We start from the raw sequence: 144,179 nt of genomic DNA, 5'->3' as shown, positions 1-144,179 counted from the left end.
TCTTTATTTTCCTTTTTTGTTTTACTTTGGTTGTTATTCTTCTTCTTCTTCGTGGATGGATCACTTAGGACCACGCGTAATCAACATTTGTTGGCCTTCCTTTCCGCCAGTATTCCTTCATACGCAACGAATGGGCTAATTTTCGTTGCGCGGACCACGTATGTCGGTTCGTTTTTCTCTCTTCTTCCTCAAAACCCAGTGTGTTTGTGGTTTTTCTGATTTCATTTCCGTCATGTACACTCCTGGAAATTGAAATAAGAACACCATGAATTCATTGTCCCAGGAAGGGGAAACTTTATTGATACATTCCTGGGGTCAGATACATCACATGATCACACTGACAGAACCACAGGCACATAGACACAGGCAACAGAGCATGCACAATGTCGGCACTAGTACAGTGTATATCCACCTTTCGCAGCAATGCAGGCTGCTATTCTACCATGGAGACGATCGTAGAGATGCTGGATGTAGTCCTGTGGAACGGCTTGCCATGCCATTTCCACCTGGCGCCTCAGTTGGACCAGCGTTCGTGCTGGACGTGCAGACCGCGTGAGACGACGCTTCGTCCAGTCCCAAACATGCTCAATGGGGGACAGATCCGGAGATCTTGCTGGCCAGGGTAGTTGACTTACACCATCTAGAGCACGTTGGGTGGCACGGGATACATGCGGACGTGCATTGTCCTGTTGGAGCAGCAAGTTCCCTTGCCGGTCTAGGAATGGTAGAACGATGGGTTCGATGACGGTTTGGGTGTACCGTGCACTATTCAGTGTCCCCTCGACGATCACCAGAGGTGTACGGCCAGTGTAGGAGATCGCTCCCCACACCATGATGCCCGGTGTTGGCCCTGTGTGCCTCGGTCGTATGCAGTTCTGATTGTGGCGCTCACCTGCACGGCGCCAAACACGCATACGACCATCATTGGCACCAAGGCAGAAGCGACTCTCATCGCTGAAGACGACACGTCTCCATTCGTCCCTCCATTCACGTCTGTCGCGACACCACTGGAGGCGGGCTGCACGATGTTGGGGCGTGAGCGGAAGACGGCCTAACGGTGTGCGGGACCGTAGCCCAGCTTCATGGAGACGGTTGCGAATGGTCCTCGCCGATACCCCAGGAGCAACAGTGTCCGTAATTTGCTGGGAAGTGGCGGTGCGGTCCCCTACGGCACTGCGTAGGATCCTACGGTCTTGGCGTGCATCCGTGCGTCGCTGCGGTCCGGTCCCAGGTCGACGGGCACGTGCACCTTCCGCCGACCACTGGCGACAACATCGATGTACTGTGGAGACCTCACGCCCCACGTGTTGAGCAATTCGGCGGTACGTCCACCCGGCCTCCCGCATGCCCACTATACGCCCTCGCTCAAAGTCCGTCAACTGCACATACGGTTCACGTCGACGCTGTCGCGGCATGCTACCAGTGTTAAAGACTGCGATGGAGCTCCGTATGCCACGGCAAACTGGCTGACACTGACGGCGGCGGTGCACAAATGCTGCGCAGCTAGCGCCATTCGACGGCCAACACCGCGGTTCCTGGTGTGTCCGCTGTGCCGTGCGTGTGATCATTGCTTGTACAGCCCTCTCTCAGTGTCTGTGAAGGAGCAAGTATGATGGGTCTGACACACCGGTGTCAATGTGTTCTTTTTTCCGTTTCCAGGAGTGTAGATTTGGAGACCCTAATTCTCTCCGGTTTTTTCCGTCTATTTGTACTAGTTCGGTCTTGTAGCACTGTTCTTTAAAAATGTATGGATTTTATGCGTTAACCTGTTTGAGTTCATTCTTTCTAAATGCCCCATGAATTGGATTCTTCTCATGCGCATTGTAACTGTTAATTTGGAGATTTTTTTTTATATATTTCAGCATTGGGTTTTGGATAATGCAAACCATCTTTATTTCTTGGTCCTAGGATTTTCCTCATTATTTTACGTTCTTTCACTTTTAACTCCCCTTTTAGTGTTCTGTGATGAAGATTTAGTGTCTCAGATGCGTAGAGAGATTCGGGTTTAATTACTGTTGTGTAGTGTCATATTTTGCAGTTCCACGAGAGACTCTTTTTGTTGTAAACATATTTTGCTAAGTGAAACGCCGTCTCCATTTTCTGGACTCTTGATCTGTCAGAGTTCTCTTCATTAAAATTTTCTGCAATCCATTCTCCTAAGTATTTAAATTCTTTTACTCGAGAAATGTAGATATTACCAATTTTGAGATCAGAAGGTGCATCTTTCATGGCAGTCATAAATTTTGTTTTTTTTTTTCAAATGAAATTTCTAATCCTATTTTTGCTGCCTGCTCTTGTAATAATTCTTGCTGTTTCTGTGCATCGGTAATGTCTTGGGCGATCAGTGCCATGTCGTCAGCAGATGCTGATCAGTTTAATTCTGCGCCCTTATGATTTGGTCCCAGTCTGTGTGCTGGTGCACCTGCTTTTCTCCATTCACAAACAACTTTTTCAAGAGCACAATTGAAGAGCACTGGGGACAGTACATGTCGTACTCCTGTGTCTATTTCAAATTCTGTGCTCAATTCTTCCATAAATTTTACTTTGGGTTTGGTCTCCGTTAGTGTTTCTTTTATGATGTTTGTTGTCTTTCGATCTAGCCGAAATTCTGCTAACACTTCAAAAAGGGATTCTCGGTCTATACTGTCATATCCTTTTTTTTTAAAATCGACTGTCGTGATGACATAACTTTTGTTTGAAGTACTATGCATATATCTCATAAAGTTTTTCATGTGAAGGATTTGTTCTACGCATGATTGACCTTTTCCTAATCCACCTTGGTATTCACCTAGTTTTGAATCCAGCTGAGGTTCTGCTCGGTTTAGTAGGGCTTTAGACATAATTTTGTATGTAATTGAAAATAAAGAGATTCCACGATAGTTGTTGCGGTCTGCTTTACTTCCTTTTTTGTACATAGGATGTATGATTGCTGTCTTCCAATCTGTGGAATTATTCAGTTTTCCAGATTTCATCTATAATTTCTTCAAGTTTTGTCATAAGATTTTCTCCTGCATTTTCCCATACTTCTGCTATGATCTGTTCTTCTCCTGATGCATTGTTATTTTTCAGTGACTGAATTATCTCTTTAATCTCTTGTAAACTTGGTGGCTTTGAGTCTGGGTTTCGTTGTGTATGGCGGAACTCAAATTTTTCTGCAGGCCTTCCACAACTCAGTAATTTAGAAAAGTATTTTGCAAGAATTTCATAGTTTTCAGTGTTGGTATGGGCAATTTCCCATGTTTATTTTTGAATTGTAGTTATGGAGGAGAGTACTTTGTTAATTTGTCTTTGGATACATTGTATAAATTATTTTTTTATGTAGTTTCATAAGGTTGTCGCTTTTGGTTACGATACCAATATTTTTAGTTGATCTTTGACATTCCGCTCTGCAGCGATTTTGGCGTCTATAGTCCTCTTATTTTTCGTCACAATCCTTCACAATGACCGCCTGCCATAATCACTCAACACACACTTTCGTCGCCGTTATGATCTAGCGAAAAATGTTTTCGCCTTTCACTGGATATGGTATAAATCTGCGATACGGTGCCTCTTGATACACCAAACACTTTAGTTGCTTTTGGTATGGTATCATTATCCATACAAGCACCGTTAATCTGCCCACGTGCGAGTTGACACAGCTCCGACATGACACACTCGCAATTGCGCAGAACACTGCTATAAATACGTCTGATACCTGCAGTGTATTGAGGACACTGTCCAGGAGCTGTTCATGATCAGATACAACACTACAACCAGCAGGCTTGGCTAGCATCTTTATTTTTGTTAACCATGCCTTTGTTGCAATGTTACTATGTTGCAGTCCAACTCCCGTAGCTAGATTTTAAACTTTGTGAAGCTTCATTTACTTAGCAGAATCTGTTGACAAAATATTTCAATTTACCATCAAACCAGTCTTTAACTTTTCTTAATTACCCTGATTACTTTGAAGTTATTAGATGTTGTTTGCGAAAGTAGACCTCACATGGTCAGTTTGACATTCCATTTGTCCGCTTCCGATTCTTCGTTTGAGTATGAAAATTAGAACAAAAAATACGTTGCGTAATTTACCCTCAAATCACTTATCAATTTGTCTTAATCAATATGATTACTTTAAAGGAATAATTTTTTTTCAAAATTAGACTTCACTCTAGTCAGTTTGATATCACATTTGTCCATTTCTGTCCTCTTCTGGCTGCGAAAATTCAGCGAAAACCCATTGTGTAAGTTATAGGTATCTTGTTGCCGCTCCACTCAAAAATAATTCATCTCATTACTTCCATAGATAAAAAGTACTAACCACGCTGCAAAACACTCAGAAATGAAACTGTCAGTGGCGATCTGTAGTGAGCATTAATTGCAGATCAAAACCACAACCAGTTCCCTTCCCTCTCCCCTGTACAGGATAATTCAGCTGCCCCTACCTAAGAGTTTCATGCAACCACCCCACCCTTCAAATACCACATGCAACATTTTCATATTTTGTCCCTCACTATGTGAAAACTATTGGTCCTACAGAAAAAATGAATGGGACCTTTTTATAGGAAATTTAATTTAGTTAAATTTTGTACTGGGATGCGTTTTCGCTGGAGGCCACACTCTCAGAGTTACTCAACAAAAACGCGTATGGAGGTCAGTTTTATAAGTTTTTCTTGAATTATTCCAAAACCACCGCCTCTAGTAAAGACCATTAAATTTCCTATCAAAAGTTACTGTTATTTTTTTTTTTGTAGGACTGATAGTTGGTATTTAGTGAGCGAGGGAATATGAAAATCTTAAGCGTGACGTCTGAAGGTGCTGAGGACAGCATAAAATCCATAGGTAGGGGCCGCTGAATCTCTCTGTATATAGAACTCCATGAACGAAATATTTAATTATTCAAGGGAATACGTGGGTCGACGGCAAATTAGCGCAGAACATTTTAGTAAATATAAGTCCAACATTCACACCAGATGTGTGGAATTTAGAAATTTCAATCTACAATGCTCCCCTGTACACCGCTTAGTACCATGGAAGAAATTCCTAAATGTCTCATCACTTGTCCTATGACCATGCTAACTTTTCTGGTGTCTTCCAAAAATTCCTTTCTTCGGCCAACGATTCTGCAGAGATTCTCATCATGTGTTATGCGTCCGCCTATATGTCAACATCCCTCGATAATATTATATCTCAAATGCTTCGATTCCCCTCTTTACAGGTTACCTACGGCTCAAGTTACACTCCCATACAGTGCTGTACTCAGAAATTTCTTCCTCAACTTGAGAGCTATGTTTTATAATATACGAGTAACTATTGTTAGCAATGAACGACATCTTAGTCTGTGCTAGTGTACATCTAGTATCCCCGTTGGCATGCTTTATTTTCCTTCCACGACAGCAGAATTTGTAAACAAAAATAGTTCAAATGGCTCCAAGCAGTATGGGACTTAACATCTGATGTCATCAGTCCCCTAGACTTAGAAGTACTTCAACATAACTAACCTAAGGACATCACACACATCCATGTTCGAGGCAGGATTCGATCCTGCGACCGTAGCAGCAGGGCGGTTTCGGCCTGAAGCGTCTAGAACCGCTCGGCCACAGCGGCCGGCTGGATTTATAAACGTCGTCTGCTATGTAGTGCCCAATTTTCATGTTAAGTTTATCACTAATCTTATTTCTGCAACTCGTCATTCTTTTCTTCTTCCTTTTCTTCCATAATCGATATGGATATTTCCAAATAAGATGAATTTTAGCAACATCGTACATGACCAACGGCCTGACTTCCGTTTCGGACCTTGCGAATTCCCTAGGATAATAGGAGTTCCTCGTGTTGGCTGCGAGCCGGCAGCTGTGGAAGAGTGGTTCTAGGCGATTCAGTCCGGAACCGCGCTGCTGCTACGGTAGCAGGTTTAAATCCTGCCTCGGGCATGGATGTGTGTGATGTCCTTAGGTTCTTAGGTTTAAGTAGTTCTAAGTCTAAGTTGTTACCTGTACCCGTGGACTAGGGGTAGCGTCTTTGACTCATAATCAAAATGTCTCCGGTCCTGGGTTCGATCCCCGCCACTGCCTAAATTTTGATAAATAATCAGCATTGGCGGCCGAAGATTTCCGGCATAAGAAGTCAGCCTCATTCTGCCAACGGGCTTGTCAAAGAGGGCGGAGGAGGTTCAGGGCACTCTCTTGTCCTAGGGGTGGGAAATTGCCCCTAAAGGCGGAAGAATCAGCAATGATCAACGACATGAGGATGCAGAAGGCAATGAAAACCACTGTATTAAAGACACGTAACGTGTATCCACAGGACATGTGGCGTGTAGTTGAAGAAGTGTCATGATGATCTCTCCATTGGCAAAAGATTCCGGAATAGTCCCCCATTCGGATCTCCGGGAGGGGACTGCCAAGGGGGAGGTTACCATGAGAAAAAGATTGAATAATCAACGAAAGGATAATGTTCTACAAATCGGGGCGTGGAACGTCAGATGCTTGAATGTGGTAGGGAAACCAGAAAATCTGAAAAGGGAAATGCAAAGGCTCAATCTAGATACAGTAGGGGTCAGTGAAGTGAAGTGGAAGGAAGACAAGGATTTCTGGTCAGATGGGTATCGGGTAATATCAACAGCAGCAGAAAATGGTATAACAGGTGTAGGATTCGTTATGAATAGGAAGGTAGGGCAGAGGGTGTGTTACTGTGAACAGTTCAGTGACAGGGTTGTTCTAATCAGAATCGACAGCAGACCAACACCGACAACTGCAGTTCAGGTATACACGCCGACTGGAATGCAGTTGTAGGGGAAGGAGTAGAAGAAAAGGTTACAGGAGAATATGGGTTTGGGAAAAGGAATGAAAGAGGAGAAAGACTAATTGAGTTCTGTAACAAGTTTCAGCTAGTAATAGCGAATACCCTGTTCAAGAATCACAAGAGGAGGAGGTATAATTGCAAAAGGCCGGGAGATACGGGAAGATTTCAATTAGATTACATCATGGTCAGACAGAGATTCCGAAATCAGATACTGGATTGTAAGGCGTACCCAGGAGCAGATATAGACTCAGATCACAATATAGTAGTGATGAAGAGTAGGCTGAAGTTCAAGACATTAGTCAGGAAGAATCAGTTCGCTAAGAAGTGGGATACGGAAGGTCTAAGGAATGACGAGATACGTTTGAAGTTCTCTACCGCTATAGATACAGCAATAAGGAATAGCTCAGTAGGCAACACAGTTGAAGAGGAATGGACGTCTCTAAAAAGGGTCATCACAGAAGTTGGGAAGGAAAACCTAGGTACAAAGAAGGTAGCTGGGAAGAAATCATGGGTAACAGAAGAAATACTTCAGTTGATTGATGAAAGGAGGAAGTACAAACATGTTACGGGAAAATCAGGAATACAGAAATACAAGTCGCTGAGGAATGAAATAAATAGGAAGTGTAGGGAAGCTAAGACGAAATGGCTGCAGTAAAAATGTGAAAACATCGAAAAAGATATAATTGTCGGAAGGACAGACTCAGCATACAGGAAAGTCAAAACAATCTTTGGTGACATTAAAAGCAACGGTGGTAACATTAAGAGTGCAACGGGAAGTCCACTGTTAAATGCAGAGGAGAGAGCAGATAGGTGGAAAGAATACATTGAAAGCCTCTTTGAGGGTGAAGATTTGTCTGATGTGATAGAAGAAGAAACAGGAGTCGATTTAGAAGAGATAGGGGCTCCAGTATTAGAATCGGAATTTAAAAGAGCTTTAGAAGACTTACGGTCAAATAAGGCAGAAGGGATAGATAACATTCCATCAGAATTTCTAAAATCATTAGGGGAAGTGGCAACAAAACGACTATTCACGTTAGTGTGTAGAATATATGAGTCGGGTGACATACCATCTGACTTTCGGAAAAGCATCATCCACACAATTCCGAGACGGCAAGAGCTGACAAGTGCGAGAATTATCGCACAATCAGCTTAACAGCTCAAGCATCGAAGCTGCTTACAAGAATAATATACAGAAGAATGGAAAAGAAAATTGAGAATGCGCTAGGTGACGATCAGTTTGGCTTTAGGAAAAGTAAAGGCACGAGAGAGGCAATTCTGACGTTACGGCTAATAATGGAAGCAAGGCTAAAGAAAAAACAAGACACGTTCATCGGATTTGTCGACCTGGAAAAAGCGTTCGACAATATAAAATGGTGCAAGCTGTTCAAGATTCTGAAAAAAGTAGGGGTAAGCTATAGGGAGAGACGGGTCATATACAATATGTACAACAACCAAGAGGGAATAATAAGAGTGGACGATCAAGAACGAAGTGCTCGTATTAAGATGGGGGTAAGACAAGGCTGTAGCCTTTCGCTCCTACTCTTCAATCTGTACATCGAGGAAGCAATGATGGAAATAAAAGAAAGGTTCAGGAGTGGAATTAAAATACAAGGCGAAAGGATATCAATGATACGATTCGCTGATGACATTGCTATCCTGAGTGAAAGTGAAGAAGAATTAAATGATCTGCTGAACGGAATGAACAGTCTAATGAGTACACAGTATGGTTTGAGAATAAATCGGAGAAAGACGAAGGTAATGAGAAGTAGTAGAAATGAGAACAGCGAGAAACTTAACATCAGGATTGATGGTCACGAAGTCAATGAAGTTAAGGAATTCTGCTACCTAGGCAGTAAAATAACCAATGACGGACGGAGCAAGGAGGACATCAAAAGCAGACTCGCTATGGCAAAAAAGGCATTTCTGGCCAAGAGAAGTCTACTAATATCAAATACCGGCCTTAATATGAGGAAGAAATTTCTGAGGATGTACCTCTGGAGTACAGCATTGTATGGTAGTGAAATATGGACTGTGGGAAAACCGGAACAGAAGAGAATCGAAGCATTTGAGATGTGGTGCTATAGACGAATGTTGAAAATTAGGTGGACTGATAAGGTAAGGAATGAGGAGGTTCTACGCAGAATCGGAGAGGAAAGGAATATGTGGAAAACACTGATAAGGAGAAGGGACAGGATGATAGGACATCTGCTAAGACATGAGGGAATGACTTCCATGGTACTAGAGGGAGCTGTAGATGGCAAAAGCTGTAGAGGAAGACAGAGATTGGAATACGTGAAGCAAATAATTGAGGACGTAGGTTGCAAGTGCTACTCTGAGATGAAGTGGTTAGCACAGGAAAGGAATTCGTGGCGGGCCGCATCAAACCAGTCAGTACACTGATGACAAAAAAAAGCTAGGGGTTTGATGACCTCAGATGTTAAGTCCCATAGTGCTTAGAGTCATTTGAAGCATTTGTTGGTTGCGAGATGCAGATCAGATTGGGATTATGGCGAGTCCAGAGTCAAACTGCCTGTTAGACTGCTCTTCTTCATTTACTGACAGCGCAGCCTCAGGACCGTCGCATAGAAACGCAGACACACACAACTATCTCTATCATACTGAATGTCACTGGCTATCGTACCTTTCAGACTGGAGAGGTATTCAACAGAGATATGGATAAATCCTACTTCACATCTAGAATACCATTCACTGGCGCCAACTTTGGGGGGGGGGGGGGGGGGGGGGGGGAAGGTATTTTGTGCCTCCCCCCCAATAGTTAAAAGTATGGGCCACGCCCCTCCCCGCCCAGTATTCAAACATGCATTTCTCAACGCTGTCTCCCCGTTCCTCATCCTTTACGGAGAACTTTGTTAAAACTTACACATACATATTTGCACAATAGTATGTAATGATTATGTAGGAAAAAATACCGATTTAACGAACTATTGCGTATTCCTTTCTGCTACTCCTCCAATCTCTGCATATGACGAACTGTCGTGACAGGGTTTGTCCCCTGCATCTGTACTATTCGCACACTTTTACTGAACTGAGTTATGCGGGAAACGAAAGCTCACCATGAGCTCGCAGCGCTTCGGCTGCTAGGACGAGCTCCACTTCCTCCCGCAGCAGCCTGCTGGCAGCTTGTAGAAGAAACTAATGAGCAATAGTGACACCGAATTTGATGGCGATCCCTAGAAGGACTAGGTAACATTAAAGACTCTTCACTTATTTTTGTAAATTCTATTGACAATTGCTAGGTACAACACCACACAAATCAGCACCGGCTCCAGGGATTTTGCCGCCCCACGCGAACATGTCAAGCACCCAACCCCCCCTTTTTCGACATAGTCAACTTTTACCACAATATATTGCATAAATGACGCCTTATTTTCACGTATCACACTCATTCGTCTCTTTGTTATGAATATATCTTTAAGATCAAAGTCCGGAACTGTGCGACTGCTACGGTCGCAGGTTCGAATCCTGCCTCGGGCATGGATGTGTGTGATGTCCTTAGGTTAGTTAGGTTTAACTAGTTCTAAGTTCTAGGGGACTAATGACCACAGTAGTTGTCCCATAGTGCTCAGAGCCATTTGAACCATTTTAAGATCAAAGCAGCAGTCAGTGATACAGTTAGAGTGCAATACATTTTAAGCCATTTTTGTTGGAGGAAACGTTTCTTTCGTAAATCGGAGCCCACTGTTTCTGTACCATAGATAATTTTCAAGAAGACCCTTGATTTTATGAATAATTTGTATTTCCATTTTATTCTCGCATTCCTTCATTTAGGCAAGATGGATTTGCCGCCCCCAAAAATCTGTCTCCCTGGGCGATGGCACGGTTCGGCCCTCCCCCTCCCTAGAGCCGGCCCTGACAATAATCAACACTATTGTTACCTGGCTACTTCTTGTTAGGCGCACAGTACTGTTACACAGGCAGCAGCTAATGTTGGCAGCAAACGTAAATAATTCCGGAGCTGGGCATCGCCAGTGCTCAGTTTGTCTTACTGTGACTCGGATCAATTGTTAATATTTCGTCCCTTACTGTCCAGTTTAAAATGGACAAGTTTGTGATTAGGAATAAATGTGAAAATGTGGTAAGTGTTAGCGATGGTGAAGCTAGATCCAGTGTTAGTGGTGCTGTGTGTATCAACAAAGACACAGATAGTGACGGAACTGTGGCGGTGACAAAAAACACTGTTCCTGGAAAAAAAACAACGCTGTTATCAGCCCTCCTGGAACAGCAATTTTCATGCATCGGTTACAATAAGGTAAAAGATGTTATTTTTTGCAAAATTTGCAGACAAATGGTTGAAGAAAATCGTTTTCAGTTTTCTCACAAAATGGAAAAAACTTTCATGGAAACAGTGTTTTTCGAACTGGAAGAAGGGGGTAGAAAAGTTGAAAGCGCATGAAGTATCGGGCTGCCACAGAGAAGCTGTACTGAAATTCAAATCCTTAAAATCGAATGTCAATGTATTTTGCCAAATTTCCAATGAAAAACTGGCACAAATGAAAGAAAACCGAGCTTGTTTACTAAAAATCATATCTTCCTTCCGTTATTTAGCAGTGCAGGGGCTTGCAATACGTGGACATACTGATGAAACAAGTAACATTGACAATTTATTACGCCTTCGATGTGAAGATAATCAGCTACTTTTTATATGGCTAAAGCGCGAAACTTGCAAATGGACATCCCATTATGTGCAAAACGAAATTTTGGCGGTTTTAAGTCAAACACTTCTTAGAAAATTATTGGAGGATATCAAGAGTGCAGCGTATTTTGCAATAATAGCAGACGAAACAACAGACATAGCCACCAAAGAGCAATTTAGTACCTGTATAAGATTTGTTGATGCTTCGCTAGAGATAGAAGAATATTTTTTAGGGCTATACTCAATACAAAGTACCACAACTAAGGCTCTGGTTGATATTATTATCGACATTTTAAGACTATTTGATTTGCCTACATCTAATTTTAGGGGCCAATGCTTTGACTGTTCAGCTAACATGACCGAATTATATAATGGTGTCCAGGCAAAGTTTATCGAAATGGAGAAGAGAGCTATGTTTTTGCAATGCCATGCACACTGTTTAAATCTAACACTACAAGACACTGTGAAAGCAGTACCAGAATGTCGAAATGCATTCAATGTTATGAAGGACTTAATGCATTTTGTGCGAGATTCACCTAAAAGATTAGATCTTCTTGCTCACCTGAAGGCAGGTGCGTCTACAAATTCAAAACTACTCTGTCCCACAAGATGGGCCGTAAGATACTTGGCAATGTCTTCAGTTTTGTCCAACTATACAGAAATTTTTTTCTAAATGTTTCAAGAAATGACAATGGAGACACTGGGGCCAAAGCAAACGGCTTTTTGATTAATATGCAGAGATATGATTTCTTTTTCATGTTATCACTTTTGGTAAAACTGTTTGGCAACATTTATACCGTAAACATAACACTACAAAGGAAATGCCTACACTTAGAGGAGGCCAATAAGATGGTTTCTACTCTTGTAGCTTCCATTAAATTTATGAGAAACGATTTTGAATCATTCTGGGGTGAACTAACTTCAAAATGTCAAGATATTGATGTTGATTCCCCAAAATTATCCCATAGAAGAAAAGTCCCAAAAAAATACGATGACTGAATCAATTCATCTATAGAAACATTCACTGAAGTATGTGACAAATGTAGAAGATTGTATTATGAAACAATGGATACATCCATCAGCTTCTTGGAATCACGGTTCAAAACTCAATCATTCATGTTTGTAAATGAAATTGAACAATTTTTTCTTGGTGATAACAAACATACATTAGATATTTTATCTTTCTACGAATAACACATAGACAAAGAACACTTGCTTCTCCACCGAATCATGTTTCATGAGATTATCCAAAGTAGTGATTCTGCAAATATTAGTTCGCCGGATGACATAGTGAAGTACCTAAAACAGGGAAACCACCTGTTGGACCTACTGCCTGAACTAGTGAAATTCGTACGTGTAGTGCTGACGATTCCGGCAACGTCCTGCACCGCCGAGCGATCGTTTTCTTTTCTGTGGAGGTTGAAAACGTATCTTAGTTCTATAATGAGGCAGGATCGTCTTATTACCATAGCCCTTCTCGACGCCCATACAGATGAATCGATGAAACTCGACCTTTATGCCATATGTGACGAGTTCATACGAAGGAATGATCTGAGGAGTACATTTGCCATCAAAAATTAATGTATGTTTCTTCAACATTATTTGTGTATTTGTTTTGTACCACTGCTGACCTATGCCCCGACTGAAATGACTTTGTGATTGCCGTTTCAGCGAGTCAAGGTTAGGGGGTAGTCGCCAACCAATCGTAGTTTGCATGATTTTCAGCTGTTTGCATTTTTCATTATCCTCACAATCTTTTTTTGTTTCTTGAAAGTTGTTATGCTGTGAGGGGAATTTCCCAAGAATATGATGTCATAAATCTAAAGGGAAAGTATGCGCGTATAATACACCTCTCTCCTTCAGCACTTGTGTTGTTCTATATAATTATCATTCCATAGATCATTTTAGATAGCTTAGAATTTAAGAATGTGATGTGGGAATTCCATTTCAGATTGACTTGTAAGTAAACAAAGAAATTTTGTTTCAGTGACACTTAATTTTTTGGTTTTCCAAATAAATATTTGGTTTTAATGGATTTTTAATTTTGCTGTGTGTGGAATTGTATAGTGGCTGTTTTTTTTTCTTTTTTAACGGGTAATCAGTAGCTTATTCCTCACAAACCACTCTGAAATCTTTTAATTTGTGACTTCAGCATATAGCCTAAGAGCCTTCCTATTTCTGCCTTCAATCAATACACTGGTGTCTTCTGCAAATAGGACTGGTTTGGAGTGTCGAACATGTAGATGGAAACGCAAAGTTATCTGCCAAATGTAGTACCTAATAAAATGATTCTTGCTCCCCCCCACCCCGCCCCAAAAAAAAATATATTTTCAAGTCGGCGCCTCGGTTGTTCACTCATATCTCAATATCAGTCTCTGCACACACTATACACACATTATTTCATAACACCTCACTTACTACACACACACACACACACGCGCGCGCGCGCGCGCAGTGATCCGCACTACAAAATGTGGTTTGGTTGGTCATGCTTTTGGCTAGTGGTCACATTAATATGACGATACAGCGTACGTTCTTTCAAACTCTTCATCACCTGCAAAGCTAGTTCGCGTATAAACTTGTACTACTATTATGTGTACTGGCTTCGTGTCGGTCTTGGCTACGATAATGGGATCACTACGCTCTTCATAGTAGTATATTTGCATTCATTTTTTGTTATTCATTATTAGGCCTACCCCTGCGTAAACAGTATTTGATTTTGTGTTGATAACCCTGTTTGCTACGGTCGCAGGTTCGAATCCTGCCTCGGGCATGGATGTGTGTGTGATGTCCTTAGGTTAGTTGGGTTTAAGTAGTTCTAAGTTCTAGGGGACTAATGACCACAGTAGTTGAGTCCCATAGTGCTCAGAGCCATTTGAACCATTTTGATAACCCTGTTGGCACCCGCCCACAAGTATTATTCTACATGCCCCGAACTTCATTAGCTTCCACTGTTATCAACTTACATAATAGCTTAAATGAATGCATGTTCTGTAGAGTAAGAACTGCATTTTAGGCACATGCTGGTGAAATCAGCTTTCTCTTCCACAATGAAGCAAATATGTAAACAGCCAGAGATATTTTGGTAGCCTAATGGAGTAGCTATGCGGTCTAGGGCGCCTAGAGAATAAGTCTGTAGCAGACGAAACAGTCACTGTTTGCGCAGCTCCCGCCGTTGGAGGTTCGAGTCCTTCCTCTGGACTGGATGTGTGTTGTCCTTAACGTAAGTTAGTTTAATTTACATTAGTAGTGTGTAAGCTTAGGGACCGATGACCTCAGAAATTTGGTCCCATAAGACCTTACCAAAAATTTCTTAATTTTTTGGGACGACCGTCTAGAGAATAAATCTCTTAAATCTATTGTCTTAACAATCGGACAATATCCAGTAACGATGTATAATGGCTGGATGCTCAAACCACCAGGAGCGAACTGTTTAGAACACATATAACGGCATGCCGACAGGGTCTACTAGATTTGACGTCGAACATTCCGTACAAAACAATTATCATTTGCGTTGAGAAAACCTGCATTCCTGACCGTAAAACCATCCAAAACACTAATAGTAGGGAAATTGGCCTGCATTTCTGTACATTTCATTATTCCTGCATGTGAACTGTACCTTTCTTTTCCCTCCTGCTTTTAAAGTCAACCTACTCCACAGGAAGAAGCATATGGGCGTCTATACTGAGCCGGTCTTTAGACGATGCGAGCTACGTTCATATCCTTATCAGTCGAAGCAAGGTCTTTCGAGCAGCGCCAGTTATTAAGATACTTTACAGGGACAGAGTCATGTGCGGTACTGAAACCGGAGCTAGCACTGCGTAGTTTGGGAATTGTTACATCCAAGAAGCAAACCATAGTGCAGTCCTTAAAGTGTCGTTACTTCAAGGAATTCCCCCTTTCTGTCCAATTACCTGAGTTATGGTGCTGGAACACAGCGATATTTTTTGATATCATCAGTGTTTTCACTTCTTTCTTTGGCAAACTCTTCAATTCTACAGTATCACTTCAAAAGTATACAGACGCCTGATTAGTGGAAATTTATTAATCTCCACACTCCATTAACGGAGTGTGTCGACCCTTGGAAAATTCAGAACACCATCGCAGATCACTGACTGACCATGCAAAATAACCTGTGTGCCTACATAGTTCCAGCCGCTGCTGCAGCCATGGAACCAGAGCCTGCTAGTCGCTGGAAAAGATGGCTGCATAGCTGTGAAGACGGTATCCTGTGTTCTGGATATTTTTCTGTATACAGGAAATGGAGTCGATAGTTACTTCCACATGCCAGACAGTAACAGATGGTTATGCCTGCCTTTGCCCATGTTGAATGGTAGCTTCCATTATGCTGATAAAATCAAAGATAAAACTACGATGCAAAAACATTTCATAAATATATCAAAACAAGAACTGGTTCCATTAGAACTACTGTATGCCCTGTACGTACACAGAAGAGTGAGTACGGTTACAGTAGCAACATTAACAGATGTTTGTTTATTTATTGCATTATGTAAGTCATTCATAGTAGCAAATGTGTTTCACAGTAGCAAAGTTGAACAAGTGCTGATAGCTCTTAAAGTATGATATGCACTTTAGAACCCAAGTTACAGAACATTTTTCTCTTTTTTCGGTACATACACTCAAAATATGGAACGCTGTTTCTTAACACATCATATACTTCATATTGTCTGCCTCTGTAGTTGAGGGGTCAGTATAGCATGTGGAAGACCCAGGTTCGATGCCCCATACTGCTTAGGTATTTTTCTTGATGGAAGGACTGGTAAATGGTGCAGTTAGCCTCGTGATGCCAAATGAGGAGCTACTTGCCTGAGTAGTAGCAGTTCCACAGGCTGGGAAGCCAGTAAAACGGCCGGGAGAGCAATGTTATGACCTCCATACCGCTTCTGCATTTGCTGCAAGGCACAGGATAACACAGCGGCCAGTAGACATCCCTTGGACCTTCATGGTCTGGACGAGGAGCTCATTTTATATACCTGGTGTAGAAGTATGAAACAGGAATTTCCATATAGATGGAGCTAGCCGTCAGTGTAGGGCCCATAAGAACGTGTCAGCAATGGCATCTGCTTCTTGTAATAGCTGATGACGAATCTCAACACACAGTAACCCGAGTTGCATGCATCCATACCTATTTCAAATCCGTAAACATGTCGAGCTTTGTGCCTACGAATTACGATTTGATGACAGCAATTATTTTCTGTTATCATTTAAAGAACCTCTCTGGGAGACACCACCTTGTTGAAGCACTGTCCATGTGGGTGGAGAGGCTTGCATATCTGTGTGAAGCTGAGGGCTATGCTGAAAGTAGGGGACCTACTGCTGGAAAGGCCTCAGCCGATGGATCAGACAAAGAGTGTCCCACAACGTCCCATCTACCCTTTCCACTTCTAGTCCTACCCAATTCCCTTTCCCAACCCAATGTGTGATGCGATCCGTGCCGATAGATGCGCGGCACATGGGAAGATGTGTTGCTAACGGAGCGTCAGGGATACCACGCGACGTCCCTAAGTAGCCTTACACTGCGAGGGATATTTGTGGCACCAATGTGGACACGATTTAAAAAAATAAAGAAAAATAAACTGAAATACAAATTGAGACCTCAGACACTCAAACATCGGGGTGAGGACCAATGGAAGTCATTCCCACTACTGAATCAGGGTCTAGACCTGAGCCAGAAGTGGGAACTGTAACTGAGAAGTCAGACCAGATTAAGATCAAAGCCTTGTCTGCGTCCCAGAGGAGGCAACTACTCACGGAACAGAGGAAAGAAGAAGGGAAAGAATGGCTTCCTATAGACAAGTGGAGGGAATTAAAGGGACTTGAACATAAGACCCAAAGGAAAAAACTATATACGACAGGTAGCACGAGGATAAGGGAGGAATCAAAGACTCCCTCCTCCCTGGATAAGCCAGTCCAGAAAAAACTGAGGCAGGAAATAGGGAAACGGACATATAGTACTGCAGTGTCAGTTTTAGGATGTAAGTTATCCAAGAATGCTATCCACTGGTGGCCATCATTTCACATCAGAAGAAATTGGTGCAGATAGCTCTCTTTGAAAAGATTGGGGGGGGGGGGGGGGGGGAGAGAGACCACTGACCATGACCCAATTTCAGCAGGGTCTATATAGATCGTGGTGCCCTCATTTTTGTCTGTGAGGCGGTGCACACGGTGGAATGGCTTAAGGACAAGGTGCCCATGAAATCCTCATGGTAAGACGCGAAGCTGCTGGTAAATATGGCAGTGGAGCTTCTTAAGACCGTAGAGGTGTCAATATGGTACCAAAGATCCTTAAGGAAGTCTCTCCCAAGACTCTGTTTGAGAAAATAGGGGCCCAGAACCCAAAAGTCTCGACAGAAGACTGGAACGTGATCAACAGGAAGGTTGTACCAGAAGGACGAACACTGGTGGTGGAGGTCGGAGAGAAGTCCCTGAAGGCAATGCGGGAGCATCACCTGAAATTGTTTTCAGGGTTCTCGCAGGTCACTGTCAGCGTCCTCAAAGACCTGAAAGATGCCAGCAAGACAGAGACTGGAGGTGCTGCAGATTAATCTGCAGCACAGAAAAGGTACCTCTGCTGCCCTGAGCTGCTGCCTGGGGAGGCAGGAAGTGGACGTGGTCCTGATACAAGAACGCTATTCGGGTAGCACTGGAAGTAAGCTGATTTATGCTAGAAATCCAAGAAACTCCGGAACATGCATCTATGTAAGAAATGGAATTTCTTTCATGTCAATTGTGGATTTCTTCTCTGGGGACTTAGTAACCATTAAAATGCAGCAATTTGAGAAAGGTTTCATGAGGGAAATTATTTTGGCCTCAGCATACCTCCCTTGTGAAGACAGCTCTCCTCCTCCTTTGGAGGTGAGGAGACTGGTAGAGGCTTGCCATCAGCAAGGTGACGAACTGCTGGTGGCATGTGATTCCAGTGCCCACAACCTAGTGTGGGGCAGCAAGGACACCAACAGTAAAGGTGAGTACCTTCTTGAATTTCTTTTAGCTAACATCCTGAATAGGAGCAGTGAACCTATTACATTCAGGAATAGCAAAAGGGAAGAAGTAACTGACATAACCTCTGGTTCCTTGATGATGGGCAGCAATGTCAAACAATGGCACGTGGTGTTAGAGCCATCCTCATTGGACCACATGTACATTAAATTCAGGGTTGAAAAAGGAATCAGACAGACCATGACCTATAGGAATCCCAGGAAAACAGACTGGGGAACATATAGGAGGGACCTTGACTTAGGCTTATCGGAAATTAAAACTTCGATAAGGAATCCAGTAGAGTTTGAGGAAGTAGCAGAGGCTGTTACCTCTGCCATAGTGGTATCACCACAATCACCAAGAAGTTCACAAACAGGAGTGTTCCTTGGTGGAATAATAACATGGAAATGCAAAAAAACAGGTGTGGAGACTGTTTAACATTGTGAAACGTAAAGGACAATAGGCTAAATATCCTGAGGCACTTGTCAATTACAACCTTGCAATAAGTCAAGCAAGGCATTCTGGAAGGCATTCTGTGAGGAAGTGGAGAGCAAGGCTGCTCAAGCCAGACTTCACAGAATTCTCACTAGAGTACCAACCAATCCAGGAGGTACGATGAGAAAGGAGGATGGGGAATATACAAAGACAGCACCTGAGGTGCTGGAACTGCTCCTGAAAACTCACTTTCCTCAGTATGCTCTGCCAGACAACACAGACCAGAATGTGATATGTGATCCTGGAGAGACAATGGTACTCAGGCACTCGAAGAGAGGACTGGGAATTGGCCAAGGAGTGTGTGGATTTTAATAAAATCCATTGGGCGGTGGGAACATTCCAACAGTTCAAGTCACCTGGCCCAGATGAAATTTTTCTGGCTCTCCTGCAACAGGCAGGAGAGAAGCTCATAAGAGTCCTATGCAGGTTATTCAGGGTTAGCTTAGCAGTAGGAATCACTCCCCTTGCTTGGAGGACAGTCAATGTTGCCTTTATTCCAAAGCCAGGGAGAATTGATCATACTAAGGCCAAGGATATGAGACCAATCAGTCTGTCCTCCTTCATTCTCAAAACATTGGAAAAACTGGTTAATGTATACGTTGGGGAGATGAGGGTAATTAGGTCCTCTCTACATTCAAACCAACACACATATCAACCAGATAAATCATATGAGACAGCTCTGCACCAATTCATTGGGAAGGTGGATAAAGCACTTCACTTCCACGAAATAGCCGCCTGCATCTTCTTAGATATCGAGGGGGCTTTTATGAACACCACCTTCGATTCCATATTAAGTGCAGCAGAGGTGCATGACCTAGGGACCACTATATGTAGGTGGACCAGGGCTATGCTTAGTGGAAGGAAGGTAGAGGCTAACATGATGAATGAATGAAAAGATGGTAATTAACACCAGTAGAGGCTTCCCACAAGGAGGATTTCTGTCCCCTTTATTGTAGAATCTAGTGCTGAACGAACTCATTGAGGAACTACATTACAGGAAATACTTCTTCCATGACCTTGTCGTAATAATACTTGGCAAATTTACTGGCACAGTTATAAATATGGCACAAAGAGGATTGGACATTGTTCAAAATTGGTGCATCAAACAGGAACTAAGGGTTAATCCTAAGAAGATTGTTGTGATGCTATTTACGAAGAGGCATATCCAACACTCAAGTTGGAATCCAAAGCTCTTCAATGAAACTCTACCTGTGAAGAGTGTAGTAAAATTTCTAGAGGTGACCTTAGATTACAAACTAACATGGACCCCTAACATTAAGAGCATCTGCTCCAAGGCAAAAGGCATTCTAGTGAGTACCACAAGGGCTTGTGGCAAAAACTGGGGCCTAAGCCCCAAGGGTATGCACTGGATATACACCACAGTGGTTAGACCTAGGATTTCCTATAGGGCTGTAGTGTGGCCTGCTTAGCCATAACAGGCGGAATTAGCAGCACACCAATCGCTGAAATGGAAGCCATGCTGGACATGCCTCCACTACACATTTCGGTAAAGATGGAGGCAGCAGCTGGGGCATACAGATTTCAGACTGGCAAAAACTGGGTCTCATTCGGATATCCAGAATCACACACTAACATAGTGGGTGAAGTAACTATAGGAATGGCTGGGGAAATGCCTGCCGACAGTATAGTAACTCCCAACTGCTTGTCAAGCTTTACAATATAATAATTTGAAGGAGGGAGCAGTGGTAAGAAACAGTTTGACACCATACGGAGGACATCGTTTGGTTCACCAATGGGTCGAAATCAGACGAAGTAGTTGGGGCAGGGGTGTCAGGGCTCAGCCAAGACTGGAGGGCATCATCTCTCTAGGAAAATTGGCCCCTGTATTCCAAGCTGAAATTACTGCAATCAGGGTATGTGTGGAGGAAAATATCCGTAGCTGGTACAATGACCATAGCATCTACATCTACTCAGACGGCCAGGCGGCCCTGAAATGGTTGGCAGCTCCTGCAACAAGATCTAAGATTGTTGCAGAATGCCACAGGGCCTTGGTGAAGCTACGGGGAAGCAATAGGGTAAACCTAGTGTGGGTCCCTGGCCACTCAGGGACCTGTGGCGATGAACAAGCCGACAGACTGGGCAGGATGGGGGCAATGACTCCGTTTATTGGACCAGAAACTGTCCTGACAATCACCAAGGCTATGATCGAACTAGAACTAGGGAAGTGGCTTAGGAAACAGCCCGCAGAGTATTGGACCAAGGTCCATAAACAAAATCAGGGTAAGATAGTGATTCCCAAGCCATGTTTTAAAAGAAGCTCTGTTATCCTGGGGTTGAACAGGAAAGAGATCAAACTCATGACCGGAATGATGACAGGCCACGGGAATTTCAAAAAACACCTACACCCAGGGGGTATAACGGAAGAAGACCATAAATGTAGGATCTGTAATGAGGGTGCAGAAACTGAATTGCACCTAATCTCTGAATGCATGGCATTGGAGAGCAAAAGATACAGAATCTTCGTGACAACTAGACCTGAAGAAATTGTGTCTAACAAAAAACTGGTAAAGGGACTCCTTGCGCTATTTAAGGGAACTGGTTGGCCTTACTAGATATACCGCACAATAAACTTAGTTTCACTGGGGGCAGTAGTGGGTTAGACCTAAGATGTTTTAGCTTTCCTGTTAAAATCACACCAAATCAAATCAGTCATTCAAAGAAAACCTCTGCAGAATCGCATCGAATGCTTGTCGAAGCTTTCGGCGAACATGCTCCTGGGAAAACACAGTGTTCCCAGTGGTTCAAAAATTTAAAAGCGGTGATTTTGACGTGAGAAACGACGAGCGCGGAAAACGAGCGGAAAAGTTCGAGGACAACGAATTGCATGCTTTTTAGGATGAAGATGATACTCAGACTCAACAGGAACTAGCGGAACAATTGAAGTGACGCAGAAAGCCTTTTCTCACCGGTGGAAAGCTATGGGAAATGTGCAGAAAGTGGGAACATAGGTTCCGCTTGAACTGAATGAAAGATAGCAAACAAATCGAAAGACCACTTGTGAAATGTTGCTCGCCAGATACAAAAGAAAGTCGTTTCTCCATCGAATGGTGACAGGTAATGAAAAACGGATATATTTTGAGAACCCTAAGCTTCGTAAATCATGGGGAATCCAGACAAACCATCGACATCCACTGCAAGATCAAATCGCTTTGTAAGAAGACAATGCTCTGTGTTCGGAGGGATCAGAAGGGTATCATCTATTATGAGATGATGATCGATTTAAATAGAGCATTACGTGAAAAACAGGCAACACGAAGTCACGTTGTTCCATGATAAACGACCCACCACACGCCGCAAAACGGGTCAGAGAAACGATCGAGGCGTTCAGCCAGGAAATAGTAGGGCTTGCGGCTTGTTCTCCAGACTTGGCTCCATCCGGTTATCATCTACTTGCATCACTGGGACACACTCTCGTTGAACAACGCTTCAATTCGTATGAAAATGTACGAAAATGGCTCGTTGACTGATTAGCTTCAAAAGAAGAACAGCTTTTTTGGCGTATCATTCACAGCTTGCCATAGAGGTGGGAGAAATGTATAAATAACAATGTGGATTATTTTGAATAACATATTGTTTATCAGTTTAAAACAACAGACGTGTTAGAATCGCAACCAAATTCCGGTTTCATGCTTCTGCACCTGGTGCTACTATCGGTCTGTAGCAATGTGATCACATTCAGTATAGTTTCCTAATTTCAATCATTGAAACGGAAACATGCTTCACTACCACGTTCCGTTTAACTCTCAGACAGAACATACAACATTGTGAAAAATCTCATGAAAGAAAACTTCTCGGGACCAGTATGTCCACAAAGATTGAACAGTCACAACAAATGTAAGATACCAATTCTCTAGGAAGCAAAATAGTACATATTTTTTATAGAATAGTAATAAGATTATTTAAAGAATAAAGTTCCCTCCTGTTAATAACGTCAGATGCTTTTAAGCCCTTCATATACTTTTTTCGAACTAAAAACTTGTGAACCAATCAACACTACTAGAAGTCGCCTCCATGAAGTCTCATACATCTGCGTTAAATAATAACATCGCATTCAGAAGTCGGAAACGGGTATTGAACCTGCGCGCCCCTGCACAGGAACGTAACTTAGAATATTTGTAGTCTGACTGCACCTAAAACGTAACTTGTCTAATCCCCAAGGACAACAAACGTGTCTTAAGAAACCCATATGAGCTAACTGTGTCGTGCCTCTCGCTTGACTTGCGTGTATATGTGTGTGTGTGTGTGTGTGTGTGTGTGTGTGTGTGTGTAAACATTTTTGTTCGTGTTTGTATGTCTATATCTGTATGAGAGGCACACACAACTGGAAAGAGATGGAGGGGGAAAGACGAGAGCGAAAGAGACAGAGAATGACTGAAAGAGAGAGAGAGAGATGGGAGGGAAGATCGGAGGTAGATAGCAAGAAGTAGAGAGGAGAGTGTAAGTGCAGATTAAAAAAATAAGCTAGGTAAACGTAGTAGAGAAGTGCAGGGACTGAACAAAAATATGGAGCCACTGTGAGAAAACCTAACCTAACCGCTTGAATATACATGCAGGTGTTAGCCGACTCCACGGGTTGCACTGTGGTATTTGACTACGAACGTCACCTGTGCAACATCCTCAAAATGTTGCAAGAGTTAGCCGTGTTTGTAATAGTGTTTTATGTAGTAGGAGTTCAGTGAAATCGAATGTGGGCAAATTGTTGATGTTTCCGTCACCAAGGTAGCCAAATAGTCTGTTGTTTCAGGATGCACTGTATCGAAGATTTATGCCACATACAGGGAAAGTGGAAGAACATCATCCACTACGTTACAATGTAGACGAAAGGGGGATTGAGTGTTCATGAAAAGCTCACGAAAAACAAGACGACAACAGCTTCCAAAGTCAGCGCATAACTGAATGTTTCACTCGTAAGACCTGACAGCATCAAACTGACACAAATGGTCCTCTCCATAAGCAGGAAACTATACATCGAGCTGAAATTTGAGAACTATTCATCAATGATGCAAATGCCCGTAGCTGGAAAACAAACTGCTAAAGACATAAAACCTAGACTATGAAGTAATGGAAGAAAGTCATCTGGTCTGTTGGGTCTTGTTGTACACTGTTTCCACCTTCTGACCCCGTTTCATCCCAAGAGTGAACCATGGTGGGGATTCAGTAATGATTCGGGCAGCCATATCATGGTATTCAATGGGCCCCCTTGGTTAGTCTTCATGATCACACTACTGCCGAGGTTTATGAGACCATTTTGCATGATAATATTCATCCCATGCTACAATGTTTACTCCCCAATGGTAATGCTGTGTTCTAAGATGAAAGCACTCCTGTTCACACTGTCGCATCAATGTGGACTGGTTTTGTGAGCACAAGAACAAACTATTGCATCTGACCACCACAGTCATCAGATCTCAATGGTATTGAGCAATTGTGCTGTACTTTGAGAGAAGGCTGCATGATTGTTATTCATCCCCATCACCATTATCTTAACTAGCAACTATTTCACAGGAAGAATGGTATAAGATTTCCGTGATGAACAGGAGCTGTATTTATTCATTTCGAGATGAATGAAAGCAGTTTTGAATGCCAATGATTTTCCTGTACTTTATGAGGCATGATAATGTGTTGCATTTTTGATACTTACTGTTTTTGTCCAACGCATGTATATCACAATTCCATGAAATAGATAGATGCATTTATTCATCCACTAAGTAATACAAATTGTATGGATGCCATCAGTTGTTGGAACAAGTTTTTTTATTAAATAAACATACAAGGCTGCTTACAGTTCTTATAATTACTCTTACGATATTCATATTGTAATTATGCCATGTAGTGTTGCTTAATGTATGGAATATCCATGAATATTAAATGGCTGTCTATAATTATTCTAAATATTCATTTATAGTGTAACTGCTTTTACTTAATAAATATGTTTTTGACTTTTGGATAAAGGCACTTTTGTGGAACCCTTTTGTACAGTTTTAGGCCATTATATAGCATAATGTTCATTGTTTTTGACTTGTTTATGCTGTTTTGATATAAAGTGTGTCTGGCTACAATTTCGTGCTGATGTACTGAGCTGTTTCTGGTATACAGATAAAATATTTTTTTCTTATGTACGTTATAGTCTCGAAAATGGATTAACATCGGACAGAATTTCTAACTTTCTGAATCGATCAGTACAATGGACCCTATTGCTACTATTTGTTATTAACTGTACAGCTCTTCTCTGTACCTTGATGACAGTCTGAATGTTTCCAGCACTTGTTACCCAAAACATTCTGTAACTAAAAACTGAGTATATGTATACACAATAAATCACATGGAGGAATGAAATATTGCAAAGTGATTCAAGTATCTGTAAAGTGTAAAATCCTGTGGATGTAAAAGCTTCCACATGTTCTGTCCATTTCAACAAGAAATTCTACATTCAAACTCAAGAATCTGGTATCTGTTACACATTCTAATATACCATCATTAATTTTTAACCTAGCATCATTATGTCTTTTTTAATTCAACTGGAAGTGCCTACAGTTATTTTTCTTTATGTTCAGATTTAGTTTATTTTTCAGTTGTGACATCTGTGATGACCACATTAGAGTTTTTTGTCAACCATGTTGGAGTTTTAGCTCCAGTCACTGTGTTGTGATTTTTTTCTTAACATCCGACACTATGTGAAATCGCCTATACAAACAAGGTAAAGGATTGGTCCCATTAACTTCCCTGTGAGACACGTACGTTAATATATTTTGGATCTCATAGATGTTTCACTAGAAATCCGTTTGAAGTATGCGAGGTCTCAACCTGTTGCAGCTGATGTTCTACATATGGTTTAAACTACTTCTTAGTCACACTTCTTATTCCTAGTAATTCTAATTTATGTATTTCTATGGTCAGCTGTGTCGAATGCCTTAGATAAGTCCAAGAAAATTCAATTCACATAATCACCTTTGTCCAGTGCTCCAAAAATGAATGACTTTTGTGAGCTGTGCAATAGTAGATTCTGTATCTTCTGGACCTGAAACCATGATGTTCATTACAAAGAAGGTTAAATTTGTGTTCATACTTCATTAATTTATTTATTGTTAGATTTCCTATAATTCTGGAAATGATGGACAGCAAAGAGATTGGTCTGTAGTTTTCTGCATTTTCCAGATCACCATTTTAAAGTGTGGGTGCTACTTTTGCTTGCTTTAGATGTTCAGGAAAACTGCCAGATTTGATTGATTCATTGATTATTCTTGCAAATGGAACTTTTATGATATTATCACTTTCCTTAAGAACACAACCTGGAATTTCATTTAGACTGGTTGATCTTCTTATTTTTGTATTGGTATATAACTTGTGCCATCTTTCTCTCTGTTGCCAGATAGAACACCATTCAGTTTGATGGCTGTACTGAATGGGTAAGGTATAAGTGTTTAGAAATTTCTACTGTAATTTCTCAACAACGTTGCTGGAGTAAACATTCACAAAGTTTAGAATTTCTTTCATGTGGCTTATTTGACAATCTTTGCTTTTAATTTGTGAATTCCAATATTTCTGCCTAATGCTTGCTGTCTCCTGTTTGATAATATTCCAGGCTGCTTTGCTTTTGTTCTGTGCCTGCAATAGTATTTGCTGGTTTGTACTTTTTTTTAGCAGCTATTGGTACCTTTCTGTAGATTCTCCACTAGCTTGTGTAAAATTGCAAAAAGGCTGTGTCATTCTGTTCATTTTTGATGGATGGAAGATATCTGACAATTTCAGAGAATTTATTGATACCTCTGGTCACTCATATATTTCTTCCTGAGGTATAGAATGCAATGGCATGGGAAATGATCCTTTAAATTGTAGCTTAAAAATGGATATGAAATTATTAAACATTTATTTTTCATTTGTTTCAGCCTATATTTCCTCCCATCCTTCATGCTGTAAAATCAGTGGAAATTCATCCAAGTCTGACATTGAAAAAACCCTTTTGTACACTTTGAATTTAAAAATCTTTCCTACATAAATATTAACTTTTAATATGTGACACAGATGATCTGATAGGCCTAGATTTTGAACATGAATATAGTATTTTTTCCTATTTGTGTCTAATGCCACGTTGTTGTTGTTGTGGTCTTCAGTCCTGAGACTGGTTTGATGCAGCTCTCCATGCTACTCTATCCTGTGCAAGCTTCTTCGTCTCCCAGTACCTACTGCAGCCTACAACCTTCTGAATCTGCTTAGTGTATTCTTTTCTTGGTCCCCCTCTACGATTTTTACCCTCCACGCTGCCCTCCAATACTAAATTTGTGATCCCTCGATGTCTCAGAACATGTCCTACCAAAAGATCCCTTCTTCTAGTCAAGTTGTGCCGGAAGCTCCTCTTCTCCCCAATTCTATTCAATACCTCCTCATTAGTTATGTGATCTACCCATCTAATCTTCAACATTCTTCTGTAGCACCACATTTCGAAAGCTTCTATTCTCTTCTTGTCTAAACTATTTATCATCCACATTTCACTTCCATACATGGCTACACTCCATACAAATACTTTCAGAAACGACTTCCTGACACTTAAATCTGTACTCGATAGTAACAAATTTTTCTTCTTCAGAAGTCTTTTCAAGACACTGTCCATTCCATTCAACTGCTCTTCCAAGTCCTTTGCCGTCTCTGACAGAATTACAATGTCATCGGCGAACCTCAAAGTTTTTACTTCTTCTCCATGGATTTTAATTCCTACTCCAAACTTTTCTTTTTTTCCTTTATTGCTTGCTCAGTATACAGATTGAATAACATCTGGGATAGGCTACAACCCTGTCTCACTCCCTTCCCAACCACTGCTTCCCTTTCATTTCCCTCGACTCTTATAACTGCCATCTGGTTTCTGTACAAACTGTAAATTGCCCTTTGCTCCCTGTATTTTACCCCTGCTGCCTTCAGAATATGAAAGAGAGTATTCATATCAACATTGTCAAAAGCTTTCTCTAAGTCTACAAATGCTAGAAACGTAGGTTTGCCTTTCCTTAATCTTTCTTCTAAGATAAGTCGTATGCTCAGTATTGCCTCATGTGTTCCAACGCTTCTATGGAATCCAAACTGATCTTCCCTGAGGGCGGCTTCTATCAGTTTTTCCATTCGCCTGTAAAGAATTCGCGTCAGTATTTTGCAGCTGTGACTTATTAAACTGGTAGTTCGCTAATTTTCACATCTGTCAACACCTGCTTTCTTTGGGATTGGAATTATTGTATTCTTCTTGAAGTCTGAGGGTATTTCGCCTGTCTCATATATTTTGATCACCAGATGGTAGAGTTTTGTCAGGACTGGCTCTCCCAAGGCCGTCAGTAGTTCTAATGGAATGTTGTCTACTCCCGGGGCCTTGTTTTGACTCTGGTCTTTCAGTGCTCTGTCAAACTCTTCACGCAGTATCGTACCTCCCATTTCATCTTCATCTACATCCTCTTCCATTTCCATAATATTGTCCTCAAGTACCTCGCCCTTGTATAGACCCTCTATATACTCCTTCCACCCTTCTGCTTTCCCTTCTTTGCTTAGAACTGGGTTTCCATCTGAGCTCTTGAGATTCATACAAGTCGTTCTCTTTTCTCCAAAGGTCTCTAATTTTCCTATACGCAGTATCTATCTTACCCCTAGTGTGATAAGCCTCTACATCTTTACATTTGTCCTCTAGCCATCCCTGCTTAGCCACTTTGCACTTCCTGTCAATCTCATTTTTGAGACATATCTGTACATACTATTTAAGCAGGCATTGCTAACACCATATGACTTCTTTGTATTGATATTTAAATCCTCACAGATTACTGTGTATGTTTTTCAGCAAGACATCTTAGCTAGTGTCTGGTCTAGTTTTAAGGAAAAAATGTCCTTATCACCACTGAGGGATCAGTACACACAGAACACAATTTCTTTTGACAAGTTCTCTTACTTCAACAGCTGATAGTTCAAAATATTTTTCAACACTTCTGCATCTACATCTACATTTGTACTCCGCAAGCCACCTAACGATGTGTGGCGGAGGGCACTTTACGTGCCACTGTCATTACCTTCCTTTCCTGTTCCAGTCACGTATGGTTCATGGGAAGGAGTGTCGCAAAGCCTCCATTCGCGCTCAAATCTCTCTAATTTTACATTCCTGATCTCCTTGGGAGGTATAAGTAGGGGAAGCAATATATTCGATACCTCATCCAGAAACGAAGCCTCTCGAAACCTGAACAGCAAGCTACACTGCGATGCAGAGCGCCTCTCTTGCAGAGTCTGCCACTTGAGTTTGCTAAACATCTCCGTAACGCTATCACGCTTACCAAATAACCCTGTGATGAAACGCGCCGCTCTTCTTTGGATCTTTTCTATCTCCTCTGTCAACCCGATATGGTACGGATCCCACACTGATGAGCAATACTCAAGTATAGGTCGAACGAGTGTTTTGTAAGCCACCTCCTTTGTTGATGGACTACATTTTCAAAGGACTCTCCCAATGAGTCTCAACCTGGTACCCAGCTTACCAACAATTAATTTTATATGATCATTCCACTTCAAATCATTCTGCATGCATATCCCAGATATTTTACATAAGTAACTGCTACCAGTGTTTGTTCCGCTATATAATCATACAATAAAGGATCCTTCTTTCTACGTATTCGCAATACATTACATTTGTCTATGTTAAGTGTCAGTAACCACTCCCTGCACCAAGTGTCTATCCGCTGCAGATCTTCCTGCATTTCGCTACAATTTTCTAATGCTGCAACTTCTCTTTATACTACAGCATCATCCGCGAAATGTCGCATGGAAGTGCAAACACTATATACTAGGTTATTTATATATATTGTGAACAGCAATGGTCCCATAACACTCCCCTGTGGCACGCCAGAGGTTACTTCAACGTCCGTAGACGTTCCTCCATGGAGAACAACATACTGTGTTCTGTTTGCTAAAAACTCTCCACTCCAGCCACACAGCTGGTCTGATATTCCATAGGCTCTTACTTTGTTTATCAGGCGACAGTGCGCAACTCTATCGAACGCCTTAATGCAACTTTAAATGGAATACCTCTTTTCACATAAGTACATGAAACTCCACCGTTTGTGGAAAATGTACTGCAGAAAGAAGCAAGCTCATATGAGTTCAAAGCTAAATAAAAAAATTCATTCTCTTTCCACCATTGTTCATTAAGACACAAAATTGAACTGTCTATTGTTTGCAAATTTGCTTCTAGTTGATGAATTTTGTTTTCCATTGATCACATATTTTGTAGGAGGACTATTAAATATTTTGTTGTACTTACCATGTTGGCCTCCTCCTTCTTATGCTTGAGGTTAAAAAATCCTTCAGGTGGAATGGAGGCATTGTTTTTCACATGATTGATACACTACACATTTCACTTAATTCTTCTGTTGGTGGTGTTCCTGTTCCATCTATTTCTGCTGTTGTTATTGTGTCGATCTGCATACTGTGACCATCTTCTTTTCCTCTTATGAAATTGGTCCTTGGTTTTTTATTGCTACTGCTGCAGGTATTGTTACAGTTACTTTTCTACTGGCACTTACTTCTGTAGCTAATCTTTCTTCATGTACATCTTGTTCAAGCTTGTCTGTAACCAGTCAGGCATGCAACAGTAATTCTGGAGTGCCATCTCCCAGCCAGTCAAATAAAGATTCCTTACACACAAAGAATAGGTAGTAAGAGAGTGAACGTTGCACCTCACATATCTTCAATCAACGACACGCTTCCTCTGTTTGACATTACAACCTATACCGCTTTTTTGCTGCTCCTGCTGCTGCTGCTGCTGCCAAATGGTCCAAATTTTCACCGTTTTGTACACAGTGGCCAATCTTTATTCTTTGTGTGCTGTCAAGTATACTCGGCAGGATCGTTAAAGATTATTGAGACTATGTTGGTTTACCAACAATATCAGCACGCCTCTTAAGAAACAATAAACAATATAGGCATAAATGCTAGAATAATCCCGATATTAATGGGAACATTTCTTGCTCGATAACTGTTGTGTATAAATTCTATTACAGAAGTTTTGCCTTTGCTAACGAATTTTTGTCCTCTGTAAAGAATGTCAGTAGGACAAACATTATGTTACAGATACTTAATAATGACACAAGCATTGTAATAGGCGATGGAAAACAGATCATTTAAAAACTGATTTTGTGTTCAAATGTTCCTTCACAGAATAAAATCAAGGAATGTTATACCAAAGGATTTTCAATAGTGTTGGAAATATAATTGACATCGTAATTGGTATCAGAGATATCAAACAACAGCTGAAGTTGCCAAAACTGAGAGAGTCCCAATGGAGTCCTACTCAGATTCTATACTAAATTTTGAAGTAAATTAGAACTGGGAGGATGTTACACACACCTAAAATAGTCATCAGAATTGATTCACAGAACTCTACCCTACATCCATACCTCCATTTCCATAAAATATTCATCCAAAAAATTATATTGTCCACAGCAGTCTGCACAAGTTACGAGTTTGAGAAACTTTAATGGCGCACTTCAAAACTAGGAACATAAGCGTTACATTATGTGATAATCCTAGACTTTTGTGTAGCTTTTGATTCACAAACACCTATTGAAAACAAAGTGCTTATTCGGAATATCTAATCATGTTTTCATCTATCCTGAAAAATTATTGATTCGTAGCCCCAGCATGTCGTACTGGATGGATAGTCGTGCAATGATACAGGAATAATTTAATATATGACCCTGAGAAGTGTGTTAAAAGGCTTAATTATTATTTATGCAGTGATGACCTAGTGGATAGTACAGTAATACAAAACATGTTCAGGAAATAAGTGTAGCGTGTCAATAGTGGGCTCTGGTTTTTTGTCTTTTGAGCACTGACACCACAGAGTGGTAGAAGAGAACCCCCTCACCACAGTGAGCATCACAAAAACATACCAGTATGTAAACTCTCGTTGTACAGTTCAGTTGAGTGAAATATATCGATAAGAAATCCTGCCAAATGCGAGCCACGTGCGATGATGGGCTTCCTGCTCGTGAAAGGAACAACCCCCACTGAAATTTCTTCAAGAAACAAAACGGTTTACAGAGAAGAGGTTATGAAAAACACGAGTATGTTTAAGTGATGTAGGGAGTTTGTTGGAAGCAGAAGAAATGTTCGTGACGAACAGAAGAGTTGAAGATCTTTCATTTTCACTGAAGAACTGGTACAAAAAGTCGAGGGGACCGTTCGTGAAGGCCGCTAATGGACAAAGGATGAAATTTCAGCGATATTTCCACAATTTTCCAGAACTTTCATATAGGAGACACTTACAGAAACGCTGAGATACCGGAAATTGTGCATCTGATGTGTCTCAATCTTGTTGACAAAGTAGCACAAGGGAAAACAAGTCAGTCCACCCACAAGTTTCTTCAGCGACTTGAATTGATAGGTTAGGATTTTCGGAGCTCTGTTGTGCCGTGAGATGAAACATGGCTGGCTCACTACACGCCTGATACATACCAAAGACAGTCGTCATACTGTCGTCACACCAGTTTCCCATCAGCCAAAAAATTAAAAATCATCACTTTGAGTTCAAAAAATTGCCTCATTGTTTTGGGTCCGAAAAATTTGTCAAATTTCTGTATCAGGGGGAGACCATCAATGCACAACGATATTGTGAGGCCCTAAGAAAGCTCGAAAGGAACATTCATATCTAAAGGAGGGAATGGTAACGAAAGGAGTGTGCTTGTTACACCACAATATACGTCCTTACACAGCCTTAGCCATCAGGGTGTTCTTGGACTCATTTGTTTGGTATGTTTTGAACCACCCTCCACATTCCTCTGACTTTTTGCCTTCAGTTATAATCTTTTCACTTCCTTGAAGGCACACATGAGTGGAATGACCAGTAAGTGCAGAAAAATCTTCTGGAAAGGGGGAATGAACTGGCGGGAGAGTTCATCAAGGGGGGGGGGCGACATAAGGAAGCTGCTGCCACGGCTCACCACATGCATTGAACAGGATGGCAATTATTTGAAAAAATAATTAGCAAGTGTATCAACAGTATCCTGTAATTTACGTTTTCTAAACAGTTATAAAAATCTAATAACTTACTTTCTGAACATGCCTCATTGTTGCAACTTCAGTCTCTTCATATACACTCTAAGACAAAGAAACTGATGCATCATGAAGAAGTTACGAAAACTGGCCACAAATTGATATTCATTTAGAAAACGACAGAAAATGCAGAACTGTAAACTTTGGCAGCCAATGTATAAATGTATGACGCTGCTGTGGAATTTCACTGTGCAGCTTTCAAGGATAGTAAATAGTGGACATGTTGTTCCATGGCATAAAGCCTTTGTGAATTTTATTCCGTGTAGTCAATTGGACAGTAAATATTCCTCAAAGACAGGCCTGTAAACAATATACACAGATGTCACCATTTGGGAGAGGATGTATTGCTGGGCTCAGAGAACCCATTTGGAGTAATTCATGAATCGATACTTGAACATGAACGATGCCACTATTCGACTATGTTTGTCGGAATGGGTGACTCATAGCTGACCATGCTGAAGGAGGAAACAGTCAATCTAGAGAACATGAGGACCGAAAAATCATCTGTGAGTCACTCGCAGCCCTAGATTCATCATTATCATAGATGTGAATTGCAATTGATGCTTCAGTGACCACAAGGGCCATTAATAGGCAGCTCGCAGAAAGGAGGCAGAGCACATGTCACCTATTCCGCCAACTACCATTGCCCTCTATACATCAACAAGCCCGTTTGCACAGTGGTGTCAGGTACACTTAGCTTGGAATCTCATAGTCTTCAGTGGTAAGCTCCAGTCTGAACTGAGCCCCAACATGCCTGGAGATCCCCTGGGTAGCAGTGGTATATCAAGCTAACTGTTGTTTGTCATGTGGCCCTACAACCAGCGATGATAGTCTACAAAGCAATTTCATTTCATAGCAGGACTGCTTCGGTTTTCATCTGCAGCACCCTTTCACAGCAGTACATCAACGATATTCTACATCCAGTTCTGTTGCTCATCATGGCAAGCCTTCCTGCGCATATATTTCAGCAAGGTAATGGACACTTGCACATGGGGAGAATTTGTACCGCTTGTCTTCGTACTTGCCAAACTGCAAACCCTACCTTGGCCAGCAAGGTCGTCAAAGCTCTTCCCAATGGAAAAAGTTTGTTACATTACACTCAACAATAAATCTGAAGTGAAAGTATGTAAATTGCATGGTTTTGAGTTAGTTACGTTTATTTCAGTATAAAATTATTCAAAATCATCATCTTCATAAATATTTAGCTCTAGTTTTCTAAACAAAGTAATCTACAATTTGTATAAATAACCCACTAACTAAATACATGTCCATGTTACAAGATTCAGCATAACAAATTTTAAGTGAATAATTACTTGAATTATATTATGTGTTATGCAATGATAAATGTCAGTGCCATTCTGGAAGTACAAAATAAAAATGAAGATAATTATTTCATGAATGAAGATACTTTGTAAGTCTACTTTGTACCAGAACATGTAAAGCACGAAACAAAATATATAAATTAATTGGTCACAAATGTATATAAAGGATTACAAATGTTAAACGTCCATATTTACAGTATATACAATTACATATTTTGTTCAGAGATACATTAAGAACATGACCGTTTTGGCTTGGCTTGATGTTTATAAACGTACTCAAGGACATCCCTTATGACAGTCCAGCAGCAATCTGCTAAAATAGTAGGGCTCCACTTTCTGTTATACCTCTTCTCAAATGTGGCAATATCTTGATGAAATCGCTCCCTGTGTTCATCACTTACTGCACCACAATATTTGGGGAAGAAGTCAAGATGACTATGTAAGAATTGCATTTTCAATTACATGTTGCAACCAAGTTTTTTATAAGATGACATCATGTTATCTACAGTCACCTTGTAATTTATTGCTCATTTGTTCCCTAACAACTGTAAACAAACTGTCTTAAAACATTGCGTTGCATGTTTCTCATCACCTCGTATGATTCCATCAAAAGTATGGTCTCCAAACAGCTCTCGAATCTGTAGGCCTACAAACACGCCCTCCTTTACTTTGGCATCACTTAAGTAATGGAATTTTTGCCTTAAGTACTTAAATGCATAATCTTTTTTCATTCTCTTAACGAAGTTTTTCATGAGACCCAACTTGATGTGCAAGGGCCGGAGCAGATTCTTTTTAGGGTCTACTAGTGGTTAACTCTTTAATGTTTTGTACGCCTTGTTGAAGAGATTTTCCGGTGGGCCATTGATCTGTACTGTAGTGAGATGCATGAGGTCAGCTATCCCAGTCACAGAGAAAGCAGCAATGTTTGCTATACCACAACTGCATACCTAATAGCAGTGCCACTACTTTCAAGTCACCACAAATCTGCCATTGAGAATCGTTATACTTGATAGCTTCTAGCAAAATTTTCATGTTTTGGTATGACTCTTTCATATGCACACTATGCCCAACTGGAATAGAAGGATGCTCATTACCAATATGTAAAAGCACTGCTTCTAAGCTTAACTTTGACGAATCAATAAAGAGTCTCCACTCATCATGGCTGTAATTAACTCTAAGAGCCTTCATTAGACCATTTATGTCTACACACTCCATAAAACTATCTTGCATTGCTTTAAAGAAAATTGCGCTGTTGCAATCTTAATGCTAAAATCTCAACCTTAGCTTTAGAGAGCTACAAATCTCTAATGAGATCACTTCACTCATTTTGAGACAATTTTTTTGGATCATCAGTTTACGATGTATTTGGAAGAAACTCTGGACCTTGTGATGTACATGGTTCAGGACATTCAGAATCCCCATCAGAAGTAATCTTGTACTCTGTCGGTGGTTCGGGTATTGGCAATCTTAGCCCATGTAAAACTGGACCTATGACAGATGGAATGTTAGGTGAGATCATTGTCTGCTTCTTCTTCTTAGATATTCCCTTCTTGATAGGAGGATCCATAAAGAGAAGCAGTCACTGACATGGCTAGTTGGTTCACGCCAGATCATAGGCACTACACAGGGCAACAAACGTCCTTCCCTTTGTATCCAGTTCCTGAGGTTGCTGGCACAAGTGTTGCAGATCACATCTGGAGCCCAGGGTTTATCCTGATGACCTATATTACACCCAAAATAACAACTGTATGCTTTTATAATCAATGGAGTTATTTTCTGTTTTTGTGAAGCTAATGTCACTGCTCCACACACATAGCAAAATGTGGCAACACTGTTAACACAAACTCGTGCCATTTTTGTTCCTTTCGGTTGCAGTCAACTTGAGCAACTGGTAGTTAATATGGAAACAAATGTGCAAAAATTATTGCATGCACTAATAAAGTCAATGAAGCTGAAAAGGAGGAAGACAAAAAGATCACTAAAATTGGTATCAAAATGTTTATATCCAAAATATTATACACAAGTAAGGCCAGGGACAATAATATAATCCATTGTTACTAGTTATTATGACTTTGACAAACCATTATAATATTTGATTTTCAACTTAAATCTTTGTATAATTATCTCACCATAACAAAACAGTGTAAAATAAAAACTAGAGCTAATTTTTAATTGTCTGTGATATCCATGATCAATACAATACAAATGATAGGAATTGTCTATTTTAATTTTATTTACATTTTCATTGTTCCACAGTGTTATGGGTACAGCTCTCTTAGTGGTTCAGCGTTTTGACCATTTAACATAGCAATTGGACAGAATTTGGTATGATATTTCTCAGGAGGACATCCAACAAACTTATCAACCAATGCCAAGCTGAATAACTGCTTGTATGAGGACCAGAAATGGAGCAATGCATTATTGATGTACTCAATTTGTGAAGCTCTTAACTTTAATAAATCATCCAAATTTTTTGAAACTGTAATCATTTGTTTGTCTGTATGTGTACATCACATCTATCGATTTTTGTACTGATAATTGCTTCGAAATGGACAATTTTTTTTGTCTTAGAATGTATGATATGTATAACTATGGCATAATTTTGGCAGATAAAAGTAACATTCAGGAAAATGTAGACGAAATGTCAGTCTTGTGGAGAGATTGGTAACTATCGATTGAAATATGAAGTTGGGATATGGAGCAGAATGGACACGCAAAACCTATTGAATTAACCCAAAAAGTAAGCTTAAATCATTTGTAGTATGCTGGTAAGTCAAATTTTGTTTTTTGAAAGATATTGCTTGGAAGGATTTATGTGTTTCATTCTAGAATAGAGCCCAAGTGTGTTACATGCATCAGATCAGATGATCAGACATTGGTTGTGTACAAAGAATGGCAGCACAAATGGTCACATGTTTGTCCAATTCACCGTAGAATGTAACAGAAAAAAATAAAAAAAATCTCAATTGACAGACACTCAAGAAAGATGCCATATATCTTGAAAAATCAAAACTACTAAAAAAATGTCTTTTCAGGGTAGAATCTATTAACATTCCTCATCTTCCTATTAACAGCTTGTACAGGAGCCATGAAGGTAAAATCAGACCAATAACAGCATCCGCATAACAACAGAAGCGCTCTTCCACACTACATCTATAAATGGAAAAGCAGTATCCCCTAATAAAATATTCAATAAATATTCTTTCACAGAGTATAGATGTAGATTTCTGTAGCTGTGGTTGTATAGTTTTCTCTCACAAACAATTTATTGCTAGTACCATAGCAACCCATACAAAACAGTGTGTTAATTTTAAATTGACAGATACTCCTAGTACTGAATTGGTTGAAGGGAGATGACTTTGGCTGATAGTCAGTCGTTTTTGGTTTTGGCCAACATTAGCTAGCTGACAGTACTATGTGATATAGACATTGCTGTGATTTTTTTTACTTTCTTGAGTAACTGTAATGGTGCCAGAACCACAGGACCAGGCATGATTTGTTCCCCCGCACTGCTTCTCCCCACATGGTGGCTCTTTGTGAATGCTGGGCTTGCTTCCTGTGCTCCCTGAAAAACCCTTCTGAAACCAGCCAGCTTACAGTTAACTTACTGTGATTTTCTATGGAATATTTTACTTGAAAATCATTTGTGTGTTTCATAAATGACAATGAAAAAAGCACAGTACACAAAAATCGACATCCATGGAAAACATAAAGGAAGGTTCTCTTGTGACAGTGTGTGGAGCAGAAAACATTATTGATAGGAAACAGGCCTACAATATTGAGTGTAACCTGGTAAAAACAGCATCTGCAACAAACCATTCAAAAGTTGCTCCAGCTCCTGCTTTCATGTAGTATGAGTGGCCCCAATTGAACAGCTCTGTCAAGAGGATCAATATGGAGCTAGCTCAGCTGTTTTGGGTGGCTATTTTATCAGGCACAATTTTTGTTCCTTTTCATGCTACTGGTAGGTGGGACACTTCACAAGGCATGGCCTGCATCTCAATACAAAAGTGTAGAGTAAATTGGCTGGTATGATAGAAAAATCTTTAAGGGAGAAAGGGGCACTGAAACTCATTGGAGTACATCTTTTTTAGGCTAAGATCAGTGTTCAATGGTTCAACATTGAATGAAATTAAGTTTAACGAGCAGCTCAGACAGACAGATACCAGAGTACTTAAAATATCGCAAGATTCTCATAAAAGTACAGTGAAAATAACATTAAAATATTGCATCAGAGTATCATGGAATTAAAGAACAAAGTAGATGAGGTTCTTGTCTGTTTAGAAGATTTAAAACTGAGGGCGGAATAGATGTACTATGCCTGTCTCAACATCATATAGACCGTGCGAGGTGGCGCTTACTTATACCAGAATGGGAACAAATACAAGGGTAAACGTTGCAACGATCAAAATCGCGGAGGTCAGCTACCTCCACCACAACCCTATGGGCAGCCACAACACCAGCAACAACAGCAATACACGCCTCAGCAACAACCATTCATGCAACAACAGTACACGCCACCACAACAGGACTTTAGATACAATAACAATAAACCAAGAAAACAATACAATCCACCGGTATATTTTACACAGGCAAGTAATGTACCGATTTTTCAGCCTGGTAACCAAGTGCAGTACCACTAAGGGTTTGATACAAATCAACACACACAATGGGTAAAAAACCAGCGAGAATGCTCAAGTGATGTGACAGAAGAATCAAATCAGTCGCATCACAAGAAAGCGGAAAACTAAAGGCAGCACCTTTTCGCCTCCTTGGGGATGCTGCGGGACATAATGGGGGCAAAGTTGACCTTGAACGACTTAAGTTAATACGTTATGATCGCGACACTGACTTGAGAGACGATTTGTTGCAGGAAAATATTGAGACAGACTTGAATGACGTATGAGAAGACGAAGTACAAGCAATGACTAAAATTTACATAGCCAATACACCAATAGATGCTATTATTGATACTGGTGCAAACGTAAATGCTTTATCACTATGTATGTTTAAGAAAGTTTCTGCAGGGATGAAAATTTTAACGTTACCAGTACAAGGTTGTTCAGTAACAGGAGCGGTAGGATCTTTATCACAGCGAGTCAATTTGCAAGCTCAGGTACCGATAAGGATTAATTCTACTTCTTTCATGTGTGTATTTCTAGTAGTTAAGAATTTGTCAGTGTCATGCTTATTAGGAATGGAGTTCCTGAGGAAGAATAAGGCAGTGATTGATATAGAAAAGGGTATCTGTACAATCCGAGTAGGTGAACAGGAGGTAACGCTGCAATTGTTGCGCGGTAAGGTCAAAAGAGTCAACACTGAGCACAAAGTTAAGGTACGCAGACTGGTACAGCGAATGTTTTTGAACCAAGCACACATGACAAGACAGGGTAACAGTTGGACGGATTTTGATACTGATGACGGACTTCCGACTAGAGAAGAGATTTTGAATAAAGTAAGCGAATCAAGTGAACTTGATTACAGACAAAGGCAAGATTTACTGCACTTACTTATGAGGTATCTTCATGTCTTTTCTTCGAAACCTGGAGTAATATGTGACTACGAATATGACATGAAGTTCGCTCCCCTTTCTACTTTTTGCACTACAACGTACTCTGTCCCGTATGCAAGGCGCGAGGCTGTGAAAAATGAAATACGTAAAATGCTTAAGTGGGAGATCATTGAACCGTTAGACTCACCTTACAGTAGTCCGTTATTGTCAGTTTTGAAGCAGGATGGTAGTGTACGTATAGTTTTGGATGCAAGAAACATAAATAAAATAATTATTCCAGTAAGAACTCGACCTGAGGCTATGGATGAACAATTACAAAGGTTTCATGGAGTAAAATTCCTCACATCGGTAGACTTGAGATTGAGCTATTGGCAGGTCAATATGACATCACAGTCTCGAAAATATACAGCGTTTATATTTGCAGGTAGATCATACCAATTCAAAGTAGTTCCATTTGGTTTGAATGTGAGTTCAGGCGTATTCATAGCTGCACTTGATCATGTATTACGACCTGAACTGTTGGATCGAGTAACAGTGTATGTTGATGACTTACTGTATTTCGTCAGATGCTTCATTTCAGGGGCTTGGTTCTTGTTTGTTTCAAATAGAAGTAATTGATGGAAAAGAAGAGATAAAATAGTTATCAGCTTTGTAAGTAGGGTTCTCACAGAATGTGAGAGGTCATACTTCTTCATCCTCGTCTTACACGATGGAGTCTCTTCTTGCAAGAGTATGATTTCGAAACAGTATACATCAAGGGTAAAAACAACATTATCGCGGATGCTTTGTCACGCATGCTGCAAGGATTTCCCGAGTCCAGTGAACTTATCGAGCAGATGTCTAACTACCGAATTCTTCTAATGAAAGACCCACTACATAGAAAGCATTTCCTTCAGCTCTGCAAGCAGATGCGTATACTCCAAGAAACAGATCCCAAATGGTGTAAGGTCAAACAACTTCTTCTAACAAAACCCGATCACCACTTGTCCAAATTTTTAAACTACACAACGATGTTTTATTCCATCAAACTTCTCTCCTCTCTGGTAGATGGTGTGTGTGTATACCACACGCATACGTTGCACACCTTATCTGGTACACACATCTTTCCTGGGGTCATTATGGACGTGAAAAATGCAAACGAAAGATTTCTGCGTATTGCTATGTACCAAACTTGCACCATCGAATCCACAAGTTGTTAAGTACATGTCTTATCTGCCAGAAGGCAAAACCCTTCAACCATTCGAACCTAATTCCTCTGAATCCAATTATTACTAAGAGACCAAATCAAGTTCTGGCCCTTGATCTCGCCGGCCCCCTGCCGCAAGGGAGGGGAAGGGTGAAATACCTAGTCGCATTGTTGGATCTTTTCACAAAACATGTGAGACTTTATGCAGTGAAATCATCCAGTGCACTTTCGATCATCCGTCGAATCGAACAAGACTATTTTCCTCGATTTGGCAAGCCGGAGGCCATTCTATCAGATAATGCATCGAATTTCACTGGCAGACAATGGCGCAATTTTCTTCCCAGACATGGCATCAAACAAATACTTATATCTCGTTTTAGACCGCAATCTAATCCCACCGAACGTATCTTCAAAGAGTTCAATAGATTCATTCGAACCTACATACCTAATCGATAAACCTGTTGGATTGACTTTGTATCTTCATTCGAGCAGATTGTCAACAATCTTCCACACTTCTCAACTCGATTTACACCTGTGGAGTTAATGACGAATCATCGGGAAAGAAATGAATGGTTAGATCCCATACCTAAAATTGTAGAACCAGAATTAGATTTAGATGCAAAACTTAGGCAAGCATTCGTATCCTTAGCTGTACAGGCGAATCTACGCAAGAAGTCTTATGACAAGCAGGTATCTAAGGCTCTTACATATGATATTAATGAAAAAGGTACTTTTACGGACACATTTTAAGCCATCATAGTTGTTGAAAAGAAATCGGAAATGGAGGCTATTGTACGACGGACCATTTGTAGTAATTAGAAAACCACATACAGGATGTTATCTAATAGCGGATCCAGCATCTGGCAGAATTAAAGGATTGTATCACCACCAGGATCTCAAGAAGTATAACGAGGCAAAGTAACAAGCAAAGGAACATTAGCCTAAGGTTTAACCTGTGAAACACTTCAGTATTCAAACACACCAATACGAGTACTCACACTTTGGCGAAAAACTATGGAGGTAATTGAAGATTTGATTTATTATGGCGTACGAAAAAGAGAGCACATTCCATTTGAGAGGACAGATTCTCAGTTAGTTTTAAGTTAGTCATAGGTGTAAGCACTCCAAGTTGGCTGTTGGCATTGAGGAATGCCGTTATTGGTGAAAGGAGATACGGAAGGAAGTAGCAGATTGCCACCTTCCAACTCCGATGAATATATATGTATGTGAAATATTAGGTTAAGAAATTTCTTTTCAGCCCTCAAGATGGAATGTTAGTCTTTAAGTGTACAGAGTACAGCCTATTGCGTGTAAACTGTGCGTTATTGTAACACTGCCATGAACTATACCTTTTGTTAGCGCGATCTTCAGAATTAAACAGATTTGTGTAGCCAAGTGTTTGAACTGTCAAAAGCAGTAAATAACAGAGAGAGAGAGTATCACGTAGTATTTGATAGTTTTCAGGAGATTCGATCTCAGATTCAAAGCATCATCTACGAACAGTAAGCCTCATAAAGATTTAATAGCTAAGCAACAAAGCATTTCCTTTATTCTGTTTTACAACAGCTGTTAAGTCATGTAGTCGAGAGTGCCGCTATATGGAAACATATACGTCGTACTGACAAGTCTGAAGTATTCCTGATGGTAAACGTTTCTTCTTTAAACATGTAAGATGCACTAAAGTAATTAGCTATTTCACAGCCAAGCCCGACAATCGCCCAGAAGGAAGCGTGAGAAACTAGAAAGCTGTCACCAGATATGACCCACATTATAATAATAAAACTAAGATCTGATATTAGATTAAAGAATAGCCACTTGAAGGCACACGTGACGCATGTCATGCATCTAAGGTCACAAAAATATCCTAGTGTAGCTGTGCTATAAATACGTGTGCAGTGACGTGTGTACACGCAAGTGCACGTAGTGACAGCGATCACAGCAAAACATTTTGCAAACTATATGTAAAACGTTGGCTTCACTTACCTGTGTGTAAGCAGCATGGCAGGTCGCAGGGACTGTCGTGTGAAATCCTCGAAACAGACGGTGGTATTTTCTACCCAAGTTTTCGATACGCCGATCGACGATGGAGAAAGGACACTAGACGTGTGTTTTCCGCGTGTTCTCATCTTAGCAGAGTGCGAGTGACACACGTTAAACTTCATAGGAGCATACACGAGCGCGTGTTGCACTGGACTAGTAATCGGCAACAGCGCGGAGCTGCTTGCAGTTGGACTCAACAATTAACATTTGAAACACAACCGACGTGTGCGCTGTGGAGGCGTGTCATTGACCTTAGAATGTTTTCCGTCTCACAACTACGCAAGAGATATTGCTAAAGCTATCACAGTGAAACTTAATTATGAACTTTATTTATTCTGTAAAAGAGAAGTCTTAGCTTCAAATTAATTTCCATTTAATCAGTCACGTCGGATATTTTGCGATAGATAATTAAATAAAGACAAGGCATTACTGAGCAGAAACGTTAACTGGAAGGGAAGGTTATCAATCCTGTCCAGAATCCTATAAAACCTTTACCCGTAAGTCTAGATTATAGCACGAACCTAACACAGGTTTCTTTCTGTTTATTTGCATGTAAACGACATGACGCTTGATGAGAGACACTAGAGAGGCAACACGAGCGAACACACAAAAGACGCTACCCAGGGTCGTGACCTCTCGGACGACGCCACTCACCGAACGAGAATAGACGTTCCAGACTCCGGTTAAGTGAGCGCGTGACAAATAAAAGTGTACAGTGTAGTGTCAAGTGCAACGTCCTGATTAACAACGACATTCTAAAAGAATCTAATTAAACGGATAAAAAACATTACGAGACCAAACAGGTCACAGACAATTTTAGAGGACTGTTTAAGTAATTATTTCAATGTATCTGTGTATGTTTGTCTACTGACATGTTTTGTTTTCTATATAGACTATTATTCATTTATCTTTGTGTGTGTTAGACTTAAGATTATTTTTTGTCATATTTTGTTTCACAGTAACAGCAATTAAGATAACAGTGCAAGGACACCTTATAATGAACTGAGAGAAGTGCCAAAGTGCACAAAAGACACTGAAAGACTTTATTTGTTTTCATAACTGTACTGGAAGCATAAAATAACTAGATGACAAACTCATTCCAATTTTATGTTAGAACGAAAGTAAATAGATGATAAAACGCAGTAATGTCTTGAAACTACATGTGAGTCCTGATGATCCTTCCGGAATCATCATGCCTCACATGGGAGGCATTGTGACATTACAGCCTTTACCACTGCGATTTTTAACATGTAAAATTTTTTTTTCTGTATTCGCGTCAGTATGTGCGAACTTTTAACATATACCAATGAATGTTGTAACCAGATATCTTTGCAGCGCTCTTGAAAAGCGCAGAATATCACGATAGCTATAAACTGTTATACGCTGCTATCGATCAGTAAAAAAACGACAGACCTATGTTTCAAAATAGCAATTGCCAATTTTTACTTCTGCAGGGAGCCGCGCCACTCTCTAGCTGTTCTTCTGTGAATGTGTTGCGAGTCGGACGCAAAAGTATTGTGCTCCATACTGATATAATCATTTTATTGTAACTTTAAGAGTTTAAGTGATTAAAAATATATGTAGCCACAAACAAGCAAGAATGTGCATCATGAAAATTCGCTTCACCGCCACAATAGGTGGCCATGTTAATGTAAGTTTCCGTTTCATAATATAATACTTGAGGCCTTAAAGTTTATTTAATTTCAAAGAAAATCTCTCAACCTTATTTTCGTTAATTATACTTGTGATAATCTTTTCTGTTTAAAAGATTTATGCAGCTTATGACCCAGCGTGTGTTCTGTCGGAACAGGAGGCTGTCGTGACGACATCGTTATAATATTTATTCCAAGTTCTTTCAGTTACGTTTATATGTTCGTACAAATCCAATTAGTTGGTCCCTTAGGTTTCTTTCATGTAACTTCTGTCTGTTTTCTCCGCGCGATCTTCCTCCGAAAAAATTTCTGTTCATTTTTTAGTAATTTTCGATATCGCGAATGAGAAAAGACAGCCGCCTCCTGCTCCAAACGGAACACCACGACTTTTCTAACGTCAGAGAGTACCGCACGAATTTTCCGCTAAAAGGTAATAGAATTTCTTAAAGCTGGATCAATTACACGTTGCTGCTGTTCTCCGACAAATCTGGTGTGATTAATAGTAATTTATCCTGTCACGACAAAAAGAACCAATTTTACTTTTACCAAAGCAACAAAGCTTTCAATTAAATTACTAAAAAAAATCACACCAGATGGTCTTCGGATGACCTTACTATACGGTAAATTACAGCATCATCTGCGAACAACCTGAGAGAACTGCTCAGATTGTCACCCAGGTCATTTATATAGACCAGGAACAGCAGAGGTCAGAGGACGCTTCCCTGGCGAACATCTTATATCACTTCATTTTTACTCGATGATTTGCCGTCTATTACTACGAACTGCGACCTTCCTGACAGGAAATCACGAATCCAGTCGCACAACTGAGACGATACCCCATAGGCCCGCAACTTGATTAGAAGTCGCTTGTGAGGAACACTGTCAAAAGCTTTCCAGAAATCTAGAAATACGGAATCAACTTGAGATCCCCTGTCGATAGCGGCCATTACTTCGTGCGAATAAAGAGCTAGCTGCGTTGCACAAGAACGATGTTTTCTGAAACCATGTTGATTGCGTATCAATAGATCGTTCCCTTTGAGGTGATTCATAATGTTTGAATACAGTATGTGCTCCAAAACTGTACTGCAAACCGACGTCAATGATATAGGTCTGTAGTTCAATGGATTACTCCTACTACCCTCCTCAAACACTGGTGCGACCTGCACAATTTTCCAATCTGTAGGTACAGATCTATCGGGGAGTGAGCGGTTGTATATGAGTGCTAAGTAGGGAGCTATTGCATCAGCGTAATCTAAAAGGAACCTAATTGGTATACAATCTGGACCTGAAGACTTGCCCGTATCAAGCGATTTGAGTTGCTTCACAACCCCTAAGGTATCTACTTCTAAGAAGCTCATGCTAGCAGCTCTTCGTGTTTCAAATTCTGGAATAATCCATTCGTCTCCGCTGGTGAAGGAATTTCGGAAAACTGCGTTCAATAACTGCGCTTTAGCGGCACAGTCGTCGGTAACAGTACCATCGGCACTGCGCTTGCTGCTTGTGTACTTTACATACGACCAGAGTTTCTTCGGATTTTCTACCAAATTTCGAGATAATGTTTCGTTGTGGAACCTATTAAAGGCATCTCACATTGAAGGCCGTGCCATATTTCGCGAGTCTGTAAATTTTAGCCAATCTTCGGGATTTCGCGTTCTTCTGAACTTTGCATGCTTTTTCCGTTGCCACTGTAACAGCGTTCGGACCTGTCTTGTGTACCACAGGGGATCAGTTCCATCTCTTCCCAATTTATGAGGTATGAATCCCTCAATTGCTGTTGCTACTATATCTTTGAATATGAGCCACATCTCGTCTACATTTGCATAGTCAGTTCGGAAGGAATGGAGATTGTCTCTTAGGAAGGCTTCTGGTGACACTTTATCAGCTTTTTTAAATAAAATTATTTTGCGTTTGTTTCTGGTGGATTTGGAAGAAACGGTATTGAGCCTAGCTACAACGACCTTGTGATCACTAATCCCTGTATCATTCATGACGCTCTCTATCAGCTCTGGATTGTTTGTGGCTAAGAGGCCAAGTGTGTTTTCGCAACCATTTGCAATTCGCGTGGGTTGGTGGACTAACTGCTCGTCATAATTTTCGGAGAAAGCATTTAGGACAATCTCGGAAGACGTTTTCTGCCTACCACCGGTTTTGAACAAGTATTTTTGCCAACATATCGAGGGAAGGTTGAAGTCCCCACCAACTATAACCGTATGAGTGGGGTATTTATTTGTTACGAGACTCAAATTTTCCCTGAACTGTTCAGCAACTATATCATCGGAGTCTGGGGGTCGGTAGAAGGAGCCAATTATTAACTTAGTTCGGCTGTTAAGTATAACCTCCACCCATACCAATTCGCACGGAGTGTCTACTTCGACTTCACTACAAGATAAACCACTACTGACAGACACACACACTCCACCAGCAATTCTGCTTAATCTATCTTTCCCGAACACCGTCTGAGACTTCGTAAAAGTTTCTACAGAACTTATTTCAGGCTTTAGCCAGCTTTCTGTACCTATAACGATTTCACCTTCTGTGCTTTCTATTAGCGCTTGAAGCTCAGGGACTTTCCCAGCACAACTTCAACAATTTACAACTACAATTCCGACTGTTCCTTGATCCAAGCACGTCCTGTATTTGCCATGCACCCTTTGAGATTGCAGCCCACCCCGTACTTTCCCGAGGCCTTCTAACCTAACAGAACCGCCCAGTCCACGCCACACAGCCTCCGCTATCCGCGTAGCCGCCAGCTGAGTGTAGTGAACTCCTGAGCTATTCAGTGGAACCCAAAACCCCACCACCCTATGGCGCAAGTCAAGGAATCTGCAGCCAATACGGTCGCAAAACCGTCTGAGCCTCTGATTCAGACCCTCCACCCGGCTCTGCACCAAAGGTCTGCAGTCGGTTCTGTCAAAGATGCTGCAGATGGTGAGCTCTGCTTTCATCCAGTAAGCAAGACCGGCAGCCTTCACCAAATCAGATAGCCGCTGGAATCCAGAGAGAATTTCCTCAGATCCAAAGCGACACACGTCATTAGTGCCGACATGTGCCACCACCTGCAGCTGGGTGCACCCTGTGCTCTTCATGGCATCCGGAAAGACCCTTTCCACATCAGGAATGACTCCTCCCGGAATGCACACAGAGTGCACACTGGATTTCTTCCCCTCCTTAGCCGCCATATCCCTAAAGGGCCCTATTACAGACCTAACATTGGAGCTCCAACTACCAATACGCCCACCCTCTTCGATTGCCCGGACCTTGAAGGCTGAGAATCATCTTCTGAAACAGGGCAGGCAGCTGCATCTGGCCCAGCCAGAGACAGTACCTGAAACCTGTTTGTCAGATGCACCGGGGAGGCTTTCTTATCAGCCTCCAGGGACGTCTTTCGCTGCCTGCCACGCCTTGGAACGACCTCCCAATCAACCACAGGTGAGGGCTCAGTCCCACTGCGGGCAGCAACCGGGACAACCACAGCGGCAGACCGATCTGGGGACAGACGGGACGAGTTTGACATCCCTGTGATACCCAAGTCTGGCTCCCCACAGTGGTGCCCATTGGCAACAGCCTCAAGCTGCGCGACCGAAGTCAGCACTGCTTGCAGCTGTGAGCGAAGGGATGCCAACTCAGCCCTCTTCCGAACACAGCAATCACAGTCCCTGTCCATTCTAATCGATGTTGAACAACAGTTACTGAAACATGAGTCTGTGCCTAGATAACGCAAGGGAAACACGCAAAGAATGTATTAACTAACCTGTATAAATGCCTAACGACTGCGCTACAATCTGCCTGAATTTACGATTACAGTAACTAAATCTCGAAATTACAGGCAATTTAAGTAAGAATCTACGAAGTGAACACTAAAGCGCGACACTACAACTCTCAAATACTATAATACGCCCGAAATTTATTAATTAAACAATGCAAGTAAACAAAAACACGCAAAGAAATTAAGAATTAAATTATGTAACAAATAAGTAAGCTAGGGGTATATGACTTCCTGCTGCAGCTGCTCATCCAATGACTGCAGGGAGCACATACGGGAGAGGTATACGATAGTACAGCTAATATCACTCCTTCATAAACAGTTCGTAGTGCCTCAATGTGAGCACCCCATTTGAGTCTAGCTGATCTTGAGAGACCATGAATTCGACCCCATACATTTGTCTGTAGTGTGTTGAATATGTTTCTTGAATTGTTGAATATAAACTTACTGTTGGTGATGACAGCCAGGTATTTTAAATGACCCACCTGTTGAAGTTCTTTATTCTGAAGGTAAATGCTACTTTTTGATGGTACACATCGCCTATTCCTGGTGATGTACATAGCTTCGATTTCTGTTCGTTGAATCGCTGTTTGCTGTTATTGGCCCAAGATGTGATTTGTTACATGTTTGTGTTGCAGATGTTTTTAGTTTTAGGAGTGCTTTCCCCTTTAATTAGTGGAATTAGAGCGTCAGCAAAAGCAGTCATGAGAGATTACTTTATAACTATTTGTATAACATGTAATTATGAATTATATAATATATTACATAGATCTGGACCACCACAAGGCCCTTGGGGTCCTCTTTTAATTGGTGTTCTCTCTTTTCAAAGCTTGTTGACAGTTAACAATGCAGTTCTGTGGCTACAATAGCTGCATGTCAAGTTGTGCGTATACCCAGTACAATCATATTTACGCAAAGTTTTTAAAATACAAGGTCCAGTCATATTCATGTGACCACTAGCCATGTTTAACGTCAACGTGCAATAACCATTCACAGGCAGCAGGTGAAACCACTAGCAGCGGACGATACATAAAGCATCTGTGGAGGACGTAGAAAACTGGGCAGTGTTGTCATATTGCGGAAACGGAGCGGTTTATTGGACTTCCAAAAGGGCATGATCATTGGTTTTATGTCCAAAGGTGGAGGCAGTTCCGAAAGAGCTAAGTTTGTAAACTATTCAGATGCTGCTGTGGTCGAAGTACGCTACACATGGCAAATTGGCACTATCCGAAACTTGTACCGAGAAAACTGGTGCACCATGGGCCATAGACGACAGGGGTAAATGACAGTTGTAGAGATTTTTACAGGGGAAGAGAGAAACTGTTGATCAATTGACCATCCAGATGAACCAAGAGGCTACCAACAGTGTCTCCCCAATGTCAGTTCAGCGAATGTTTCTGCTTATGGCTATTTGCTGCAGGCGCCTGGTTCATGCACCCATGCAGACTGTTACTCATTGGCTGCAAAGGCCGGACGTCCACTGCGATGAATCACGTTTCACAATCCATCAGATAAATGGGCATTGGGGCCTATGGTTTGAAACGACTGAAAGCAAACCAAGTGCAAGCAGGAGGAAGTGTTATGGTTTGGGGATGTTTCTGTGGTATTCCCTGGATGAACTCGTCATTCTGGAACACACATTGGATCAACCCAAGAATTCATCTATCCTTGGGGACCATACCCACTGCTAGATTCAGTTTGTTTTTCTTTGGCAAGATATCATCTACCCACAGGATAAGGCAACATGTCACACAGCTTTCAGTGTATGTGCTCGATTTGAGAGCAGCAGGATGAGTTTATCATGCTCCCTGGCCAACACACTTTCCAGGTTTAAACCCAATCGAGAATCTGTGGGACCATGTAGATCAAGTTGTTCGTGGCTCCACATACCTGTCGATACTTTCCAGAACCGCAATGACTCTCTTCCAGAACCGCTTGTGGTGCAAAACGTGGTTATTCAGGATTCTTAGAGGTAGTCACATTAATGTGACTGGACAGTGTTTTAGGCCACAAAATGCTTCGAAGGCTCCTTGTACGTCAAGACTCACCATGATCACTCACATTTTGGCTGTGGGACTATTAGCACCAATTTTTTTGGCTGAAATTAATGCATCAATTGTGTCCGTTTCTGGGGTGAAACCATCGTGATTTTTATATAGATGACTTCTGGATTAGATGAAATATATCATTCTATTCTTTATAAGTTTTTTTTGTGGATCTTCGCTTATATGTACTAAAGACTTATTGGGCAAAACTTGATGACTTCTACACTGCATTCTTTTCCAGGGTTAACTTTCGATATTATTTTAGTCCTTTTCCATTGTTTTGGAAAGTATTCGGCTTGACAGCAACGATTTTGGGCTGTTGTAACAAACTGAGCAAATGTGTTTAATACTAGAAGTAGAATCGTACCATGGACACAATCTTTTTCTGGCTCCTTTCTGTAATTCGTATGTTATGGTATTTCAAGAATTTTCTGTTCTGTTGCAGTAAACCACGTAAATTCATTGTGGTATTCGTTATCTTATCTTTTGGTGTAAAGTAATGTAACATGTAGTTCAATGTACCCTCTGAGGTTAATATCATCGTGCCATCTTGTTTTCGTAGAGACGTCATGAAGGAATCTTTTCCTAATGCTAAATGATAGGCTGTGTTCCATGGATTGTTGAGTGATTTGAAACTACAATATTTCTTCATTGCTGCAGTTTTTCATTACGAATTGCCTCTGTATACTCTTTCTTCTGTTTAAGGTACACCTCTATGTAGAGTTTTCATTGTCTCATCATGTTTCATTCTTTAACTTTTCCTTCTCTGTATTGTTAAATCAGCTGTCCACCGTGGTACTGATGGCCATTCAGACTCAAATCATAATGGTTCTGTCGCTATGAAGGCCTTCTTGCACGCCGCATCTATAATACTTTCGTAGTCTGTCGCGAAACTATCGACATCAGTTCCCCTTTCCTTTTTCAGCCAATCTATTCAGCCTATATGTTTTAAAGTCACTGTGGCAGTTGGGTTTAGCTACATCTGTTCCTTTAGATACTTCTATATTATGACGTGCTCCCTCTATTATTTACCAATCTTTTTACAAGACGGTGATTATACATCTGGCATTTCGTGGAGAGCCAAGATTTTTCTTAATTTATGGCCAATTTTGAGCTTGATGTGATGCAATGTATGTTAATGACATAAATTCAGTAACTTGAAAATATCATAAAAGGCCAAAACCTGATTCTGGATTAAATAAACAACAATGTGAAATGACGGCGTGTTCATTCAAAATTATTGTATGACTGTTGCTCAGCAGTGGGGTTGGGAGAGTAGCACTCCCTATGAAATGATATTCAAAGACAACGATTTTAGAATCAAGTATGTATTCAAAACGACAGAGTAAAACTTTGTGTGATCTTCACATATAACATTGGACACAACAATACTATACTTAACAAAGGGGACAATGGTTTGAGAAAGGGTATGATGTTAACAGAGAATTTCTGCAAAAACCACACACCTTACTCAGATGATGTCTTAATGCATGAGTCAGAAGAGTCAGGTGGTCTTTTTCAGCTGAGAGCAAGTTAAGTAGCTGACAATAATTGTTGCCCACCTTAAAATTTATAATATAACACAGATTTTACAAAATTTGAAATTCTAGAAACTCATTTAAATTATATATAGTATGGTTTATGAAGAATTGTTTTGGTGTCCACTTAAATACTTGAGAGCTGTTAAAGTTCTTTCTTACATTCAGTGAGAATTCAATGCAAATATTTATTCCAGTCTGTATGAAGCCATTTCATACTACATTGAGAGTTATTGACTCTTTGTGTAGGCTTTGCTTGTGGCTTCTATCACAACTGTGAAAGTCACAATTAGTTTGGAAAAGTTTTCTGTTGATGATTAAAAATATCATCAACAAGTAAATGTGCTGACTTGTGAGTCTCAATATCCCAAGTATTTTGAATCGGTGCCTGTTGAATGATCCAGTTAGTAACACCACAAATCAAACACACAGCTCATTTTTCCATTTTAAAAACTTTGTCCATCATTGCAGCATTTCCCCAGAATACTATACCTTATGTGATCAGAGAGTGGAAATACACAAAGAAATATGACAACAGTATTATTCCCTTGTCAACACAGTGTGAAATAGCTCATAGGGCAAAACATGATGAGTATAGTTTCTTGAGCAGGTAATCAGTATGATAATTCCAGTTTAATTTATTTTCCATTTGTGTTCCTAGAAATCTTATATATCAGATTTAATTTATTTTCTGGCTATTGGCATCTATATCAAGAGCTTATGGCTTCTTAGTTGCTGTCTGAAAATGCATTATATCGAAGGTGATGCTCTAATGTCCTAAACATGAAGCCAGCGACTTCTGCAGTGCGCATTTTCTTTCTTTTCTTTTTTTGAGCCCAAAACATTGTGATTAGAGTGTGTGTACTGTAGTATTATTGTACAACGTAAATTTTTGTAAAAATTGTTATTCGTATTACCAACAGATGCAAAAAAGCAAATGGAAAGTTTGAGATTACTTTCTACAGGTAGATACTTTAGCTAAAGTAATATTTTCATTTAAACATAAATTAATTGTTTTCATGTTTTCAGTCACTGACTTTTATGTTTATAGTATGTAGGTTCATGAAGGACAGTGCAAGAAAAAGCTTGTGCACCAAAGCTTTGAGATGAAATCCGGCACACCACTCAAATACAGCACTGTATGTTCAGAGGGTTTTGTCGAATCTCAGTTTGATGGAAGTTCAATGTCATGTGCTCACATGAGAGTTTCGCATTTTTTTCGTCATTTGTTGTTTCTCTCATAATGCTGTCAGTGAGTGAACAGTATTTATTTGATGTTAGACTTGTTTTCCTGTGCTGTTGGCAGCTGGTGCAACAGAAGCTGTCTATGCATTGTACATTTTACTTAGACGTTTGTATCTGAGATTATCTGGAGAGTGCTGTGACTAGGCAATAAATAATTCTTTAAAAAATTTTTTGTGCACACATAATTATTCTGCTGTCTGCTAATTGTTATGTTGGAAGGTTTTTTGTTTTTTGTTTTGGAAACTGCTGTTCCAGGAAGAAATAATTTATGTGCATCAAAAACATTGACATGTAGTGCTAACTTCACATATCTGTTAATTCTCCTCATTCTATGTGGACCATCTCATAACACTGTTGTTCATATCAAGAGTAAATTGTACACTGTGTGTGAAGTAAATGTGCAGAACAGGAAGGAAATCAAGCTTCTTCAGCATGAAAACTGTCGCCTCAAACAGTGAAACAGTCTTCGAAAGGCCTTACAGAAGAAGAACTACATAGATGCGAACAAATTTAGTGCTTATTAGTGTATCCAGTGCAACTTAAACGAAGAGTTACCATGTCAGTGTACCAAGACATCTACATCTACATGACTACTCTGCAATTCACATTTAAGTGCTTGGCAGAGGGTTCATCGAATCACAATCATACTATCTCTCTACTATTCCACTCCCGAACAGCGAGCGGGAAAAACGAACACCTAAACCTTTCTGTTCGAGCTCTGATTTCTCTTATTTTATTTTGATGACCATTCCTACCTATGTAGGTTGGGCTCAACAAAATATTTTCGCATTCGGAAGAGAAAGTTGGTGACTGAAATTTCGTAAAAAGGTCTCGCCATGACGAAAAACGTCTATGCTGTAATGACTTCCATCCCAACTCGTGTATCATATCTGCCACACTCTCTCCCCTATAACGTGATAATACAAAACGAGCTGCCGTTTTTTGCACCCTTTCGATGCACTATGTATGTCCACAGAATTCCATTGATTTAATGCTTAGTGAATTTGTAAGTAACTGTCTAAACAGGACTCTATTTCTGAACTTGAGTGCTCACATGAGATATCAGTGATCACTTGATAATCACTTGGTATTAGTATAGAGTGGTTCATGCAATGAGAATTCTGTAAGTCTTTTTCTTACAGAAACAAATGTGAATGCATTTACATTAATCCATTTATCTTTGAAGGGCAGTGAACTCTATTCATGAAAAAGTCCACTGGTTAATAAACTGCAAGTTTGTTTTGTTTGTAAAACTTATATATAGATTGGACTAATATCTTGCTGAATATAAAATGATCATTTAAGCGTGTGACAAACTTGTTATAGAGATTTCTTTTTACACATATCATAACTGAACATACCTGACTAATGATTGTAATGGTTAGTTAGAAGCATGACTGAAATACATATTCCTGGTTGTGTGAAGTTGTCCAACGAAACTGATAGTGTGCAGAATGACCCAAACATGCTTAGAGGGGAGAAATGCGTAAGAGAGATCAAGATAAGCTTTACCTGACATTAAGTGTAAGCTCCTGATTTTGGTAGTAGTTGTGTCTAAACTCAATCAATAATTTTCATACAATACTGCCATTTTCCTCTGACTAAAAAGTGATATTTCGGTGCACACATTATGAAGATTGAACATTTTGGCAGTGAAATAATCGAAAGGATGTAGTGTCGTTTGTACTGTTCACCTTTACAGCTAATAATTAAACTTAAAACAATTGGCATCAATGAATTAAGTTCTCAGCTGTATGATTACTTGCATGAATCCATGAAAGTATGTTGTATCTAAGTATAGACAAAGAGAATTCCATAAGTTCACTGACTTTAAGTAGAGAGAGCAAGTTCCACATGCCATGTTTTAAGGGAACAATCCTTGTTTTGGTCTCAACAACATGGTGGATTCCCTCTCCCGCTGGCTTTGCTCAATGCCTTCTCTAGTAAAGGTAATGCCAGCTCACCCCTTAAGTTCTGGTTGTGCATGGAGTGGCACCTTCCATTGGCACTTCAGTGTAATAAAATGGTGACTATAGTGCTGCCTTATAGCCAGCTGTCGAATCAGCTGAGGGTGGTCACTAACTTGTTTAAATGTTTACATTTCAAAATAATCACTTTCATAATCGAGATTCGATTACCCTCTTTATGAATACTACCATGCATTTACTAACAATAACTGAATCAGCACACCCACACTCAGTAAAATAAACAGATTAGGTACAAACAGAAAATCACAAGTGCATATTTGCAGAAAGTGCACATGTCGTTTCAATTCCACAGCCACCATCAAAATGAACTCATTAGACATTAGACAGTAGACAGGTCCATCCATATCAGTTACACCCCTGATTTAAATCACAGTGGTAAATGGTTCTTGGCGAAATAAATTTGTCTTTTAGTAAAGTTTTGTTTGAGGACGCACAGCATGGAAGCAGCTTAAAGTACGTTGGACAAGTAGGTCAGTAAGACAGGTTCTTGCTCTTACAAAGAATGAACAATATTTTTGGTAAAATAATCTGTACCACAATTAAGTGTGCTGCAAAACTAAACAGTAAATGCACTGAAAAGACTGCACACCAAGATTTACAGTCTTATCTAAGTTGATAAAAAAATATTGTTCTTAGCAGTGAATGGAAGAATGTTTTAGGTTTATGTTTTTGTGAACATTTGTTAAAAAAGGAGTACTTTCAACACCTTAAAATATTAGACTATAATCTTGCAAACTGTTCTTGTGAGTAGGACCAACACATGGAGACATTTGTATTTATGTAAAAGGAAATTTAAATTATAAATGCACAGCTTCTGTATCCAAATCATTTTGTGAAAACATTATGAAGTCTTAACTGTTGAATTAGTGGCCAGCAAAGCTATTATTTTATTTGTGTACAGATCTCCTGATCACAAGGTATGTGTGTTTCCACAAAAAACTGGGTCTTCCTATAGACAAACTAAGCATTATTGGAAAACTGTGGTACCTTGTGGACATTTTAACGCTGATTGTCTAAGCCAAAGTCCTCACAGAGAAAAATCCTTAAGTACAATAAAAGCCATTGTCTGTGTGTGACAGCAAGTTCTAAAACACATATTACAAAAACTGGGATTACTCTTCTTGATCAGATATGTGTACACATGGACAAATGTACTTCAGAAAACATTTTTATAGCCACAGTGACCACTTCTCACATATGATACCTCTATTACCAACGTAAAAATGGAAAATTTTTGTGTATTTTCGAGCATTGTATTGACATAGCTCTTCCAAAAAATAAACTAATTTCCAGAAGTTCTAAAAGGAATTGGGGACTTCGTTTGCTCTCAAAAACTAACAGTAGTCCAAAATTTCTAAGTTATTTCAAATAATTAGCTTAGTTACAAGACGTGTCAAGAAAGAGGCAAAAACAAAGGAAAATGACAAATATATTATGGAGCAAACCAATGTTGAAACCTGTTTAGGGTCTTTTAGACAAGACAACTCTCAAAACTATTCTCTTATCACAGCATGGAAAAATGTAACTGATACTAAGGCAGTTTCAAAACATTTAACTTCTTGTTGTACAACTGTTACAAAAAATTTAACTTCTTGTTGTGCAACTGTTGCTCATTAATTGCTGAAGGCAAAATCTGGAAATCCATGTGACACAACATTCAAAAGGCTTTAACGTCTCCAAATGAGACATCTATCTGTTGTGTATGAGGCACAACTATGGACTTCATGGAAAAAGGTGACCCGGCTGAGTCACGCAATTTGACTCTTAGTCTGATCACAAGGTGTGGCCATTAAATTCATGAATTGATCACGTAGGCTGACATGAGGATGAATAAACTATACTTAACAGGATGTATCTAGAACATCTTAGGTGATTAGAAAGTTAAAAGACGGGACTACAATTAAACACTTAGCTTTAATCCAGCATCAACATTGAAGGTCGATCTTGACTTTGTACAATAATATTTACAAATGCAGTTACAGACTGAACTGCAAATACTTCTTTACAATTCTAATTGCTTCACAGATATATCAATTATCAATGCATAAACTGTATGTGGCGCCTGGCTAGGTTGTAGCTATTGACTTAGGTGAAGGCTATGCTAACTAACGTCTCCGTAAATAAGATCTCTGAAGCTATAACAAGTGAACCATTCCTATTAAAGTCGGCAGTAGAACTGGCCAGTACGCTAGCTCGTCTCGTAAGACCAGCCGAGTGGCGGCACTTGATCTGCTAGCGTCGACAGTAGCGACTCGCAGATCAAATGTGTACCGTAGGTCTCTAGAAGGGCGAAGCGTTCCAAAGGATTGGAAAAGGGCACAGGTCATCCCCGTTCTCAAGAAGGGACGTCGAACAGATGTGCAGAACTATAGACCTATATCTCTAACGTCGATCAGTTGTAGAATTTTGGAACACGTATTATGTTCGAGTATAATGTCTTTTCTGGAGACTAGAAATCTACTCTGTAGGAATCAGCATGGGTTTCGAAAAAGACGATCGTGTGAAACCCAGCTCGCGCTATTCGTCCACGAGACTCAGAGGGCCTTAGACACGGGTTCACAGGTAGATGCCGTGTTTCTTGACTTCCACAAGGCGTTTGACACAGTTCCCCACAGTCGTTTAATGAACAAAGTAAGAGCATACGGACTATCAGATCAATTGTGTGATTGGATTGAGGAGTTCCTAGATAACAGAACGCAGCACGTCATTCTCAATGGAGAGAAGTCTTCCGAAGTAAGAGTGATTTCAGGTGTGCCGCAGGGGAGTGTCATAGGACCGTTGCTGTTCACAATATACATAAATGACCTGGTGGATGACATCGGAAGTTCACTGAGGCTTTTTGCAGATGATGCTGTGGTGTATTGAGAGGTTGCAACAATGGAAAATTGTACTGAAATGCAGGAGGATCTGCAGCGAATTGACGCATGGTGCACGGAATGGCAATTGAATCTCAATGTAGCGAAGTGTAATGTGATGCGAATACATAGAAAGATAGGTCCCTTATCATTTAGCTACAAAATAGCAGGTCAGCAACTGGAAGCAGTTAATTCTATAAATTATCTGGGAGCACGCATTAGGAGTGATTTAAAATGGAATGATCATATAAAGTTGATCGTCGGTAAAGCAGATGCCAGACTGAGATTCATTGGAAGAATCCTAAGGAAATGCAATCCGACAACAAAGGAAGTAGGTTACAGTACGCTTGTTCGCCCAATGCTTGAATACTGCTCAGCAGTGTGGGATCCGCACCAGGCAGGGTTGATAGAAGAGATAGAGAAGATCCAACAGAGAGCAGCGCGCTTCGTTACAGGATCATTTAGTAATTGCGAAAGCGTTACGGAGATGATAGATAAACTCCAGTGGAAGACTCTGCAGGAGAGACGCTCAGTAGCTCGGTACGGGCTTTTGTTGAAGTTTCGAGAACATACCTTCACCGAAGAGTCAAGCAGTATATTGCTCCCTCCTACGTATATCTCGCGAAGAGACCATGAGGGTAAAATCAGAGAGATTAGAGCCCACACAGAAGCATACCGACAATCCTTCTTTGCACAAACAATACGAGACTGGAATAGAAGGGAGAACCGATAGAGGTACACAGGGTACCCTCCGCCACACACCGTCAGGTGGCTTGCGGAGTACGGATGTAGATGTAGATGTAGATGTAGACAGACCACGGTCAATTTGAAGCCTACAACCTATCAAGTGTAGTCACTTGGGGTGACATCACACTATCCATGTTTCTCAGTCCAGTATGGTCAACCGAACTTCCAAATGGCATAAATTTACTGAAGAGTAAACATTCTTCTAGTAGTGATGATATACTGGATTATATTATAAAAAGATCAGCAACACACATGCTTCCTACTGTGTTGTATATCTACAACTCATAGTTATTAACTCATGTTTTCCTGAAGCAGCTATAAAACAGCAAACATAGTGCCCCAAATTAAAAAATGTGATCAGCTGTTCTTGAGTAACCACAGGCCTCTGTCACTACTGTCTGTTTTCTAAAAATTATTGAAAAAGTGTTCCTTTCTCAACTGACTATATTCTTCGACAACACGGCTTTAGGTTGAAGCACTCAACTGGAACAGATACTTTCAGCCTGATAAACTGTGTCTTGAATGCAGGTGGCAATCACACAAAAATCTCAGTGTCATTCTTAGTCTTTATAAAACTATTCGGTATACCAAATCATTTTGTACTTCTGAGAAACCTTGAAATTTTTGGTGTAAGAGGCCTGTCAAATGAATGGATAAATTATGTTCTCAATGTTGCTCACAAGTAACAGAAATATAAAGTAAGTGGAAGTATATGAACTTTAGGTTTGTCATTTAAAACCATGTGTTCCAAACTACTGTGTTCTACACAGTTCAATTTTAGGTCCTTTTTCTTCTATAAACAATTGACTTCCTACTAAGCTCAGTAATTCGGAACCATTCTATTTTCAGATAACACCAGTCTATTGATCAAATGGAAAACGAAGAGGATCTTACTGAATCTGAAACAGATATCAGAAAAGACGTGTCTGAGTGGTTTATCAGAAACAGACTAACAATAAATCCCTAGCAAGTAGAATCATTGATTTCACGTAAATCCAAATAAAACTCTAGTACAAACCACAACATTTACGATTAGCCAAAACATTAGTACTCTGATTGAAACTTAATTCCTTGGGATTCATATTCAATAACATCTTCATATTTTAATTCTTACATCATACCCCTAAATTCAAAACTAGAAAAAATTCGCTACGTTTTTAAAAATTCTGTACAACAACACTAGTGTGGAAACAGTTAAGGTGATATACTTTGCTCATGTCATTTCATTACTGAGGTACAGTATCATTTTCTGGGGAACTGTACATGAAACCAAAACAGTTTTCAGAAACAAAGTGCGATTACAAGAATAATGAAACAAACAAGTAGCAGAAAACCGTGCAAACCACTTTCTTAATACCTGAAAGTCTTGCCCTTTCCATGTGTTTATGGATTTGAAGTAGTTATGCATGTCAAAAAAGGTACAATGAGGAAAAAATACATTTTTACTCAACGCAAAATTGTTAGTGATTGCAGTGGAGGTCATTGCAGTACCACACTGAGAAAAACGTATAAACTTCCTATCTGAACCACACATTATCAAAAATCTGTGACACTCAGCCTAATGCAAAATTGTTTATGTTCAGTATCTCTGTAGCTACACATGAAAATATGCAATTTATACTTTTAATTGTAACAATCCACTGAAAGTGTACAGCATTTACTCAAATTTATTATCTATTCATTGTTACAGAAATTTAATGATATCTATTTGTAAGTTCTAAAACTAACAGGAAAAAGATTTTCCATCCAAAACATATTGTGTGTGATATATTTGCTGAAAAAGAGGCTCATATAGACAAATACATAAATAACTAGAAGAAAATACCTGTTGTTTCCACATTTTTCCCGTGCTTATAAGCTGATAATGCATTATAATCTTTTATATGTATCAGATTAATCCATAATTGTCTCTCAGTTTTCTAGTTTATTTAACTATAATACACAATCATTCACTTAGTTTTAAATCCTCTAATAGTCTGGTACAGTATTATAAATTTGCTTCTATATTTATGTTTCTCTGTTTCCTTTTTTAAATTTGTTTCAGTTATTCTAATCTGTCATGATATTACCTGCCATACTAAAAGGGTTAGTATTCAAAAGGTTTCTCACCCTAATCTTGCACTGCATTCAGGGGATGTCACATGTGTTTCATAACCAGTGATGTGTTTACAACTGGACAAAGTTTCTCAGTTTTCTTTTAGCTTATCTTTTTTGATCATAAATGTGGAAATATTTTTAATCCTAAACTGGTTGCTAAAAATCAGTAAATTGTTTATCATATTGCAAGGGGTTTTTATATGTCTTAATTGTAGTTTTTTGACATATATTTCTGTAGAATAATGGGACATCAGGTCCACTTGATCTGTAACATACTTTTCTGTCATTTCACAAACTTTCGGAGTTGTTTCATGCTATACGTATTTCCAAAATGAAAATATTACCAAACGAGTTTAACATTTGTTCCTTACTCATGAGGAGGAATTTTTGTTCTGTTGTCTACCAGCCAGTTACTGAATGTGTCACTAACCGTTTCCTTTTACCATTTTGTTGGTGGAAAAATCATATCTACTGCCAGATGTTTTTCATCTCATAATGTATCATCCAGGAGACTAACTTTTACATAGGTAGGTATACTACTCATTTCATAGATCTGTACTGAGAAGTCCTCAACAATGCACAAAAGTCATAATAATAAAAATAAGTAATATATATATATATATATATATATATATATATATATATATATATATATATATACAAGAGAAGAGTGAGCTAATGTTCCTTTTAGAGATTCTAAGTGGTCACTTCTGAAGTATATGGATTTGGTAAAAATCTGACATGTTTTTGTATTAATGTTTTCATAAACGTGTAAGTTTACATACACTGAAGTACACACAATAACTCTTACATTATTGTGGTGGTGTACTATCAAACAGAAATCAGGTTATGAGCCTTAATCACACAGATCGCATTACTGTTTATATGACTTGGTTCTACTAAGAAATTCATCCATGGAATAGAAGGAGTTGGCCACTTTTAAATCCTTCTGTGTATTCTTAAATTGTAGCCTTATTTATTAGTAGCTGTTGGTACATTACGGAAAATGTGTGTTTCTGAATAATGGACACCTTTCTGCAATAAGGAAAGTGACATCAAATATTCATGTGGACGACTTTAATACTGATTCAGTGAATTGGGTTATTGGTTTTAATAAGATATTTATAATTTATGACAAATTTTGAGGAATAAATGTATTTGGAAGCAAAAGTTAATGGCAAATTTTGAGGAGTAAATGTACTGTGAAGTAAAATTTATTGTACCCAGTTCCTTGAATAGGTCTCTAACAGACATTGTTGAATTCACACCACAAATAATTTATATTTCCCGCTTTCAGAGTCCAAAAATTTTAGTTTGGTTTGATGATTTACCCAAAAATCCTGCCTGATGTTACAGAATGGAAGTGAGCAATATACTCTAACTTTTTTGTTATTTTTTATCACTTATGTCTGACTACATTCGCACTGCAAATAATACATAAGGAAGGTATCTTAAATATTACACTACTACAAAACACGTATCTAGAAGAGTTCTGGCAACTAGATTGCATTCATTAAGTTGTCATTAAGAAGCGAACTGACGAATATAAACCTAGAGAATTTCCTTAATATAGTTATTAGTCACTTTCATATTCTTCATATCATATTCATGCTATCTTGCTATTGTTTGGATTATACCAGCTGTTTGAAAAAAAACTGATATATTTTCTAAGGTAATATATGGTCACATACTAACAGTTTACATGAGTAGTTTGTATTAGTTTTATGTTGTACTAAGTGCACATTCCATTTCATATTTTTACTTAGGAACTATATAAAGTTGAAATTATTGCTTATTGTCACAGTTAACTCTTTGGTGGAGTTGTCAAATATACTTATGCCGCACAAAATAGAATAGGGTGAACTCATAGTTAGTGAAGACCATTCATATTCCTTTTGTTATAGCTACTTGCATTCAAATGGCGAATGGTTAGTGATGACAAATATTTTGTATGTTCATGCTTTAACTCAGGATTTCCACAGCACTTTGGAGTTTATTCCATGTCTTTGCTGACAAATAAGAGAAGTTCTATCACACAGGAATTGATGATGGCTTTTCTACTTTTTTCTTTATATATGCCATGAGTATTCTCCATGGAAATGTACCTGAAATATGATTTCAGCTCCTTGATGAGACATTTATTTTTCTTGCTTTTAAACTCTTCTTTTGTCTACGAAAATTATATATCAAAATAACTCAGTTGGAAAACGTGTAATAATAACATAGAAGTGGGTGAAGAAAGGCTCAGATCAGTCCTCTTAAAAGTGGTGCCATATACGAAATACTACAATATTGTGTCCATACAATGTCGCTGTATCATCATCCAGTTTTTTTTTTCAGTTATATTGACCAACTAGGATCACGTTAATAACTTCAGTTCCTCTTCTTCCTTTGTTGTTGTTTCATATTTCACCAATATTCCCTCATTTTTTCCCCATGAAGTATCTTCCTTTCTTCTGTCCATGTTGTTCCCGATTTTTTTATTTCTTCTGCTTTGAAAGCCTTCCAGAGTTGTATTTTATTTTTAATTAGCCAGTATTTTTATTTACTTTTACGTTACTTTAATTGGTTCACTGACATGTTTAAAAGTAAGACCGAAACATCATAAAGGAATTTTTGTTTCATTTGAATACTGTTCAAAAGGGGATCTGATTCACCGAATTATTTGTAATACTAATTGTATAAATCAGACTCAACATTAAGCATGTGGTTCTAAATAGGCCTATTGACTTAATACATCTAACTGAGAATCTATTTTCAGTGCCACTGTATAATGTTATTGTTTTCTTTTATCGTGTGCATCTTATTTAGCATCGCACTACATACAACTTTTTTTTTTTTTTTTTTGTAAATAAAGCCCACACAGAGTTTTAAATTACTCATGAGGACATCGATTTCTTACTAGTCCTCAGAGATAGATTAATAAGTAGGTTTAAAAATTATTTGAACAGTACATTTAATCATCATACAAGTTAAATAACTGTAAATTATATCTAGAACATAAAAGACTCCTCATGTGTGATGTGCTTTATATGTGATTATCAATCTGGCTGTTCTCTTTTGACTGGTAGCGCCAAACCGTATTATCGATTCTTTTGTTGTGTATTTGCTGCGATCTCCCGATTGTATTCGGCACTAAACAATAGTTGTGTCCTATCTTTGGCAGAGATATTGTAATGCTTGTGCTATTGACAGCGGCAAGTGTCAACTACGAGTACGGTGCGCTTGCTGACGCTCGTTGCTGACAATGGTGTAGAGTATGTTGAGAGTAACATTCGGATGATGTAGTGACTGGTGACTCATGGCAGAGTAAGATGCTGTCGGTCTGTGTTATTTCATAAATGCAACATATTGTGTTGAAGTGGAATTACACGAAATACTGGCTGTATTATTTTCGTACAGTCGCTGAGTGAAAACACATCTCAGTCAACGCCAAGAAGACTAACAAATCTGCCTTGCGTTTTAAACCAGATACGTAAATTGCTGTGGCATCAGAAAGAACGAGCTGACTTTTCAAAAAGGGTGTGAGTATATAAGTGTATCGTCCTTTGTATATAGTCCTTTTCTTCGGAGGGAAGATCTGTTAGAATAGTGTCGCACTTTAATTAGGCAAGAATTTTCCAGATGTGCCAGCAGCTTGGTGTTGTTGTTACTCATCTGTTGTTCAGCACCAAATATTTCATGCTTGTGTTGTTTATCAGGATGAAGGAAGGACCAATAATAAATAGAAACAAGGAAAAGCGATGGAAGGGACTCCTCTGACTTTTATTTATCGGATGGGCTTTTTAAGTTTTTCATCCACCTATGTCGTCTTACTCCACAGGTAATTCAAGTTTTGGAATATGGAGTACTCAGTCAATACCAGGCCACTCCTTCAACAGAGTGAAAGTGAGAGTGATTTTGACGATGGAGCAGCAACGAAAAATCGTCCTGCTGAAGATGATGACCATGTTGTCGTCACAGATGATGTCAAACCTCTGTTTAAAGTCAGGGAACCATGTGACAGGTATAATAATTAAGTGCAATCTATCATTCATGTTTCTCTGTTTCTTTTTTTTTTTAGTTTTTTATTATACACCAAATATAATGTTATCCAGCATCGATTGATTTCATATTTCATACAAACCATAATCCTAACAGCTTTCCAAGTATCAAACTCATTAGATATTTATTTCACCTCACAGAGGTAAATTTCAGTTATCGGCGGGGCGGGTGGGTGCACTAGTGGAGAATCATAGCCATATACACCTGTTACTAAACAGGGTGCATAGATGTGACAATTCTTGTCTCATAAATACCACTACAGGAAGATCACAGAGTAATGAATGAAAAGTTGGTTTTGTCATGTGGTGGGGCATCTGGTGTTTAAGAAAAGGGCTGAACTTGAAGCCAACCAAGTTTTCCCAGTTCCATATATGTCTGCCTATCCTCAGTTTTATCTCTGCAGTGACAAGACTTTGCACGCAGTTTCAAAATTTTAAAGTTTAATTTCCTCTTAGGGTTGTAACTCTGTTCGTAGTATTTTACCTGCATTCCTTGGTTTCTAAAATATAACAAAGTTAATGTTACCATATGAAATGCTGTGAATTTAAAAGGTAGAGCTATCAATTTCGTGTGGTCCTTCAAAATTCTGCAATAGAACATATTTGATTTCTCACATACAGCATTTAGACTGAGTGAACTGCAGCACATTATGTAGAAGTATGATGTTTGTTTTGTTTTCTTACAGGTTTAACCTAGCTTATGTTATATTTTACCTGTTGGGAATGACTACTTTGCTTCCGTGGTGTTTCTTCATTACAGCAGATGATGTGAGTTTGCAAATTTTCTTCTTTTTCCAATTTGATTAAAAAATTAGAACTATTTCGAGATTTGCATTGATGATGATTGACAGCTTTTTGCTTTTTGAAATTAGATTGAAATGAATTTACTAAAGGCAAAAACTTGGCTGCAGCTTTGTTAGGTACATATGTTCTACTTGTTGGTGGCGTATATTTGTGCTGGACCAGGACTTGAACATGGATTTCCCACTTATCATGAGTCGTTGCCTTACCATTAGGCTATCCATGTACACCTCCAGGACCAACATAAACCTCTGTATATCACTCTGTGTCCCTATACTATAGTCATGAAAGTAGGAGACTGTGGTATGGAGATGTATACAGTGTGACATGAAAGTTTGGGTGGGTCCTGAACATATGCACCGAGCGAGGTGGCGCAGTGGTTAGCACACTGGACTTGCATTCGGGAGGACGACGGTTCAATACCGTCTCCGGCCATCCTGATTTAGGTTTTCCGTGATTTCCCTAAAGCGCTTCAGGCAAATGCCGGGATGGTTCCTTTAAAAGGGCATGGCCGATTTCCTTCCCCATCCTTCCCTCACCCGAGCTTCGCTCCGTCTCTAATGACCTCGTTGTCAACGGGACGTTAAACACTAATCTCCTCCTCCTCTGGACATATGCACAAATAGCCGAATGACAAGGCAAATGCTCGCAATAAGTGGGAACCTTTATTTGAGTCCCAGTCCGGTGCGAATTTTCACATCGCCAACAGATAGAATACCTGTGCTTAAATTCATCGTCTTCAGCAAATTCATTTATATCTATTGAAGACAGAGGGAAGCTATATATTGTGGTGGTAGTGTGAACAAAATACCATCTGAATGACATATATTGTTTCTTTCACAAACATTTAATGTGTGGAAAAATTTGAGGTTTTATAGTGGGGACGAACTAAATATACCAGGGGGCAAAAAAAAAAAAAGAAAGGGAGAGAGATCCCAAAACACACAAAATAACAAAAATCTACAGAACTCTGACACTTACCTTGATCTATATAGGTCAACAACAGCTGACAATACCAATACAAACTATGAAAACTGAAATAGTCATTTCCCTTGACCTACGTAGATCAACCACAACTATTGATACCAAAAAAAACACCAAAACTACAAAAAATGTCAGAGACAGTGGAACTCTGGTCACCTCATATTCTTGCGGCAAATACTACACTTCAGCAAACAGTCCAAATAACTAAAGGAATTTAATATGTTGTTGTTGTTCTTGTCTTCAGTCCTGAGACTGGTCCAGTACCTACTGCAGCCTACATCCTTCTGAATCTGCTTAGTGTATTCATCTCTTGGTCTCCCTCTACGATTTCTGCCCTCCAATACTAAATTGGTGATCCGTCGATGTCTCAGAACATGTCCTACCAACCGATCCCTTCTTCTAGTCAAGTTGTGCCACAAGCTCCTCTTCTCCCCAATTCTATTCAATACTTCCTCATTAGTTATGTGAGCTACCCATTTTAATGGAAATATATCCTCCCCCATCTCTGACGACAGTGTAGCACTGTTATATTTTGTCGTCATATCCATACCTAACAATAGAAGCCACATAATAAATTAAACGTCTTACTGCATCACAAGCAACAAACCAGTAAATCTAACGAAAACATCACGTAAACAAAATTAATTGATAACTCACTGAGAAAACTTTCATACCTTCCGTCCCAAACTACAAACACTGCCAAGGGTATGGGTGGAATTGGACATTTCCATTGACCATTATGTTCCACTACCAATTTTGTCTCTGGATATGTGGTGCCTTTCTTATGTCAACACGAACTATTGTTTTTGTCAACGTGCACCTCTTTTTACTGAGTGATGGAACCTTTAATTCCAAAGAAAGCAATTGCACACTTTGGTTAATAATGCATTCATTTGGTACCTATTGCTTGCAAATAAATGTTTAAGTAAAAATTCACATCAGTTCTCTACATAAATATGGCAATAGTTTGTAATTTTTTTTCAGACAAGCCCACAGGTGTATTTTATGCTAGTTTCATTCTGTCGTGCGTCACCAAAAATTCATCAGCCTTCAAAACTAGTTCTCAAAAAGTGGAACAAACACTTTCCTGCCACTTTGTGAGAAGTAATTCGAAGGTTGTTTGTGCACACTCAGTGTCATCTAAAACATTTACAATAAAACTGTTTGTAGTTTAATACACATACCTGAAATGCAGCTATGTTGGTTTAATTAACATTTAAATTATTCACCTTTGGAGCACAAAGTAAGCAGGGTCTTTAATAGTTTCTATTATGTAATGTAGTCAGTTGATGGATTTATGGAGATAATTACACCATCCCTGGTGTGGGATTATCCAGTCTAACTTTCACTAAGCTGCCAGGATTAGTTAACAAAGTGATACCATGCTCGTGCTGATGACATTGACATGTTGGAGATAGGAGCATTAAGAATTTGTGAGAAGGCCAAAGTCGGTTAATTCTATACAAATTTGAAAAGTACTTTCAAAGGTTGCCAGTGGTGTGTGCAGGAAAGGGTGAATTGCCATTCATCAGGAAATATAAGCATTCCCACATTTCCTTGTGATATAAAGAATGTGGAGAGGAAGCAGTTGAATTTAAGTTTGGCTGATAAAGAGTTCGTCACTGTCAGTGACAAACAGTGTGGTACCAACACCACATGTTACTCAGTTTAGTTCATTGCTACCATTAAATGTAAGATCTAAAGAGATGATTATGAAACTGTATTATAAAATTTTGTCTGTTAAAAGGTACTCTATTGTAAGAAGAGTCTATTAGGACGCCTCTGTGAAAACAGAAAATAATCTACATCCCAATCATTAGGGAAAGTAATACTGAATGAATGGTGAAGTACTATGAGGTACAGACTTTTGAAAGCAGGAGATCTGTCGACAGCTCTTGCATTAAGTATGTATGGCTCTGACCAATATTACACAGTGTGGTTAAAAGTTCCAACTTTCTCTCTTACTCCACATTTCACCAGCAGTCTTTCTCAACATCAAGAGAACATATCCTAACCAAATGCACTACTATGGATTTCCTGAATACTCAACATTTTTACAATTGTTCAGATAGTGTTTCTTCCTTTAGAGCATTGTGACTTCCTTTCAACCCATTTCCCCAAGAAAATAGTGTCTCTCCAATAAGTATTTTATGTAACATTGTTTCAAGCGTTAGCTATATTGCCTGATAAGATATCAATCCTTCACACTTTGTTGGGGAGGGGGCGGGGGGATGTACACAATACTTTTGCTCATAACATAGCTTGTCAATTACAATCAGTCATGTAACAGTCTTCAGCCTCCTGAATAATGTCTGTAAGAAGTGTTTTACTTTTTATGCAGAGCAATTAGTATCAATTTTAATTGTTTTCAATAATCTTACAGTTCAATAGTGATACATGTGGAGCACTCAGCTTTGTAAAATACCATTGACACTGAGTCTCATGACCTTTTTTATGAGAAATTCACATTATTTTTATAATTAGGTCATGGTGCATAGTGCAAACTGGCTCAACAATGAGGACTGAAAGGAGGTTAATGCAAGTGCCAACTAAAGCCTTTATTCAGTTCTATCTAGAGTATGGCTCTATTTTTTACGTATCAGCAAGGCCCAACTATCAGAAATTTGTAGATACAGTCACATTGTCCACAAATAGGGCAGAAGATTGGTGATTTGGGCTCCAAAATAAGTTCCACGCCAGCATCAGTACAGGCAACAGTGGCTCCTGTTTCCACACCGAATGTATTTAGTCAGTGTCATCTTGAAAAATATCAATCTGCTGCACTCAACTTTGTCATTAAGACAGCCCAATTGCAATCTCATCAAAGAGATATCTCTTTGATCTGAGGATAATGATCTAGCAATATTTGTTCACCTGAAGTCTTTCTCTACATTTTACGAAATATAAATATCTCAAGGAAAACCAATGCCCCCTCTGCTACTCTCTACACCCCAGTTTGAGGACAGCTGGTGTTAGGAATTGGAAAAATAAGTAATTTGAAAGATCTTGTACCCAAAGAAGCTTCATATTATATCCAAATACTTGGAAATGATTGTTGGTGTAATGCTCAGGAATAAAAATAATTATGTTTCTCCAATGTAGAAAAAGACAGATTGCTACTTACCGTAAGGAAGACATGTTGAGTTGCCAAGTTGCATACAGGCACACTTACATAAAGCTTCCGGTCATGACTTTCATCAGTAAAAGAGAGACATACACCATTCACACACACAACCAAGCACACCTCCTGCACATGTAATTGCCAACTCAAGCATCATGGACCAGAATGCAACTATCACGTGGGGTGCAAGCAGCAATCTGGAGGAGTAGGATCAGTAGTGTATGGGTGGAGAGAGAGAGAGACAAATGCAGGCTGGTGGAGTGTCCAGGGACTAGACTGCCAACAGCAGCATCAGGAGGTTGTGGGGCAGAGAGGTGGGGAAAAGGGAGAGGAGCAGGGAAAGACAGGCAGATGCATTGGCAGAAGGCTGCAGATAATCATGGTGGGATATGAGAATGGGGAGGAGATGATAGGACAGCAGGTCTGGAAACCTTTGGGTGTAGGGTGTGGAGACAGTATGTTACCATAGGTTGAGGCCAGGAAAATTATAGGAACAGAGAATGTGTTGTAAGGATAACTCCTGTCTTCATAGTTCAGAAAAGATGGTGGTGTAGGGCGGGATCCAGATGGCTCGAGTAGTGAAGCAGCCATTGAAATCACCTATGTTATATTCAGCTGTATCTTGTGCGTTAGGGTGGTCTACTTTGCTCCTGGCCACAGTTTGGCAGTGGCCATTCGTAATGGCGGATAACTGGTTGGTGGTCATAACAATATAAAAAGCTGTACAATGACTACAGCAGAGCTAGTAAATGACATGGCTGCTTTGACAGGTGCTCGGCCCTGATGGAGTTGGATAAACCTGTGAAAGGAGTGGAATTGGAAGTAATGGGTGGGCGAATCGGGCAGGTTTTACACCTGGGTCTTCCGTAGGGATATAATCCTTGTGGCAAGGGGCTGAGATTGGGAGTGGCAGTGGGATGGACTAGGATGTTGTGGAGGTTGGGTGGACGACAGAACACCACTTTAGGAGGAGTGGGAACTATCTTGGGTAGGATGTCCCTCGTTTCAGGCCATGATGATAGGTAATCAAAGTCCTGGCAAAGGATGTAGTTCAGTTGTTTCCGTCCTGGTTGGTACTGGTTGATGAAGGGGACACTACTTTGTAGATGGTGCTTTGGGATGATGGGAGGATTGGGGTGTGAGGGGAAATGGCACGGAAGATCTGTTTGTGAACTAGCTCTGGGGGATAGAGCTTGTCTTTGAAAGCCTTGGTGAGACCCTCAGCATGCTTTGCAAGGGAGTTTTTGCCACTGCAGATATACCAGCCTCGGGTGTCCAGGCTGTATAGAATGGATTTATTAATGTGAAAGGCAGGACAGCTGTCAAAATGCCGATATTGTTGGTGGGTTTCACGTGGACAGAGGTGCAGATAGAGCAATCGGAGAGGAGGAGGTCAACATCTGGGAAGGTGGCACACTCTGTTGAGGAGGACCATGTGAAGCGGATGGGAGAGAAAGTTTTGAGGTTGTGAAGGAACGAAATGAAGATAGTGTGTCTTAGTCCTGAGCCCAGATCATGATAATATTATCAGTGAACTTGAACAGGACTAGGTGCTTGGTGTTTTGGAAGGCTATGAAGATCTCTTCCTGATTGCTGCTTGCATCCCATGTGATTGTTGCATTCCGGCCCAAGATGCTGGAGTTGGCAGTCGTATGTGCGTGAGGTGTCCTGGTTGTGTGTGGAAATTGTTGTCTCTCACTCTCACTCACTCACTCACTCACTCACTATTTTACTGTTGAAGGCTGTGGCCAAAAACTTTATGTAAGTGACTTTTAATTGTTCCTGTCTGCAACTCGATGTTTCTTACTTACAATAAGTAGCCATCTGTCTTTTTCTATATTTTTGATATTCCTGCCTGGAGTTTCCATTGCTTGATTTAACTATATTTCTGTATAGTTTAATACTTTTTTAAATTTAAGCAAGTTAAATTATAAATGCAGCAAACATTTTGGTCATGTTTGCAAAAAGCCATACTAATTGGAATTACATTAACAAATATTCGTGTAATTCTATATTTTTCAGAGTTAAAATCAATTAATCGGTGGTCTGGAGAAATTCTAAAATTTTATTCTTGTTGCAGTACTGGATGTATAAACTGAGGGATGTTAATCAGAGCTCTTTTGAGATGTATGACCTTGATATTGATCAGAAGTCAGATTTGCAAGCCAGTTTCACAGCTTACCTCAGTGTTGCATCAACAGTCCCCAATACACTCTTCCTTGTGTTGAACTCCTTACTTAGTCACAGGTATGTTTGCTCGATTATCAAGCAAATGCAGGTTTTCCAGTCTATATGATATAGAAATGTAAGAAATGATAAAACCACATTAGTAAACTAGCACAAATTACTGTACTTATCCACAGTGAAACTTGCAATACACTTAAATACAGAAACAATGAAGTTTAGTTTGTACAGAATTGTGCAGGGTTCGAGCTAAGTGATTTGTCATAACCAACAGTGTAAATCTACAACCAGATTTGGGACATTAAAACCTTGAACGAAGAGAGCAAATAAATCTTCAACATTTTGAACTAAAGTAAATACCAAAGTTATTTACAAACATTAGAAATCGATAGCTTAGTACCTGATAAAATGAGGAAACATAGTACATCTGCAGTGGTGCTTATTAGGAAATAAAGTTGGGCAAACAAATTACTAGCTAACGAGAGTGTACTAGTTGCAGGTGCAAATGGATCTTGTCTGAACAGTCTTCAATTTATTGATGGTACTGTTTTGTTACATAAGCAGCAGAACAAATCTGTCACGAAGTAGGATAACTCAATAGCTTAATTAGAAGAGAGTTGTAAGATTTAACTTTGCTAGAACCAATAAATAAATAGGAATAACAATGATCTGAAAGGCAAATAAATGAAGAAGAGAGAAGAGACAACTGAGATATAAGTGTCTTGCAAAACAGACATGGATGTGATTATAACCATATGAACGATTTTTCTGGATTCTAACCAAATAGAAGACAGGTACTCATCTGAAAATAGGCCGGATAAACACACCCACATATCATATAATGAATGCTTTCACAGTCAGATGTCTTAGTTGCTGGTGAGTCTTCTGGGTTGTATGGCTGTGATCCAAGAAACTTTTCAGTTCCTGGCTATTGTCCAGAGCTGCACGTGGACCATGTTGGAGATGCTCTTAGACTTCAGACTCATCAGTCGAGAAGACTCAATGATGACAGGAGCACCTCCAATGATGTCCAGTACCATTATGGGTTAAACACCTTGAAGTGATAAATTTCTTCGACCACGGTCACATAGTCACAAATCATAATTTGTGAGGAAGCCTTGAAGATTTCATCCAGTAGTAAGCAGTAACTAATAATGTAAATTGAAACCACAGATTTCATTCCCATTTTGAGAGACACATTGCTAGTAGAGTGGAAACAGGATTACAGTTCTTCTACGAGTTACTATTATAACTAATAAGTAGGAACTACATTTTTCTATATATTTGCTATTGTCCATTATTATTTCTGCACCATGCTATACTTATAGTTTGTTTAATGCTTTCTCTCCCTTGCTCTATTCAGTCAAGCTTATTAGTACCATATATGCTATAATGTGTGCTCATTTCAGAGTCTTTTTTGTACCATCTACCTTTGACATATTTTTACTTTAGTCATTCCTGTGTCCACCATATTATATCTTAAAGTATTGTGTTAGTCTTGTATTTTTCTTGTCTTCTGTTATTATTATTTTTTTTCTGTATATGAAATCCAGCTCCTCGCCATTGCATAGTGCCAAATAGCTACAAAATCTGAAATAAAAGTTACACTTGCTTGATACATAATTCATAGTTCTTTTTTTTTTTTTCTTTTTTTTTTTTCTTTTGTCTGTAAGTTCCATTTCACAAGCATGCCAAACGAAAGAAGAAAAAGCAAGCTGCTGGACTAAGTGTTTATTAGTATTGTTAAGATTCAGAGATTTTGGCTGTTTTCCTTCATGTATCTATGTATTCAATTTGTACTTTGCAGGATATCATTAAAAATACGAATGGTGGGATCAGTTTCGATTGTTGTCTTACTATTCATTGAGACCACAGTCCTGGTAAAAATAGATACAGACAATTGTAAGTAACTAAATGACATTGTAACTGCATGAAAATATTTATAACAATGTTAGGCAGAAAAGTTTTATCCATTTTTTATGGAATCTAACATTTTTTAATATTTTTTTGTAAACCTAGATTATTTGTCATTTTTTGACAGTGAAGAAGCGGTGACAGGATGGCTCTGTATATTGTTAAATATGAAATTCTTTACCAGTTTTGGTGAAAAAGCTCTAAATATTTGGGTAGCTAGTACAATGTGAAGTCTGCAAAATAGTTAAAATACAGAAGATATTGCATTGACAAGTAAACCTATCCAAGGGATACACTTACATTTTGATTGGCGTTGAATATGTTATAGTATAGAATAAAATAAGACACATTTTTATGTGCCCATATGTCCACTAAGAGAGTAAAACAACCCCTTAAAAAAACTAAGTTTAACATTTCTGAATGATTTCCAGTGAAATGGTAATAGATTTATTTAAAATAAAAAATGCCCTAAGGTTTTCAATGTACATTGCAACAGTGCAACCCACATGTTTCAAAATGACTTTAAAAAATACCCTCGCCCTCGCCTTTTTGTTTCTGATTTCGACATTTGACTAACAGTATCGTTAATACCAAATTCAACATATACGATGAAGTGGTGTTCCAAAGATGCATTGTCAGAAATAAGCCAGAAATATCTCTGTATCGCTGTACAGTTGCCCTGTGTGTCTGTTTCAGTGCTAGTTATCAAATTGGTTTGTTTAACAAGTGTAATTTTGTGAAATATAAAATATCTTGTGTAACTAATTAATGGAAAATCTCATATAAAGATGTGAAACAATTACTAACAAAGAGATAGAGGGGCTGGCCAGTACTTACCTCAGCTCAGTACAGCCCATAGAAACACAAAAAACAAAAAACAACAAACAACAAAAAAACAAAAAAACAACAAACAGCATAATTCTAGGGACCTAGGAACCTGCTACACTGTATGTGCCATTTGGCTTCTCCCACCCAACACCAGTCCCTCTGAACTGCGGAGATGGGAACTTGCACTCCAGCACATCCTTTCATCCCGCCATCCCCCTGGACTAAACCTACGTTAAACAACCTCACTCCCATTTACTTTTCAGTCTTCTCCTCTTTCCCTTTCCTCTTTAGCCATTCATGCATCTTTCCATCCTACATCTTTATACTATACACCTCTTTACTTCTGTATGCATCCTCTTTGGTTTGAAGCTGGCACAGTACCTGCAGTAGAATATCTTTGGCTTCCCTCTGACAACCATGCCTCCATCCTTGCTACCTTCCCTGTTTTCCTTTCCCTGTTGCTTCATAACCTGGGTTGTGAGTAACTAAATTCACTTTCCCTTCTTCCCTTTCTTTCCCCTCTCTCCTCCCTGATGAAGGAACATTTATTCCGAAAGCTAGGAGCTTAAATTTTCAGTTAAAAATATCTTGTGTTGCATTTATGTTTTCTTTTTAATTTTGGTGCATTTTTTTGTTTTCAAGTTGTAACCTTTTCAGGTTGAATTTATGTTAAATTCAAAATAGTTTGTATGTTGTTGCAAATGTGTACAGTAATGAGGAAGCACAGATATGTTCAGGTCAAAAAAAAAAAAAAAAAAATTGAATGCCCTTTGATTTTGTGCAGTAGGTGCATCAGACAGTTGCAATTTCATAACAGGAGCAGGAAAGAAGAGATAACTCCCCTCTTTTTCTCTTGGTTGATCAACCTTATTCAATCACAAGGGCAGCAGTGGGGACAGCTGGTGTGAAGGAAATGCTGAGTTAGAAGATTTGAGTAAATACATTATTGATAAATGACACACTTATGGGAAGTCACATTACTCTAATCCTTGAAGACAAAAGTGCGATTTCATATCCTATTCTAACTGAAGAAGGTTATGAAGAAATGGTAGATGGTGATAAAAAAGCAAAAGGTCAAAAGGTGACATAGACCTTGAGTATAAACAAACAGCCATTACATTTTAGTGCTCTGGTAAAAACAAATTTGAAACTGTAAAATACTATGAACAGCATAGTGAACCCATTATTGTAGCCAAGATAGACACAAAGCTTACACCTACCACAGTAGTAAAAGTTTATATGCCAACTAGCTCTGCAGATGATATAGAGATTGAAGAAATCTATGATGTGATAAAAAAAAATGTTCAGATAGTTAAGGGAGAGAAAATTTTAATAGTCATGGTGGACTGGAATTGATAGTAGAAAAAGAAAGAGAAGGAAAAGTAGTAGGTGAATATGGACTGCGGGTAAGGAATGAAAGACGGAACTGCCTGGTAGAATTTTGCACGGAGCATAACATAATCATAGCTAACACTTGGTTTAAGAACCATGAAAGAAAGTTGTGTATGTCGAAGAGGCTTGGGAACACTGGAAGGTTTCAGATAGATTATATAATGGTAAGAGAGAGATTTGGAAACCAGGTTTTAAATTGTAAGACATTTCCTGGGGCTGATGTGGACAATTTATTGGTTATGAACCGTAGACTAAAACTAAAGAAACTGCAAAAAGGTAGGAATTTAAGAAGATGGGACATGGCTAAACTGAAACAGAGGCTGTAGAGTGTTTGAGGGAGTGTTAGGCCACAATTCACAAGAACAGGGGAAAGAGATACAATATAAGAAGAATGAGTAGCTTTGAGAGATGAAATAGTGAAGGCAGCAGAGGATCAAGTTGGTAAAAAGGTGAGGGCTAGTAGAAATCCATGGGTAACAGAAGATATATTGAATTTAATGGATGAAAGGAGGAAATATAAAGATGCAGTAGATGACACAGGCAAAAAGGAATAAAAGTGTCTCAAAAATGAGAATGATAGGAACTGCAAAATGCTTAGGTAGAGATGGCTAGAGGACGAATGTAAGACTGTAGGAGCATGTATCACTAGACATTAGATACACTGGATACAGGAAATTAGAGACCTCTGAAAAGAAAACAACCTGTATGAATATCAAAGCTCAGGTGGAAAACTAGTCCTAAGCAAAAAAGGGAAAGCAGAAAGATGGAAGGAGCATATAGAGGATCTACACAAGGTTGATGTACTTGAGAGCAGGAGTATGATAATGGAAGAGGACGTAGATGAAGATGAAATAGGAGATGTAATCTGTGTGAAGAAATTGGCAGAGCACTGAAAGATCTATGTCGAAACAAGGCCCCGGTAGTAGACAACATTCCAGACTACTGATAGTCTTGGGAGAGCTAACCATACCAAATCTACTCTATCAGGTGTGCAAGATGCATGAGACAGACAAAATACCCTCAGACTTCAAGAAGAATATAATAATTCCAATCCCAAACAAAGCAGGTGCTGACACCAAACTATCAGTTCAATGTAACTGTTGCAAAATACTGGCAAGAATTCTTTACAGACAAGTGGAAAAATGGGTAGAAGTCGACCTCAGATAAGATCAGTTTGTATTCTGTAGAAATGTTGGAACATGTTAGGCAATGCTGACCCTATGACTTATCTTAGAAGACAGCTTAAGGAAATGCAAACCTTCATTTCTAGCATTTGTAGACTTAGAGCAAGCTTCTGACAGTGTTGACTGGAATACTCTCTTTCAAATTCTGAAGGTGGCAGGGATACAATACAGGCAGCGAAAGCTATTTGCAATTTGTACAGAAACCAGATGGCAGTTGTGAGTCGAGGGGCACAAAAGGGAAACAGTAGTTGAGAAGGGGATGAGACAGAGTTGTAACCTATCTCCGATATTATTCAATGTGTATATTGAGCAGGCAGTAAAGGAAACAAAAAGAAAGATTTGGAGTAGAAATTAAAATCCATGGAGAAGAAATAAAAACTTGGAGGTTTGTCGACAGCATTGTAATTCTGTCAGACAACAAAGAACCTGGAGGAGCATCTGAAAGGAATGGACAGTGTCTGGAGCATCTGAAAGGAATGGACAGTGTCTTCAAAGGAGGATATAAGATGAACATCAAAAAGAAAAACGAGGATAATGAAATGTAATCGAAATAAATCAGGTGATGCTGAGTGAATTACATTGAGGAAATGGGTTTTGTCATTTGGGGAGCAAAATAACTGGTTATGGTCGAAGTAGAGAGGATATAAAATGTAGACTGGCAATGGCAAGGAAAGTGTTTCTGAAGAAGAAAGATTTGTTAACATTGAGTATAGGAAGTCTTTTCTGCAAGTATCTGTATGGAGTGTAGCCATGTATGGGAGTGAAACATGGGTGATAAACAGTGTAGTCAAAAAGAGAATAAAAGCTTTCAAAATGTGATGCTACAGAAGAGTGCTGAAGATTAGATGGGTGGATCATGTAACTAATGAGGAGGTACTGAATAGAATTGGGGGAAGAGGAATTTGTGGCACAACCTGACTAGAAAAAGGAATCTGTTGGTAGGTCACTTTCTGACGCATCAAGGGATCACCAATTTAGTATTGGAGGGCAGCGTGGAGGGTAAAAATCGTAGAGGGAGACCAAGAAATGTATACGCTAAGCAGTTTCAGAAGGATGTAGTTTGCAGTAGTTACTTGGAGATGAAAAGGCTTGCACAGGAGAGGGTAGCATGGAGAGCTGCATCAAACCAGTTTCTGTACTGAATATCCAACAACAAAAGATGGATACAGAAAGGTTCAGAGAGTGAAGATTTGTATAAATGGAAAGCACAAATTGCAAACAGATTGAGCATAAATTAAACATTATTAGATATTTTTAAGTATCTATTAGATAAATTTCAAATTTCCATGGACAAATTAGTACCTACGCATGTTCTGGATATAAAGAGATGGGCATTACAAGCGTGGTATGATGATAATTGAGCATAATATTTGTTTAAGGCGTCTTCAAAATGAATTCTTAATTTTAAAGTAAGGTACTATATTGTTTCAGGGAAAATCAATAAATTCATCACTTAGGTGCAAATTATGAATAAAGAAGAATTTAGGAGGAAAGCTTACGAACTTATGGAGGTTGTCAATCGAAGATTGTATTGATTAGAGAGACCAATGTGTATAATTCTGACCTGTCAGCTTTCAGTTTGGAAATGCATGCAGGAAAGACATCAAAGGTGAAATTAAAGCAAAATTCCTGAATGGCTTACCACATAGGTATACAGTACAGCCCATTATATCTGCAACCAGAAATTTAATGTCCCCTTTGCACATAGTTTTGAAAGAAAAATATGACAAGTTCAGACCAAAAGTTGGAAAAGGATTTATACAAAGTAGATAATATCCTTGTGTTCACATCTACATCTGATAAATTGACATTGGAGCTCATTCGGTTTGTATACCTAAAAGGAATAAGAAATTTGTGTTATGTTTGGAATCATGAGTGCGCAAAATGAAAAAAAAAATTAATGCCATTGATTAATATGGAAAAGAGTTTCCTGCTGGAACAACTGGTATGATTCAGCCATTAGATGTATTTACATTTCGGCCATGGAAAAATTTCATGAAACATTTTTCAGGTGTAATTATATAACTAAGATGTTAACTTGCATGTAAGAATTAATATTCTAAAACTTCAATTGCTCATTCAAAATCAATTTTCTTCTCTCAGATTCATTGGTCTTTTTAAATTTGTATGGTACAAGAGTAGTTACATTGAACATAAATCATCTAAATGTGAGACACCTGTTCACTTTTGCTTTAAAGACTGTGTGATTCTGTTTGCGACTCCTGTCATGAAATTGCAGTTGCCCAGTGTACTTGGTGTTCAGAATCAAAGCGCAATTGGCATTTTTAATTTTGATATGAATAATTCTGCACTTCCTCGTTGTTGTACAGATTTACAATGATGTACAGACTATTTCAAACGCAACATAATTAACTCTGAAATTGACACTACTTGAAAACAAAAAAATAACTCAATGTAGTTTATATTTCATAAAAAGGAAAGAAATAAATATGTATAGAATAATATATGTAGAATATACATTTAGAATATATTTATCAAACGATGGAAAATCGAGGCAGGAATGTAACAATATTATGGAAAGGAAAGTTGACACTCATATAGTGGAGATGCTCAGTCGCAGATAGGCACAACAAAAAGACTGTCACAAATAAATAAAGGTTTCAGCCAGTAAGGCCTTCATCAAAAATAGCGCGCGCGCGCGCGCCCACACACACACACACACACACACACACACACACACACACACACACACACAAACTGGTTTGATGCAGCTCTCCATGCTACCCTCTCCTGTGCAAGCCTTTTCATCTCCAAGTAACTACTGCAAACTACATCTTTCTGAAACTGCTTAGCGTATAAATTTCTTCACAAAGTGTGTGTGCGTGTGTGTGTGCTATTTTTGATGAAAGCCTTACTGGCCGAAACCTTAATTTGTTTGTGACTGTCCTTTCGTTGTGCCTATCTGCGGCCCAGAATCTCCACCACTATATAGTGGGTGGTAACTTTCCTTTTCATAATATTGTTAGAATATATTCATCTGTGAAAGACTTATGAAACCAGCCAGCGTGTCAGTTGGCATCGAAGTGTACACACATCAGGCACACATACAGTGATAAAGAGATATTTGTAGCTTACTTCTTGCAAATGTGTCTTTGGAACATCAGTCCATCATATATTATTGAATTTGGTGTTAACAATCTTATGTGTTTTGCTATTAATAAAATGTTGAAATGAAAAACAAAATAATGGAGGTGTGGGAGCTTAAAAAAAGATTTAATTTTATCCATATTTCACAGCTTCAAATGTGACTGTATTCAATACACTGGAGGTATGGATTAAAAAATGTCTTCAATCATGACTTTTCGTGTTTTATTAAGTACATGATACATTTCAAACCCTGTGGGTCCAGCACCAGTCTTAATACATGCTTTATTTTTTCTTTTGAATGAGACGAAATGCATATTCCTGCCACAAAAAAGTTTACTGTTAGGTTATGAATTTCATAAGTCATACATGGAAAATAGGTACAAAATGGTGGAAAAGATTAACAGTGTAAACTTGCTAAATAATCCAAGAAAAACCTTTTTAACCTTTTAGCACCAGCATACATTCTTTTCTCCATCGTTTTCGTACAAATCATTTCATTCATATACTTGTGCCTCTTGAATAAAGCAATATGTATGAAAACGATGGAGAAAAGAATGTATGCTGGTGCTAAAAGGTTAAAAACACTTTTCTTAGATTATTTGGTAAGTTTACACTGTTCATCTTTTCCGCTATTTCACACATATTTTCCATGTTTGACTTAAGAAATTCATAATGTAACATCAGACTTTTATGTGATAGGAAGATGCATTTTATTTCATTCAAGAGAAAAAATAAAGCATGTATTAAGGTGAATTACACCTGATGATGGACTTGCAAGTACCAAAATCCATTGTGTACTTAATAAAACACGAAAAGTTGTGACTGGAGGCATTTTTTAATTCATAACTCCAGATTAAAAAAAGACTTTTTTGACAAATCTGGGTGTGCCATTCTCGTGTAAATTAAAAACCATAGAAGTTTTATTTTAATTTTTTGTTACATCTTACTGTTTGACTGTAATTCATTCAGAAACATTAAAATCATATTTAATCAAGGATATTTTTTTTGCACCCTTAACAGTCATATGGGCAATTATAAAATAATGTGTGTCTCATAATTTGCTATACACGACAACATATTGTAAGTGGAAGTGGTTTATTGTTAAAATTGCTCAGGAAGAAAGAAAGAAAGCACAGAAAAGACAAGATGCTGTGGGAGCCGTATATACTGGATAGTGTTTCCTGCTATGCTTATCCTCTAGTAATTAAATGGACAACCAATCACTTACATTTGATCGTCTGATGCCACAAAATCACAGATAACAGCTCAGAGAACTAGACTAACTTTTGAATGAATGCCACCTCCTGGAATTTCTAACGTCCACCTAGCTACTTTTTCTGTAAATTCTACTCCTCTCCTAGTGACTAAAACAATGGAATATATAGGCATTTGTGATCTTAAAGCCAATTCTGATATTATTAGTCTTTCATCAGACAAAAACTACACCACTATGCCAATGAATCCCAGTGACCACGTGCTAAGAGTATTTGTTCACATTCTGAGACCTTCCATTAAATACCTTACCCATCATGAATCCATCCTAAAGATCCAACATGACTTTCAACAACTCTTAAAACTCATTCATCTCAGACTCTTATCATTGGAATCCATTTCCCACATAGCACTGACAGTCCTCTATGTACTCATGTTTTACTTCCTCCTAGAGCTCTATAAACCTCATTCCACCACTCCTGCAGATCTGCCCGGCAGATGTCCATCATTCAGTGGAAAGTCCAGGTTGGAATATCAACGATATTATGAAAAGAACAGATTGCTACTCATCATAAAGTTGACATGTTGAGTTGCAGATAGGTGCAATGAAAAGCCTTACCTATTAGCTTTTGGTCGAAGCCTCCTTCAGAAGAAAGAAACACACACATGACCACTATCTGGCCCCTCAGACAAGACTGTAATAGATTGCATGGAATGGGAGCAATGATCTGGAGCAGGGAGGGGGAGGGATAGCAAGGTACAGGTGGGGGAAGAGGAATCTGTACTGTCTGGTGAAGCATGCGGGGGCTAGAGATGGCAGGACAGGGCTGACAGGTGCAGTGTCAGGAGGCTGTGGGGAAGGGAAAGGAGGGGTGTGCCAGAGCATAGAAGAGAGGAACAGAGAAGAGCAAAAGGGGGAAACAACCAGTGGATGCACTGGCAGAGAGCAGTACTCAATGAAGGTGAGGGAAGTGAATCATGAAGTGACAGGACAGAGGGCCAGAAACAATTGGCCAGGGGTTGTGGGTGCCATAAATTAGTTTAGGTCAAGGCCAGAATGATTCCTGGAGCAGAGAACATGTTGTAAGGATTACTCCCATCTGCATAGATGAGAACTGCTGGTGGCAGAGGGGAGGATGCTCTCGGCCACAGTTTGGTTGTGGCCATTCATCCTAGTGGCTAGTTGGTAGGTTGTCACAGTAATATAGAAAGCTGAAAAGTGATTGCAGCAAAGCTGGTATATGACAAGTGGCCTTGCCTCTGCTGGGGTAAGAAAGACCATTACAGTAGTGTAATAGAAAGTGTTGGGTGGATAGATTGGGCAAGTCTACTACAGAGATAAGATCCCTGTGGCAAGGGGTTGGGATAGGAATGGAGTAGGATGTTGTGAAGGATGGATGGGTGATGGCACACAATTTTAGGAGTTTGAAAGATCTTGGGTAGAATGTCCCTAATTTCAGGGCATGATGGTAGATAATCAAAGCACTGACAGTGTGGTTCAGTTGCTCCAGTCAAGTGTTGTATTATGTGGTGAAGGGTCCAGACCTTGGTCCAGGAGACCCTGTCCTCATCCCTTCCCACACCCAACACTTTCTCCCCCGTTCACTTCACTTGGTCCTCCTCAACCAAATGTGCCACCTTCTTGGACATTGACCTCCTCTCTCACAGCTCCCATTTCACCTCCGCCCACATCATACCCATCCCCCACCAACCACCAATAATACCTGCATTTCAACAGTTGACATTCCTCCCACACCAAAAAATCCTTCCCATGCAGCCTGGCCACCCAGGGGCAGTGTATCTGCGGTGATAGGAGCACAATTGCCCAGTAGGCTAAAGTTCTCACAAAAGCCTTCACTCACTCACTCTGTTCCCCACACCTAGTCCACAAATAGATATACCATGCCGTATCCCCATACACCTCTGATCCTCCCACTTCTCTAGGAACTAGCTACAGCAGAGCATCCCATTCACCACCCAGTACCACCCCAGACTGGCAGAACTGCACCACATCCTTAATCAGCACTTTGAGTGTCAATCATCTTGCCCTGAAGTTAGGGATTTCCTACCAGAGATACTTCCCACCCCTCCTAAAGTGGTGCTCTGTCACCCACCCAGCCGTGGCCTAGTCCATCCCTATATGACTCCCAATCCCAACCTCAGGGATTGTATCCCTATGGAAGACCCAGGTGTTAGATACGCCCAATCCACAGCACTTGCTATGCACAGATGTGAACAGATGTTGAGTGTATCAACACCAGAAGAGATTGAAGGGGGCTTAACTGTGGTCTGCATTTGGCCAGCTGGTCCAATTCTGCCTATCCAGCTCTGGTGCATTTGGATATGATAGTGGCTCAATGTTGGACTGTATGGGAACGTGAGGGCAGACTGCTTATTATACAGGTTCCGGTCAACCACATCTGACCATCACAAGAGAGGATTACCATCTTGTGCACCGAACACATTGTCTACATCTGCCATCTGAGATGCACCATTAGTTGGAGACTAACAGTAGCTGGACTAGAGATTTACTGTCTCATGCATAGGCTACCATGAACACAACACAGATGAGTGCATTTGCAGAGGTTCTGTAACTAAGGAGCTTGGATTGCTGGTAAATGGCAGCACATTGTGTTCAGTGAGGAATCACAGTTTTGTACTACCCCTGATGAGTGTCACCAGTGATTATGGTGGAGATCTGAGCAGAGTTCCCATTCTTCCAAGTCTTGGAGATGCTCAGCATGTTGTGAGGAGCCATCAGGCTGGGAGCACTTCACAGAACTCTGATGGCACAATGATATGCCACAGAAAACAACTGTCCTCATGTGTTTCCTCTCGCATGCCAGTATTGTTGTGCCATTTTTCAACAGAATAGTGCTCGTCCGTAGTGATTGGACAACTAAATGGTATTAACAACCAACCGGCATTCAATTTTGTGCATTCGGTCAGTTTTTTTGGTCGAATGAAACAACCAAATGGCAGTAGCCTCTGCAGTCACGGCAGTTATATGAATGTTGTTCACACACACACTCCAGGGTTCAGTGGTTTCACTCAGTGGGAGAAGCCAACTGACAAACATCTCTGACACTTAAATCAGTTCTATAAATATTTTCACTCTGTCTCTGGTTCTGGTAATTTCTCTTACATACTTTTTCATAGTTTTCTGTTATTCATGAACCATAAATAAGGTTGCCAATATTTTGAGAGAAAAATAAAACATTTTATTTCGAGAAGAGGTGAATAAAATGTGTGTTTCTAAAAGTGAAGTATTTTCAAAATTTGTGTATTTATATACTTGAGTAATACTTTCTTTATACTTCTGGCATTAAATATGGATTTTTTGTAGGTAAATGCTGAGGTGATGTGAACAGAATGCATGTAAGATAGATTTGTTAACTATTAAGCAAGCTTTTTAAGCATATTTTGTCAATTGTCAGAAGTATTCTTTTTCTTTTCTTTTTGTGCCAGTATAATACATCATTTGTTAATTTTCTTTTAACTTCTTTAATATAGTTTCAGAATATGAATCAGTTTTGCAGATATGGTTTATAGTGTTGAATTTATCTTGATGATCACTTTTTATCCTGTAATATAATTTCTTCCATTCCTTTTTCATAATTTTGATCCAGACGCAGAGTTCACTATTAAGTAAAGACTTTGCTGGTCTAAATAAAAAGCAAATATTGGTACAAAATTAACAGTGATGATAGCTGATAAGAATGCTGTCAACAATAATAATTAAACGGTATCAAAATGATTGGATGTTTCCACTCGGAACTGAATTTCTTGGTATCGGGCAACACCAGTGTTCTCTCCCAGTGGTCGGGGGGGAGGGGGGGGGGGGGCATAAAGATGGTTGGAAACTGTTTACTGTGATTACTAGAGAAAGGCTTACCTGTGAAATAATTGAAGTAGCAATGTGTGAATGTGGGTAAGACTTCTTCATTCCTGTGAAATAGTATACCTGCTACTTTTCAAAGGCTGTTAAATATAAAGAGTATGATTTGTATATATGTAGCCAGTAATTTAATTTTCTGCACAGTATATTCACCTTCCACAAAAATAAGTGGCTGAATAAGTGCTAGATTTGAATGATTTTCATTTAATGGAAATCATCAATCCTTCCAAGTAAAATGAAATGCATTGAGTCCCTAAAATTTGGCAATGATCCTATCTTCTTCACATACACTTAAGGGATCTTTAAGCTCAACTTTGTAAGCTTCACAGTACATCAGCTTAGTTGTGTGACCCATGGCAATATATTAACCATTTTTAAATGATTAAAAGATTTGTGTCACTTTGAATGAAGAGGGTAGTTCATTCAGCTAAAACTGTAAAGAATGGTTTCAGCTGGAAGAATGGCTAAATGGTTCAGCCGATAGAAGAACTACAGACTGCTTTCGCTTGAAAAGGAACAAACTGCTTTCACTTGAAAAGATTGAATGAGCAATTCATTCACTATGCAAAACTACAGTGAATGGAATGGACTGTTTTCATTTGGTTGCTCCTGCAGACTGGTTTCACTCGAATGAATGAATAATTCATCCTGTATGTAAAACTGCAACCTGATAACTGCCTCAACCCAATGTGCCACTTTCATGGCCATTGACTGCCTCCTTGATGATGGCTCCATTCCAAACTTCTGACCACATCAAACACATCAAATACCAACAGTAACTACATTTTGACTGCTACCCTTCCACACCACAAAATCCCTCTGACAGAGCCTGGCCATCCAGGGATGGTTTATTTGCCTTGAGAGAAGCTACCTTGCCCAGCATGCTGAAGGTCTCAAAGAGCTTCACAGACAGGCACTATCCCCCCAGACCTGGGATGCAGATGGATTTAATGTGACATATCCATCCCCCCCCCCCCCCAATCCTTCCACCACCCCCAAGAACCAACTACAAAGGAGTACCCCCTGTCACGTAATAACACCACAGACTGCAACAAATGAACCAAATCCTTTGCCAGGGCTTTGGTTATTTATCATCATGCCTTGAAATGAGGGACATCCTACCCCAGATCCTTCCCACCCCTCCTAATGTGGTGATCTGTTGCCCACCCAACCTCCAGAACATCCTGGTCCATCCCTGTGCCACTCCCAATCCCAATCCCTTGCCATAGGGATTATATCCCTGTGGAATAAACAAGGTGCAAGGCCTGCCCAGTCCACCTACCCAGCACTTCCTATTCCAGTCCTGTCACAGGCTTGTCCTACCTCGTCAGACACCGGACCACCTGTGAAAGCAGCTGCGTCTTATACCAGCTCTGCTGCAATCATTGCTCAACTTTTATATTGGTGTGACTACCAACCACCTATTCGCCAGGATTGTATGGTCACTGCCGAACTGTGGCCAAGAGCAAAGTAGACCACCCTGTGGCACAACTTGCAGCTGAACATAATATGCTCTATTTTAATGGCTGGGAAAGCTTGGGAAGTGTAATAATGGATGATATGTATTGCTCAACAGAAATTAGGAACAGAATTGCAATGGCAAAAGAAGGATTCAGGAGGAAACAGAAAATACTTTGTGGACCATTAAATGAAGATCTGAGGAACAGACTTGCCAAATGTTACATCTGGAGCGTTGCACAATATGGTGCGGAGACATGGACATTGAGGAAGGATGATGAAAGAAGATTGGAGGTACTAGAGATGTGGATATGGAGAAGATTGGAAAAGTGAAATGGGAAGACCGACTAAGGAATGAAGAAGTATTAAGAAGAATTGGAGAAGAAAAAAACATGCTGAAAGTCATCAGAAAGAGAAAACTGAACTGGATTGGACATTGTTTGAGGAAGGACTGTTTATTGAAGGAAGGAATGGTGGAGGTGAAAAATGGGAAGAGGAAAAAGAAGATATCAAATGCTGGACAATATCAAAGGACGCAAATATTCAGAAATGAAAAGACTGGCTATGGACAGACAAAAGTGGAAGAGGCTTAACCCATGACAAGATCTGCCGTAAGGCAGAATACCATACTACTACTACTACTACTACTACTACTACTACTACACATCCTGGGCCATCTGGATCCTCCCCTCCGGCACCAGATTTTCTGAGCTGCACAGATAGGAGTTTTCCGTATGACACATTCTTTGTTCCTGAAATCATCCTTGCATCAACCTATGGTAACATATTATCCTCACACTCTCCACCCAACAGTTTCTGCACCAGCCCTCTGTCTTATCACCTCCTCCCAACTAACGTCCCCTCATCCTCATTGTGCACTACTTTCTGTCTACACAACCACTCATCTTTTCCCCTTCTCTACTAAGAGTGTTGAGAGAAAGATTAATAACTTCCTGAAGAAAAGTTCTTTGTCACAGGAGACTATCAAGAGTCTTAATTCCTACTGTGCTGTACCACCTAGATTATGTGGCCTCCCTAAAGTCCATAAAGAGTCTGTCCCATTGAAGCCTATTGTTTCTAATATTGGTGCTCTGACATATTGTGTAGCGAAACATCTTGCTAGTTTGTTGAGCCCACTAGTAGGTAGGTGTGAACATATTAAGAACTCCTCAGATTTCTTAAGTCGATTGCAGGGATTGCGTTTGAATGACTCTGATATTTTTGTCAGTTTTGATGTGGATTCTCTTTTCACTCGCATTCCTCTCTCCGATTCATTGCAGCTAATTGAGGTTAAGTTTGCTGTTGAGTTAACAAATTTGTTTCGACATGTGCTGACTTCTACTTACTTTTTATTCAATGGTCAGTACTACGAACAGACTGATGGAGTTGCAATGGGAAGCCCGTTGTCACCTATTGTGGCCAATTTGCTTATGGAGGACTTTGAGAAACGTGCATTGGAGTCGGCGACCTTGAAACCTGTGTGTTTTTTCAGATATGTAAAGGATACTTTTGTTGTTTGGCCTCATGGTAGTGAGAATTTAAACTGGTTTTTGGAACACCTGAATGCAATCCACCCAAGTATTCAGTTTACTATGGAGGTGAAAAAGAATGGATTCCTTCCCTTCCTTGATGTGTTGGTCAGAAGGAAGACTGATGATACATTGGGACATTCTGTTTATATGAAGCCTACTCACACTGACTTGTATCTGAAAACTGATAGCTGTCACCATCCAGCTCAGTGTGAAGGAGTACTTCGTACCTTGGTTCACAGGGCCCACTTTATCTCAGACCCTGAAAGTTTGGCAGCTGAACTATCACATCTCGAAGTCACCTTTCATCAGAATGGTTATAGTGACAGGCAGATCAAACGTGTGTTGCGCTATCAGCCCTCTGTGCAATGAGTGAGTGACAATAGTAACGAAGTGGCACCAAGTCCTCGGCCTTTTTGCCTTACGCAGGAAGCATTTGCAACAGGATTGGCCGTATTTTGCAGAAATATGATGTGAAATGTGTTTTTCGACCACCTTCTAAGATTAAGGCCCTGTTGGTGTCTGTAAAAGATGATCTTGGTTTGCGTATGTGTTTTTCGACCACCTTCTAAGATTAAGGCCCTGTTGGTGTCTGTAAAAGATGATCTTGGTTTGCGTAAGGCTGGGGTCTATCGTATTCCTTGCAGTTGTGGCATGTCATATATTGGTCAGACAATCGGGACTGTGGAAGACCGGTGTATTGAACATAAGCATCACACATGCTTACAACAGCCAATCAAATCTGCTATTGCTGAAAATTCCCTTGACACTGGTCATCCTATGGAATACAACAACACGGAGATTCTGGCTTGCATGTCCAGCTATTGGGATAGTGTTATTAAGGAAGCTGTTGAAATCAAACTATCAGCAACCTTATAAATAGAGATGGTGGCTTTTGTTTAAATGCTGCTTGGAATCTGGCTCTGTCTCTCATCAAAAACCAGAGGGACAGAATTAGTGCTACCTCACCTGTTGATTAATAGTCACTATCGATATTTCTGATGTTGGTTATCTTTGTTTGTGTTGACACTTGTTCTGTGTGTGGTATCTTCCTTGTTTCTCCTCTGTGAACCGAGGTATTAAATTCCCTTGCCCATTTCTTCCTCTTTGCATTTGTGCCTTGAGAATGGCAGGGTGTGCTCCTGTCGAAATATCAGCGGTGGTCGACGACGTCAGCTGTCAGGAAACCCGTAAGTTGTTTGAACATTCAATTCACTGGAAAAAGTTCAGGTCTTACGTTACACATAATTATCACGAAGATAAGAAATTAGGGCTCACACAGAGGCATGCAGACAATTGTTTTTCCCTCGCTGTATTTGTGAGGGGCACAGGAAAGGAAATGACAAGTAGTGTTACAGGGTACCCTCCGCCATGCACTGTATGGTTGTTTTTGGAGTAGCTATGTAGATGTAGATGTAGACTGGCTGCTTCACAACCCAGGTTATCTGGATCCTCCCCTCACCCACCAGCTTTTGGACTTCACACATGGGAGTTAACCATACAACACATTCTCCACTCCTGGAATCATCCCAGCTACAAATGATGGTAATGTATTGTCCCCACACTCTCCATCCAACAGTTTCCACCCCCTCTGTATTATCACCTCCTCCCAACTCGTGTCCCACCACCCTCACTGTGCACCTCTCTGTGCTTGTGTACCCACTGGTCTTTTCCACTTCTCTGCCACTCTCCCCTCTACTCCCCATTCCTCCCTCCCCTTTCCTCTCAACAATACGTCTGGCATCCTTGGCCTGCCAGCTCTAGTCTCTGCACACACTGCCATCCAGCACTCCTTCCTCTTTCTCCATCCATACCCTGCTATCCCTCCCCTCCCCACTCCAGAGTGGCCAGAGGTGGAGGTCATGCTTGTATGCTGTACTTGCTTGTTGTGTGAATATGGCACAAAATCAGTACATTAATGTACATGATTATGTCCATTGACTGTTGGATCAGTTAATGTACATAATTGTGCTGTTTTTGTACCACATATGCACAGAAATATCTTGTATACCTGTCGACATGTAACAACAATGTATTAAAATGTGATATGCGGTCTGAACCTTAAAACATGTTCTTGCAAATGGTCCATGGTTGAAATTGGCCAGTTTCACAAGTAACGAACAGATTACAACCTACTTGGCCCATGCTTTTTCATTCTCAAAACATGTTGAGATTATGGACCCTCACAAAATAAAATTTTAAAAAAACGTTAGGTATGGATCAAGTTAAGGGAATTAGGCTGAATGTTTGGAAACAGCACTATTCCATGCTCTCCTGCTCTGAAGTTGACGAGTCAGCTCTTTACATCAGACAGGAATGCATTACAACATGATAAAACTGCCCATGACATAATAACTCCATTACTCCTATTTTTAAAAAAGTAGGGGAAGAAATTGACATTCTTTGGGTACATACTAACGTCAGAATTCAGGAGTGTGTGCTACATGATGCAACAGCCAAGGACAACTGCAGGGGTTACAGAATTAAGCTTTGCGTGCTTCTCTATTGGTTATAACGTTCTTATTCTCTGAACGTTATGTGACAATGACACAGTATGATTTGAGATTACAGACAGTGAGTTAGTCAGTGAAGGCAAATATCCAACAAGGAATTCCTTTTTCTCATTGATGAGATAAAGTGCCTTTGACTCGTCTGTATAGTTGTTTGATACATGGCTTTATAACCTTGTGCAAATATCTTCTGTTTATGGAGCTAGTATGTTTTTCCTTTACACCACATTTTTACCACAGTAAATGATTTTACATTCCAATTAGAGACTATTTGTCACGAATGCATCCTTTGTTATAACTGATGGGAAGGCAAGTGTGTAAAAAAAATCTGGAATTTTATTTTGTGGTGGCACAGTTTGAGTCAAAATTTTAATATGTTGCCATTTAATTCATTTCTAATTTAATAATCAGTCAGCCTGCAATGTGGATCTGCTGTAGAGTTTTCTTTTGTATCTCCATTTTAGTATTCAGCATTATGGAACTAAATGTTTCCATTATTTATGTTTATATATGTAGTATGTGTGATGCATAATGAAAAATGAATATTAGCCTAATTCTTCAGCAACACATGCACAGATTATTTACAAATAAATCACAGAAAGTATTAGTACTGACTCTTCTGAAAATACATGGAAGAAAGTCTTCTGGAGCTGGCTACCTCTTGGCAAATACAGAACTGTGGAAGTTTGTTAAATGACTCACTTTTTAGTGCAGAGGGACTCTGTCTGTAGTTTTGACAGGGAAACACTTATATAAATCACAGTTTCAGTGGGCCCATATGCTGTTGGTTCATTCACTGGAAAGACAACTGTTGGTTGAATGATGAACAAAGACAGCACCGGATTAGTCAGAAAGGCAAGTCTAAGTACTAGTAAAACATTATGCTAGGTAGCAGCAAAGACTGAATCACAGTCCAGGAGAAAACCCTGTAACAGACGGTTGCCCTTAATAGATATTCTGGAGAGCTGACTGTAAACATTGGCTGATTGCGACAAATGAGGCCATGACGGTCCACAGAGCTGTTAAAACTTCCCTGGGTGTTTTGTTATGTGAACTGGTGCTGGCAGCTGTAATTTGTCTCACTACACCTAGCAACCTTACCAGGCATATGCATAATTACAGTAAATGGGCCATTGAAGTGTCCAGCAGAATAACAGTTAGTGAATTAGTTTAATTGTCCAAGTTTTCATGTAGTTAATACATTGGTACAATGGACAGCTGATCGATATGCCTTTATTTGTGACTCAAAAAACTTTGAAATTCCTTGGAGAATTATGGTTGAAAATATTTTGTTCATTTCATGCAAGGAGGCAATATCCAGTAGATTTATTTTGAAAAATAACGAGTGTTTTTCCTTCATGTTTTTGTTTCTCTGTTTCAGGGCAGGAGATCTTTTTTATAGTCACGCTGGCAACAGTTGTGGTTCTTAATAGTGAGTAATGTTCTATTGAATGTTTTGTACTATGGGTTAGCTGTTGTATAAAATAACAGTAATTAACCATTATTTATTGCTTTTCTTTATCTGCCTGAGTATTCAGTGTGTGAAAAGGAAGTGCAGTAAAACTGTGATATCCACTCTGAAAGCTCCATTTGTCTCAGACTCACCTCAATCTTTCTGTTCTCTAGTTGCATCTGCTGTACTCCAAGGTGGCCTCTTTGGTATAGTCGCAAAGTTTCCATCTCGGTATATCACTGCTGTTGTCAGTGGTCAAGCTCTTGGAGGAATATTTGCTGCTCTTGCAGAAATTGTGTCCCTATGCATTGGAGCCACACCAGTCAACAGTGCATTTGTTTACTTTATGATTGCTGATGGAACACTGATTCTATCATTGATCGCATATCTGGTGCTTTCACGTTCGGTATGTCAATACAGGAATTTATAACATATGTGTAGCATTTCTATAGATGTGTTGTGTTCAATTTTCTTTTTAACCCCAACTGTATTATTAAACTTCCAGTTTATTTTCTTTCCAAGGACTTCCATTAAAATATGTAATTAGACAATTTTTTAAGACTTTTATTGACTTTCAGTTAAAAGCATAATGACAAACAGTAATGTGTGTGTGTGTGTGTGTGTGTGTGTGTGTGTGTGTGTGTGTGTGTGTGCGCGCGCGCGAGTGTACACCTGTCCTTTTTTTCCCCTAAGGGAAGTCTTTCCGCTCCCGGGATTGGAATGACTCCTTACCCTCTCCCTTAAAACCCACATCCTTTCATTTTTCCCTCTCCTTCCCTCTTTCCTGACGAAGCAACTGCCAGTTGCGAAAGCTCAATTCTGTGTGTGTGTTTGTGTGTTTTGTTCATGTGCCTGTCTGCCGGCGCTTTGCCGCTTGGTAAGTCTTGGAATCTTTGTTTTTAATATATTTTTCCCATGTGGAAGTTTCTTTCTGTTTTATTTACATCATCATTAATTTTTATAGACAAACATTTTGCCATGTCCAGTATTTCTCAATATTGATACTGAATTTCAAATTCCCAATATGATGTGCCTGATTGTTCTTTACAGGTATTCTTCCAGTATTTTACAAAAGAAAAAGAAGCAGTGAGTACACTACAATATGAACCTGCTACAATTGAAGCAATTGACAGGCAGCCTGTAAGAGAAATTTCTTATAAAACAATTCTCAGTAAGGTGTGTACATAGTAGTTTCACAAATGTTATTCTCGAATGTAGTTTGTATAGCCTCCTAATATAGTGAAGCAAAATGAATGGTCCCCTTAAAAGGACAAAATACCTCACATGAACAACTGAGTCTGTATCATGTCTGTCAGAAGTGTCTGTTCTAATTTTCTCATGTTGTCTCACTTTGCTCTTATAAACTGGAAAAAAGATTTTCCCTCCAATAGTTCATTGATTCATTCATCATAATCCATAAGTCCCGTCAAAGAGTAGAAACTACATATAAGTTAAACAAGTCAACGTATAAATTAACAGATGAGAAAGGAACCATTTAAAAAAATGTAAATACTTATGAATTGATTGGAGCTGAAAGGCATTTGTCAATTCGCACAAACTTTCCGGAGAAGGAAAAAACTGTAGAGATGCAACAAAACCAAATAAATATAAGTTATTAATGCTGTTATTTTTAAAAGCATTTTGTGGAATATAAATTTTCTTAATGAAAATAAAATTTGAACATATAATCCTCCTTTATTTTTGTTTTTCAAAAATGGACTTCATTGTTTTCAGCTCTGTATTGATTAATAAATTTAATAATGTATATTGATCACATGTATTTATGAAATACATATTAATGAACAAGAGTAATTTTAGCTTGTAAATAAACACACACACACACACACACACACACACACACACACACACACACACACACACACACCTCTTGTTAGGCATGGCTTTATACAGATTCACTTAGACTAGCCATTGTTGGCCATTTCATAATGTTCTCATAAAATTCCTTAGCATCGTGAGGAACATACTTCACTATCTTTTCAATGTCCTGTTGCTTTTCAAAGTTTATGGGAACTTTATTCTTTTATATGTTTTTGGGTGGCATGGTAAGATTTTGAAGTGACCTTGGCCTTCCAAGAAAAAATATGCGATATACAGGCGAGTTGATGTAATCAGACACTTCAACCTCTCCAGTCTCGTTCTTGCAGTAGCCCTCTTGAAGTTTAAGGGGGAAAATATATATTTCTTATCTTTTTGGAGTCCTTAACAATCCATGGGCTATAAACTGTCAAAATTTTTATTATCTTTTTGAATACCCCAAAATTTTTATCACATGGTAGGAATGAATGACCACTTTCAAGAAACATTTGAGTAATTGACTCAAATTTAACAGCTACAGTCAATTTCAGACCATTCTCACCATTGTGTGATTTCGGTTTCATCCAGTACATTCATGTGGAGCAAGCTGATGGTATCTGGAATGTAGCTTTCTATAGTGGTATAGAAAAGTGCACACCTCACTCAAACATTTCTTTCATCACCCTCATTGTAAGCATATATCATGATGCTATCATCTTTTAAATAATGAATATTAATGATAGTTGCCACATATAAAATACTTTTTGCACAGGTATTTCTGGTAAGAGCAAATTATGCATATAGTCAAAGGCAACAGCATCCATTTCTTCATTTTGAAGACAGTGAGCTCGACCTCCTTCAGGGAATCGCAAAATTTTAGACTAACTCGAAGATGAAACTCCAAATCTGTCTTGGCTGCAAGTTTGAAGCTTCACAGAGATGGCAACTTTTTAATTTCATTTTAAGCTCCTCCTAAAGAGAACAAACAACCGTTTGTGGTCTGTTGAATGTATAACCAGATCTTTTTTCCATAATACTGCCTTTAGAAATCATGTTTTCCCAGAATACTGCCTGTAGAAATTGTATTTCACAGCAGCATATGGATAAGCATTACAGTGCATTTTATACATAGTTTCCACACACAGCTGAGACTCAAAGTACTTAATTTCCTTTCCAGGATACCATGGTCTTCAGAAGAAAAGATTGTACATGTTCATATATTGTTTTCAGGATGATTTCAGCAGTTTTATTTCTTTTTATATTCTTCTTGCATTTGTCTTTGAATAGTTCCCATTTATTAACATATGCAGTATAGTAAATACCCACTTCATTCCAGTGGAGTGGAAACTGCAATATATTTTTGACAAACCTGCCCTCTATTGATCCACACGTTACAAAATAACAAAAAGTGGAACAATGCGTATTTAGTTGTCACCATCTAATTTGCAAGGTCTGTGTCTCTTGACATCACACACTGGAATAATGCCCATTAGGTACAGTTCTTGAGCATGTTTGTTTGGAAGGCACTGAAATTTTGCAAGGACATAAATGTTGACCACATCATTGATTCTCTAGAAACAGCCTTTCCAGCATTGGCAATCAAAATGATTGTTTAAAACTTGGGCATATTTAATCAAGTGATCTGTTGTAGACATTGGGGAAGAATACAGGATTCATTAGCATATATAACCCTGCATCAGAAAATGATATAGTAAAAATAAAGCTTATTATTATCATCAGTATTGTCATAGTAAAAGTTTGTACTGACCTATTTTTGTTACCGTGGATATGTTTTCCACTTTAGTTAATGTAACGTACACCATTAGTAATGGTTTGCTTTATTAAATTTTTCATTTGAGCAGAATTATTTCTGTTTCTTTTGGGTGAAATAGTGAAATACTGACTTCCACAGAACTAACAAGCAACAGCTGAATGAATATGAAACCACGCGAAAAGAATTGTGCAGGAATCAACACCTACCAGTGTTGGCAGTATACACAATGACACAAAGCTGAAAGATAAAAAGTCCATAGTTTAATACTTTTCTGATTCGCACACATTAGGTGCAACACCAGTTCCACATACAAGTGGAAGGGTGACTTAATGATTTTCAGTGCCATTTGATGCGGGTTGTCCAAGTAGTTCATGATCTTGAAGAAAAAAAAAATGTTGCACATTTGAAATTAATTCCTTTCAGCTCTGATTAATTCATATACACAGTTTCTGACTGTAATTACTTGACTAACTGTGTTAAACCTTTAATGTTATACCTCGTAACAAGAACATTATGACAACATTTAAAATTTTGAAATTCAGTCTGTAATAAACGAAGTACTGAAAATCAAATTCCCCCCCCCCCCCCCTCCTCCCCACCAGAAGCCATTATATAGGAAATCTGCTACTGGTACTAGATGACCATTTAGTCATTTAGTAATGTAGGTAATTGCTGTAGATCTTCTTTTGGTAATTTAGTATGTACTTCATTAAATTAAATAGTTACCTACATCTGTAACAATGCCAGCTGAGTTGAAATAAGCTAGTGTAAGTGATGGATTATCTATGATATGGCAGCAGCAATTGACAACTTTCTGAAAACCATGATTTCTGGCATTGAAAGTTTCTATAATACACACACACACACACACACACACACACACACACACAAAAGAAAAAAATCTCTGAAGGAAATAAATTAAACCCAAAATACCAGGAGATTATGCCTAATTAAGTTTCAGTGGATATCCTCGTCCACATTTTTATCAGAAAGAAACCTCCAGAAATGTTAGCAGTATACGCGGGTATTATTTTGGGCATTATTGTTTGATTTTAGGTGCTACACCGGTACTCGAAAGTCTGTCCCACTCATTCAGCTGTCCATCTGCCAAATTCTGCTTGTTACCCTGAATTAAATTAAAAAAATAAAAGAAAAACCAGTTCATATCAAAGGATAGAATGTAATAAATAATGAAACAGTTCATTCACAACTTTATGATGTTAGTACTAGTATGTGCATAATGATACATCTTTTTCATTAATTTTTAGCAGTTGGTTAGTAGATATAAACTTTTTTTTTCATTGTGAACTGCGTGTGTGGCATTTAACAGGATAATGTTTCACATATGATCTTTCCTAACAACATTAATAGCTGTGTTTTGTGGGTATGACAAGGTTGATTCAGAAGACCACATCATGAAAACTGTAAAACATATAAAATAACTTGACACACATTAGTAAGTAGAGCATCTGTTCATGTTTTTAACTCACATTGCCAATATGGGCACCGTTTGTGACATGCTAAATGTCAGTACATGTGTGCAGTTCATTGAAGCTGGTGACAGAAATTGCCTCGGAAGGTGCGACAATAGTTGACTTTGGAAATTTGTTCTTTGTGTTCCTGTCTGCAGACATAAGCTGTGTATGTGCGGATGGATATGTGTGTGTGTGTGCGAGTGTACACCTGTCCTTTTTTTCCCCTAAGGGAAGTCTTTCCGCTCCCGGGATTGGAATGACTCCTTACCCTCTCCCTTAAAACCCACATCCTTTCATTTTTCCCTCTCCTTCCCTCTTTCCTGACGAAGCAACTGCCAGTTGCGAAAGCTCGTAATTCTGTGTGTGTGTTTGTGTGTTTTGTTCATGTGCCTGTCTGCCGGCGCTTTGCCGCTTGGTAAGTCTTGGAATCTTTGTTTTTAATATATTTTTCCCATGTGGAAGTTTCTTTCTGTTTTATTTACATCAACAATATAGAGTGGATGATTTACCTAAAATTTCTCATACACCTGCTGCGTAGTGCAAAATACTCCACTGCATTCATTATGATTGAAACTTAGAGAGATGCTCTAGCTACTGATGTGTGTCTTTTTTTGTATGTCTTGTAGTTTCCACACAGTATACCTTGGCAGTATTCATGAATATCTGTGTCTTGTATGAACTAAGATTTCTAGAAAACGAGGGACATGAGTACCTTATCTTTGTCAGACAATAGTTTACTGTATTAATGTGCATGTCATTGTAGCTCAGTTATGTGTACTGTAATAACCAAATGCTAACTTTTGTGTACCCTTTCTGTAGATGTGGGTGTACGGATTCTCAGTGTGGATGACTTTTTTCGTGACCCTTTCTTTATACCCTTCTGTGACTGTCCTTATAAATTCGACAAAGAAAGGGAATGGTTCTGCTTGGAATGGTAAGTGCTGCAGATTTGCTTTTGCTGCATACTTCATTAACAGGAAAAAGGTCTTTTGGTCTGAAAAACACTAAACAAATTCTTTATTTAATTGGATAGATAAAAAATCTACTCACCATTGGTGGCAGAACACACGCATAAAAGATTGTTACTTAAAAACCGTCTTGACTGCAATTTTTTTATTCTTTATTTTTTATTCATATTACCGGTTTCGGTTCATTCAGAACCATCTTCAGATCTGATATTTCAGTTACAGGAGTAACCTGTCCAAATCCAGCAATTTTCACATGCTATGTCACATACACTGATTGCTGTTACCCCATAAGACATTGTCTGTTTTTGCAAAACATAAAAGATTGTTGTAATCGGCAGGCTTTCGGAGCCAGTGGCTCCTCCTTCAGGCAGAAGGGATGAAGCAGAAGGAAGAAGGGTGAAGGAAAAGGTCTTGTGAGGTCTAGGAAAATGGGTAGATTTGGGATGTCAGGGGAGACCTACTCTACAGAATGAGAAGGAAAAACCTGAGAGCTTAAAGGTGGAAGACAGGGTAATATGCAGACAGAGATTACTGCTTACACATCATGCATGAATTAAAAAGAGTAAAAAGCTAAGTGCATTGTACATAACAGAGGTGGGAAGGTGGTGGTGAAAAATAGATGGGAAAGACAATGAAAGATCTAAAAAACTAAAATGGAGTGAAACAAAGAGTAGTTACAGAGAAGAAAAGCTGAGACAGAAGAAATTAATGTAAATTAAGGCCAGGTGGGTGGCGAGAACTAAGGACATGTTGTAGTGCTAGTTGCCGCCTGTGTAGTTCTAACAAACTGGAGTCTGGAGGTAGAACCTAGATGGCGCGTGTGGTGAAACAGGTGCCAAGGTCATGAATGTCATCTTGTAGAGCGTGCTGAACAAAAAGATATTGTGAGTTGCGAGTATACAACCTCTACCTATGCCCATTCACCCAAATTAATAATTTGGTGGTAGTCATGCCCATATAGAAGGCCGAACAGTGTTTACATAAGAGCTGGTATATGACGTGCTGTTTCTCAGGTGGCTCTCTCTTTGGTAATATATGTTTTTCCAGTTACAAGGCTGTTACATGTGTTGGTAGGAGTGTGCATAAGGCAAGTCTTGCAGCAGGGACGGTCACGCCCAATGATAAATCTTTCCTTCTCATCCCATACGGTAAGTCTCCCCTGACCTGTGGTTCTGGGTGACTTTCCTTAAATCTAACCCTTTGCCTAGATGTCTCCAGTCCTTTTTCCTTCACCCTTCTTTCTTCCCCATCAACGCTTCTGCTTGAAGGTGGTGTCACTGGCTCCAAAAGCTTGCCAATTACGACCCTCCTTTATATTTGTGTTCTTCCACCGCTTGGTGAGTATATTTTTTTATCTATCCAATTAAATAATTTTGTCAATAATAGATTGTTTTTGTTGCTATAAAGAAATTCTTTGTACCTCATAAAGTTGGAACTAACTTTGTGTTACCATGTTTGTATGTAAAAATGTACAATCTGGTAATCATGTTGTATGTGTTGGGTAACAGTGAAAAGTTTTCCATAGAAGCATATTGAGTTAATATTTAGAATTTTTTTTAACTAGTGCTGGTATGTTAAGTATTGTAACTGCCAGTCGTCAAAACATTTATATTTAGCTACCTCTAGTACTTTATATATCAGCACAGATAATAAATGTCCTTTTAACAATCACCATTTTTATTTATTGTGTATACAAATTTTGGCAACTTAGCCTATCACCTAATGACTACCATTCTTATTTTTTCCTATTAATAGATTGTCTCCGAGGTCAGGGATTGGTCTTCTGTCTGAAGACTGACTTAATGCAGATAATAGAAAACTGTACAATTTCCCCACCCGATCTACCCACCAAATCTCCAGCATTCTTCTGTAGCACCACATTTCAAAAGTTTCTATTCTGTTCATGTCTGAACTTTATTGTACACATTTCAATTACATGCAAAGTAGGCAAACACCTTCAGAAAAGACTTAATAACATACACACTGTCAGTCACATTATGACCACCTGTCAAAAGGCTGAAAGTGGACCACTACAAGACTTGCAGCAGGTGTGTCCGTTAGGTTCCAAAAGATACCAGCAGGGGTGTGGAACGATGCCCACTCTAGTGTCATCGTAAGCTGTGCTAGGTTTCTCTGTTGAGGATTGGTGCTAACAGCCTGATTGACAAGGTCCCATAGATTCTTGGTTGGTTATATGTCAAGGGAGTTTGGAGGTCAGGGAGCACATTAAATTCATCCTGATGCTTTTCGAACCATGCAAATACACTGCAAGCTGTGTGACAAATTGTGCTGTGCTGCTGCTAGATGCCATCACGCTGAGGTACAGTCATGTACATGGACCCCAAGGATAGATGTATACTTAAATTGATCCATTGTGCCTTTTAGAATGACGAGATAACGGAAAGAATGCCAAGAAAACAATCCTCCTTCCTGTACCCTTCCAACAATTCTTGCAGGGTGTGTGCTTTGATATTTCACGTCAACGTATATAATGTATGTAACATGATTCGTCCAAAAAGGCCACCTGTTGCCACTCAGTGAACGGCAAGTTGCTGTGTTGGTATGCAAATTCCACTCTTCATCACTGATGAACAGCAGTCAGCTCGGGTGCATGAGTCAGATGCCTGCTGTGGAGGCACGTATGCTGCAACATTTGCTGAACAGTCACTGAGGAGACACTGTCGTTAGCCCCATGATTCATCTGGGTGGTCAGTTGCTCAACAGGTGCACGTCTATTAGCCCATACGCACCTCCACATCCATCATTCACCCCAGTCATCTATGGCATATGATGGATCACAGTTGTTTCAGTGCTGGTTTTTGATAGCACCATTTTGCCATGCCCTGTATACTTTAACCATGGTAGGATGCAAACAGTTTACAAACTTAGACATTTTGGAAACACTCCCTCTCTTGACCAGAAAGCCAGTGATCATGCACATTTGGACATCAGATAGAGCTCTCCATTTCCACATTAAGATGACGACTGCACTGTTTTCCACATCCTCCAGTGCTAGTGCTGCCACCTGCTATCTGAGTGGTTACTGCATAATGAAGTTGAACTTAGGTAGTGACCACATTAATGTGACTTGAACATGTATATTTGCATTAAATGTTGAGAGGTTTTTCTTTTCCGGAAGCTACTGCTAGATACTATTTTATATTGGCTATCATCAGTTATTTTGCACTCAAACAACAAAACTCCTCTACTACTTTTAGTGCCTCATTTCCGAATTTAATTTCCTCAGCATTGCCCAATTTATTTCGATCAACATTCTGTCACCATTGTTTCCATCTTATATATATTTCAGTGAATTCTCGTAGTTTACTGGATGGAACAAAATTACTAACATTTAATTTGCTTTTTTACAGATATCTACTTTGTTCCTGTGGTTGCTTACTTGATCTTCAGTTTGTGTGATTACATTGGTCGAATCACTGCTGGAATTTTGAAATGGGTGTGTGAAACTACTGTTAATGTTTGGTTGCATGTATATTATTAATGCTAAGGAGAGTTAGTTACTTTTGGTAGTATTTTCTGCATAAAAACTATAATTTTTATTACAAATATAGTAAAAAAATTAGTAGTTTGGTTTTGTCAAGACACTTCCATTTCTTGTTAAGTTTAGTGTATTAGTATATTACTTTCCACTTAAACATGTCTTTGCAGGAGCTAGTGTCCAAACTGATGACATACCGCCAGTAGTTGTAATGTAGTTCAGTGTTTATAACTGAAGACATGGATTTCATGATAGAACACCTCTCAGATTAAAAAATAAGTTTAAATTATATCACCACTCCAGTAAGTAGTTCATAATGTTTTTAAAAATGTGTATTTTGTTGCAGCCCCGTGGCAGTGCGTGGCTGATAGGGCTTATCAGCATCTTACGAGTTGTATTCATTCCACTATTTCTGATGTGCAACGCCCATCCGAGACACCATGGCGTGCCTTTGCTTATAAATTCAGATGTGTATTACATCATACTCATGGTGATTTTTGGTCTTTCAAATGGATATTTGGCAAATATCACCTTGATATGTGTTCCAAGGTAAAGTATGTATTGATTTCCTTTTCTCTGTTCACCCCATACAAATAGAAAAAGTCCTTTATAATAGTAAGTACATACAGAGCATCTTCAGGAAACTTCAACTTCTTCATTAAAAGTCTGGAAGCTCTGTTGTCCCATCTCACAGTAAAAAAGACAGAAAAAGTGGTGGTTGGTGATTTTAATTTGGATTTACTGAAAAGCTCTGTTAATGAGCAATTGTTGCCATTAGTAAACACTGTCATTTAATTTAATTCCTACTATGAACTTTACAACTAGGGTATGTAAATGTTCTGAGACTGCTGTTGATCATATCTTTGTAGACAAATCTAGAGGGAAAGTTATATCACAAAACCAATTGTAAATGGGCTCTCTGAGCATGACTTGCAACATCTTACGTTAAATGTTAAACCTTGTCAAGATATAAACTCTATTAAACCTGAGTACAGGAGGGTAAAAAAATCAGTCAAAATTGAGAATTTTAGGAGATTGGTCAAAGACATGAACTGGACAAATGTTTACAGTACTTCTGACTCAGATGGAAAATACAAATCATTCATTAATAAAGTTACTTCCTCATTTGAAGATTGTTTTCCTCTCAGGGTAATTCGGATCAAACAGAGGTCACCATGGATTACACAAGGAATAAAGGTATAATGTGGAACAAAAAGGAAACTCTTATCTACTATGTAGGAACAGCTCTGATACTAGCATTGTAATGTATTACAAAGAATACTGCAAAATACTGAAGTAGTAACCCAGAAATCTAAGGAGTTTTATCATGAGAAAAAAATAATTACATCAGGCAAAAAAATTAAAAACTATATGAGGTATAGTCAGAAACCAGATAGCAGTTATGAGTCGAGGGACATGAAAGGGAAGCAGTTGTTGTGAAGGGAGTAAGACAGGGTTGTAGCCTCTCCCCGATGTTATTCAATCTGTATATTGAGCAGGCAGTAAAGGAAACAAAAGAAAAATTCGGAGTAGGTATTAAAATCCATGGAGAAGAAATAAAAACTTTGAGGTTCACCGATGACATTGTAATTCTGTCAGAGACAGCAAAGGACTTGGAAGAGCAGTTGAATGGAATGGATAGTGTCTTGAAAGGAGGATATAAGATCAACATCAACAAAAGCGAAATGAGGATAATGGAATGTAGTCGAATTAAGTCGGATGACGCTGAGGGAATTAGATTAGGAAATGACACTTGAAGTAGTAAAGGAGTTTTGCTATTTGGGGAGCAAAATAACTGATGATGGTCGAAGTAGAGAGGATATAAAATGTAGACTGGCAACGGCAAGGAAAGCGTTTCTGGAGAAGAGAAATTTAACATCGAGTATAGATTTAAGTGTCGGGAAGTGATTTCTGAAAGTATTTGTATGGAATGTACCCATGTATGGAAGTGAAACATGGACGATAAATAGTTTGGACTAGAAGAGAATAGAAGCTTTCGAAATGTGGTGCTACAGAAGAATGCTGAAGATTAGAGGGTAGATCACATAACTAATGAGGAGGTATTAAATAGGATTGGGGAGAAGAGAAGTTTGTGGCACAACTTGACCAGAAGAAGGGATCGGTTGGTAGGACATGTTCTGAGGCATCAAGGGATCACCAATTTAGTATTGGAGGGCAGTGTGGAGGGTAAAAATCATAGAGGGAGACAAAGAGATGAATACACTACGCAGATTCAGAAGGATGTAGGTTGCAGTAGGTACTGGGAGATGAAGAAGCTTGCACAGGATAGATTAGCGTGGAGAGCTGCATCAAACCAGTCTCAGGACTGAAGACCACAACAACAACAACAACAACAACAACAACAACATGGGGTATAGAGAAGACAGAGAAACGTGAAGCCAGAAAGGAAGACAAAAAGATAGCTGTAAAAATAAATGGAGATATCGGTAACTAGTGCATGTTGTGTTGCAAACTCTTCAACAAGTATTTTGTTTTTGTTACTGACAGCTTGGGGATGTCAAGTTCAGTAAACCATACAATGGAGTATCTGAGACCAGTCTATACAAATAACTTCAGTAAAGTGGATATGACACTTACTTCTCCCAAAGAAGTAGCATCAATCATAAAATCCTTAAAATCAAAGTACTCTAGTGGTTATGATAACATATCACTGAAGTTAATGGAAGTGAGTTCATGTGAGTTGGGTTCTGTCTTGGAAGGTATTTGTGTAATCCGTATCTTATCAGCACAACACATCCAGACTGGCTAAAATATGTTGAAGTTATGTCTCTTTAGAAGAAGGGGATAATGAGATACTGTCAAACTATCAACCAGTTTCACTTTTTCTGACTTCTTCAAATGTATTTGAAAAGGTTGTATTCAAGCATCTTCTTAAGCATCCGACTGCAAATAATATATCGTCACAGTCACATTTGGGTTCCAGAAGGCTTCCAATATAGAGAGGGCTATTTACACGTACGGTGAGAATGTACTTAATTCATTAGATAACAAATTAGAGGCTACTGGCATTTTCTGTGACCTGTAAAAAGCCTTTGTGTAGGTCACAGCATTCTAATAAGTAAGCTAGAATATTATGGTGTCATTGGCAGTGCTGTAAAATCATTGGACTCTTTCCCAACTAACAGGAAAAAAAGTTGTCATTGTGAAATACGTGTGGAGTAAGCAGTCGTCTTCATCTAATGGGAAATTAATTACTTTTGCTGTTCCACAAGGTTCCGTCTTGGGTCCACAGATTTTTCTTGTGTAGATTAATGATCTCTCGTCTGTTACATTGCAAGATGCTGAGTATGTTTTGTTTGCAGATGACACAAACATTGAAATAAATAGCAAGTCAAGTACAGATTTTGAAATGGCTACTAATCAGATTTTCACTGGCATTAGGAATAGGTTTAAAGCTAATTCACTATGATTAAACTTTGAAAAGACCCACTATATGAAGTTCAGAACCTGTAAGAGACTTCCTTCAAGCATGTGTATAATATATGAAGACAGGAGGATCAAAGAGTTAGACAGTGTTAAATTTCAGGGATTACAACTCGATTCTAAATTCAGTTGGGAAGGACATACCACAGAATTGCTGAAACATCTAAACAAGTCTGTGTTCACAATGCAAATGATGTCAGATGTAGGAGCTAGAAGCTCAATGTTTAACGGTCTTTCTGTTGTGACTATCTGCTTCAACAAGTCATCTTTATGAAGAGTAGCAATCTGTCTGTTTCATAACTGTGTAAGTTTTCACCTGTGAATTATTTACATTTCTGTGTAGCGTGCCCCAAATATTTCAAGTAAAAATTAGGCATATAGCAGAGAAGGCTAAATAATACTGAAGCTAATTCTCATAAATGAATATTTAAGTTTTTATGGACATTAACAACTTACACCTTACAGGAAAAGCTTCATACTAAGTATGCAGTGTGACAACTGCTAGTCTTATTGCATACATTACAACAAAATCCATTGAAAAAATGGAACTCTAAACTCAAAATAATTTTTGAACCCACTGTTTGCATGTGCTGTTTGTTATAGGGATGTAATTCCTATTACTCCAATTCTGTCATGACTGTTTTGTTCGAAATATGCCACCTATAGGCTTTTTAACATTTCATCTCCCACATGACCTAGTACCATCACCCAAAATTTCTGTCAAGAAACTTGACTAACTCTCCAGGGCTTGAAGAATCCAATATCTTATAAAGTTCTGTCCACGGGGATAAATTTTTGTTGGGGAGCCTTTCTCTATACATCTCTGTGCAAATATGGAATATTACTCTTTACATAATAACGTTGTGCATTTGTTACAGTGACACTGGTCTCAAATGGTTCTGTTTATGCCATTATAGGTTTTCAGTGGTTTTACTAAATGGTGTTCATATAAATTTGTCCTTTCCTCATTAAACAAGTTTGTATATGTTGATAAGGCTTTGTATATTGCTTACATTTTTCCTTGCAAAAAGCTGGCAAGCCCTATTTAGTTGTAAAATTATCTAAGGATGAAGAATTTCCTGCACTATACTGCAACTTGCAGAAATGTTTTTTAAAATTTGGAGCAGCAGGATGTAATACCTGAAAAGCCAGTTATGACCATAATTAGTGGAAAAACTCCTCTATGGACAAATGGGAGATAATTTTACCTTGTTCTTCAAGGTAGTGCCATCAGCAGTTGTTCGTCATGAAGCTTGTTCAGGTTACACACACACACACACACACACACACACACACACGTAGCTGTGGTCTCTGGCTGCTAAGGCCACACTGCGAGCAGCAGCACGTGATGGGAGACGCAACTAGGTGTCGATGGCCGCGATCAGCCGTCTTCAGGCTGCTGCCTTGGAGTGTAGCGGCAGTGGGGAGTCTGGTGCGTCGCAAGGTACACCCCAGGTGTTACATGCTTCACCCACTGTCCCTGCTGTCGAGACACCTTCGCGGGTACCGGGCGCGGTTGGGCCACCCTCTCCCCAAGGGGAGTGGCGGGTTCAGCGGCGTTCGTGGCGCACGAGGCGGAGGGTCAATGTGGAGGCTGGCCGTGTGGCATCGCCCGCTCTGCCTGTGAGTGGACATGTGGCCGCTCCTTCAGCAAGGTCCGAGCAGGCACACGGGGGGAGGGGTTTATTAGTTATTGGGAGCTCCAACGTTAGGCGGATGATGGAGCCCCTTAGGGAAATAGCGGAAAGGTCGGGGAAGAAGGCCAGTGTTCACTCTCTCTGCTTGCCGGGGGGTCTCATCCGAGATGTGGAGGAGGCCCTACCGGCGGCGATAGAGAGCACTGGGTGCACCCGACTGCAAATTGTTGCTCATGTCGGCACCAATGACTCCTGCCGTCTGGGTTCAGAGGTCATCCTCAGTTCGTACAGGCGGTTGGCGGAGTTGGTGAAGGCGGAAAGCCTCGCTCGCGGGGTGGAATCAGAGCTAACTATTTGTAGTATCGTTCCCAGAACTGATCGCGGTCCTCTGGTTTGGAGCCGAGTGGAAGGCTTAAACCAGAGGCTCAGACGATTCTGCGGAGAGCTGGGGTGCAAATTTCTCGACCTCCGCTATTGGGTGGAGAAATGTAGGGTTCCCCTGAATAGGTCAGGCGTGCACTACACGCCGGAAGCGGCTACGAGGGTAGCGGAGTACGTGTGGAGTGCACATGGGTTTTTTTTTTTAGGTTACAGAATTCCCTCCCTAGGCCCAACAAGACGCCTCCTGAGACGCGGCAAGGCAGGAGTAGGCAAAATGCAACAAGGAATAACAATATTAATGTGCTAATAGTAAACTGCAGGAGCGTCTATAGAAAGGTCCCAGAACTGCTCTCATTAATAAACGGTCACAACGCCCATATAGTACTAGGAACAGAAAGTTGGCTGAAACCAGACGTAAACAGTAATGAAATCCTAAACTCTGATTGGAATGTATACCGCAGAGATAGGCTGGACAGTGAAGGGGGAGGCGTGTTTATAGCGATAAGAAGTGCAATAGTATCGAAGGAAATTGACGGAGATTCGAATTGTGAAATGATTTGGGTGAAGGTCACGGTTAAAGCAGGCTCAGACATGGTAATTGGATGTCTTTATAGGCCCCCGGGCTCAGCAGCTGTTGTGGCTCAGCACCTGAAGAATAATTTGGAAAATATTTAGAGTAGATTTCCCCACCATGTTATAGTTCTGGGTGGAGATTTTAATTTGCCGGATATAGACTGGGAGACTCAAACGTTCATAACGGGTGGTAGGGACAAAGAATCCAGTGAAATATTTTTAAGTGCTTTATCTGAAAACTACCTTGAGCAGTTAAACAGAAAACCGACTCGTGGCGATAACATATTAGACCTTCTGGTGACAAACAGACCCGAACTATTTGAATCAGTTAATGCAGAACAGGGAATCAGCGATCATAAAGCGGTTACTGCATCGATGATTTCAGCCGTAAATAGAAATATTAAAAAAGGTAGGAAGATTTTTCTGTTTAGCAAAAGTGACAAAAAGCAGATTACAGAGTACCTGACGGCTCAACACAAAAGTTTTGTCTCAAGTGCAGATAGTGTTGAGGATCAGTGGACAAAGTTCAAAACCATCGTACAATATGTGTTAGATGAGTATGTGCCAAGTAAGATCGTAAGAGACGGAAAAGAGCCACCGTGGTACAACAACCGAGATAGAAAACGGCTGCGGAAGCAAAGGGAACTTCGCAGCAAACATAAACATAGCCAAAGCCTTGCAGAAAAACAAAAATTACGCGAAGCGAAATGTAGTGTGAGGAGGGCTATGCGAGAGGCTTTCAATGAATTCGAAAGTAAAGTTCTATGTACTGACTTGGCAGAAAATCCTAAGAAATTTTGGTCCTATGTCAAAGCGGTAGGTGGATCAAAACAAAATGTCCAGACACTCTGTGACCAAAATGGTACTGAAACAGAGGATGACAGAGTAAAGGCCGAAATACTAAATGTCTTCTTCCAAAGCTGTTTCACAGAGAAAGACTGCACTGTGCTTCCTTCTCTAGATTGTCGCACAGTTGACAAAATGGTAGATATCGAAGTAGACGACAGAGGGATAGAGAAGTTCGATTTTACACAGAGTACGCGAAGGAACTTGCCCCCCGTTCTTGCAGCAGTGTACCATAGGTCTCTAGAAGAGCGAAGCGTTCCAAAGGAATGGAAAAGGGCACAGGTCATCCCCGTTTTCAAGAAGGGACGTCGAACAGATGTGCAGAACTATAGACCTATATCTCTAACGTCGATCAGTTGTAGAATTTTGGAACACGTATTGTGTTCGAGTATAATGTCTTTTCTGGAGACTAGAAATCTACTCTGTAGGAATTCAAAAAAGACGGTCGTGTGAAACCCAGCTCGCGCTATTCGTCCACGAGACTCGGAGGGCCTTAGACACGGGTTCACAGGTAGATGCCGTGTTTCTTGACTACCGCAAAGCATTTGACACAGTTCCCCACAGTCCTTTAATGAACAAAGTAAGAGCATACGGACTATCAGATCAATTGTGTGATTGGATTGAGGAGTTACTAGATAACAGAACGCAGCATGTCATTCTCAATGGAGAGAAGTCTTCCGAAGTAAGAGTGATTTCAGGTGTGCCGCAGGGGAGTGTCATAGGACCGTTGCTATTCACAATATACATAAATGACCTGGTGGATGACATCGGAAGTTCACTGAGGCTTTTTGCAGATGATGCTGTGGTGTATCGAGAGGTTGCAACAATGAAAAATTGTACTGAAATGCAGGAGGATCTGCAGCGAATTGATGAATGGTGCACGGAATGGCAATTGAATCTCAATGTAGACAAGTGTAATGTGATGCGAATACATAGAAAGATAGGTCCCTTATCATTTAGCTACAAAATAGCAGGTCAGCAACTGGAAGCAGTTAATTTCATAAATTATCTGGGAGTACGCATTAGGGGTGATTTAAAATGGAATGATCGTATGAAGTTGATCGTCGGTAAAGCAGATGCCAGACTGAGATTCATTGGAAGAATCCTAAGGAAATGCAATCCGACAACAAAGGAAGTAGGTTACAGTACGCTTGTTCGCCCAATGCTTGAATACTGCTCAGCAGTGTGGGATCCGCACCAGGTAGGGTTGATAGAAGAGATAGAGAAGATCCAATGGAGAGCAGCGCGCTTTGTTACAGGATCATTTAGTAATCGCGAAAGCATTACGGAGATGATAGATAAACTCCAGTGGAAGACTCTGCAGGAGAGACGCTCAGTAGCTCGGTACGGGCTTTTGTTAAAGTTTTGAGAACATACCTTCACCGAAGAGTCAAGCAGTATATTGCTCCCCCCTACGTATATCTCGCAAAGAGACCATGAGGATAAAATCAGAGAGATTAGAGCCCACACAGAAGCATACCGACAATCCTTCTTTCCACAAACAATATGAGACTGGAATAGAAGGGAGAACTGATAGAGGTACTCAGGGTACCCTCTGCCACACACCGTCAGGTGGCTTGCGGAGTATGGATGTAGATGTAGATGTAGATGTAGGTGATAGGGGTAAGGAGCAGGCAGGCGTAGGGAGGGGGAAGGATAGCAGTGTAGAGGTGGGTGATGGTAAAGTGCTGCTTGTGGGAGCATACAGGGACAAGGTTAAATTTAGCGTAAGGAGGGCTATGCGTGAAGTGTTCAGTGAATTTGAAAGTAAAATTCTATGTACCGACTCGACAGAAAATCCTAGAAAGTTCTGGTCTTACGGTAAATCTGTAAGTGGCTTGAAACAGCATATCCAGACACTCTGGGATGATGATGGCATTGAAACAGAGGATGACACGCGTAAAGCTGAAATACTAAACACCTTTTTCCAAAGCTGTTTCACAGAGGAAGACCACACTGCAGTTTCTTCTCTAAATCCTCGCACAAACGAAAAAATGGCTGACATTGAAATAAGTGTCCAAGGAATAGAAATGCAACTGGAATCACTCAACAGAGGAAAGTCCACTGGACCTGACGAGATACCAATTCGATTCTACACAGAGTACGCGAAAGAACTTGCCCCCCTTCTAACAGCCGTGTACCGCAAGTCTCTAGAGGAACGGAAGGTTCCAAATGATTGGAAAAGAGCACAGGTAGTCCCAGTCTTCAAGAAGAGTCGTCGAGCAGATGCGCAAAACTATAGACCTATATCTCTGATGTCGATGTGTTGTAGAATATTAGAACATGTATTTTGCTCGAGTATCATGTTGTTTTTGGAAACCCAGAATCTACTCCGTAGGAATCAACATGGATTCTGGAAACATCGATTGTGTGGGACCCAACTCGCTTTATTTGTTCACGAGACACAGAAAATATTAGATACAGGCTCCCAGGCAGATGCTATTTTCCTTGACTTCTGGAAGGAGTTCGATACAGTTCCGCACTGTCGCCTGATAAACAAAGTAAGAGCCTACGGAATATCAAATCAGCTGTGTGGCTGGATTGAAGAGTTTTTAAATCTGGTGTTGGTGGTAGTGATGGGGAGCTCGTGAATGAGTTGTTCAAATGAACGCTTTACTCCAGTGAAGTGTGAACTAACCACTCAATTTCAATGAACTGGTACTACAACTCTTCACAGATAGCACACTCCACACTTTTTTCTAGTTCACTCTCTCTCTTCCCCTCTCCCTCTCCCACTACATTGGCGCTATGTCACTCATTCTCCCTTCACTTCAGTCCTCCCTCTAGTGCCTGTCGATGAATCGCACAGTGTTTGTGGGGAACAATAGGTTTAGGAGGGGTTGGGGAGGGGAGGTGAGGGGAGGGGGGAAGGCAGCGGTAGCTGCTTCCTGCAGTGCTGACATCATTACCCATGGACTATTTGTGCAGTTATACTTCGTGTCTATGGGTAGTCTACTGTTGGCAGTGCTTTCAGACAAATTAATATTAAAGATACAAACGAAGAGGGTGGCTGTGTGAGCATGTACAACCAACATGAAAATAAAATGCTTAACCTTGTGAGTCTGGTACTGATGCATGCGTGGAATCCACACTTGAAAGATAATCATTCATGTAGGAATGTTTATCTCGTACGTATTATTGAAATAATTACACTAAATGTCAATTTGAGGATTGTCCTAATTAAGTTTTAAAAAATACATATATATTTATGAATAAACATCAACAGATTCGGTGAATGTTCAGAGATTTCTGTTTAAAAACATGATTTATTCCACTTTTTTCCCTGTCAGGTGATTTCTTCTGTCAGTTATAAGGTGTCCTGCCTTCAAGAACATTCTTTCACACGACGTGGAGGTTGCAACAATACACAGTCATATTTTTGCAAGTTCAAAGAGTGAGGGGTATACTGACAGCCGTTCAAACCACCACTGAAGTGAATTGCCTTGTCTCTGTAGCAGGGGCTCTTATAAATATTTGTCCACTTCCACTATTGCAGCAGCTCTCGGGTGTGGATTACTCTGCAGCCTGAAAAATTTGAGCCAGAGACTAGAAGTAGATTCAGTGGTTGGAATTGAGATTGTTGCAGTAGCAGTGAATGTGTTAGTCACAAATTTCTCACAGTGCCTGATTAGGTTTAATTTCACCTTCTCAGCAGAATTCTTATCAGGAAAACCATGTAATTTGAACTGGGGCTCCAATGAAGTTGTTTATGTGAAAATGGAATTTTCCTCTATATTTCAAAATCATTGTTTTAGGTCTTCAGCTAACTTTTTGGACTGTTGCACATCTACATGAATTTCAGTGTTATCAACAAAGCGGCAGCAACACCATTTTTTCACCGAGCGACTAAGGAGTATAACTTCAGAAGCAGTGACAATATTTTCACTTTACATTTCCTCAGTGCAGTCTTTGAAAACTTTCAACAGGTCACAAGCTTGTTACAGTTGCAATGTCCTCTGCAGTCAGATTTGGAAGATCTGGATGATTCAGAGTGATAACTGGCATCAGGGAATTCTTAACCTTGATTATTCTTCACAGCATATCACATGTTGAATTCCATCTTGTAACAGTGTTTTGTTTTAGTGTCAGAACTGGCTCTTTTAACTGTTCCTGCATCTTTTTCAGTTTCTTGCAGGCCTGTGAACTTAAAAACTCAACATTTTTTTACTACTTTATTCAGAATGGGTTGAGTTTGCGGAAGCCCATTCTGAACAATTGGTGTGTGTGCCAAGCAGGGGATGTGTTTCCAGGCTGAGTGTCTTATAGCTGCCACAATACTAGCAGCATTGTTGCTAACAACACACACGACTTTTTCTTGAATGCCTCATTCCCTTGTGTCACGTCGCAGTTCTTCAAATAGTTTTTATGACGTGTGCCTTTCATCCTATTTAAAGCACTCTAGGAAGGAAGATGCCAGCTCCAGGTCTTTAAAGTAGTGTGCTGTCACTGACAAATAACTCTCATTTGCGGTTGAGGTCCACCCATCCATTGTCAGCACAACTACTTCCGCAGAATTAATTTTGACTCTCACAATTTCTTTCATCATGGCGTACTGTTGTTGTAGTAGTGTATTGGAAATGGTCTTCCGAGCTGGCATTCTGTAAGCACCATTCAGTTTGCTTACAAAACTTTGGAAATGTTTGCTTTCCACTATGTTGAAGGGCAAGTAATCCTTCACAACAGTCTCCAGAAGTGCAAAATCTATCTCATGATGTCTTTTGTTCAAAAGAGGTTTCATGAAATACATAGGTAATGTTCCGTGCTATTGATGTCTGCTGCCTGATAATGAAGTGATACTGTTATTTCCTGGCAGCAACTGCTGTTCACTTCTGTCAATTGCTGATTTTGGTTCCGAATTGTCTGGGTTATTTGTCCAAGAAATATCGGAAGATGACTGACTGACATTGACACTGTTAGATGCAGCACTCGAACATGACACGCTAGATTAAATGTATTTCCTCCTTTATATGAAATACACTTAGAACAGTTGCACTTTGCTTTCCCATCACCTACACCGGCGAAGAAGCCCCAAATTCACTACTTTTATGCGATTGCGAGTTGCTAACCACTGTATAAGAGTGAACAGACACAAAAACCACTTTCTGAATACAATAAAGAGGGATTTTACCTGAAATTGTACCAATGATTACAGGTGACAGTTTACATTTTGAATTTGGAGGGTTATTATTCTCAACAAAAATAAAATCTACAGGAAAACTTCTGAATAATTACTTAATGTAGGTATACAGACTTTGTGACAGTGGGAAACATACTCATTCTATTTTGGATTAAATTTTAAAAGGAACATAAAATTGGACTGAATTTCAATGGTTGCCCAAGTTTCCAGTCCATGAATACAACAAATAAGGCTTTACTTGTCAGATAATGACTCTTTTGGGCGCTTCATGAGAAAATGCCGAGCAAGATTAAATGTAATACCTTCATTATGTGACAGGCTTCTCTGTTTATCTTTCCTTTGTCCCCTTCGACCATGCTCTATTTAAATTAACTCAGACGCTGTAAGAGAGTAAAACGTTGCGTGCACGTTACTGCATAGTTCAGCCATCTGTTGGTAAAATTATGAAGCATTACAAAGCTTTATTGTATGAGCGAGGCGAAGCGAGTGTAGCCATGGCTGAGCGCCAAACTGAGCAACTTCGCCAGGCTTCCGTACTTCATGAATGGACTACTTCATTTGAACACTTCACGGCAAAGAGTGAAGTGAATGAAGCAGTTCACGGGAATGAACGAGTTCGACCCATCTCTAGTTGGTGGGAAGGATCCAGATGGCACAGGCTGTGAAGCAATCATTGAAATGAAGAAACATTGTGTTGGATGGCATGGCCGAAAATGGTGTGGTCCAACTGTTTCTCGGCAACAGTTTACTGGTGGCCATTCATGTGGACAGACAGCTTGTTAGTTGTCATGCCGATGTAGACTGCAACACAGTGGTAGAAGATTAGCTTGTAGATCACATGATTGTTTTCACAGGTAGCCCAGCCTTTGATGGGATAGGTGATGCTTATGACTGGACTGGAGTAAGTGGTGGTGGGAGGATGTATGGGACAGTCATGCATTTAGGTCTGTTACAGGGATATGACACATGTGGCAAGGGGTTGGGAGTGAGAGTTGTGTTGGGATGGAGGAGGATATCGTGAGCGTTCTGTTGGCAGCGGATTACCACTATGGGAGGGCTGGGAAGAATAATGGGTATGACATTCCTCATGTCTGGGCACAACGAGAGGTAGTTGAAAAGTTGGTGGAGAATGTGATTCAGTTGCCTGCAGTCCTGAGTGGTACTGAGTCATGAGGGGAATGCTTCTCTGTGGCTAGACAGTGGGATTTTGTGAGATGGTGGGCGACTGGAGGGATAAGGCATGTGCAAGGTTGGGTGGGTAAAAACAGTCTGTGGAGGTTTTAGTGAGACCCTCACTGTACTTACAGTGGGACCACTCATCACCACAGATGTGACAGCCTCCGGTGGTTAGCCTGTATGGAAGGGACTTCCTGGTATGGAATGGGTGGCAGCTGTCGAAGTGGAGGTATTGCTGATGGTTGATAGGTATGATATGGGCGGAGGTGCTGATGTTACCATCTTTGAGGTGGAGGTCAAAACATCTGGAAACACATGGGGGAAAGGTGTTAAAGTTCTGGAGGAATGTGGGTAGTTTGTCCTTACCCTCAATCCAGATAATGAAGATGTCATCAGCGAATCTGAATCAGATGAGGGAGTTTAAGATCCTGGGTATTAAGGAGGATTCATCTAGATGCCCCATGAATAGATTGAAATAGGATGGTGCCCATGCAAGTGTGTAGTCATACCCCGGATTCATTTGTAGGTAATGCTTTTGAAGGAGAAACAATTGTGGGAGAGGATATAGTTGATCATGGTAATTATGAAGGGGGTTTTATTTTTGGAATCTATTGGACATTGGGAAAGGTAGTATTCAATAGAGGTAAGGCCATGGGCATTAGGGATGTTAGTTTAGAGAGAGATGGCATCAGTAGTGTAGAGCAGAGCACAATGTGGTAAAGGAACAGGAAATGTAGTGTCGGTGGAGGAAATGGTTGGTATCCTGTATGTAGGAGGGTAGGTTGTGGGTAACAGGCTGAAGGTGTTGGTCTAAGAGAGCAGAGGTTCTCTCAGTGGGCACAGTAAACAGCGACAGTGGGGAATCCTGGTGTGGTTGGGTTTATGGACTTCAGGAAGCATGTAGAAGGTAGGAGTGTGGGGAGTGGTAGGGGTGAGGAGAAAGGTAGACTTGAGAGAGAGGTTCTGGGATGGGCCTGGGGATTTGAGGAGAGACTGGAATGGGGTCAATGTGGCGGGGCTTGTTGGTGGATGAATATGACAGCTGGCAGAGTCCTACTGCCAGGTAGTCCTTGGGTTCAAACTACATTGGTGGAGCCTTTGTCAGGATTATAAGATGGGGATCAGTTTTTATGTGGCGGATGCGGTACTTTCCGTGGATATAAGGTTAATTTGCATGTTGAGGGATTTGGGAAACAATGGTGAAGGTAAGGTTAAAGGTTAAGAAATTCTGGAAAGTTAGCAGGGTGTGACTTGGGGACAGTGGAGTGGGTCACGGTTGGATGGAGGAGTGAACTAAGTCAGACAGGGTTCAGCATTGGTCTTTGGTTGTGTCTGATTGGTAGGGTTGGTGGCGAAAAAGTGTTTCCACTGTAGGGACCAGGAGAAGGAGAGAAAGTGCTGCATGACTGAATTTGGGAGTGAAGCAAAAGGTGAGGCCTTTGGAAAGGACTGATTCATCTGTGTAGCTAAGGCTCTTGGAGGAAAGGTTCATGACTGTTTCCAGTCTCTTTGGGTTCTGTATGGTGGTGGGTGGGAGTTCTTGAGGGTAAGGTAAATGTAGTAGGTCTGTCAGGTGGGGTTTGTCAGCTATGAGGGGATGTGGGAGACGTTTGGAAGTTGTTGTAGAGGCGGTGCATAGTGGTAATCAGACCAACACAATGCTCTTCATTTCATTGACTGCTTCACAGCCTGCGCCATTTGGATCCTTCTCAGTGACACCAGCTTTTCTGAATTGTGCAGGTGGGAACTCTCCCTGCAATATTCCTATGTTCCTGTAACCCTCCTGGTCTCAACCTTTGTTAGTCTTTGTTGTTACCCTCTAGCCCTTTCCGTGTTCCCATTCCAGCACTACACAGTCATCTATTCCATCACCACACCCACTGTCTTTTTATCTGTCTCCGTTTCCACTAACCTTTTCCTGCCCTCCATCTAACCTCCCGACTACACCTAGCTGCCCTGCCCCCTCTTCACCTTGTCCCTGTTTGCTCCCGCAAGCAGCACTTTATCATCACTCACCCCTACACTGTGATCCCTCCCCCTCCCCAACCCAGCCTGCTCCTTATCCCCGTCATCCAGTTGTCTCCCATCATGCGCTGCTGCTTGCAGTGGCCTCAGCAGCCAGAGATTGTGGTCATGTGTGTGTGAGTTGTGTTTGCATGAGTATGTGTGTGCATGTGGTATCTCCAATGAAGGCCTTGTGGCCAAAAGCTCATCTTCTGACGGTCTTTTTGTTGTGCTTATCTGTGACTCAGCATCTCTGCTATATGGCAAGTATCTCCGCTGTATGGTGAGTAGCAACTATCATTTTATTATGTAATATCTGTTTATTATATAATATCCTTATATCATATAACACAGATGCAAAATTTTTGGACTGCTAGGTATGTAAATCTGAAGAAAACGACAATGGACCAGTCAAGAGAAATGTATTGGTAAATCAGGAAAATCCAAGAGAAAAGTTGAGTCACAACTGTGAAAGCTTTCTGCGTAGAAATGCTGAATGTTTTTAATTTACCTAGTCTTGTTGATAAAACTGACAGCAGATTGAATGTCCTTGTTAAATTTTGCTAAGTATTTCATTCATGATGTGATTTACAGAACACAATAAATAAATGCTCCATTTTTATGAAAGACAAAATTTTTATTTGAAAAGCATAGAAATTCTTTATTTGTAGATTTGAAAACTTCCCAGTATTGATACTTAGTGAAAGTGGACATGCAATAATAGATGCCTAGCATTTTAGAACTACAGTGTTAAAATTATATGGTGTAGATGGATAATACTAGACTACCATCAATTGTGCGTACAAAATTTCAGTTAATCTGATGGCAGGAGGTAGAACAAATACTGGTAGAAAATTTAGAACCACAGAGATTTGCTTGCAACAAACATGGGAAGATAGGGGGGTGGGGAGGCAATGGCATTGGCTTTGACATATTGAAAGGGACTAGGTCCAAAAAGTTTGTTTAGCTACCCTATGACACCAGAAGTACCCAGAACAAGGTTCAAAATATTCAATGCATAAGAAGAATTTTAAAAAGGAACATGATGAGGTCTAACTACTTAGAATATTTTGTCTTCCTATAATCAGTAGTCCAGGACTTTCCGCCGTGGAAGTCGAACACGCGCCAGAACAAATGGACGTTGTCAGCCCATAGAGGGCTCCGCGTCCGCAGCAGCTATTCTGCGCAGTGAGGGCGCCACCGCTATGCCACGTGCAGACAGCGGCCAATAGCCGCTCCCTCCGGTTTCGTATATAGGGACCCGCTCTGCCCTAGTCCCACCAGTCTGGTACTTGCTCTGGATTGTGTCTCTATCTTGGTGGTACTGCGTTCTGGTTGTTGCTCGTTGTTGACATTTGCCTGGCTCTGGTTCCAAGTGGATTTACTGTTGGTGTTTGGTGTTGTGGTCTCTACAAGCCTCCGTTTTTATCTCTTCCTTGTGGTGTCGGTCGTTGTCAGTCTGTTGTGTTTACCTGGTGGTGCGTGCTCCACCGCCGGCGGCTTCCCCGCCTGGCGGCTCCGATCCATAGCCCAAGGTGTTCCCGTGGTTGGTTTTGCTTACTATAAGTAGTTTAATGAATAACATTTTAGATCAAAAGAATTTCAATAAATAAATTACAAGGATATGTATTGATGAAGCACCTCTGAGAGGAAATTTAAAAACCAAGAGAACACAGAGGCCTATGTAGGACAGGAAAGTGACAGATAACATAAGAAGTATGTTACAGTAAAAGGTTAAGGATGAGGTGCTTCTCTAACATCTTATTCCGCTAAACTTAGTATGAACTGTCCTTACATTTTATTGTAAGCTGGCTGGAATAGAAAATCAAAGAATTACATTTGCTGCACAGGGATATTTGCAAGCTACAAATTGTAAGTCAATAACAATTTTGAGTTTGAGAGCAGTATGATTTTATCCATAAAGTCTTGTGTAATGAAACAAATATTAAGTTAATAGTAATTTTAAAGCATAATCATTCCACAGATAAATGACTGATTGAGATGACACTGTTGTCACCACACTGGGCCCACTTTTGGATTGAGTGTGGTACAACTCAGTGTCCATCCGTTACGAAAAATTAATGAATTTGAATACTGATGTCGTTCCTTTGAAAAAAGATGCAGATTGTGTCTAATGATCTACTTGCCAATGAGACTTCACCCCCTAACCCCCCCCCCCCCCCCCCCCAAAAAAAAAAAAAAATCATGTTTCTCTGCACACACACACACACACACACACACACACACACACAGAGAGAGAGAGAGAGAGAGAGAGAGAGAGAGAGAGAGAGAGAGAGAGAGAGAGATGCCGGGGGGGGGGGGGGGGGTGAGTTAGTAGTAGAATGGGATTACTGCAGTCCACAGCTATGTAGTAAAGTTACCTTCATATGCTTCTTTCAGCAAATAATGTAGTGTTCATGCAATTTATAATTAATTATATGCGAGAACATAAATCTACTGAAGTACTTTTATATGTTTATGAGCTATTAAATGTTTCAGTTGCAAAGCAACTAATTGGATATATTCTGAACAGTATGTGAATTTAGAAAAAGAGGATTTATCAATTGTGTCAACAATGTATGTGCTTTTTCTTGTGTTAAATCTTCTTTTTTCCCTTCAACAGAGTTGTGGATGCTGCTGAACAGGAGACTGCATCATCTATGATGGCTGCATTCCTTGGACTAGGGCTGGCATGTGGTTCAGCTCTTAGCTTGTTGTTGATTAAAGTGTTGTGAATTTTTAGCCTGAATTTGTTTTAATTTTTTTTGTCAGCATTTTTTGTGCTGTTTCTTTTACATTGGTTCAGTACATGTTCACATTAACTGCCATGCATTTAGTAACTCGTTACTTAAGTGCCATTTTTGTTTTAAAAATGGTTGTTATACTTCCTTGTAGATTTCTCTGCAATGTGAGAAGTTAATTAAGCTTTGTAAAAGCTGTATTATGTAAAACTTGTGGTCCATGTTGTAATAACTGCTTAAGTGGAACAGTTGTATTGTATGTTATAATTCTGACCTGAAAAGTCGTTTTGGAGTTGTGTGCCAAATCTGACATACTTGTTGTATAACGGACCTTCAACCCCTTATGCTTCCAGAACATACTGACAATTACTAATCAGAATTTCTACTGGATTTGCAATTTTAAGTGGTCCTTGTTTCCATATTGCTAGAACAGCAGCAAATAACACAATGTTTGAAATAGCAAGTGTTTGAAATGTTAGGTAGACCAGTATTGACACAAAAATGGGATTGTAGATGCGAACACAAATACATTAATGTTAAGTCAGCTAGTGCTTTGATATGGTCTTTGTCTACATGATTACTCTGCGATTCACATTGAAATGTTTGGTGGAAGGTTCTTGGAACAACTTTCAGAATAACTAAGATCAATTTCTCAATACAGCCTCTGGTTGAGGAGTGCTTCAGAGCTATAACAGAAACCCTAATCCTACACATCAGTGTCTCATTTATTCTTGACTTTGTTTCACCCCCTCTCTTCAGCTTATAGAAACCTCAATGATTGTAGTCTCCAGTACACTTTTAATGCATTCCTCCTTTAAAAGTCGCACTGTGAGGTAGAGCTGAGGCCCACTGAATGGTCCTGCTTCATAAATATGATACATGCATAAATTCATATACAGCCACCGTTTCCACGGATTTGAAATAATCTTTTGTGCTGTCCACAATTTTTTAGGTTTTCTCCCAGTTGTCTACATATAAGGAAATAGATGTATCCCATTTGACATTTGGTCTTACTCAACTGCTCACTCCTTTCCCAATCTTTTGATCCTTCCCCAACTAAACCTTCTTCATCTCTGAATAAGAAACATATATGGGAGAAGTCATAAAGGTTTTAAAAATCATCTCAAAAATAGATGAAGATGAGAGAAAACATTTTTGAAAAATGGAGTTTGTTTTAGCCAGTCTTATGTGAAATTGTTAACTAATTCTGCCTTAAAGTTCAAGGCCATGTTCAATATTACACCAGGGACAGCCTTCAGTTAATCCAATGGGACATTTTCCACGAGTGCCACACAGTGTTTTCAAACAATGGAAACTCTAAGTTGGAATATCAACATTATAAGGAAAAGGATAGATTACTGTTCACTGTATAGATGGCACACATGACTGCTGTCTCCAGCATCTTGGACTGGGATGCAGTCTTCTCATTCTACCTGTCAGCAACTCAGTGTGCCATCATAATGGTAGGTAGGAATCAATCCGCTTCCTTACCTTGTTGACATTGAGTGTTTTGTAGGCAGAGTGACTTTCTTTATCTTTCCTTTAGTGTACATATTTATAGTATTCACAATTTCACTAATAAGACCGTCAGTAAAGAAGAGTTGGAAATGTTCTAGTCTGCATTTTGGTCAAACACCATGGAGAATGGTGAAACCTTGATGTGTGACAGAAGAAACGAACTTCATTAGATCACCCTTGCCATCGTGATATCTTCCAGGTACTTGATACAGGTTGTGCATCTTCATCATTTTCACTCCATCAGTAGAGCCTGATTCACTCGAACTTATATCACTGACCACAATGCAATGTTACTTCCAATCACTTTCATCACTTAATTCTCCTTCATGCTTGGTGTCTTTGAGGAACCATTCTGGCAATATCATCATCACATGTTTTCTACCAGCTATTATCTACTACAAATGTTAGAATGTAACACACTTTGAGTTACACGTCTTTATTCCAAGTGCTGCTTTTCACCTAGAACACTCCAACACTGGAGCAGATGGAAAACACAGTAATGGAAATCTGTTATACACCATCCAACATCTGAGCCATAGCAGAAAATCATAATGATAGACGTAGTGTGATAGTAGATCTGAAAGGGTTAGAGCATTTAACAAAGTATGTTAGTCTGGTTCTCTTTGATGTTCTTCATATTTGTAAGATTTGAAGCTGAAGGATCAGATATCAGTTCCCCAAAGCAGTAGGATTCAATTCAAAAAATCAGTTTGAAGGTTAGATTTCCAATTGCTGTCACGTCTAAAACATTTCAAGTGTACTAACAGTGTGATCAGTAACTGACTGTAGAGTAGATGTCTAGTAAAACTAAAGTCACTGGTTTGAATCTCATTAGCAGCAACTTTATATTATTTATTTTATAATTTGGTATATAACATCAAATAGAAAAGTAAATCATTTATTTCTAGAGTGTTCAGTATTATAAGTGTACATAACTCATGTATTGAAGAATTATGATTCAGTATTTTTTAATATCTCACATTCATTTTTAAATGTGAGATTTAAATAAAAGGCAAAAAAGCTGCTGTAGGTGAGATTCCTATCAGTGACTTTATTGTTAATACTTGGTTGTGCTCGAAAATTTTAAAGTTCAGTTTGAGCTGCTTTTTTTAAAAAAAGAATAAATGCATCTTACTGCTCTGAGAAACTGAAGTCTTTGCACTGACATTCAAATCATGAAAGTATGGAGAAAATCGGAGGAGGCCATTCTGTATGGTCTCCTTGTAAGTTGGAGATGTTGCTGTAAAAGAAGAGGAAAATTTTCTATTCAGTAATATTTTAATCAAGTAGTTCAATGTCGATGATATGCTCCCTTCCCCCACCCACCCATCCCAGGCTGATAATTCATTTTTTCCTGTTCCTTAAGTCCTGTAGAGACTGAATATTTCCAAAAGCCTTCAGTTGTTTTAGGGAACCTTACTATGTCTTCATTCAGTACCAAACAATCCAACCCTGAATTTACATGAAAAGCCCTTGGGTTTCAATTGGCTTACAATGTTGAAATACCATGCCATTGTGATGAGTGTTGGAAAATAATAGATGTGACACTCAAAATTTTAAAATGCTTAAACGCTTCCACCCAGCTGGAAATTAGATTTTTATCCAGCAGTTTACACTGGGAAAATCTACATTTAACATTAACTCTGGCAGCTTACTTTGGGTGGTGTTTTCAATTAACAGTGTATAGATTTCCTGTACTATATCACCGTGTGTTAATCTTTGTTTATAATTTTTATTTTGTGATATAAAATTTTTATAATTATATGATCCAGCTCAAAATCATTACTGATTATAGTAGTTTTTGAATGTGTTTTATTTTTATTGCAAAGAAAGTGTAAACTAATATTGTAATGTCAAAAATTATTTTAGTCTTGTCAGAAGTCTATTATTTAATTTCTTCTTTTAAAATATTAATTTTCATGTTCATTTAGCCAGTGATTTGAAATTGAGATATATCTATATATAGTTTCAATACCACGTCTTGCATTTTCTCAATTTAATACTGAGCTTAAATGAATTAGTCCCAGGTAGTTCTTATCATAGTACAATTCTAACTTTACTTTTATATTATAAATGTAATTTTATTTTAAATTTTTATTACATTGTCTAAATAATTTCTCACGTAAAACTGCTGGGCAGTGGGAGCAGTTTTAGAATTTCCTGTGTTTTGCTCAAATATTTTGTTCATATTTTAAATGCTACATCACTGAAAACATAGTCAGTATTCAATAATTTTCTTTGGATGTGGGTCCACAGATGCTTAAACTTGTATGAAATAGTTCCATAACGATCTGCGTTTGTGAACTTCCAGATAACAGTTTCAGGTGGTTGTGAAGCCATTAAAAAGATAGTCAGTATTAAATCTCTGGTTGTGTGATATCAATATATTGTTGCCATACAGATGTGTTAAATGTGTAACTGCGTTTCTGCACTGAAAATGCTGAAACTGCGTTTGGCTCCTGAGGAAGGCATAATACTCTATTTCTTACTGTTTCTTTTCACTCTTATCACAGATGTCAATTAAGTTAAACTTTTGGAGAAATACTAACACATGAATTTATGTCTCACAGTTTATTGGGTAATAAAAATGTGAGACAAAATACAGATTGGAAAGAAATATTGTATAGTAAATATCACACCCAAAATCTGATATGAGTGGATATAATACATGTAGTTACACTTAGGTAGAACCTAATTATGGCCCCGTTTTACAGTTATCACTTCCAATGCAGAAACAATAATTGTAATTAATTAATTGGTTCTGTGCCAGGCACATGAATAAATATAAATTGTCTTCACATTTGTATCAGTTTTCAACATAACTCTATTCTGTCTTCCATTTATGCTGTATCATAATGTAGCATACTGTCTGTAATATGTTGCTATAAGCCACTGCAGTGTCATTAAAGTACCTGAAGAATAAAAGTGAATGTTAATGCACCAAGATGCACATTTCTTTTGTCACACATCCAATAATACCATATGTACCAGGCCCGACTGGACATCCTCATCATCTTATATTATGTACCGATGTTCTGAATGGTCTATGGAATTTTTTGTGTGGAAATGCCCCATATTATCTACAAAATAAATAAATAAAATAAAAGAATGGGCCTCAATTGGCCACAATATTTTCCAAATCGGAACACATGTGACTCCTTTTTGTGGGTCTATTTTAAAGACAAGGTACATAGCAATAACCCCAAAACCATTTCTGAGCTGAAAACACCCATCAGGAGGTCACTGACAGCATCAATATTTCGACACTTCAGTAGGTCATGCAGAATTTCACTATTTGTCTCTGCCACATCATTGCCAATGATGGCAGGCAGGCATATCAAACCCGTCGTAACCTAAATACAAATATCTGTAGTGACATTTATGTGTTGAATAAAGTGTGTGCATACTGTAGTTTCTAATTAATTTACTTTTTTTTTATATGTAGATCAATAACTGTCACCCTGCAGTTAAAGCTAAGCAGCTGGCAAAAAGAGGGATCCAGAAGACACATGGGCACCACTGTCAGTAAATAGTTTCAGATATCTCAGATTTATGTTTCCTTGTTACTTTAGATTAGGTTAGGTTACATTACGTTGTGCTAGATAGACATAGGACCAAATGCTACCAGTGTTCGGTAACCTGGAGTTTTTTATGTACTAGACATAAAGGGTCAAGTGTTCAGAGTTAAAACAATGATTTAACAAATTACCAGGATATTAACTGGCCAGATTTTTTTGCATGTGCATACTGATAGATCTAAAACAAATGAGGGAGTTGGTTGTACGTACTGTTGCCCTGATTTTCAGATAGCTAAAAAGTTTTTATTACCGCCATAAAGTAGTAGTTACACTGCAGAAGGAATAGCAGTTACAGAAACAGTTCAGGTTATATTTAGGAAGTGGCACAACTAACAATGAAAGCCAGCAAAGAAAATAAATCTGTACATCTAATGTGGGTAAAGGGACATTCAGTTATTTGGCATAATGAAGTAGTAGATGGTCTTTCTGAAGAAATTATCAAGTAACGGAACCTGCTATTTACACAGCTTTCATATTACTACTTTCTACACACACACACACACACACACACACACACACACACACACACACACAGAGAGACATACTATGAATGGGAATCTCGGTGGCAACTACTGCAGCAGAGAAAGGACTGTTTCTTCACTTCAATTCAGCACACTGTAGCAACAAAACTGTGTATAGAGCCATAAAAATCTCCCAAGTAAATATTTATCAACAATTATTAGAATAATCCCAGGATTGGAGTGACTGAATCTCCCCCACATGTAGCAAATATCCAGATGATGATGGGGATCTTGATCATATATTGGGATGCTCCAGATGTATACCATATCAAAATAAACTGTAGGAAAACCTCGTAAAAATTATTTCCATGACACCAAATATTAGAATGTTAATGAGAGAGGCCAACCTCAAAATTAACATTTTAATAATTTGTTATAAAAAACAGATATAAAGCTGTGACATGACAGCGACCAAATTTGTTATTTTATATATGTACAAAATAGCTGTTGTCATGTCCAGTAAGTGGTCTTGACAGGAATCTGAGGATGGTCCATCCATTAAGCAACATGGAGAATGCTAACTAAGTATTTGGAGTTACGGAACTCAGTCGGGAAATATATGAACAAATAGGCAGGACTTGACTAACTACAAAATCTCTACTGCTTGTCTGATCAAAACTGAATACGCAACCTGAATAAAAGTACACTGTTCCTAATTGTCCAAAAATCTCCTGGCGAGAGGTACATGGCGAAGTGTGAATGCAGGCAGGCCTGACCCACACACATGTCCCTCCTAGACATCTGTGTGAACTGAACTCTTACCTCTACCTTTATATTGTGTTGTAGTCCACGCACCCCCTAACACATTAGTGCTTCTGGCTTCTGCCCTGGGGGATCTCATGTGTGACCAGATATGGTAACTGTCAACACACTGCTTGGCTGTCCATGTCAGCTCACACGAGACCTTGTGAGTATACGGAACATTTCAGAAAACTTATTCATTCTGGCTGTTATTCTATTGTCTTTCAGGCATTGTATTTTTAAACATGCAACACTGTATGTTTCAAAGTATCTGGCTATATCGTTTACTGCAAGAAGTCAATAAATTTAATTCAAAAAACTTGTTTCTAGATTTTGTTTGAGTAAATAACTGCTGTGCTGGAGCTTCTCCTGACTAAAGTGTTGAGCATGCAGATGGGTTTTTCAGTACCATGACAGGTCAGAGTCAGGAATGCATGATCAGTTTATCCTTAATTTATAGACCAGTGCCCTTCATGCAGCAGTAGCTGTCATGGTCCAGCTTGTCTCACAAACAGTGTATGATGTCCTCCCAGTGGGATGCTGGTCTGATGCCAGCAATGCAGCAGCTGCTAACGACCCTTACACACTAGCTTTTAGTCACAGCCTTCATCAGAAGAGAAGAGAGAAACACACACCATTCGTTCACCCAAGCAAGTGCGCACCTCATGCGTACTTGACTGCCAACTCTGGCAGCTCAGACCAGAATGCATTTTATTAGCAGGTAAAACTAAACTAAACATTGTCCAAACAGGCCTTGAAAGGCCCAATGGTACCGACCGGCTGCTGTGTCATCCTCAGTCCACAGGCATCACTGGATGCCCATACAGAGGGGCATTCGTTCAGCACACCGCTCTCCCAGATGTATGTCAGTATACAAGACCGGAGCCACTACTTCTCAATCAGGTAGCTCCTCAGTTTGCCTCACGAGGCCTGAGTGCATCTCACTTGCCAAGAGAGCCCGGCAGACCGGATGGTCACCCATCGAAGTACTAGCCAAGCCTGACAGCACTTAACTTCGGTGATCTGATGGGAACCAGTGTTACCACTACAGCAAGTACTTTGGCTTTCATAACAAATACGTAACTACAAATTCTAATTTACAATGAAAACTTGATTTGATAGTACCAAGAAACATGAAGACAAGCATTTTCCATAAAATTACAATTATATATGTGTTAATTAGCATAGATTGGATAAATTTTATATTTAAATGATGTAGGTATTCAAACTGATAATAATGAACAAAACAAGACTCAAACCAACAATTACTATTCTCAAGTGCTTTATGAATTGCATTTCATAGCAGTCTTGTAGAACATGTACCTTTGTTTGAAAATTTGCATCGGCTGAGAACTGAGTTCAGTCCGCATGCCCCACATGTGCCAGGAGAGCAAAACACTGACCTTAATCTGAGGTATTAACAATACTCAGAAAATTTCAAAGTCGATTTTTCTCAAGAATTTTTAGGAGCTGCATTGAACTGCTTTGGGAAATAGACATTTGAGTTCTGAAATTCACATACTATAAATATAAGAAATTACAAAAATCCAATTGCCATGTGCTCTCCTGATGAGTTACCATGTGTCAGTGGGCTCTATTTGAAGTGTGGAACCATCACGGTTAGCCGTTGACTTGCATATCATTGCTCAGTGCGAGCCATTGTGGTCTAACAATACATTAGATTGATGACTGGCCAGGTAGGTGTGGGATGTATGTACCTCCAGGATTTCAAAAGATGGCTGTACAGAAATAAAAGACAGACATGAAATATACACACCTCAGTGGATAGAGCATCTTTACAAGTTTTTGATTCACATTGCAGGTGCTCAGTATGGGCATTATTTCTCACATAGCAAACGTTAATATGTGCATGCAGTTCATGGAGAAGAATTGTCCGGGAGGCACGACAGCAGCCCACTTAGGAAATTTGTTAACTGGGTAGCCTATCTGCAGATGCAAACAAATTCAGTGCACTGATATGGAGTAGAGGTTTAACAGTGAAACTTGAAGACAGCATGGCAGACAGGTGCAATCTGTAATTATAAGAATTCTGCAAACCATTAGCATCCCTCTCTTTACAACTGACACACTGATATATAGCAATAACATGCAGCAAATTCCCACTCATTCTCTGAACTCTATCATGAGACACATATGTCCCAGTAGTAGGGAAATAAATGTTCTGTGCTAGTGTGCCCATATCCCTCTTTTGTTCAGCGACTCCCATGCTCTACCAATACATAATCATGAACCTAGTTTAACACTTCATTTTGAAACGTAGCTGGTACCACAATATGAGCTCAGGACTTTGATTGTTTACATACAGGGTGACAATTATTGAACCATATGAAATAAAATGGTTTATCTACATCGACATATATACTCCGCAAGCCACCCAAAGGTGTGTGGCGGAGGGCACTTTACGTGCCACAGTCATTACCTCCCTTTCCTGTTCCAGTCGCATATGGTTTGCGGGAAGAATGACTGTCTGAAAGCCTCCATGCGCTCTCCAATTTTACATTCGTGATCTCCTCGGGAGGTATAAGTAGGGGGAAGCAATATATTCGATACCTCATCCAGAAACGCACCCCCTCGAAACCTGGCGAGCAAGCTACACCGCGATGCAGAGTGCTTCTCTTGCAGAGTCTGCCACTTGAGTTTGCTAAACATCTCCGTAATGCTATCACGGTTACCAAATAACCCTGTGACGAAACGCGCCGCTCTTCTTTGGATCTTTTCTATCTCCTCCGTCAACCCGATATGGTACGGATCCCACACTGATGAGCAATACTCAAGTATAGGTCGAACGAGTGTTTTGTAAGCCACCTCCTTTGTTGATGGACTACATTTTCTAAGGAGTCTCCCAATGAATCTGAACCTGGTACCCGCCTTACCAACAATTAATTTTATGCGATCATTCCACATCAAATCGTTCCGCACACATACTCCCATATATTTTACAGAAGTAACTGCTACCAGTGTTTGTTCCGCTATCATATAATCATACAATAAAGGATCCTTCTTTCTATGTATTCGCAATACATTACATTTGTCTATGTTAAGGGTCAGTTGCCAGCCCCTGCACCAAGTGCCTATCCGCTGTTAGGATGTTAAAACTGCCTCGTTGGCCACGAGACATGATGGGAATTAGTATGCACTGTATGGTATGGTTTGGCAACGGCCTTGCCACTATGGATACACCGGTTCCCGTGAGATCACCGAAGTTAAGTGCTGTCGGGCGTGGTCGGTGCTTGGGTGGGTGACCATCCAGGCCGCCGTGCACTGTTACCATTTTTTCGGGGAGCACTCAGCCTCGTGATGCCAATTGAGGAGCTACTCGACCGATTAGTAGTGGCTTCAGTCAAGAATACCATCATAATGACCGGGAGAGCGGTGTGCGGACCCCACGCTCGTCCTATCCGCATCCTCCACTGAGGATGACACAGCAGTCGGATGGTCCCAGTAGGCCACTCGTGGCCTAAAGACAGGGTGTATGGTTTGGTTTAGTGACAAAGCCCACTTTAATTTGGATGGGTTCATCAATAAGCAAAATTGGCACATTTGGGGGACTGAGAATCTTCATTTCATGATTGAGAAATCTCTTCGCCCTCAGCAGGTGACTATGTGGTGTGCAATGTTAATCAGGGTGATATTCCTTGATGGCACTGTGACTAACGAACAGTACTAGAAAGGTTTTGGAAGACGATTTGATCCCCATTATACAAAGTGACCCTGATTTTGACTAGATGTGGCTCATGCAAGATGGAGCTCAACCCCATTGAAGCAGGAGAGTGTTCGATGTCCTGGAGGAGCAATTTGAAAACCACACTCTGGTTCTGGGGTACCCAGAGGCCACTGGCATGGGCCTCAATTGGCTGCCATACTGTGCAGACTATAGTTTTCAACGAATTTATGTTTTTTTTAATATAGTTCAATAATTGTCATCATGTAACAACCAGTCATAAATTATGAAGAACAGTTGTGTTGCAAATAGTTGGCAACTTGCATCAGCAGCTTGCAACTGTGCCGATTCTTATGCATTGTAATGCACGTATTTTTGTACTTAGTCTGAAATGTACTATCGTCACTAACACTCCACAAGCTCACGCCACGTAATACAAAACTTTGCCAATAACATGCCTCTGGGGCTGCGATCCACAATCTAAATACTATAAGGTAAACATCATTGCACCACTGATAATAATCCAAAAGCTAGAGCCCCAGATGAGAAAGTACCACCAGCAAAAAGTATTGCACCACAGGCGATTATCCATAAGTGTACCACATTTGAAAACCACCAACGAGTACACATCTCTCCACTGGCAATAACACTAAGCAAGAAAAAAACCATACTCAATCGTAAACATGCCTTTGGCATGGACAGCCCATGTCCATTTTGCAATATACCCCCATCAGTGTCTGTGGCATGATAAAAATCATGTCAAGCTCCACTATCTTATCACAAATTGAATTCAGTAGCATCACTACTACTGCCTCCTCACTTCGAATGGTGGAACATGCCATGCATACACCCCACTGGCTGTGCACACAATATCAACTGAAGAAACCAAACCATTACTACATTCCAAGACAAATTCTGAGAAAAATTATGTCTCCAAGACTTGTGAAGTTATTTCTGAGCCAAAAATGCCATTTTCATGCTGTTCTAACACATAACTTAGCTGTGGCGTGACAAGCTACTAATACAGCAATGCTCAAGTATTAAACCGACCAGTTTTATTATAAACACAAGAGGTATCTGCTAAGAAATTAGCAAGTTCCTATCCACAAGGTAATTTTCTATGTGTAAAACATGAGAGGATACCAGTATGTCTCAAATTTTCAGTAAATTATCAAAGTGTAAATATTGTACAGAAAACTACAACTGCCAGGCTCACTGATCAGATGTCATAGGAGAAGATCTTATCCTCTGATTATAATAATTAATCATCCGAAAACTGTAAGTGCAAACAAATAAAGAACAATACATTAACTGATTACATAAATGAAATGGAAAGAAATGATTCTTGACACTAGCTTAATTCTACAACTGTACAAGTCTTTCAATTATTAACCTGACACGTTCCACATCATTACGAAGTGTCGTATTCATGATCTATGGAACAAGTATTAATCTAATCTAATCTAATCTAATCAATGTTTCAAGTTCATGTGTATTTGCGTGACGTATCCTACGAACTCAAACAGGTCTGAAATAGATTAGGCAAAATTTGTGGCACAGATGCTTTTGCTTATTCAGTAGTTGAAAGCTATTGATGAAGACTTTTTGTCCATCCAAAACTCTCATTTCCAAGCTTTCTTGTCCCATGCATTCTCTCTCTCCGCACTTACCACCCACAAAGTCTGAGAGCCAGTTCTAAAATATTTCTATGTTATTTCTGGGCTCACGGAGGAAAGTCAGCTACTTTGAATCAGATCTATGGGCTGCCTGTATTTCAGCATGGCCACTGGCATTATTCTTGTGACTCTATGTGGCAGCTCATTCATTACATCTGGGAAATCATGTAAGAAGGTATCCCAGGCATGCTGATTTTTTGGGCAGTAGATGCGGCAAAGATTCCTGAGGCTTTTCATTATTCTCTCTGCTGGAGATGACTGGGGAAGCCTTATAGATGCATAGATTGGTCTTATCCCGTGCTGCCTCAACATAGCCTTCCATTTGTTTGAGTTAAACTGGGGTCCATTGTTGGAGATGATTCTACCTACATGTCCTACTTGTGACAGGAAATCTTTGCAAAAGACTTTGCTCACTGTTTGTGCGGTAGCTTTTTTAGTGGCATCAGAGTGACATATTTAGATTTTAGCTCCGCAACAAGTAGTATGTATCAGTACCCCTACTCGTGTGTGCGAGAGGTCCCATGTAATCTGTGGCGGCCATATGCTTTAATTTCGTCAAGATGACAGGGCATTGTGGGACCTGCATCGCGACTGTTGTGTGTTTCAATTTCTGACGTGCCTGAAGCCGCGTACACACTGCCACTGGAAACATGTTTCTGTTGGAAACATTGTTTTTTGCAATGTTTCGCAAATGTTTCCAACTTTGTTTCTGTCCACACTGGTGGCAAACATTTCTCGTGTGTTCACGCCGTCTGCAGTGCCCCTGGTGTTATTGTGTTCGTATCGTCTGCTGCTGCGTTATGTCTGGTGTCGAAGAAACAATAATGATATGTGGAGCTGCATTATTAATACTAGAAGGTTTACACAAACAAAATGAAAGGCGTCCTTGTCATTGGTGGAGAAATATATTCTATAGAAGAACTGGTGGAAATAACCTGCTATGTGAGCTAAGTATGGAAGACGGCTCTGGTTTCCGCAACTTCACTCAGATCTCACCTACCGATTTTGAATATCTGGCAAATATGATATCACCATTTGTTTAAAAAAGAGACACAAATTTCAGGAAAGCTATTTCAGTCAACCAAAGGCTTGCAGTTACTATTCGTTTCCTGGCAACAGGAGATTCATTTCAGAGCCTTGCATATTTATTTTGCATTTCGAAACAAGCAATATCTAAAATAGTACCTGAAGTATGTGGAGCTCTGGTGGAAGTACTGAAGGATTATGTAAAGGTAAGTAAATGAAAAACATCGTTACATAAGCACATTTTTGAAGCGTTATTATTTCTCAGTTACATTATATAATTCATCAAACACAACTTCTTGAACTGCGTTGTCATTGTCCTCATAGCTTGTAAATGTAACAGGGAAATTGTTACTTGATGATGATGATGATGGCCCTGCCACATTCATAACTGTTTTTGACTGCTCTCTTTCCAAATACACTACATATTGTTTCATTAATACATCATTAAGCAAAGCCATTATTTTTGCTCGTTCTAACTCGGGCAATTTCTGTAAAACTGATACCACATACTGCCCATACGCACTGCATTCATCGTTCTTGTTCTCTTCTTGTTTTTGCAGCACTTTAGTTAACAATTGAGACGCAATCTTGTAGGGTTGCTGCATGTCTTTTTTCTCGCCCATCCTTCTAATTTTTGGTGGTGGAGGACTGGAAGGTCCAGCTGCAACCTCTTCATCCTCATTTGTGCCCTCTGGTGAATGTACGAAAACCTGAAATCAAATTTCTTTCTTTCAGATACCTGCGACTGAAAACGACTGGAGTGAAACAGCATGTTTATTCTCACAGATTCTTCAGTTCCCCCATTGTGTCGGAGCAATTGACGGGAAACGCATCGTGCTACAGTGCCCTGTTGGTAGTGGAAGTGAATATTATAATTATAAAGGTTCATTCAGCATTGTGCTGCTTGCTGTCGTCAATGCCAGCTACAACTTTTTGTACGCAGATATCGGCTGCCAAGGCAGAATATCAGATGGCGGTGTGTTAAAAAACGCAAGCATAAATGAGTTGATTAACAAAAAGAAACTTAACTTGCCACAAGCTGAATGCTTACCAGGTGGCACCAAGGCCCTACGATATGTTTTTGTAGCAGACGATGTCTTTCCCTTACAGGAAACATTATGAAACCCTACCTGGAAAAACATGGTAAAGGTTCAAAAGAGAGAGTTTTTAATTACAGACTTTCAAGGGCCAGACTGGTTGTTGAGAACACTTTCGGCATTATGGCTTCAGTTTTTCGTGTGTTTAGAAAACCTACGTTGCTACAACCGGAAAAGCCATAAACTGTCACACTTACAGCTGTATGTCTCCACAATTTTTAAGGCGAACTGCTGCGGCAAGGAACCAGTACACCCCACATGGAAGCTTCGATTCCTACAATTTACAAACAGGTGAGATGATTCTAGGCACATGGAGACGAGATGACACTGCATCAGTTTTCATTTCAGCACAGAATATACCAAGGAAAGCTGCTTCCACAAATAAACAAATTCGAGACGAATTTGCTAATGATTTTTTAAGCCCACAAGGAAGTGTACCGTGGCAAAATAACTATGGGTGAATGTGTACTATAAAATACAAATAAAGACAAACAAGCATAATTTTCGTACCTCATTTTCCACAGTATCTGTGTCTCCTTTGGCTCAAGTACATCGTCCAAGAACTGCAGCAGCCAATAGCCGAACCAGTTCGAGTCATATGCAGTTTCTGCACCACTACCAGATGGTCGGGTGGAAATAATTCTTCTTTTCTCGCGCCTGTACGCAACCACAAGCGATCGTATCTTTTTCTCAACACTTCCCTCGTCCATGCCAAAAGCTGCTGCAATTTTCGCAAGTACATTGTATTTTTTAACGGTGTTTTTGTATTCCTTGCTCCGGACGTTCATCCTCCCCCTAGTACATTGCAATTAAATCAACAATTTGTTGCCTTGACCACTCCATTATTTTACAAAAATAAAGCGAAAACGAAAACGACAGTAAACAGAACACCACTAAACAGTTGACGACACACACACACAGAAAAACGCGCGCGCGGGCTAGCGCCGTGCAGTGGTGACAAGTGGTAAATAGCCTGAAACATTGTTTCCTTTGATCTGTACCGACACTGCTACGGACAGATGTTTCTGTATTTCCAAACATGTTTCCAAATGGTGTCCACATCAAGTTACCGGAAACATGTTTTGAAAATGTGTCAGTCTCAGTGTGAATGCGGCTCGACACACTGCCAGTACTCTTCTTATCCTGATTTCCATATTTTTAAAATAGCACAGTGTGTGTAGCTGGAAATAACACTTTATGGCACAAAAGTGTGCATAACTCAAGTGTGTGTGTGTGTGTGTGTGTGTGTGTGTGTGTGTGTGTGTGTGTGTGCGTGCCATATAACCTTCTTTATGCGTTCAACAGGAATGCAGTCATGCCACAATGCATCTTCCCCCTCGCCATGCTAGAAAAGCACCTCTTTACATAACAAATAGAAGTGGGCTCTGAGCACTATGGGACTTAACATCTATGGTCATCAGTCCCCTAGAACTTTGAACTACTTAAACCTAACTAACCTAAGGACATCACACAACACCTAGTCATCACGAGGCAGAGAAAATCCCTGACCCCGCCGGGAATTGAACCCGGGTGTGGGAAGCAAGAACGCTACCGCACAACCATGAGCTGCAGACACAAATAGAAGTGCCTAATCTTTGTTTCTGCGTGGTCCTTGAGTCTCTCCATCAAGAGTGACAGAGAGGGATCTCTCTCCTGTTGTCTGCCAATGTCTTTCAAGCTCATCTATACATAATTTTCAAATTCTACCTTTTTTATATAGTACAGACAAGTCTTTCTCTTGCAATGGACTCACACTGTATTTCTCCAATCCTTTAGATGATTGTGACAATGCATCATCAATGATATTCTTTTCCCCAAGTATGTAAGTGATTGTAAAATCAAATTCTTGTAATGAGGGAACCCATCTTGCCAGTCTTTTATTGCAGAATTTTGCTGTGAGAAATAACTCTAACTGATTGTGGTTGGTGTATACTCTCGTTTTTCGTCCACACTAGAAGAGTCTGAATTTCTCGAAGCCCCAGATGACCACCAGTGCTTCCAACTCGGCGATTGAATAATTTTTTCACATTTACTTAGAACACGGCTTCCGAAATCTATGGTTTTGTGTACCATATTACCACCTTATTGGTGCTTCTGGAAGATCATAACTCCCAACAACAATAGGGGGTGTCTGTGACCATACAAAATTCCTTTGCTACACTGGGGTGTGAGAAGTTTGGCACATCAATGAGAGCATTTTTGAGTGTTTGAAATTCATCCTCAGCCATGTTGTCCCATACCCATGTAGACTTCTTTCCAGTGAGTTGGCAAAGCCATGGGATTGCCATTTGAGGAAATTGACAATACCAAGAAACCCAAGCAGTTGCTTTTTTTTGTTGTTGGGATAGGAAATTTCACTATTGCTTCTATTTTCTCTGGATCTGGCAAGATTCCCTAAGCTGTAATGACGTGACCCAGGAATTTCACTTTGGATGTCCCAATACATGATTTGCTAATATCTGCTGTTACACCACACTCTCTGAAGGTACAGAGGATTTCCTATAATGTCATACTGTGTTGCCTTCACATCGGCTCTGCAATCAGTACATCATCCAGAAAGCTGGTGATCCTTTGTTTGATTGAGTCACTAAGGATTCTGTCTAGTAATCTCATGAAAGCAGCCAAATAGACGTTCAAACCAAATGGCAACCATTTGAATTGACAACATTAACGGAATCCTAGAATTGCTGTGTATTTCTGGCAGTCAGGTGGGTGGTTCAGTTGGCAGAAGCTTGACCTTAAATCAATCATGGAGAAAACTGTGACTCCATTGAAATTTTGTAGCACCTCTTCTAGCTTTTCTGGTCGATGCATTTTCAGTTCAGTTACATGCTGGTACATGCGAATCTAGCACCAAGCAAATTGAGCCAACTTGTTTCTCAACCACAGTGTTTGGATTATTGTAGGAAGTCACTGGTTCGGTAATATCACCGTGCAGGATTTTCTTAACCTCCATGTACACTCTCTACCAGTATGCCAGTGGCATTGTGTAGGGAGGCACAAAAAATTTGTTGTAGTCACATGCCCAGAACACGTATTAGAAATTTCTAATTGCACCTGTCTCTGGCAAGAATACATCTTAACAGACTCTCCAAATCACCTTGTCGTGTATTGGGATATCGCCTGGTTTGCTCAACATGCAGTCTATTACATTGTGCACCTCTTGTTGAATTTGTGTCACCTCTTGTGCTGTCGATCTACATCCACAATGACATGGTGGCCCTAAAGCTCCTTCCCCATTGGTAGTGTTGTTGTTGTTGTTGTTGTGGTCTTCAGTCCTGAGACTGGTTTGATGCAGCTCTCCATGCTACTCTATCCTGTGCAAGCTTCTTCATCTCCCAGCACCTACTGCAGCCTACATCCTTCTGAATCTGCTTACTGTATTCATCTCTTGGTCTCCCTCTACGATTTTTACCCTCTGCGCTGCCCTCCAATACTAAATTGGTGATCCCTTGATGCCTCAGAACATGTCCTACCAACCGATCCCTTCTTCTGGTCAAGTTGTGCCACAAACTTCTCTTCTCCCCAATCCTATTCAATACTTCCTCATTAGTTATATTATCTACCCATCTAATCTTCAGCATTGTTCTGTAGCACCACATTTCGAAAGCTCCTATTCTCTTCTTGTCCAAACTATTTATCGTCCATGTTTCACTTCCATACATGGCTACACTCCATACAAATACTTTCAGAAATGACTTCCTGACACTTAAATCTATACTTGATGTTAACAATTTTCTCTTCTTCAGAAACGCTTTCCTTGCCATTGCCAGTCTACATTTTATATCCTCTCTACTTCGACCATCATCAGTTATTTTGCTCCCCAAATAGCAAAACTCCTTTACTACTTTAAGTGTCTCATTTCCTAATCTAATTCCCTCAGCATCACCAGACTTAATTCGACTACATTCCATTATCCTCGTTTTGCTTTTGTGGATGTTCATCTTATATCCTCCTTTCAAGACATTGTCCATTCCATTCAACTGCTCTTCCAAGTCCTTTGGTGTCTCTGACAGAATTACAATGTCATCGGTGAACCTCAAAGTTTTTATTTCTTCTCCATGGATTTTAATACCTACTACAAATTTTTATTTTGTTTCCTTTAGTGCTTGCTCAATATACAGATTGAATAACATCGGGGATAGGCTACAACCCTGTCTCACTCCCTTCCCAATCACAGCTTCCCTTTCATGCCCCTTGACTCTTATAACTGCCATCTGGTTTCTGTACAAATTGTAAATAGCCTTTCGCTCCCTGTATTTTACCCCTGCCACCTTTAGAATTTGAAAGAGAGTATTCCAATCAACATTGTCAAAAGCTTTCTCTAAGTCTACAAATGCCAGAAACGTAGGTTTGCCTTTCCTTAATCTTTCTTCTAAGATAAGTCGAAAGGTCAGTATTGTCTCACGTGTTCCTGTATTTCTACGGAATCCAAACTGATCTTCCCCGAGGTCGGCCTCTACCAGTTTTTCCATTAGTCTGTAAAGTATTCGTGTTAGTATTTTGCAGCTGTGACTTATTAAACTGATTGTTCGGTAATTTTCACATCTGTCAACATCTGCTTTCTTTGGGATTGGAATTACTATATTCTTCCTGAAATCTGGGGGTATTTCGCCTGTCTCATACATCTTGCTCACCAGATGGTAGAGTTTTGTTGGTCCTGGCTCTCCCAAAGCTGTCAGTAGTTCCAATGGAATGTTGTCTACTCCGGGGGCCTTAATTCGACTCAGGTCTTTCAGTGTTCTGTCAAACTCTTCACGCAGTATCGTATCTCCATTTCATCTTCATCTACATCCTCTTCCATTTCCATAATTTTCTCCTCAAGTACATCGCCCTTGTATAGACCCCCTATATACTCCTTCCACCTTTCTGAGCTCTTGATGTTCACACAAGTGGTTCTCTTATCTCCAAAGGTCTCTTTAATTTTCCTGTAGGCAGTATCTATCTTACCCCTAATGAGATAAGCCTCTACATCCTTACATTTGTCCTCTAGCCATCCCTGCTTAGCCATTTTGCACTTCCTGTCGATCTCATTTTTGAGACGTTTGTATTCCTTTTTGCCTGCTTCATTTACTGCATTTTTATATTTTCTCCTTTCATCAATTAAATTCAATATTTCTTCTGTTACCAAAGTATTTCTACTAGCCCTTCTCTTTATACCTACTTGATCCTCTGCTGCCTTCACTACTACATCCCTCAAAGCTACCAATTCTTCTTCTACTGTATTTCTTTCCCCCATTCCTGTCAATTGTTCCCTTATGCTCTCCCTAAAACTCTGTACAACCTCTGGTTCTTTCAGTTTATCCAGGTCCCATTTCCTTAAATTCCCACCTTTTTGCAGTTTCTTCAGTTTTAATCTACAGGTCATAACCAATAGATTGTGGTCAGAGTCCACATCTGACCCTGGAAGTGTCTTACAATTTAAAACCTGGTTCCTAAATCTCTGTCTTACCATTATATAATCTATCTGATACCTTTTAGTATCTCCAGGGTTCTTCCATGTATACAATCTTCTTCCATGATTCTTAAACCAAGTGTTAGCTATGATTGTGCTCTGTGCAAAATTCTACCAGACGGCTTCCTCTTTCATTTCTTAGCCCCAATCCATATCCACCTACTACATTTCCTTCTCTCCCTTTTCCTACACTCAAATTCCAGTCACCCATTACTATTAAATTTTCATCTCCCTTCACTATCTGAATAATTTCTTTTATTTCATCATACTTTTCTTCAATTTCTTCGTCATCTGCACAGCTAGTTGGCATACAAACTTGTTCTACAGTAGTAGGCGTGGGCTTCGTATCCATCTTGGCCACAATAATGCGTTCACTATGCAGTTTGTAGTAGCTTACCTGCATTCCTATTTCCCTATTCATTATTGAACCTACTCCTGCATTGTTGATTAGTTCTACTTTGTTAAAAGAACCGTTTTTTGTCAAGTTTGAAAAAAGGAAAATGAATTACAGTAATGGGTGGGGGAGGGGAAGCTCTCCCAACAGGGGAGGGAACTTTTCTGTTTTTTACTTCTACATCCCCTAAGAGTGTTTTCCCCCATTTTTCCTACTTTACCTGGACTAACTGGCAAATGTAACGACACAATAGAGTTTTTCAAAAGCACTCCATGAAAGTGAGACTTTGTCAAGGAAGCACAAAATGCAAGGGACTGAATGAGACATAATGAGCAAAATTCGCAAGGTGCGTCACGTGGAAATAATGGCGGGCAAAACACAAATAGAAACAGAGTGACAAGAAACTCCTACCAAGGCAAAGAGTTAACAATGAGCCTCATCGGAGTGATAGAAGCAGACAGGAGAGCTATGGTGGTAATTTTCAAGAAAATGGAAATAACAAGAGGGAAATGCAAAATTCTAACCAGTTCTTGCAGCTGGTCTGGGTCACAGGGTCAGAGTATGAGGTCATAGGAGAATTTTTGTGTGAGAAAAAAAGAGGTGATTAGCAGACAGAATTTACATCCCATCACTCATGTAATTGCAGGTGACATGGCAGCCACATTACGTCCATATCAGAGTGTGCATACAATATATGCATTGAAAAGCACCCATATCCTGCTTTCAAAATCACTAAAACAAGAATAAAAGGTGACTTAAGAGGGAAGCACACTGAAATGCAGTTTCAAACTTGACTGGTGGTTAACTGCCAAGGGCACATGGTAGAAACAAACTTCCTGGTCATCCCCACTCTGTCTGTTGAGATAGTGTTTGTAAAAGACTTCTTAAATCGACAACAGACTGTTCTGAATGTAGGGCAAGGTGACCGTATCCTGCAGAAAGAGGGAGTGGTCAGATTCTTACTTACACACAACAGTACGAACACAGATCCCGGTAGAGTGTTTAAACCTGGGCTACACTACCAATCCCCCCATGAACCATGGACCTTGCCGTTGGTGGGGAGGCTTGCATGCATCAGCGATACAGATAGCCGTACTGTACGTACAACCACAATGGAGGGGTATCTGTTGAGAGGACAGACAACCGTGTGGTTCCTGAGGAGGGGCAGCAGCCTTTTCAGTAGTTGCAGGGGCAACAGTCTGGATGATTGACTGATCTGGCCTTGCAACATTAACCAAAATGGCCTTGCTGTGCTGGTACTGCAAACGGCTGAAAGCAAGGGGAAACTACAGCCGTAATTTTTCCCAAGGACATGCAGCTTTACTGTATGATTAAATGATGATGGTGTCCTCTTGGGTAAAATATTCCGGAGGTAACATAGTCCCCCATTCGGATCTCCGGGCAGGGACTACTCAGGAGGAGGACGTTATCAGGAGAAAGAAAACTGGCGTTCTACGGATCGGAGCGTATAATGTCAGATCCCTTAATCGGACAGGTAGATTAGAAAATTTAGAAAGGGAACTGGATAGGTAAAAGTTAGATATAGTGGGAATTAGTGAAGTTCGGTGGTAGGAGGAACAAGACTTTTGGTCAGGTGAATACAGGGTTATAAATACAAAATCAAATAGGGGTAATGCAGGAGTAGGTTTAATAATGAATAAAAAAATAGGAGTGCGGGTAAGCTACTACAAACAGCATTGTGAACGCATTATTGTGGCCAAGATAGACACAAAGCCCATGCCTACTACAGTAGTACAAGTTTATATGCCAACTAGCTGTACAGATGATGAAGAAATTGATGAAATGTATGATGAGATAAAAGAAATTATTCAAGTAGTTAAGGGAGACGAAAATTTAATAGTCATGGGTGACTGGAATTCGTCAGTAGGAAAAGGGAGACAAGGAAACATAGTAGGTGATTATGGATTGGGGCTAAGAAATGAAAGAGGAAGCCGTCTGGTAGAATTTTGCACAGAGCGTAACTTAATCATAGCTAACACTTGATTCAAGAATAATAAAAGAAGGTTATATACATGGAAGAATCCTGGAGATACTAAAAGGTATCAGATACATTATATAATTGTAAGACAGAGATTTAGGAATCAGGTTTTAAATTGTAGGACATTTCCAGGGGCAGATGTGGACTCTGACCACAGTCTGTTGGTTATGACCTGTAGGTTAAAACTGAAGAAACTGCAAAAAGGTGGGAATTTAAGGAAATGGGACCTGGATAAGCTGAAAGAACCAGAGGTTGTACAGAGTTTCAAGGAGAGCATAAGGGAACTATTGACAGGAATGGGGGAAAGAAACACAGTAGAAGAAGAATGGGTAGCTCTGAGGGATGAAGTAGTGAAGGCAGCAGAGGATAAAGTAGGTAAAAAGACAAGGGCTGCTAGAAATCCTTGGATAACAGAAGAAATATTGAATTTAATTGATGAAAGGAGAAAATGGCTAAGCAGGGATGGCTAGAGGACAAATGTAAAGATGTAGAAGCCTACCTCACTAGGGGTAAGATAGATACTGCCTACAGGAAAATTAAAGAGACCTTTGGAGAGAAGAGACCACGTGTATGAATATCAAGAGCTCAGATGGCAACCCAGTTCTAAGCAAAGAAGGGAAGGCAGAAAGGTGGAAGGAGTATATAGAAGGTTTATACAATGCCGATGTACTTGAGGACAATATTATGGTAATGAAAGAGGATGTAGATGAAGACGAAATGGGAGATACGATACTGCGTGAAGAGTTTGACAGAACACTGAAAGACCTGAGTCGAAACAAGGCCCCCGGAGTAGACAACATTCCATAAAAACTACTGACAGCCTTGGGAAAACCAGTCATGACAAAACTCTACCAGCTGGTGAGCAAGATGTATGAGACAGGCGAAATACCCTCAGACTTCAAGAAGAATATAATAATCTCAATCCCAAAGAAAGCAGGTGCTGACAGATGTGAAAATTACCGAACTATCAGTTTAATAAGTCACAGCTGCAAAATACTAACGCGAATTCCTTACAGATGAATGGAAAAACTGGTAGATGCGGACCTCGGGGAGGATCAGTTTGGATTCCGTAGAAATGTTGGAACACGTGAGGCAATACTGACCTTTCGACTTATCTTAGAAGAAAGATTAAGAAAAGGCAAACCTACGTTTCTGGCATTTGTAGACTTAGAGAAAGCTTTTGACAATGTTGACTGGAATACTCTCTTTCTAATTCTAAAGGTGGCAAGAGTAAAATACAGGGAGCGAAAGGCTATTTACAATTTGTACAGAAACCAGATGGCAGTTATAAGAGTCGAGGGGCATGAAAGGGAAGCTGTGGTTGGGAAGGGAGTGAGACAGGGTTGTAGCCTCCCCCCATTTTTATTAAATCTGTATATTGAACAAGCACTAAAGGAAACAAAAGAAAAATTTGTAGTAGGTATTAAAATTCATGGAGAAGAAGTAAAAACTTTGAGGTTCATCGATGGCATTGTAATTCTGTCAGAGACGGCAAAGGACTTGGAAGAACAGTTGAATGGAATGGACAGTGTCTTGAGAGGAGGATATAAGATGAACATCAACAAAAGCAAAACGAGGATAATGGAATGTAGCCAAATTAAATCGGGTGATGCTGAAGGAATTAGGTTAGGAAATGAGACACTTAAATAACTGATGATGGTCGAAGTAGAGAGGATATAAAATGTAGACTGGCAATGGCAAGGAAAGCGTTTCTGAAGAAGAGAAATTTGTTAACATCAAATATAGATTTATGTATCAGGAAGTCGTTTCTGAAAGTATTTGTTTGGAGTGTAGCCATGTATGGAAGTGAAACATGGACGATAACTAATTTAGACAAGAAGAGAATAGAAGCTTTCGAAATGTGGTGCTACAGAAGAATGCTGAAGATAAGGTGGATAGATCACGTAACTAATGAGGAGGTATTGAATAGGATTGGGGAGAAGCGAAGTTTGTGGCACAACTTGACTAGAAGAAGGGATCGGTTGGTAGGACATGTTTTGAGGCATCAAGGGATCACCAATTTAGTATTGGAGGGCAGCGCAGAGGGTAAAAATCGTAGAGGGAGACCAAGAGATGAATATACTAAGCAGATTCAGAAGGATGTAGACTGCAGTAGGTGTTGGGAGATGAAGAAGCTTGCACAGGATAGAGTAGCATGGAGAGCTGCATCAAACCAGTCTCAGGACTGAAGACAACAACAACAATAACAACATAGAATGGTTGATCATGATACATATTTGCTGTGTGGTCTTCTTACTCTCCCTGATGGCATAAGTTAAAGCAGTTAAAATATTATTATAATCTGTGGGTGATGTGTTGATGAATGGAAGCGCTGATACATTTGATTGTGTATAAAGCTCTCCAGTTGCGAACTTCTCCATAAGACCTTGCCATGCAGGAACA

General features: G+C 39.7%; 1 protein-coding gene across 3 annotated transcripts; it reads left to right on the top strand.

Annotated features, from left to right (window-relative positions):
- Positions 1-64,129: 64,129 nt before the first annotated feature.
- Positions 64,130-124,551, top strand: LOC126278332 (equilibrative nucleoside transporter 3). Of its 3 annotated transcripts, XM_049978369.1 has the most exons (13): positions 64,131-64,309; positions 64,403-64,524; positions 64,824-65,006; positions 65,730-65,811; positions 72,030-72,196; positions 73,941-74,035; positions 92,548-92,598; positions 92,793-93,025; positions 93,670-93,795; positions 98,503-98,617; positions 102,023-102,108; positions 102,497-102,699; positions 119,972-124,551. In XM_049978369.1, exons 3-13 carry the CDS (start codon positions 64,843-64,845, stop codon positions 120,081-120,083), a joined length of 1,434 nt encoding a protein of 477 aa, XP_049834326.1. In that variant the 5' UTR covers positions 64,131-64,309; positions 64,403-64,524; positions 64,824-64,842; the 3' UTR covers positions 120,084-124,551. The 3 variants fall into 3 exon arrangements, with proteins under 3 accessions (XP_049834327.1, XP_049834326.1, XP_049834325.1); XM_049978368.1 differs by having other exon boundaries at positions 64,131-64,522; XM_049978370.1 differs by lacking the exon at positions 119,972-124,551 and having other exon boundaries at positions 64,130-64,524; positions 102,497-102,703.
- Positions 124,552-144,179: the final 19,628 nt, after the last annotated feature.

Source organism: Schistocerca gregaria, chromosome 6 (assembly GCF_023897955.1).
Source record: "Schistocerca gregaria isolate iqSchGreg1 chromosome 6, iqSchGreg1.2, whole genome shotgun sequence".
Classification (NCBI taxonomy): domain Eukaryota; kingdom Metazoa; phylum Arthropoda; class Insecta; order Orthoptera; family Acrididae; genus Schistocerca; species Schistocerca gregaria.
Note: the sequence above shows the minus strand (reverse complement) of the source record. Positions and strands in the feature narration are given on the sequence as shown.

Coding starts and splice junctions, on each gene's coding strand:
- LOC126278332 (XM_049978369.1), top strand. CDS start 64,843: ATGGAGTACTCAGTCAATACCAGGCCACTCCTTCAACAGAGTGAAAGT. Junction 102,109..102,496: donor CTGCTGGAATTTTGAAATGG/GTGTGTGAAACT, acceptor ATTTTGTTGCAG/CCCCGTGGCAGTGCGTGGCT. Junction 102,700..119,971: donor ACCTTGATATGTGTTCCAAG/GTAAAGTATGTA, acceptor TCCCTTCAACAG/AGTTGTGGATGCTGCTGAAC.